At 47.3% G+C, this 144,179-nt stretch overlaps 1 protein-coding gene and 1 long non-coding RNA gene across 4 annotated transcripts; both read left to right on the forward strand.

The window, feature by feature from the left end:
* The first annotated feature begins 469 nt into the window (after positions 1–469).
* On the forward strand, positions 470–27,439 carry LOC134970218 (uncharacterized). Its single transcript, XR_010189722.1, has 3 exons — positions 470–1,051; positions 17,326–17,411; positions 26,399–27,439. It is a non-coding gene; the product is annotated as an uncharacterized LOC134970218 (long non-coding RNA).
* Positions 27,440–33,415: 5,976 nt separating this feature from the next.
* LOC134970219 (thyrotropin-releasing hormone receptor-like) lies at positions 33,416–116,683 on the forward strand. 3 transcript variants are annotated; one of them, XM_063946227.1, is made up of 4 exons: positions 33,416–33,698; positions 67,693–68,235; positions 69,207–69,630; positions 115,571–116,683. In XM_063946227.1, exons 2-4 carry the CDS (start codon positions 67,859–67,861, stop codon positions 115,973–115,975), a joined length of 1,206 nt encoding a protein of 401 aa, XP_063802297.1. In that variant the 5' UTR covers positions 33,416–33,698; positions 67,693–67,858; the 3' UTR covers positions 115,976–116,683. The 3 variants fall into 3 exon arrangements, with proteins under 3 accessions (XP_063802297.1, XP_063802299.1, XP_063802298.1); XM_063946229.1 differs by lacking the exon at positions 33,416–33,698 and adding an exon at positions 33,706–34,015; XM_063946228.1 differs by lacking the exon at positions 33,416–33,698 and adding an exon at positions 37,323–37,567.
* Positions 116,684–144,179: the final 27,496 nt, after the last annotated feature.

The following is a 144,179-nucleotide window of genomic DNA, read 5'->3' on the forward strand; positions in this document are numbered from 1 at the left end:
CACCGTGGCCAAGGCCCTAACGGACTTGACCAAAAAGAGATATGCTCGGAAGATCGAATGGACTGTTGAGTGTGAGCAAGCCTTCACCATGTTAAAAGACACGCTGACTCGAGCCCCAGTGTTGGCTGCCCCTGACTACAATAAAAAGTTTATTGTGCAGACAGACGCTTCGGGGTGTGGACTTGGGGCAGTGTTGTGCCAGGTGGGAGAAGATGGTAGGGAACACCCAATTGTGTATCTATCTCGTAAGCTAGCTGACCGAGAGATAGCCTATGCCACTATTGAGAAGGAGTGTCTAGCCATAGTCTGGGCCTTAAAGAAACTACAACCTTATCTCTATGGTAAAGAATTCACTGTTATTACTGACCATAACCCGTTAAATTGGCTAAACAGAACGTCAGGGGAAAATGGGAGGTTGTTGAGGTGGAGTTTGGCGTTACAAGGTTTCAACTTTTCTATTTGTCACAAAAAGGGACGAGACCATCACAATGCTGACGGGTTATCCAGACGTGAGGAAACAAATGCCAGACTTCGCAGACCTTCGGGCCGAGACAACAGTCAGGACTCCAACATTGGCATCATGCCTGTCTCCTCGATTTAAGAAGGGGGAGGTATGTGAGGAGACCAGGGAAAGGGATGTCTAGGACATGCTTTCATGTTAAAAAGGAAAGAGTTAATCCTATGGCCCAAGTTCTGAGTTCTTAAATTGAAGCCCTCAGTCTGCAGAAGTCACACACAGGAAGTATCCCAGAAGCAGACAGCAGGGGAGTGTTCCTTTTAGAAAAGCCCTCCTCCTTCCCCTCTGGAAAGACTGACAGCATGATCCACCAATCAGAAAGGAGGAGAGAGAAGGAACCAGCAAGGGGGAATTGTGGGGGGAGGAAGTGGCTGGGAGAAGGAGACTGTGTGTGTGTGGAGGTGATGGTGCACAGCTAGACTCACTGGAGGTTGGGGTGTTGTCCCCTCTCAGTGTCATCAGTGACCAGCCACTCTGTGTGCCCTGCTACAGCTGTCATTACTGCCCAGGCCTGGAGGAGATATAGAGCAGCTGGTAAGGACTTTGCTGAACTCTGAGTGGACATTATTAGTATAACCCTGCTTGCTGTTCACTGGATTTCTGGGTCTCCCTGAATAAAGATCACCTTGATTTTCATTATAACCGGCTCCACAGTGTGATCCCTGAACCCCAGGATACCCAGGTCACCCGGTATCCTCACAAGTGTATCTTAGCTTAGCAGAAGTGCGAACGAAAGATTAGCAGAACTGCGCGTAAAAAATTTCATGCAGTTTCAGAATGGCTCGATACTTACTCCTATCTTGCGATGACTGCAGTCTGTTTAGTTCCTGGTTTGACGTCACAAACACGCCCTGCGTTCGGCCAGCCACTCCCCCGTTTCTCCAGCCACTCCTGCGTTTTTACCCGGCACGCCTGCGTTTTTCAGCACACTCCCTGAAAACGTTGAGTTGCCGCCCAGAAACACCGACTTCCTGTCAATCACACTACGAACACTCGAGCGACTGAAAAGCGTTGCTCGAGCTTGTGTAAAACTACAAAGTTTTGTGTGAAAGTACTTAGCGCATGCGCGCTGCGTACCATGCGCATGCGCATAAATGCCGTTTTTTCACCTGATCGCTGCGCTGCGAAAAATGGCAACGAGCGATCAACTCGGAATGAGGGCCAGTGTTAGTTAAGAAACAGTGCATTTAGGCCCTCATTCCGAGTTGTTCGCTCGCTAGCTGCTTTTAGCAGCTTTGCACACGCTAAGCCGCCGCCTACTGGGAGTGAATCTTAGCTTTGCAGAATTGCGAACGAAAGATTCGCATAATTGCGAATAGAAATTTCTTTGCAGTTTCTGAGTAGCTCGGGACTTACTCTGCCACTGCGATCAGTTCAGTCAGTTTCGTTCCTGGTTTGACGTCACAAACACACCCAGCGTTCGCCCAGACACTCCCCCGTTTCTTCAGACACTCCCGCGTTTTTCCCAGAAATGCCAGCGTTTTTTTGCACACTCCCATAAAACGTCCAGTTTCCACCCAGAAACACCCACTTCCTGTCAATCACACTCCGATCACCAGAACGATGAAAAATCCTCGTTATGCCGTGAGTAAAATACCTAACTTTTGAGTAAAATAACTAAGCGCATGCGCTCTGCGAACCTTGCGCATGCGCAGTAAGCGACTAATCGCAATATAGCGAAACTCGGCAACGAGCGAACAACTCGGAATGAGGGCCTTAGTCAGGGTTATATAGTACAAGTACCCTGTGATATACATCGTCTTTACTGTGCATTGTTATATCTATTGAGTGTATAGCTATACTTAATATTACTTAGTATTGCTAGTCCAGTGCAGTTTTATTGCTTGTCATAATTTCTGCATTGTACATGTGACTGTGTGTGTGTGCATATACAGCTGCTGTGTGACTTCCATTTTGTGTATCTCACTCAGATTGCTATCCCAATATTCTGTACCTTGAAAGGGCTAGGTGTGTCATGGTTATTATTTAATATAGGTGTTTCACAGGATATACTTATTGTGTATTTTTCTCTGTGATTTTCAGTCACCGTATACTTCTTGATTTCTCTGTTTGTGCTAATACACTGCACAGGGATTTCTTGTTAAGGTATTAGACTGCTGTTATTGCACTGAGTTGCCCCTAGATTGAGCTTCAGTTATGTCAGCTACAAGGGGCGACGGAGCTGGGGCTGATCCCACATTGCGTGGTGGTGACGCTGCAGACACGTTAGAGGAAAACATAGCAGCAGAGGGTTCAGGTTCTGGGGGTACCTTACTCCCCAGTGGGACCGTAGCAACGGGGGTTCAAAATGACCCACCTTGGGCTACTTTCTCCACGTTATTAAGTACGCTGCTAACTAAACTTATTCACCCTATGGGACCTCATGTGCCGGTACAACCGCTTATGGCCCCTGCGGTTAATCCGCCATGGGCAGATCACCTGTCCACTCAGTTACAGCAATTGAACCAATCACTGACTAAACAGAAATCTAACCCTCGCCCGCCCAAAACCAAGGGGTCCTCTAAGCGGGCCATTACTTCCTCACAATCCACCCACTTCCCTGACACCTTGTCTGATGAGGATGGCATGTATACTGACCCCACAGACACTGATCCAGATACTTCTGATGGGAAATCGGTCTCACAGGTGGCTGTGCCTGACTTATTGGAGGCTGTCAGGCTAATTCTTCAAATTACTGATGACCCAGAGCCTGACGCTGCCCCTAAGAAACCGGACAGATTTAAACGTCAGAAGGTCGTTAAACAAGTTTTACCTCATTCTGACCATTTAGTTGACATACGTCAGGATTCCTGGGAAAATCCTGGAAAGAAATTCACACCTCATAAGAAGATGCTGGCTCGCTATCCCCTCGCGGCGGAGCTAAGTAAGAATTGGGAAACACCCCCGCCAGTGGATTCGCAAGTGGCGCGGCTGGTGGAATCCTCAGCTCTACCTGTAACTACCGTCACTTCACTGAAAGAACTGACAGATAAGCGTGTGGAGGGTTGTTTAAAGGGTGATTTACACCCTAGCAGGTGCTGTGCATCGGCCCACTGTTGCAGCAGCATGGACTGCAGAGGCTATTGAAGCATGGGCTCAGGAGGAGGAGGTGGAAGAAGAGCTGCCTTCCAACTTTTCTGATAATGCTAGACAATGTTTCTCGTATATTGTCACAGCCTCTCATTACATTAAGGAGGCAGCTTCTGATGCTGGTATTCTGGTGGCCAGGGCTTCTACTACGTCCATTTTGGCCCGCCGGATTCTATGGTTACGGTCCTGGTCTGTGGATCTGGATTCTAAGAAAACCCTGGAGGTGCTTTTTGGAGATGACCTCAACAAGATAGTGGCTGACTTAGCTTCTGCTAAAACAGCGTGTCTACCTAGTACTGCTCCTTCAGTACTGAAGGCTAAGAGTACTTCCTTTCGCTCCTTTCGTCCTTCAGGTAAAGCAAAAGGTCAGGCTACCCGAAACAGGCTCGCACTTCCAAAACCACTAAGCCCAATCCTAAACGGGCCTGGGCTGCCCGTCAGCCTGCTTCCAAAACTGACAAGCCTGCTGCATGACGGGGTGGGCCTCTCCCTTCGCTCTATTGTTCTGGCCTTGCAACCCGGGGATTATATGGTCTCCCTGGACATACAGGATGCTTACCTGCATATTCCTATTGCAATGTCGCATCAGCAATACCTGAGGTTTGCTGTTGGCAACCTCCATTACCAATTTTGGGCTTTACCTTTTGGTTTGACTACAGCCCGTGAGTTTTCACGAAGGTCATGATGGTAATGATGGCTGTACTCTGCCGTCAAGAGGTCAGGATCCTTCCGTATCTGGACAACTTGTTGATCTTGGCGAATTCCCCAGAAATTCTCCTACGCCATCTGGATCTGATGTCCAGTCTCTGCAAGCCCATGGGTGGCTCATCAACTGGAAGAAATCTTCCCTGGTCCCTGCTCAGAGCATGGTGCACCTGGGGGCGTTGTTGGACACTCACAACCAGCGGTTGTTCTTGTCTCAGGAGAAGGTCCTGAAAATTCAGGACAGGATTCGATGCTTCCTATCTCGTCCGAAAGTGTCGATACATTCGGCGATGCAAGTGCTAGGTCTCATAGTGTCGGCTTTCGACATGGTGGAGTATGCTCAATTCCATTCCTGCCCTCTGTAGAAACTGATTCTTGCTAAGTGAGATGACCTGCCTCACCGGATCAGGTCTCACATGATCTCCTTGTCTCCAGAGGGCCGTCTGTCACTGAGCTGGTGGCTGCAGGACCGACGATTGAGCAAGGGCCGTCCTTTCTGGATCTCCACCTGGGTCCTTCTCACGACGGATGCCAGTCTGAGAAGTTGGGGCGCGGTGTTGGAGCAACACTTCCTTCAGGGTCGGTGGACCAAGGAGGAGTCTCTCCTCCCGATAAACATTCTGGAACTGCGGGCAGTGTTCAATGCATTAAACCTGGCCCAACATTTAATACAGAACAGACCTGTTCAAGTACAGTCAGACAACGCCACCACAGTGGCGTACATAAATCATCAAGGCGGCACTCAAAGCCGCATGGCAATGAGGGAAGTATCAAGGATTCTTCAGTGGGCAGAACGTCATCTGCCAGCCATATCGGCGGTGTTCATTCCGGGGGTCCTAAACTGGGAAGAGGACTTACTCAGTCGTCAGGACGTACACGCTGGAGAGTGGAGCCTCTATCCAGAAGTATTTCAACTCATAGTGGACACGTGGGGCCTCCCAGATGTGGACCTGATGGCATCTCGACACAATCACAAGGCAGCGTTCGTGGACGCGCTGGCAATTCCATGGAACTTTCAGCTGCCATACGTGTTCCCTCTGGTGTCACTACTGCCCAGGGTAATAAGGAAGTTCAAACAAGAAGGAGGACTCCTGCTTCTGATCGCTCCCGCATGGCCCAGACGGCATTGGTTCTCAGACCTTCAGGGTCTCTCGATAGAGCATCCCCTTCTACTTCCGCAGCGCCCAGGTCTCCTCGTTCAGGGCCCCTGTGTATATCAGGATATGGCCCGGCTGGCTTTGATGGCGTGGCTCTTGAAGCTTCCGTTCTGAGGGACAAAGGATTTTCTGAAGCGGTGATTCAAACCGCGTTGAAGGCCCGAAAACCGGCTTCTGCTCGGATTTACCATAGAATGAAATTTTTACTTAGCTTGGTGCGCATCTAAAAATCATGACGCTAACAAGTTTAGTACGGCCAAACTTTTGGCCTTTCTACAACAGGACCTCCTGGGCTTGGGCCTTCGTCTGGCCTCCATCAAGGTTCATATTTCTGCCTTGTCGGTTTGGTTCCAGAGAAAAATTGTGACTCATACATGTTCATACATTCACTCAGGGTGTTTTACGGATTCAACCTCCCTATGTCCCACCTGTTTCTCCTTGGGACTTGTCGGTGGTTCTAGAGGCATTACAAGAGTCTCCGTTTGAGCCTCTTGGATCTGCGGACCTTAAGTGGCTTTCTCTTAAGGTATTGTTTCTGCTGGCTATTGCCTCTGCTAGACGGGTGTCGGATTTGGGTGCCTTGTCCTGTAAGTCACCCTATCTGATTTTTCACTGTGACCGGGCGGTTCTTCGAACACGCCATCGGTACATACCTAAGGTGGTGTCTTCTTTCCACCTTAATCAGGAAATCGTGGTTCCGGCCTTTGCCTCTCCTGAATTATTTTCCAAGAACAGGTCTTTGGATGTGGTACAGGCTCTATGTATCTATGTGAAGAGAACTGCCTCCATTCGGAAGTCCTATTCTCTCTTTGTACTGTTTGGTTTTCACAAACGTGGCTGGCCTGCTCACAAGCAGACCCTGGCCATATGGATTAGAATGGTGATTGCACATGCTTATGTACAGACTGGTCGTCCAGTTCCTGCTACTATCAAGGCCCATTCTACTCGGTCTGTTGGACCTTCTTGGGCGGCGCGCCGTGGTGCGACCCTTGAACAATTGTGCAAGGCGGCTACGTGGTCCTCAGTGAACACGTTCATAAGGTTCTATGCCTTTGATACTTCCGCCTCCCATGATGCTTCCTTTGGACACCGGGTTCTTGTGCCCGCTACAGTGCGTCCCCTCCCATGAGGATCTGCTTTAGGACATCCCCGATGTTATTCCCTGTAGAACCCAGTGTACCCCGCAGCAGAAAACGAGATTTATGGTAAGAACTTACTGTTGTTAAATCTCTTTCTGCGAGGTACACTGGGCTCCACAGGGCGCCCACCCTGACGCACTTAGCTTCTTTGGGTTTGTATGGCATTAGCTGCTGACACCTTCTCCTGTCGTGATAATGTAGTGTATGTGGCTACTAACGGTTGTCATCTCTTTTACCTGCTACTGCATTGGACTGGTTAACAAAAACTGAGCTCCTGTGCATGGATGCGGGGTTATAGAGGAGGCGGCGCTATGCATTCTGGAAACAGTCAAAGCTTTTAGCCTGTTGGTGCCTCAGATCAAGATCCTACTCTACACCCCGGATGTTATTCCCTGTGGAACCCGGTGTACCTCGCAGAAAGAGATTTAACAACGGTAAGTTCTTACCATAAATCTCGTTTATTATCCCCCTTCACTTACTGAACACATTTTGTAACAGCATTTTATAATACCCATTATTACACCCATCAGTCAGTGACTGTATTATATATCAGTGCCCAACCTGCCCCCACTGTTCCTGCTACAATCAGTGAGGAGTACGGGCGGGAAAGTATTGATATACCTATAATGGAGTCCCACTAAAGGCACGGATATATAATTAATACAGTCACTGACTGAGGGGTGCAATAATGGGTATTATAAGGGGGTGTGGATTATTAGATCTACACTAAAAAGATCTACAGTCAATAGGTCTGCCACTAATGGTAGACATGCATTAGGTCGACGGGGTCAAAAGGTCGACATAGAATAGGTAGACAATAGAAAAGGTTGACAGGGTGAAAAGGTCAACAGGGTGAAAAGGTCGACACATAAATGGTTGACACAAAAAAATAGACAACATTTTTTATTTTTTGGGGCGGTGTTTTGTCACTTTTCTGCCACAAACAAGCCCCATTAGTGTACCACGTTCGCTCGCCATGCATCGGGCAAGGTTACTGTTCCCCAGGGGTGTATCTAGGGGTCTGAGCACCCCTGGCAAAGTAAGGAACTGGCGCCCCCCCCCACCTCCCCTAACCAGGGACAAAGAGGGGGAGAGTTACAGATAGGCTGAGGTCAGGGACACTGAGGGGCAATTACAGGGAGGGTGTGGGCAGGGACACTGAGGGGGGATTTACAGGAGTGTGCGGACAGGGACACTGAGGGGGAATTACAGGCAGGGTGTGGGCAAGGACACTGAGTGGGGAATTACAGGAGTGTAGGGGCAGGTACACTGAGGGGGAATTACGGGGAGGGTACGGGCAGGGACACTGAGGTGGAATTACAGGAGGGTGTGGACAGGGACACTGAGGGGGGAGTCACAGGGAGTTTGAGGTCAGGGACACTAAGGGGTAATTACAGGGAGGATTCGAGTAGGGAAAATGAGAGGGAGGGGCTACAGGGAGGCAGAGGTTAAGGACACCGAGGGACAATTACAGGGAGGGTGCGGGAAGGGACACTAAGAGGGAATTAGAGGAGAGTGCGGTCATGGACACTGAGAGGGGAGTTACAGGGAGGGTGCCGGCGGGGACACTGAGGAGGAATTAAGAGGATGGTGCAGGCAGGGACACTGAGATGGAATTACGGGGAGGGTGCAGGCGGGGAGACTCTGGGAATTACGAGAAGTGTGCAGGCAGGGATACTGAGGGGGAATTATGGGAAGGGTGCGGGCAGGGACACTGAGAGGGAATTACAGGAGTGTATGGGCAGAGTCGCTGAGGGGGCAGTTACAGGGATGGTGTGGGCAGGGACACTGAGGGGGAATTACAAGGAGGGTGCAGGCAGGGACACTGAGGGGGAATTACATACCTCCCAACATGACCCTCTCCAGGAGGGACAGAATGCTCTGCTCCTGGACATCCCTCTTAATGTATGATTGCCATCACCTGTGCTGAAACACCTTTCTTATCCATTAACCTGTTCAACACAGGTGCCAGCAATCATAAATTAAGAGAAAAGTCCAGAAGCAGAGCATTTTGTCCCTCCTGGAGAGGGTCATGTTGGGAGGTATGGAATTACAAGGAGAGTGCAGGCAGAGACACTGAGGGGGAAATATGAGGAGGGTGTGGCCAGGAACATTGAGAGAGAATGACAGGGAGGTTGCAGTCAGGGACACCGAGGGGATATATGCACACATGCATACAGTTAAAAACCTTTCTCTAGGTGTGATGGCACTACATGTCCCAACAAATCCAGTTGACAAGGTGTGCTGGGACTTGTAGTCTCAACACAGCTGGACAGGCAGTCACTGGTCTAGGTACCTCTCCATACAGAGCTCTTTGGAAGCTGTGATCCAGGATAGACCATGCAGTGTAGCTACTGTACTGCAGAAAATATACAGGTGCTGTCATGCTGCACTGCTGACTGGTGCTGATTGTAGTGGCTGGTGTTTGGTGAAAGACCACGTGGGACCAATGATAAGGGGAGCGGATGAGGAAGAGGAGGTGCCTCACCCCCTCCCCATATCTGGAAGTGCCTCTCTCCCCAGCTAAATTCACCATCATTGTGACTGTAGTCACAGAGAGTGTCAGAATGCAATACGCTTCTGAGAGTCCGGCAGTGGATGAGCACTGCTAAGGGGTATAGTATCGAATGGCGACGGCCGGGCTGCCGGCGACCAACATACCGGCGCCGGAATCCCAACTGCCAGCATACCAACAGCATGGCGAGCGCAAATGAGCCCCTTGCGGGCACGGTGGCATGCTACGCGCGCACCGCTATTTATTCTCCCTCCAGGGGGACCGTGGACCCCAAGAGGGAGATAAAGTGTCGGTATGCCGGCTGTCTGGATTCCAGCGCCGGTATACTGTGCGCCGGGATCCCGACAGCCGGCAAAATTAAGACCACCCCTGCTAAGGGATGTACTCAGTGAGAACTACTATGTCATTCTACCCCCTAACGTGGCGCCCCTGGCAAGTGCCATCCTGGCCAATAGGAAGATACACCCCTGCTGTTCCCAATCATAGTTCACATGGACGGTAAAGTATGAAAACTTGAAAAAATGGATAAAATGTTTTGCGTCGACCATTGTTGTTGACATTTTGACCATGTCGAGCTTTTGACCCTGTTAAACTTTTGACCTGTCTACCTTTTGACCCTGTCGACCTTTTGACCCTGTCGACCTTTGTTTTGACCCGGTCGACCTAATGCCTGTCTACCATTAGAGCTTGACCTATTGACTGTAGACCTTTTACTGCAGATCTATAGACCAGATACCATTATAAGGGATGGGGGATGTGCTACAATCAGTGGCGTGGTGGGGTGGGGGGGCACTGATATATAATGCAGGCATGCATACCTTATAATACTTATTATTGCACCCAATCACATTTGTGTTGACTGCAGCCACCCCGGCCTGATTGGAATTTGAAAGTAGGTGGATGTTGTACAAAATTGAAAAAAATATTGTAATAAAGTATAATGGAAGACCTCATGTTTTTCTCTGTGCATGTCCCAGCTCCGCACTCTTCACATCTGAGCTCATACACACGCGTGTCATGACTGATCACACGCACAATACTGCAGGACTGGAGACACAGGCGTGCACTGGAGACGGCACCCAACAGCTGTCTAATATTACTCTGACAGCCTGCTGGGAGTATTCAGCCAGCCCAGCTCTCAGGCGATTTCAGCGGAGCTCGTGGCCCGCCGGAAATGACCTTTATGCAGCCTTGTCGCAGGGCCCCCTTGGATGCACCGGGCCCTAAGCAGCTGCTTTGGTTGCCTTGTGGTAAATTTGCTACTACATTCTAGGGACAGTGGGGGTCATTCCGAGTTGATCGTAGCTGTGCTAGATTTAGCACAGCTACGATCATGTTCCAGACATGCGGGGGGATGCCCATCACAGGGCTAGCCCACCCCGCAAGTCTGTCTGACCCCCCCCCCCACACACACACACACACACAAGTACAAAAGCATCGCACAGAGGTGATGCTTTTGTACTTGTTGAGTAACTCCCGGCCAGCACAGCACCTGCGGCTGACCGGGAGTTGCTCGTCGCTGCCCCTGGTCTCAGCCGCTGCGGCCCGCGGCCCGCACTGTCCGGGCACGCCTGTGTTGCCGGACCGCGCCCCCAAAATGGCGGCCAAGCGCCACTGTGCCGCCCTCTCCCGCCCAGTGACCACCTCTGCCTGTCAATCAGGCAGAGGCGATCGCTAGGGAATGACGTCCTTTGGCCGTCCGGCATGCACCAGCGCACTGCGGCGCCGGCGCATGTGTAGTTCCGACCCGATCGCTGGGCTGCGAACAACTGCAGCGAGCGATCGGGTCGGAATGACCCCCAGTGCTGCTACCACTGAGGGACAATACCGCTACATATGTGCTAAGCTTTATGGCAAGGGTTTGTAATTCCAAACTACATTATAGAACCAAAGGACGTATTTGGTAACAGAAAATCATTTCTTCCATCATCGTAAAGACAACAGTTTCCCTAAAGCTCTGAGAAGTGTTTCTGTAAAGCTGCCAATTACACCTTTGCTGTCATCATGCCAATCCTCTCTCTAGCAGTGACGTGCGGTCAGGGTAGGCTACTCCAGTACACTCCAGAGTTTTAGCTATAAAAATTATTAGAATAATACAACAAAGATATGTATAACTTATGAATAAAACAAAGATGAAATGAATAATACAGAGATGATATTTATATTATCTTTGTATTATTTTATTTTTAATCATTTTTATAGCAAAACTCACCACCAAATCATCATATATGTGTGTGTAAATATGGCACTGAATCACTCTAGCCAGTGCCTCCCCAGCCACTGACCTCACCGCACCTCACTGCTTTCTAGTTCCATCAGTAGTTGCCACGGGTGGATCTATTATGAAACTAATGGAGCTTAAGCTTCAGGGCCCTTAAACCCAGAGGGGCCCTGAAGCTACTTTTTTTTCACCTCTTGTTTTTATGTACTGCATGTAGGGTTGTTTCTAGACAATTTTGCTCTCAGTGCAAACTGTAAAAAATGTACCCCCCCCCCCCCATCACCACTACCACTCACGATGGACATTCTAAACTGTAAATAAAAAGGTTGTGTAGCTTCGTTACAAAGGGCGTGACCTCACTGCAATGGGTGTGGCGTTGCAGGAAAAGACTACCTTACACCCCAGTTTTTGACCCTGCACTCCTAGACATTGGCCACCACAGGAAAGAAAATCCAACATATTATGCCCCACACAGTAATGCCCCTTGCACCATATTATGTCCCACACTGTAATGTCCCTTGCACCATATTATGCCCCACACAGTAATGCCCCTTGCACCATATTATGTCCCACACTGTAATGTCCCTTGCACCATATTATGCCCCAAACAGTAATGCCCCTTGCACCATATTATGTCCCACACTGTAATGTCCCTTGCACCATATTATGCCCCACACAGTAATGCCCCTTGCACCATATTATGTCCCACACTGTAATGTCCCTTGCACCATATTATGCCCCACACTGTAATGTCCCTTGCACCATATTATGCCCCACACTGTAATGCCTCTTGCACTATATGCCCCAAACAGTAATGCCCCTTGCACCATATTATGCCCTACAGTTATGCCCTGCCCTGACACCATTATACGCCTCACATAATAATGCCCCAGTACTGCCTGCTCGTTGTCAGGGATCCATGCCACCGCCTCCTTCCTCCAGCTGTCTCTAGTAAATGTCCCTCCCAAAATGGCCACCTTCTCCTCTACCATCCTTCACAATTGTCTCCTCTTAGGCGGCGCCCATGTTGGGAGGGTCATTTTCAACAGTATTCCATGCGGACGGCCAGACCGCATGGAATATTGTGCAGACACTGTGCAAATGCACGGCTCGCACGGCCCAAAAAACATCCCTGGCTGTATGGTTATAGCTAGTCACCAATAACACCATGAGCCAGGCTTCTAGTATAGCACAGATGCTATTACAGCTTGGATGCGCGTCCCTTAAAACTGCAGGAGCAGGTGGGAGTTGTAGCCTAGCTCTATGATTTAGTGAGAAAATGTTTGTTGGAAAGAACCAACAAAAGAAGTAGATTGCTTTTATGGAGCACTCTTTTAAGAGGCCGACTGGTGATCAAGCCTGTGAGGTGAAACGTACGTCCAGTCAGTGGATCGTAGCCATTAGACTCCCGTCTCCTCACTGCAGGAGGAAGCCGCTTACGGCATATGAAATGAACCGTTACTGGCAGATGCATGATTTCTGCCTCCGGCACATGTAACCTTTTCTGCGGTCCGGTAATATACGCTGCCTCACACATGTTTCTTTTTTTTTTTTTGACAATTATCACCTGTAGCTATATGATATCTGCTCCCGGCACATGCAGCCACACTTTTGGTAACAGGATCCATCTAACACCAGATACAGGTTGACAAAGTGACGCTGTATCTATCTTTCTATCGGCCCGGCAATTAGCCTCACTCTCACCCATCACCCGCTCGATGAAGATGATGGGCAGCGGATGAGGGGAAGTGTGTCACGGACTGTACTATTCCTTACATGTGCACCGATACATTATGGACTTATGATGTCACAATTTATGTACTCATTATTACATCCTAAAATCGGTGCAGACCACACATGCTAATAGGTTTAATGGAGTGAGTTAGCAGCTCATTACACAGTGACATTAATTCATTACGTTCACTGTGGGTTATCCGTTATCACACTACTAAGTGGGGTACCCCAAATAATGATTATATGTTTTCTCATGTGTTAACTAAGGGGCTTCGAGTTATAGCCTGTTCTTCAATCCTGGTAAATGTACGTGGCATTTATGCCTTGCATAATTAGAAGTATTCATAGGTATATGGCAGGGGGCCAACTGCCAAGGTAATATAGTAAATACTACTGAAATTGCGGGTGTTACAAGTTATATGTACTATGTGGATCCCAGAATAATGCTTACACTCATTGGTGGTCATTCCGAGTTGTTCGCTCGTTGCCGTTTTTCGCAACGCAGCGATTAGGTGGAAAATGCGCATGCACATGGTACGCAGCACGCATGCACTAAGTTATTTATCACAAAACTAAGTAGATTTTCACAAGCTCGAGCAACGTTTTTTCATCGCTCGAGTGATCATAGTGTGATTGACAGGAAGTGGGTGTTTCTGGGCGGAAACTGGCCGTTTTCAGGGAGTCTGCTAAAAAACGCAGGCGTGCCAGGAAAAACGCAGGAGTGGCTGGGGAAACGGGGGAGTGGCTGGCCGAACGCAGGGCGTGTTTGTGACATCAAACCAGGAACTAAACGGACTGAGGTGAACGCAGTGTAGGAGTAGGTCTGGAGCTACTCAGAAACTGCAAGGAATTATTCAGAAGCAGTTCCGCTAACCTTTCGTTCGCTATTCTGCTAAGCTAAGATACACTCCCAGAGGGCGGCGGCCTAGCGTTTGCAATGCTGCTAAAAGCAGCTAGCGAGCGAACAACTCGGAATGAGGGCCATTGTCCGTTGATAATAAGGTGTGATGCTCAAATGTTATTGGATGTGAAATTTACAGCAAGTAATGTGTTAAGTGTAATGCTTTATACTATCATATGCACCCCTTTGCTAAAGGCAGTTCACCAGGTGTTATAGGAGACACTACAATTGGATACAAGTCAAGGGTATCAAATGCTGTGATATTTTTATATTGTGACAAACTCACTTATACCCCTTTTCCACTTACGAGCACGGGTCGCAGCCGGGAGCCTGACACGGGAGCTGCCCCCTGCTGCGACCCGTGCTCGGCCCCTTTCCCATCAGCAGTCACAACCCGGCATATGCCGGGTTGGTGACGCTTCTAGTGACGCGGCAGGGGCGGCGCAGGGAGATCACATGATCTCCCAGCGCCGCCCTTCCATACAGTGTAAATGGGAGCCGTGTCGCTTCGACACGGCTCCCGTTTACACTACAACCCAACCCGGATCATTCCTGTGTCCTACCCAGGTAAATAGCCGGGTAGGATTCACGGGTCACTTGATCCGGGTTTACCCTTTTCCACTTGCAAAAAACACGGGTAAATGCGCGCCCCCGTGCATTTACCCGTGTTTTTTGAGCTAGTGGAAAAGGGGTATTAGTGGAAAGTTTTGCATGTGTTACACCGTAATCATTACAACAGCAAGGAGTGTGACGTAAATATACATCAGCATTATGATATGTAAAAAACTCTTCACATCTGCTGCACTTTCCATTTTATATGAATGAATGTCGCAGTGAATTGTTAAAGGCGTTAGATCTGAGAAATCACGTGTATAAGAAGGTGCAGTGCTTAATTTTATTGATATAAAATTCAACGGTCAAGCACATGTCAGTGCTAATATATTTTTTTTTAAAAGCATAGCACCCTTGGAATATCTTTATTTCTATATGGTCCTGGATCTGTTGCCAATCTACCAGAAAGTACGCTATATATAACCACACACATCCTCTTGTTGAAGGCATTTTGTCTAGTGCTATAATAGATGTTACATTTGGATACAAGATAAGGGTATGAAACATCCTTGATACATTTCTCAGTGCTACAATTGTACTCAGTGGAAAGCACTGTCATATCCAGTAACATCATATCGTATCGGCTATGGTGGTCATTCCGAGTTGTTCACTATTTACCGTTTATCGCAACGCAGCGATTAGGTGGAAAATGCGCATGTGCATGGTATGCAGTGCGCATGCGCTAAGTACTTTCACACAAAACTTTGTAGATTTACACAAGCTTGAGCAACGTTTTTTCATCGCTCGAGGGATCGTAGTGTGATTGACAGGAAGTGGGTGTTTCTGGGCGGAAACTGGACGTTTTCAGGGAGTGTGCTAAAAAACGCAGGCGTGCCAGGTAAAAACGCAGGAGTGGCTGGAAAAACGGGGGAGTGGCTGGCCGAACGCAGGGAGTGTTTGTGACGTCAAACCAGGAGCTAAACGGACTGAGGTGATCGCAATCTAGGAGTAGGTCTGGAGCTACTCAGAAACTGCAGGGAATTATTTTAGTAGCAGTTTTGCTAACCTTTCGTTCGCTATTCTGCTAAGCTAAGATACACTCCCAGTAGGCGGCGGCCTAGCGTGTGCAATGCTGCTAAAAGCAGCTAGCGAGCGAACAACTCGGAATGAGGGCCTATAAGCATATGTTGAGGCTATGGTATGTGAGGATTTCTAACACCAGCTGTATTTATCACCACATATGAGGAAATATCACACCTAATCTTTTCAAATGTGTTTAAACTTACTAATTGTAATAGATGTATGTTGCAGCGGTGACGGATATGAAATCTCAATATTGACACATTATTGATACTATGGCTATGATTTGCTAGTATTTGATTTAACTAGTTTGTTGTTATTACTTCTAAAGGTACTATTATAGACGTCCGAGATAGTTACTATTTGATTCAACTGAATTGTTGTTATTATTTGAGATGGGACTTTCTCGGATGTCTGAAGTACAGAAACAAAGTTTATTAATAAATTCACCACATACAATCAATTGTTGTATTAAAGGGTATTGATACCTATAGTTGATAGGTGGCGCGAGACAGTGAACGTACATATTGAGTGACGTTTACACATAAATATTGCTACTTAATCACCCCACTTATTTTACGTAAGCATATTAAAGGTTACGTTTTATATTATTATAATCATATCAAATTAATTACATAAATTATCTTAAAAGAGTGCTCCATATGAGCAATCTACTTCTTTTGTTGGTTCTTTCCAACAAACATTTTCTCACTATGGGGGTAGTTCCAAGTTGATCGCAGCAGGAAATTTTTTAGCAGTTGGGCAAAACCATGCGTACTGCAGGAGGGTCAGATATAACATTTGCAGAGAGAGTTAGATTTGGGTGGGTTATTTTGTTTCTGTGCAGGGTAAATACTGGCTGCTTTATTTTTACACTGCAATTTAGATTGCAGATTGAACTCACCACACCCAAATCTAACTCTCTCTGCACATGTTATATCTGCCTCCCCTGCAGTGCACATGGTTTTGCCCAACTGCTAAAAAATTTCCTGCTGCGATCAACTTGGAATTGCCCCCTATGTTTGGTCTATGATTGAGGGAGCATCTCCAGCTTTTTGAATTTAAACCCAAATCAGGGTATATAGGGGGTCATTTCGAGTTGATCGCTAGCAAAATATGTTCGCTGTGCAGCGATGATGCAAAAAAATTACACTTCTGCGCATGCGTATGCCGCGCAGTGCGCATGCGCGACATACTTTCACAAAGGGCAAAGTATTTTACACAAGGTCTAGCAAAGCTTTTCAGTCGCAATGGCAGCCGCAGAGGGATTGACTGTTTTCAGGGAGTGCTCGAAAAAACGCAGGCGTGCCAGGAAAAACGCAGGTATGGCTGGGCAAACGCAGGGCGTGTTTGTCACATCAAATCCGGAACTGAACAGTCTGAAGTGATCGCAAGCTAGGAGTAGGTCTGGAGCTACTCTGAAACTGCACAAATTTTTTTGTAGCCGCTCTGCGATCCTTTCATTCGCACTTCTGCTAAGCTAAAATACACTCCCAGAGGGCGGCGGCTTAGCGTTTGCATGACTGCTAAAAACTGCTAGCGAGCGATCATCTCGGAATGACCCCCATAGTGTATAGCTGGTTTCGAATTGGTCTGTTATAAATATATTATTACTGTATGTTCAGTGCGGGATATAAACACAATATAGCTCTATGATTTGCAATCTGTAAATAGCGTGAAACGTGTATCTGTTTTAAACTACAATTCCCGACAGCCTGCAGAACTTCTATGTGTGACATTCCCAGGAATGGTGGAGCCTGAGAGAGTCTGTCCTATGAAGGAGGCTGGGAGCAGTGAAAGGTGAGAAGGAGCCCGGGACAAGGAGGCGTCCAATAAGGTCATTTTGCTGGCACATAGTGGTGTGTGCTGTCCTTCCGAGGGCAGCAGGCCCTTTGGATCTTTTTAGATATTGCCCCATTGTTGCTGGTTGCAAAGGGGCCCCCATAACAGTTCAAGCTTCAGGGTTCTAAAAATGCCGTTCCGGCACTGGTCGGTGCTGCGTATGAGTGTTGTATTTAAATGCTGTACAGTACATGGGTGTTCTGTGTCAGTGTTGCTTATGAGTGTTGTATATGGATGTTGTATACTTGTATTGTGTTTGCGTTTTGTATATTTGTGTTGTATATGAGTGTTGTGTACAAGTGTTGTGTTTGTTGTGTATTCATGTTGTATATGAATGTTGCATAAAGTATTGCAAATGAATATTGTGTATGTGTGTGTGTGTGTTGTGTATGCGTGTCATATGCATGTTGCGTCTGACCGGCAGTCGGGATGCCGGCGGTCAGAAGACCGACAGCGGCATCCAGATGGTGAGAATCCCGACAGAGGTTTGGTACCCTCCCCCCCTAACCCTCCCTTCCCGCAGCCTAAACCTCACCTCCACCCTCTCCAAAGTCTAATCCTAAAGTACCCCCCCCCCCCCCCGCACCCGGTGGTGCCTGAACCTAAACCCAAACTTAAACCCCCCCCCCCCCCCCCTCCCCCACTCCCAGTGCCTACACCTAACCCCTTCGGCCCTAACAGGCTCCGAAACACCAAAATACTTACTTTCAGTATGCCGGCAATTCAGGATTCCGGCGTCGGCAAATTGACTGTTGGCATCCTTAAAGCATCCCTTGCATACGAGTGTGGATGTTGTGTATGAGTGTTGTGTTGTATATGAGTGTTATATGACTGTTGCTTAAGAGTGTGGATGTTGTATATGAGTGTTCTATATCAGTGTTGTATATCCGTGTTGAATATCAGTACTGAATACAAGTGTTATATTTGAATATTGGTGGTCATTCTGAGTTGATCGCAGCCAGCAACTTTTTGCTGCTGCGATCAACTAGTCCACGCCTATGGGGGAGTGTATTTTAGCTTAGCAGGGCTGCGATCGCTTGTGCAGCCCTGCTAAGCTAAAAAAAATTCACTCAAAACAAGACTAGGCCTATACCTACTTACCCTGTGCGATGGATCCAGCGATGATGGGCTCGGCTTTGACGTCACTCCTCCGCCCTCCATTCTCCTGGGCACACCTGCGTTTTACTTACCACTCCCCGAAAACGGCTCCAAACGGTCCGGATCCGCCCTCTTCCTGTCAATCTTCTTTGCGGTCCGGCTTGCGACCGCTTTCTTCTGTAGCCGCGACGTCACGCACGCGCACTGCAGCTGCCGCGCATGCGCATTCCGCACCTGTTTGCACCGCAGCGATAAACCGCTGCGTTCGAACGGGTCGGAATGACGCCATTTGTATAGTATATTAGCGTTGTATCTGAGCATTATATATGAGTGTTGTGTATCTCTGGAAACTGGCGTCTGTGAAAACCTCATCGATTTAACCTTTCACTTTTAAAAACTGTAATTTATGTAACAGATGGCCATGGGAAGCGTTTTGTGTGTCAATAACTTCTCACATTATGAAGCTGTCATCTGCATTGACCATGAAGCATACTATCTAGCGTCCATATGTCTACAGTGATGTATGGTGTGCTGTAGATTGCTATATACCTCTCAACAGGGATCAATATGTTCATTTCCATCAATATAAAGGGCGCTGTCTGAGTAAATCTTTTCTACTTAACCTAGAACCTCTGCGTATTTCCTATATACAATTTCCTTTATATACTGTGCATTTATCAACCTCTCTAGAGATCGATAAAACATTGCCTCCTTCACACCGCCATTGACAGATATCATTATAATACATGACTGGTCTTATAAAGGGCTGTGAAAGACATATATTTATCTCCCTCTGACATCACTAGTCATCAAAGATAATGATATGTACAGTAACTACGGTGACTGTCTTAGTGTATATATCGCAACCATATCATAGACATTATTTATACACTAATATTAAAGACCTGCCACTGTGTTGTCGGGCTGTTTTCCCTCACACCCCCTCTCCTATGTCCCCCTCTTTCCCTGTCCGTCTATCTCCCACATTCCCTGTGACTCCCACTCTTTCCTTCTCTTTCTCTGTTCCCCTGTCCCCCCAATCTCACCTTCTCTCTCTTTGGTTTATCAGTGGGTGAGGCCCATGTGCAGTGTCGGACTGGGACATGAAGGGCCCACCGGGGGGATGCAGTTATAGGGGCCCATATGTAGGGGTGTGGACAGCCTACAAAGGGGGTGTGGCCAGCTTCCACAGAGGCTTGAAATACACAATAGTTTAGTGCAGTGTAATGCAACATATCTACCATGTATAATACAAGTGCACACTCTGGAACCTGATCCCTAGAGGAAGGAGTGGGCCCTCAGGCAGTGGGGCCTACCGGTGGATTCCCTGGTACCCCTGTGGGCCAGTCCGACCGTGCCCATGTGCAGCCTTCATGCGCCCCCCCCCCCACACACACACACTCTCTTGCAGTTTCAACTCGTGCATAGACTTGTGCCCAAAATCTACTCTGCATGCGCCTACCCTGGGAACATGGCGTTCGCACCATTTTCCTGGTGATTTCAGAGTGTCGATGGAGTGGTAATGGGTGCAGGGGATGCGATGTGAGCCTCTGTGGACCCAGGGGACTGTATGCACCGCAAACCCTGTGACCATTATAGATACACCCATGCCTCTGACCCTGTCTCTCTTTCCTCCGTCCTTTACATATCTCACTTTCTCATTCTGTCTTTCCCCAAATCTCTGTCATTCATCTTTTTTTCCTCTCTTCCCCTCTTTTTTTTGCCTCCCCAGTGTTTTGCGCTCTTCTTGCTATGGGGACAATTCATGAAGCAGTGAAAAGAGTGGAGAAGTGAGCAAGTGGAGAAGTTGCCCATGGCAACCAATCAGCATTGAATTAACATTTATAATTTGCATACTATACAATTGTACGGAGCAGCTGATTGGTTGCCATGGGCAACTTCTCCACTGGCCCACTTCTCCACTCTTTTCACTGCTTCATGAATAGACCCCATCTCTGAGCTTCATAGCATTGACTCTCTTAGATGTTCATTTGATACCTTTACAGCCCTTTTGGTAAGAGTCATACTGTACAGCAGATTAAGGCATACATTTGCATACTGAATCTGGGTATATGGCCAGGCAAAAGCAATGCAGAATTTTAGAGCTGAGCTTTTGGAGCTGAAATTTATTAAGGGCCTATTGTGTGCTGCCTCAGGGGTGTTACCTGTGCTGTGGGGTGTTGCTAGCACCATGGAGAGCATTGCTAATGCCTGCTTTATACCTCAGTCTACCTCGCATATATCAATACTGTAATTTGAGAGTCTTGTAGTGTAATGTGGGAGTCTGAAAATAAACTAAGGGAAAAACCTCTTGTTCATGTGACCTTAACAGTACAAAAAAACCCATAAGAATGACACTTAGTGATTACGTTCAATTAAAGAACATAGGGGTCACTTAGTGATGCCGTGAACATGAAATCTCTGTGTAAATAGAGACCTCACCTTATTGATAGCTGTACTAAGAATATATTAGATCTAGAACTAAAAAATATATCACACAGCATCCATGCTGCTGCCTGGAACATTATATGGGCGGCAAGCCAGGTGGGGCAGCGATCCAGGTGGGTACAGGATCCAGGGCCAAATGAGCACCTAGTTGCAGCAGCACATCACTGTGGTATGAGGAGGAGATTGGTCCCACGGCATACCACCTATTTTCTGGAAATGCTAGAGGTACAGCCTGGATTCACGGTCACTGACAGTCAGTTACACTCGTGGTGGGCGGCAGACACCTAAGTAGATGGTAAGTAAGGTGTTACGGCATCTCAATCGATACTACCTTACTTGAACCACTTTTCTCCACTGTACACTGGTGTAACTCCCAGAGACATTGGAGGCACTGGCCGCCAGGCTCCAGTTGTCAGGGGAACACCAAGAAAGAAAGACCGAGGGGGCTGCAGAACTAGAAGAGACCTCTTTCCACTCATTTTATAGTGATTTGCTTGACTGCAGACTGCTGTCCAAGCTCACAAACTCCCATTGCAGACCCCTTCAGCTGAAGTTGGTTTTAAGGAAATACACTAATTATTATAATAAAACTTTTAGGGGGGGTGTTTACCAAAGCTTGTAGAAAGATAAAATTGTGAGAGATAATGTACCAACCAATCCGCTCCTAACTGTCATTTTTCAAACACAGCCTGTAAAGTGTAATGCAGAAGCTGATTGGCTGGTACTTTATCTATCACAATTTTATCTCTCTCCGAGCTTTAATAAAATCCCCTCTCAGGGCTCTATTATCGTTTGCAGCCAGCACCCGAAAATAAAGATTCCTTATCGCCACAATAAACTGCAATAAGGAATCTTTATTCTTCCAGATGTACCATTGGCAAGTCATTGAGACATTAGCACACGGGCAAGCCAGAGCCACTGGGAGGGGAGGCACCTTCTGTATCGCCTCCCTGCACCTGGTATGTACGACCCTGCCACTGTGGGGACTGGAGCTGCAGCTCTACACACCCCATTGTTAATCTGGCCCTGAGTCATCTGATTCATCTCTAATCTAATCTAATCTGAATCATCTGATTCTTCTCTAGTCTCTTTCTCTCCCTCTCCACCCCTCCATCTTTCTCTCACCCTATGTGTCTCTTACCCTCCCCTCACACTCCATTACATTGCTGATCACTTCGCACCTCATTACTTGATCTCTATTGCCATGACCTTACCGAGTTTGCACCCCAGGTGAATGGCACGGTGTCCGGTTGATAGGTCAACCAGTATTAGTCAGTAGGTCGACCCCATGTGGTCAACATGTATTAGATCAGCAGGTACAAAAGGTCAACATGGTTAAAGGGTCAACAGATTTAAATGGTTGACATGACAATAGCTGACACACATATGGTCGACATGAGGTTTTTTCCATCCTTTTCCACCCACGTCGACTACGATTGGGAATAGTAACCTGTTGCTGAGCGCAGCCCGAAGTGTGGAGAGCGAAGCAGTACATTAATTGGTTTAACATTGACAATAACACCCAAACAAAATATGTGTCAACCTTTTTTGTGTTGACCATTTCCATATAGATATTTTAACTATCAACATTTTGTACCTGTCAACCTTTTCAAGTGTCTACCTGTTACATCTTGACCTATTGACCCTGTGGGCCTTTTAACCCTGCCGACCAGTTGCATGTCGATCTACTGTATTTAACTATTGACTGTCAACCTAATATTGATCCACATCTGAACAGTCCACATGAAGCATTGGTTCAAGCCAAAGAGGGTGGTCACTGGGTCAGTGTCCAGAGAGCTGAGTACAGGCCAGGTGTCTGGTGCAGACAGATGTCATTTGAGGGTACCTACTTACTTCCTCACTCGAAGTCAGAGGGACTGCCAGCAGGGGGCGTGTGTGTGCTGTCTGTGTCCACTGCACATGTCAGAGACAGACACATTAGCGCATTATATAATAGATTTGTTTTATTCCTTACTCCTTTCTCCATATTTTCCCCAGCCAGGTGCTATGTTGTACACGACAAGACACCACCACTGTACAGTGAATGTGAATGTATTTGTGCTATATGAATAAATTGTCATACTATGGCCCTCATTCCGAGTTGATCGCTCGCACGGCGAATTTAGCAGAGTTGCTCACGCTAAGCCTACGCCTACTGGGAGTGAATCTTAGCTTCTTAAAATTGCGACCGATGTATTCGCAATATTGCGATTACAAACTACTTAGCAGTTTCTGAGTAGCTTCAGACTTACTCGGCATCTGCGATCAGTTCAGTGCTTGTCGTTCCTGGTTTGACGTCATAAACACACCCAGCGTTCGCTCAGACACTCCCCCGTTTCTCCGGCCACTCCCGCGTTTTTTCCGGAAACGGTAGCGTTTTTATCCACACGCCCCTAAAACGCCGTGTTTCCGCCCAGTAACACCCATTTCCTGTCAATCACACTACGATCGCCGGAGCGAAGAAAAAGCCGTGAGTAAAAATACTATCTTCATTGTAAAATTACTTGGCGCAGTTGCAGTGCGAATATTGCGCATGCGTACTAAGCGGAATTTCACTGCGATGCGATGAAAATTACAGAGCGAACGACTCGGAATGAGGGCCTATATACAGTGTGTGTATATATATATATATATATATATATATATATACACACATACAGGATATTTATTTCTCAAGGTGTGATGGAATAGTAAAAGATCATTATCTACCACTGCTTTACTGGGGACATCATATGGTGTCAGGGAAATGACTGTGGTGGCTTTGCAAGAGGCATTACTCTGTAGGGCATAATATAGTGTTGCTCAGAGTATGTGCACAGGAATATGTGTATATATATATATATATATATAACACTAAGCAGTGGGGCAGCACACCTTTTTAGAATGATAGTCCCGGTGCCAGCCGTAGAAACTCCCCGGCAAGAAGTCCACAATAGACAGCAACTGTAGTCGGCAGCACACGGCGTAATAAATTCACAAGGAGTCAGGATTACTGCAGTAATCCTGACTCCTTGTGAATTTATTACGCCGTGTGCTGCCGACTACAGTTGCTATATATATATATATATATATATATAACATTTTTATTTGGGGGGGGTGGGGTGGCTGCCTATTTTGTCAGTCCCGAGCCTCACAATTTCTGATGGCAGCCCTGACCAAGTGCCCAATATTATTATTATTATTATTATTACTATTACTAGCTGAATACCCGTGCTTTGCTACGGATGAGGATGGTAAATTAGAATTGTAGTTGTTCATTAATTTACATTGGTTAGAGATCTAGTATATAGGAATATCTTGCTTCCCTGACCCACTTTGTGTAGTGGCCGGACCCCTTTTTGGTCCCCCAAGAGACCCTGCTCTTCCCACTATACAACTCTCAGTTTGTGGCTTCTTGCTTCCTTCATTCCCCTCCTCACATCATGTCAGTGCCCCTGTGAAATGATCAATTTATTTACAGTTTCTTATATAGCGCAGCACATTATTCATCTCCTGGTATACTCTGTGCTGCTGGGGGACCCTGCTACTTCCACTATAAACTCTCAGTGTGTGGGTTCATGCTACCTCCATTCCCCTCCTGACATCACGTCACTGCCCCTGTCGCATGCAGCCCTGTCCTGCCATGCATCTCCTAATATACTCTGTGCTGCTGGGGACCCTGCTCCTCCCACTATATAACTCTCAGCGTGGGGCTTCCTGCTACCTCCATTCCCCTCCTCACATTATGTCATTGACACTGTCACATGCAGCCCTGTCATCACTGACATATTATGCATGTCCTGATACAGTCTGTGCTGCTGGCCCACCCCTAGGGGTGCTAGGGGTGTGTTACCCCCACAGTATTTGTTTCTAGATTGTAAGTCATATAGGTACCAAGTTTAGTGTAAATTGCACTTGGCATTCCAGAGTTATGCTGTCTGCTGAAATACTCTGTGCTGCTTCCTCACCCCTAGGGGTGCTAGGGGTGTCTTACCTGCACAGTGTTTGTTCCCCGATTGCAAGTCATATATGTAACAAGTTTGGTGTACATTGGTCCAGGCATTCTGGAGTTATGCTGTCTCCTGATATACTCTGTACTGCTGTCCCACCCCTAGGGGTGCTAGGGGTGTCTTACCCCCACAGTTTTTGTTCCTGGATTGTATATCATATGTGTACCAAGTGAGGTGTAAATTGCTCCAGGCATTCAAGAGTTATGCTGTCTGCAGAAATACTCTGTGCTGCTGCCTCACCCCTAGGGGTGCTAGGGGTGTCTTATCCCCACAGTGTTTGTTCCCAGATTGTAAGGCATATGTGTACCAAGTTTGGTGTAAATTGCTGCAGGCATTCCGGAGTTATGCTGGAACATACATATACACATACATATACACATACAGAAATACATACATACATACATACATACATACATACATTCATTCATACACACATCCATTTTTGGCGATTTCTGTGGATGGTCAGTGACATTTGTAAAACTGGTTCTTAGCAAGCACCTGGGACCTAAGGAGAAAGTTATTTTTTGTGGAACCGCACTAGTCGGAGAATTATAGTAAATACTGATATAAATATGGAATGAGATACCAATATGCAAACAGTTAAACAGTTAACAAATGATTCTTAAACTGCAAATGATTGGCGGTGCTCCCAGGAATTTTGTAGGTGAACTACAATTGAAAAGAAGGAGAAAAAGACAAAAAACCCTTTTTTTGGGAGCACTCTTTTGTATATGTTCGAAGTAATTTGTGTGGTAAGAAATGTTAAAACATAACCTTTAATCAAACCTCGAATAAAAAAAACATGATGTTGTCCAAAAAATTAGAGACTTGTGTCTAATGTTGTATGTGTGAAAATCTTATTTAACCTTTTTAACAAATGAGGTATAAGATGAATGAATAGGTGAAAATATCAAAAAGTAGTGGATGATACCAAGTGGTTTCTTAAAGTCCCGGGTAAGGAGAAGCTGCCTGCCATAGGACTTGTGGCTTAAATGATTTCGTGATGAGTCAATCAGTGAGTCAATCTCCTTTTATGCCTGATATATATGACAGCTACTAATTATTAAGCGTTCCATAGTGGAACACTGAAGAGAATCATTCAGCGCAACAAACATACTTAAATATAAAGCATATCTCATCCATACAGCTTGTTATTATTAGATACAGAGATATCGATATTTTTATAATGTAACATTTAAGCCATTAAAATAAAATGACCTTTTGCCGCATTGATAAGAAAGAAGCATGCTTTTTGCCATGGATTCGCTGTGAAATCACTAGAACCCCCCACCCCAGTGAGATTCCTATTAATGTAACATGTTCTTGCTGTGTCCATCACTTTAGGGCATGGTATATAATGCTATATAAACTTATATTATTTATATTGTTCTGTATTTTCCTGTTTTTCAGCCCGATAGTAGAAACTGCATCACTTAAATATTGAACTGACTACTCCGTGAACCTTTGTGCCTGGAGAATGGAGCCTCCAGGAGCTTAGAGCATCTTTTATTAATAAAGACATTTCTGCAGCAATTTCGCCTAGTTTAGCAATGGGTGAAATGTATTTAGTTATCTACCAGCAGTGACTCTAGCGTGACAACAGAGCATTCAGTATGGGAGAGGAAGCTGAAAGGGACCATACGGAAATCTTTAACACTTAAAAATATATATGATTTTGTACAGTGAACGGTTGTTGAAATTTCAATTGTCTGAGATTTAAGGGGTAATTCAGACTGCATCACTGCAGTGGCAGCGATCGCAGTCTGAATTACTTTGTAGAGTGCGCACGCGCAGCGGCCGCACTGCGCGTGCGCACCCCGGGAGCCCAGTGAGATGCTATCAGCTGCTCACTGGTGCGATCGCCTCTGCCTGATTGACAGGCAGAGGTTGTCGCAGGCCGGGAGGGGGCGTTAGAACACTGCTGGCGGGGCGCGGTCCGGACAATGGAGCCATGTCCGGACCGTTGGGGGGGCGGCCGCGGCGGTTGCGACCCAGGATGCGGCGAGTAGCGGCCTACCAGCACGCAGGAGCTGCGCAGGCAGGGAGCTACTCGTCCAGTACAAAAGCATCGCCGCTGTGCGATACTTTTATACCTGTGCGGGGGGGGGCAGAGCCAGACATGCGGGGTGGACTAGCCCTGTGCTGGGCGTCCCCCCGCATGTCTGTGAAACTGATCATAGATGTGCTAAATTTAGCACATCTACGATCAGCTCTGAATTAGGCCCTTTAATCCAAAATTACTGCTTGGAAAACTGATGCTTGTTGTTTTACAATGCAGCCACTAGGGGCTCTGTTCCACTGGACAATGCAGCTGATATTCATTTGATTTATATAGCGCTTTTGTCCAATAGGACTCAGTAGTTTGATTCATAGTCAGATTATCAATTTGATGTTAATAAATTCTCAAAGCAGAATTAATGTATTCCTGAAACACTGAATAAAATTAGAAAATACACCACTTGAATAAAAATAAAAATTTCTTTTTAAAAAGACTAACCTGTTTCTTTCCTTCCCAGCAGCCACTACTGCCAGCCTCCATCACCATTTCATGTCTCACAAGAGCTCTATCCCATGGAACAGAGGCTGGATAGGCCCCTAGAATTTTTTTTTACAGTCAACATATGCGTGTTCAGATATGTTCTGAAATGCATTCACTGGGCCTGTGTCAAGAGTCGTTTTGTGCATGCTCATATTTCCAGCATTGTGTATACAGAAAGTAAGAAAAGCTAGTGACCTGGCTAATGTCGGGTCATTATACTACTGCATTATAAAGCTATTTAGCCTTCACTTGTTCATGTGCAAAGCCCTACACAGCTGCCTAGTTAGCCTCATGTGTAATAACTGTCTGTGCAGTGTAATATCTGGGTCCAGGGGGGCCCACCACACACTCCGCACCCATTTTCTAAATACCCACCTCTCCAGAGTCCCCCGCCGGCGGCAGCATCACTCTACAAATCTCCGGTAAATAGCATGGCGGCCATTTTGCCAGAGACTTGTGCATGTGCAGTAAGAAAACTTCTGGGCAAATCCCCCTCTTCTGTTAATACGCACTTGTGTCAGTGCTAGTCATTGTAATACAGATGTCACGGCTAGGGTTGTTTGTCAATCCGGACTAGATTGAGCTGCTGGGTTTTGGCTTGGGACCTTAAGACGGAATTGGGCTGTCTTAATCAGTGGCGGATCTTGCCACGGGCAAGCAGGACTTTTGCCCGGGGCGCCGCCTTCCGGAGGGCGCCGCACCGTGGCAAGATCCGCCACTGCTGCCCGCTGTGTCCCTGTCCGCCTCCGCTGCCGTCCCCGTCCCCATCCCCGTCCCCGTCCCCGTCCGCCTCCTGAAGGGAACTAGACGCTATGCGTCTAGTTTCCCTTCCTGGAGAGTAACTTTGCTGAGCGGTGCGCGATGACGTCATCGCGCACCGCACAGCAAAGGTCCTCTCTACGAAGGGAACTAGACTCATAGCGTCTAGTTTCCCTTCGTGGAGAGGACCTTTTGCTGTGCGGTGCGCGATGACGTCATCGCGCACCGCTCAGCATTCAAGCGGCGCTTTTAATGTACAGGGGGCGTAATTGACCACGCCCCCTGTATTAGGCCACGCCCCATTTCCTGCACGGGGCGCAGAGCGCCCTTGAACCGGCCCTGGTCTTAATATAGGATCTACTCATTCATAGAAGTGACAGTTTGGCAAAGTTGGAACACCTGACTGGATGCTGTATGAGGAGAATTGAGTTGGTGATGTGGTACCAGCTATATGGGAAACTGGAGCACTGGGGTGATGAGTTACCAGTGCGATAGAAAAGCTGGGAAGTTCATAACACTGAGGGTTCACAATCACTGGGATGAGTTTAACCAGTAAATCTGGAAGTGCTGCAAGGAATTTTCAGGAGCAGCTTTACAGGAACGCTGGGATAGGCTGTACCAGCGAATTCTGTAATTCTGCAATGGATTGCAGGAGCAGCTCTTCAGGAACACTGGGGTAGACTGTACCAGCAGATTGTAAAGGCTGCAATGGAGTTGTAGGGCAGCTCTTCAGGAACGCTGGGTTAGGCTGTACCAGCAAACTGGAAATGCTGCAATGAAAAACTAAGCAGCCCTTCAGGATCCTAGTCTGTCTGTCTTTGCCCAGTTTTGTTCTATAACTGTTGTTCTAATTGTAATGCGCAACGGAATATGTTGCGCTATATAAGAAACTGCTAAATAATAATAATAATAATTACTGGGATTGGCTGTAACGGTGAATCTGAATATGCTGCGATGATGAAATGAGCAGCCTTTCCTAATCACTGGGATTGGCTGTACCAGTAAATCTGGATATGCTGCGATGATGAACTGAGCAGCCCTTTAGGATCACTGGGATTGGCTGTACCGGTTAATCTGGATATGCTGTGATGCTGAGCTAAGCAGCTGAACTGGATAGCTCAGGAAGCCAGGGAGTGCTGGAGATGGAAACTGCACTAGTCTTGAATTCAACAGAAGAGTCTGGCACTTGCAACAGGTTGATAGACAACAAAGCACTGTCGATTTGCTGGTATTCAGGATTTATACCCCTGGCTTGCTGCTGATTGGTGGTGATGATCACATGACTGTGAAAAGGTTCCTGAGTGGACTCTGGGGGTCATTCCGAGTTAATCGCTAGCTGACGTTGTTCGCTGCGTAGCGATCATTGAAAAAAAAACGGCTAATCTGCGCATGCGTATGCACCGCAATGCGCACGTGCGTCGTATGGGTATGAAGTCCATTGTGGTTTTGCACTGGTTCTAGCAACGATTCCAATCGCACAGCTGATCGCAAGGAGATTGATAGAAAGAGGGTGTTTATGGGTGTCAACTGACCATTTTCTGGGAGTGTTTGGAAAAACGCAGGCGTGACTGGGCGAACACTGGGCGGGTATCTGACGTCATTACCGTGTTACTCGTCGCAGCAAACACTGCACAGGATAAGTAACTACAGGGCTGGTCTTGTTTTGCACAAAATGTGTTTGCAGGCGCTCTGCTGCGCAGGCGTTCGCATTCCTGCAAAGTAAAAATACACTCCCCCGTGGGCGGCGACTATGCGTTTGCACGGCTGCTAAAAACTGCTAGCGAGCGATCAACTCAGAATGCCCCCTCTGAGCAGTCAGCTGATCAGAACTGTAATGGCTCCGTCCATTACTGGTTTTGGAGGGAACTGCTGACGTGGAGTGGGCAGTGGAGAGTGACAATGGGTGGCAGGCCTGGGAGCGCTGGTAATGGAGACACAGTGCAGCAGTAGACAGCGCAGGACACCAGACGGACCAGTGGATGACGGACAGCGCCTCAGAGTGCGCCGCAGGTAAGAGAGAGCATGGCTGGGGAGCACTGAATACCTCCATTTTGTGACAACGGGAGGTGTGTGTTGGTGTGTTCTGTAATTAAAAGATATGGTATAAATGGTCATACAGATAAGCTGTGTTTAATTAATAGTGACGCAACTGAATGTAAAATAGGTAAAAAGTTGCAATAGGGATCAGTGCTTACTATACAAGCTACAGCAGACCTAACACAGAGGCGAGGAGGGTGGATGGACGAAAATGATGCATGCAGTATTCACATGCAGTAGTCAATATGGCAACTTCATATGGTCGATAGGGTCAAAAGGTCGACAGGCAAAAGGTTGTCAGGTTCAAAATGTCGACATGGCAACAGTCGACACACTTTTGTGTGTGTGTTTTTCACTTTTTTTCAACTATTGCTTGGTTTACCATCCATGTGGACTGCGATTGGGAGCAGCAACCTGTGCTTAGCGCAGCACTAGTGGAGCAAGGCGCCTTGCCTGAAGCATGGCGAGTGAAGCAAAAACACGAGGATCTACGTTACCACTAATTGGGGTCACAAGTGAATAAACATACAAAATTACACCAAAACAACATAAGAAAAATGCGTCAACCTTTGTTGTTGACTATTTCCATGTTGACCTTTTGACCCTGTCAATCTTTTGTACTGTCTACCTTTTACATGTTGACCTTTTGACCCTGCCGACCTAATGCGTGTCGGCCATCTGGTGTCGACATACTGACTATCTAATAACTGTAGATCCTTTATACCACATCCCAGTGTTCAAGCAGTCTCTGGAAATGACATGTGTGACGGTTCATTAATAAATATAACCATGGATCATATTTGCCATCTGTTCCGGAAAAATTTCAATGATTCAACTTTTTATTCCTCCAACTGTTCGTTGGCCGACCCTACCTGAAGCCAGTGGTGTGCTATACAAATACAAGGGGACATAAGGCGGTTCCTAGCAGGAGATTGTATGAAAGTCATATTGCAAACACATGATGGTTTCAAAGGGATCTGTGGTCTCTGTACAAACTGTACTGTATACAGAATAATCTGCACCACCTACTGTATTGTGACTTAAATGAGGGTTAGAGTACAATCAGGCTGAAAGCAGCCACAAGCAGGTTACAAACTACCCTATTAGTGGCAATATATAACATAAAGGGTAGAGTTCCCCACTTACCTATTTAATTATCATGCACAAAGAAACATAATCCATAAAAGCACAGTATAAACATTTAACTTTATTACTCCCAGAATATACAGTACTGTATACTGTAGAATCCTTTCCACCTGGAGGAATGTTCGTCTAGAATCTCATGTCTAATGAATGTAATCATTTTGGAGGGGTAACTTGCCGTTCTCACTGCCTCAGGTCTATCTATAAACATAGGCCATATAGGTGAATGCCTAGGATGCACGGCAATGCTTGGTAGTGAGACTGGCTACAGTTTAAGGGACATCATCTAAAATATTGCCATGGGCACCAAATTTATCAGGGTTAACGTGTGGCATAACACAGGGCTGCCAAGTATAATCCTGTGTCCAAATATATTGGGAACATAGATATCTCATCCAAAAAGAAGGAAAAGTCATTGGCTGATGCAAAGAAAGCAGAGCAATGCGTTTGTCACCCTCCCCAGCTGTGGATACCATATACCAAATATTTAGCTGCTCCTCTTCTTCTCCTTTTTTTTCTTCTTCTTCTTCTTCTTCTTCTTCTTCTTCTTCTTCTTCTTCTTCTTCTTCTTCAGTCAGAAATACAAAGCAATGTTCATGGCAAGGACAGGGTTAATTTGACTGAGCATATAAAAAAAGGGGGGGTTGTCTATAAAAGTACAATCACTGATTTAATAAATAATAATAATAATAATAATAATAATAATAATAATAATAATAATAATAATACAGACCCAATACCTTTGGAGGAATGACTAGTGCTCTGCCCAAGCAGAATGGTTCAGCACCAGAGACAGCTCCCTGCTGAGAATGAACACTGTGGCAGTTGCATCTGTCCTCCAGCTGTATGATAGGGCTAAGTACACCTGTAAGAGAGGTTAGTGTATGGTTAGTATATAATATGTCACAGCAGATCCCAGCTGCCAATCCTCATTCATTCCTGATTTACAGATATGTCATCTAAGATGTTCTGCAGCAACCAATGACTTGATGTAAAGCCAACCTACATTACTCATGTTCTATCTCTCCTCCAGGTACATATAACTAATGACTAACAGAGAGAGATTTATATAATATAATATATATAAATATATACTTACTCGTCTAGGGCATATTCTATGGGGTATCTCTCTCTCTCTCACACTCTCTCAATATAGATATAGATTTATAGGTATATAGATATATACATGCATTATAGAGATTAGAAATATAATAGTTGCCATAAAATGCAGTCACCCAGTGTCAGCATGACAGTATACAGAGATAGATAGATAGATAGATAGATAGATAGATAGATAGATAGATAGATAGATAGATAGATAGATAGATAGATAGAATGGTTACAGTATATATAATAGTGTCAGCATGGCAGTATACGGATAGATGATAGATAGATAGATAGATAGATAGATAGATAGATAGATAGATAGATAGATAGAATGGTTACAGTATATATAATAGTGTCAGCATGGCAGTATACAGATGGATGGATATATAGATAGATGATAGAATGGTTACAGTATGTATATATATATATATATATATATATATATATATATATATTAGTGTCAGCATGGCAGCATTTGGCAGTATACAGATGGATATATAGATAGATGATAGAATGGTTACATTATGTATGTATGTATATATATATATATATATATATATATATATATTAGTGTCAGCATGGCAGCATTTGGCAGTATACAGATGGATATATAGATAGATGATAGAATGGTTACAGTATGTATATATATATACTGTATATATATATATATATATATTTATTAGTGTCAGCATGGCAGTATACAGATGGATATATAGATAGATGATAGAATGGTTACAGTATATATATATATATATATATATATATATATTGGTGTCAGCATGGCAGCATTTGGCAGTATACAGATGGATGTCCTCTGTGCTGCACACGCATTGGATTACTCATGCTGCTGACTATATACCCCCACACACACAGAGAGGAGCCCCCTGCCATGTCTCTGGGTGACCCTGGATTGGGGATGTGGAGGGGACGGGTCTCTTCTCTCATAGGCTGTTGTGTGGAATAGGAGCCATCACTGGTAAGAAGTCCCCATATAACTGTTAGCCACAGAGGATAAGCTGAGGGCTGGGCACGGAGTGCAGAAGACAAGTGTCAGTCACCCGGACCTGAGACCTCACCAGCTGCACCCAGCAGGCTGTGCCAGGGCTGCGGCCACTTACAGCACAGGTGAGTGAGTGAGTGGTAAATGCACCGTGCTCCGGCAGCAGCCAGGGATCACCCCGCGCATCTCCCCGCTGGCAGCAGCAGTGTTCTGCACTGGAGGACTTGGGATTTCTGCAACATTCCGTATCTTTATTTCTGCAGTGAAATGATTTGTCCCATCTTATGGTCAGAGACCCGCTGGCTGTATACAGAGACCCGCTGGCTGTATACAGGGGCTGGCAGTGGAGAAGAGATCGGACTATTCTTGTGTCACCAGGCTCTGTTATATTAATGAGAAGAGTTCACATTTCTTTTGGACACTGGCTGTGGCAGAACACGGGGTAAGTATATGACACAGACGGGCACTGTTTGTGGCAGAACACAGGTTAGGTTAATGTACAGGTGGGCACTGGCAGAACACAGGGCATGTGTTTGTATAGGTGGGTACCGGCTTAGGAAGAATATAGAGTACGTGTTTGTACAGTTGGGCACTGGCTGTGGCAGGACAAGGGGTAAGTATATGTACAGATGGGCACTGGCTGTGGCAGGACACGGGGTAAGTATATGTACAGTTGGGCACTGGCTGTGGCAGGACATTGGGTACTGGCTGTAGCAGGACACGGGGTAAGTATATGTACAGATGGGTACTGGCTGTGGCAGAACACGGGGTAAGTATATGAAACAGGCGGGCACTGGTTGTGGCAGAACACAGGTTAGGTTGATGTACAGGTGGGTACCGGCTTAGGAAGAATATAGAGTACGTGTTTGTACAGATGGGCACTGGCTGTGGCAGGACACGGGGTAAGTATATGTACAGTTGGGCACTGGCTGTGGCAGGACATTGGGCACTGGCTGTAGCAGGACACGGGGTAAGTATATGTACAGTTGGGCACTGGCTGTGGCAGGACACAAGGTAAGTATATGTACAGATGGGTACTGGCTGTGGCAGGACACGGGGTAAGTATATGACACAGATGGGCACTGTTTGTGGCAGAACACAGGTTAGGTTAATGTACAGGTGGGCACTGGCAGAACACAGGGCATGTGTTTGTATAGGTAGGTAAAGGCTTAGGAAGAATATAGAGTACGTGTTTGTACTGATTGGCACTGGCTGTGGCAGGACACGGGGTAAGTATATGTACAGATGGGCACTGGCTGTGGCAGGACACGGGGTAAGTATATGTACAGATGGGCACTGGCTGTGGCAGGACACGGGGTAAGTATATGTACAGTTGGGCACTGGCTGTGGCAGAACACGGGGTAAGTATATGTACAGATGGGCACTGGCTGTGGCAGGACACGGGGTAAGTATATGTACAGTTGGGCACTGGCTGTGGCAGGACATTGGGCACTGGCTGTAGCAGGACACGGGGTAAGTATATGTACAGTTGGGCACTGACTGTGGCAGGACACGAGGTAAGTATATGTACAGATGGGTACTGGCTGTGGCAGGACACGGGGTAAGTATATGACACAGATGGGCACTGTTTGTGGCAGAACACAGGTTAGGTTAATGTACAGGTGGGCACTGGGAGAACACAGGGCATGTGTTTGTATAGGTGGGTAAAGGCTTAGGAAGAATATAGAGTACGTGTTTGTACTGATTGGCACTGGCTGTGGCAGGACACGGGGTAAGTATCTGTACAGATGGGCACTGGCTGTGGCAGGACACGGGGTAAGTATATGTACAGTTGGGCATTGGCTGTGGCAGAACACGGGGTAAGTATATGTACAGATGGGCACTGGCTGTGGCAGGACACGGGGTAAGTATATGTACAGATGGGCACTGGCTGTGGCAGGACACGGGGTAAGTATATGTACAGTTGGGCACTGGCTGTGGCAGAACACGGGGTAAGTATATGTACAGATGGGCACTGGCTGTGGCAGGACACGAGGTAAGTATATGTACAGATGGGTACTGGCTGTGGCAGGACACGGGGTAAGTATACGTACAGATGGGCACTGGCTGTGGCAGGACACGGGGTAAGTATATGTACAGTTGGGCACTGGCTGTGGCAGAACACGGGGTAAGTATATGTACAGATGGGCACTGGCTGTGGCAGGACACGAGGTAAGTATATGTACAGATGGGTACTGGCTGTGGCAGGACACGGGGTAAGTATATGACACAGACGGGCACTGTTTGTGGCAGAACACAGGTTAGGTTTATGTACAGGTGGGCACTGGCAGAACACAGGGCATGTGTTTGTATAGGTGGGTAAAGGCTTAGGAAGAATATAGAGTACGTGTTTGTACTGATTGGCACTGGCTGTGGCAGGACACCGGGTAAATATATGTACAGATGGGCACTGGCTGTGGCATGACACGGGGTAAGTATATGTACAGTTGGGCACTGGCTGTGGCAGGACACGGGGTAAGTATATGTACAGATGGGCACTGGCTGTGGCAGGACACGGGGTAAGTATATGTACAGTTGGGCACCGGCTCTGGCAGAACACAAGAAAGGAGTTTGTATAGGTGGGCACCGGCTTAGGAAGAACATAGGGTAGGTGTTTGTAGAGGTGGGCACCAGCTATGCCAAAACACAGGGAAAGTGTATGTACAGGTATGTATGTAGGCACCGGTTATGGCATAATACAGGGTAAATGTTTGTACAGGTTGACACTGGCTTTGGCAGACATAGGTGGCACTGGCTATAGCAGACACAGGGACACTGGCTGTGGCAGACACAGGGGGCATTGGCTGTGGCAGACACAGGGTAGGTGATAGTACAAGTTGGGCACTGGCTGTGACAGACACAGGGGGCACTGGCTTTGGCAAAACACAGGGGGCACTGGCTGCGGCAGACACAGGGACACTGGCTGTGGCAGACACAGGGTAGGTGATAGTACAAGTTGGGCACTGGCTGTGACAGACACAGGGGGCACTGGCTTTGGCAAAACACAGGGGGCACTGGCTGCGGCAGACACAGGGGGCATTGGCTGTGGCAGACACAGGGGCACTGGCTGCGGCAGACACAGGGGGCATTGGCTGTAGCATACACGGGGCACTGGCTGTGGCAGACACAGGGGGCACTGGCTGTGGCAGACACAGGGGGCATTGGCTGTGGCAGACACAGGGGGCATTGGCTGTGGCAGACACAGGGGCACTGGCTGTGGCACACAGGGAGCACTGGCTGTGGCAGACACAGGGTAGGTGATAGTACAAGTTGGGCACTGGCTGTGACAGACACAGGGGCACTGGCTGTAGCAGACACAGGGGGCATTGGCTGTGGCAGACACAGGGTAGATGATAGTACAAGTTGGGCACTGGCTGTGACAGACACAGGGGGCACTGGCTGTGGCACACAGGGGGCACTGGCTGTGGCAGATACCGGGGGCACTGGCTGTGGCACACAGGGGGCACTGGCTTTGGCAGACACAGGGGGCATTGGCTGTGGCACACAGGGAGCACTGGCTGTGGCAGATACCGGGGGCACTGGCTGTGGCAGATACCGGGGGCACTGGCTGTGGCAGATACAGGGGGCACTGGCTGTGGCAGATACCAGGGGCACTGGCTGTGGCTTGCACTGCCACATTATGGCTTAGAGTAAAATGTTTTTATGATGCTGGTTTGCTGGAATGTGATTTATCTCCACCTACAAACAGTTTGTCCCCAGCCATAGAGATACACCAGGGGTTCCATCAGCTTCTGCAGAAGCATTCTCTGTACTCTGCAGACGGTTTCTTTCATCGGGCAATTACCACCCCTGAGAGGATCAGTTTGATGGTATCATTAGGTTCCATAGGAGGACAGTAACTCACCATAATTCATATGCAGACATCGGGGTCCATGGAGAGAGAGAAAAATGTAATGGATAAGTTTCCTAGGACCTTCCTGAGCCATGGAATACAGAACTAGGCATGCTGAGACATGTAGTTCCACAACTGCTGGTGAGCAACATTTTGTTTACCTATAGAATGGAGTGGTGAAGAGATATATAATAGAGGTATGTCAAAATGCAGTGTTTGAAATGTGTGTGTGTGTGTGTGTGTGTGTGTGTGTGTGTGTGTGTATACACAGTATATCTATCTATGTATATATATGTATATATGTATGTGTATATATATATATATATAAAATGTATATATATATATCTCTATATATGTATATATATATATATATATATATGTGTGTATATATGTATCTATATATATATATGTGTGTATATATATGTATATATATATATATATGTGTGTGTGTATGTATATATATATATATATATATATATGTATGTATATATATATATATATATATATGTATATATATCTGCATATGTATATATATATATATATATATATATAAAATCCATACTTTCAATGTATCTTTATGGATAGTTGTAAATGAGGAGTGTTTATGGAGCAGCAGGCAGGATTACTCTATCTAGAGATCTGACTCCATAAACTTACAACACACGTCATATAATACAGATGCTATAGCAGTATATTGGACCATATCAGTTAATGTAACTGCTGTATTGCCAATAATCCAATCTGTCCTATCTTCATTGTGACCTAACTACTGAATCTGTTTGCTTCTGCCACAGCCTGATGCACTGAAATCAGATAATCCCATTTACTGTATGTAACACTGGTGTAGCTACAAATAACTATATGTATACCTGCTGATGTCTCAGGAGAGAAGAACAGTCCAGTGTTTCCTTTGTTGGTGAATAGTTCTATTTATATGTTCTGTGTTCCCATACTTAGGCAGGACTGGTATTAACAATTCAGTTTCTTATTTTTATACATATTAAATGCTGGTGGTTGTTGTTGTTTTTTTTAATGGTGAAAGTACACTATGTAATGGTGAAAGTACACTATGTAATGGTGAAAGTACAGTATGCAATCAGTCACCAAACAAATGTGCTGGATGTCAGGTTTGGGTTTAATCTCTGTGTTGCATGATCACTCATGTGAGTGATAGAAGCAGTTTATCTGCAGAGGATAAATACTTTGTTGTATGGTGATCCCAGCAATGTATTACACTGGCTGATCAGAGTCAAGCATTAATGTCAAATTAATAAGCAGAACGCAATGCGTGGGGGTTTGGTATAATCATAACAGTTATTCTAGTCTTCCACACCTGTTATTACAGGTACTGCACCCAGACAGGCATTGTTTACTAGTGTTATGCTGATTTTCTGGCTAGCAAAAAAAATAAGTATCTGCATAATAATATAAATATTGAGGAGTTTGTATGTTCTCCCTGGTGCTCAGGTTTCCTCCCACAGAGCAGAAATGTACTCACGGGTCACCTGGCTGGTGACTAAAGGGGGGTACTCACGGGAGAGATGTGTGCTGAGCGATCTTAACACAGACCGCTCAGCACACATCTCTCACCCCGCTCAGCACAGCGCGATGTGCTGCTGAGCGAGGGGGAAAGCCGACGGGGGGGCCGCTCACTTCACACAGCGGTAAAGTGAGCGACCCGCTAGATTGAGCCTGCATGCAGCTCAATCTAGCACCGGCGATAGCGATGCGCGGGGCCGCGCATCGCTATCGCTGGAGGGCATACACACGGCAGATCCGTGCTTAAAATCTAAGCAATCTAGCAAGATTGCTTAGATTTTAAGCACGGATCTCTCCGTGTGTACCCCCCTTAACCTCCAGCAGTGCAGGGACTCATGTGAATAAATGGCTGCACAATGGGGGTAATTCCAAGTTGATCGCAGCAGGACATTTTTTATCAGTTGGGCAAAACCATGTGCACTGCAGGGGGGGCAGATATAACATGTGCAGAGAGAGATAGATTTGGGTGTGGTGAGTTCAATCTGCAATTTAAATTGCAGTGTAAAAATAAAGCAGCCAGTATTTACCCTGCACAGAAACAAAATAACCCACCCAAATCTCTCTCTCTGAACATGTTATATCTGCCCCCCCCCCCTGCAGTGCACATGGTTTTGCCCAACTGCTAAAAAAAAATCCTGCTGCGATCAACTTGGAATTACCCCCAATATGGTGGGACAATATCAGTGATCACAGTATAAATAAATGATGATGATAGGAATAATAATATAGATACATGGATGAAAAGCACGTACAGGGGCCTGATAAATGATGAATGAATGTAGTCAAAATTTCTACTTGACACTGATTAAATCTCCAGATGCAGAGCTGTTGGACATGAGTCGTATGTCAGTGCCTGGATGTTGTGACTCTCGTTGTGGCAGCATGTGAGCACAGTGGCTAGCATTGTGACAGTGACTGTTGTGTGTGATTATGTATTCTCTGTATAGTGGTGCATAATATGATTGGTGCAGTGTAAATCAATTATATGAATATTCGTGGGGTTGGCAATGTTGTTATTATTATGATTCATATTATTATTATTATTATTATTATTATTGTTGTTGTTTGTTCGCAGTGAGGGATAACAGGGCATAAAGGATGAGGAAGACAAAATAGATGCAGATATGAAAACACATATCACATTCTAATTGGAAGAGGTCAAAGCTGAAGCTACAGGAGAGAGCAGAGCTCATGACGGAGATTGAGGGGGTATTGGATTGTTAGCAGTGGGAGCTCTTAAAGGGGCCCATTTATCATTATATATCTGCAGCAAATCCCCCTGAAAACACCCGTTTACAGGGGATATACAGAAATATTTAGTCTCTCACCCATGTGTAAAGGAGATTTCTCAGTTATCTTCTGGGGTTCGGTAGGGAATGCCGGCGGTTAGGATGTGGCATCCCGATGAGCAGAATCCCGACAGGGGAAGGTGAGTATACTTATCTTCCACACATGGCCCCCTAACCCTAAATCCTCCCTCCCCCACCCACAGCCTAACCCTAACCCTTCCCACTGCAGGATAAACCTAACCTTCCTCCCCGCAGCCTAACCCTAACCCTTCCTCCCCGCAGCCTAAACCTACGCCCCCCGCAGCCTAACCTTAACTTTCAGTGTTGGTGCCTGTACCTATCCCCATCTTCTTGCAGCCTAAGCCTTCCCACATCCATCCCCCCCTGCAGCCTAACCCAAACCCTCTGGGTGGGAGTGCCTAACCCCCCCTCCCCGCAGGCAAACCCTAAGCTCCCCCCCCCCCTTCCACACTTGGTTGTTTGGGATCCTGGCGGTAAGGATTCCGGTGCCGGGTAGGTGATCCTGTTTGAGATGCCGATGTCAGCATTCCGAGTAGTGTCGGGAGCCCAGCGTCAGTATTTTAACTGCGGAGATCCCGACCGCTGGGATCTTGACTGGATCCCTCCATTTCCGACAGCAGCTGCTGTTCTATGGGGGATACAATGCTGTCAAATTCACCAAGCTTAGCCCCCACAGCTAACGGCATCTGAAGATGGCGCTAGCCCATTGAAGTCTATGGCTACACTTTGCAAATAAAAATAACGGCAGAGGGGTCCTACAGAACCTTCTCTGGCAATGGCCACCCAGCTGACCACGAATACACTGGAGTCCCTTCACTGGAATGACTACATCGCAAGAATAGGCTCCTAATATCCCACCCAGATCGCACTGCAAATGTGATTATTGATTAATGGTTCCCATAAGGAGATGGGTTTCAGATGAGGCATAGGGGAATCTATATGTGTGTAGGCACATGAGAGAAGCGTGGAAGCAGCAGGAATGAGAGGTTGCTATCAGAGACGAGGAGCAAGTCAGAGGTAGATCTGTGTGGGGTGGTGGGAATGCATGTGAGATCTGAGATGAATGTAGGGGCAGTGTCGGACTGGGGCATGTAGGGCCCACCGGGGGAATGCAGTGGTAGGGGCCCATGATTAGGGGTGTGGCCAGTCTGTAGAGGGGGTGGGGTCTGCCACCTCATTGGTTTGACTCACCATTAGACAGTGCAATGTCTGGGCAATTTTATAAATATATACAGTAAATTCAGCTGCTGCATGCATGATAATGTACCATATTAATAACAGCAATGCACTGTAGAAAATACACCATAGTCCAGTTTAAGGTAACATATGTATAAAGTATAATTCAAGTGCACAGTCTAGAACCTGATCCTTAGAGCAGGAGGTGGGGCCCAGGCAGTGGGGCCCACCGGTGGTTTCCCCTGTACCCCTGTGGGCCAGTCTAAGCCTGTGTAGGTGTGGTATTGAGTGCTTTGTAGATGAGGGGGATTCATTTGCATTGTATTCTGGAGAACACGGGCAGTTAGTGCAGTGATTTGCAGATTGGTGCAGCAAAGTGTCTAGACAGGAGGGTTGGTGTTACTGCAGGGCCCTAAGGTGGTTCGAAGTGTGGAAAAATGGATGAGGTTACAGTAGTCATGGTGGGAAATGGTGAGAGCGTCTTGATAGCATATTGGGGAAGAAAAGGGCATGTTCTGACTAGAGATGAGCGGGTTCGGTTTCTCTGAATCCGAACCCGCCAGAACTTCATGTTTTTTTTCACGGGTCCGAGCGACTCGGATCTTCCCGCCTTGCTCGGTTAACCCGAGCGCGCCCGAACGTCATCATGACGCTGTCGGATTCTCGCGAGGCTCGGATTCTATCGCGAGACTCGGATTCTATATAAGGAGCCGCGCGTCGCCGCCATTTTCACACGTGCATTGAGATTGATAGGGAGAGGACGTGGCTGGCGTCCTCTCCGTTTAGACACTTGATTTACTAATTTTGGGGAGCATTAGGAGTACTCAGTAGTGTACAGTGCAGAGTTTTGCTGATAGTGACCAGTGACCACCACTTTTATTTATAATCCGTTCTCTGCCTGAAAAAAGCGATACACAGCACACAGTGACTCAGTCACATACCATATCTGTGTGCACTGCTCAGGCTCAGGCCAGTGTGCTGCATCATCTATTATCTATATATAATATTATATATCTGTCTGACTGCTCAGCTCACACAGCTTATAATTGTGGGGGAGACTGGGGAGCACTACTGCAGTGCCAGTTATAGGTTATAGCAGGAGCCAGGAGTACATAATATATTATATAGTGAGTGACCACCAGACACACAGTGCAGTTTATTTAATATATCCGTTCTCTGCCTGAAAAAAGCGATACACACAGTGACTCAGTCAGTCACATACCATATCTGTGTGCACTGCTCAGGCTCAGGCCAGTGTGCTGCATCATCTATATATATTATATATCTGTCTGACTGCTCAGCTCACACAGCTTATAATTGTGGGGGAGACTGGGGAGCACTACTGCAGTGCCAGTTATAGGTTATAGCAGGAGCCAGGAGTACATAATATTATATTAAAATTAAACAGTGCACACTTTTGCTGCAGGAGTGCCACTGCCAGTGTGACTAGTGACCAGTGACCTGACCACCAGTATATAATATTAGTAGTATACTATCTCTTTATCAACCAGTCTATATTAGCAGCAGACACAGTACAGTGCGGTAGTTCACGGCTGTGGCTACCTCTGTGTCGGCACTCGGCAGCCCGTCCATAATTGTATATACCACCTAACCGTGGTTTTTTTTTCTTTCTTTATACATACATACTAGTTACGAGTATACTATCTCTTTATCAACCAGTCTATATATTAGCAGCAGACACAGTACAGTGCGGTAGTTCACGGCTGTGGCTACCTCTGTGTCGGCACTCGGCAGCCCGTCCATAATTGTATATACCACCTAACCGTGTTTTTTTTTTCTTTCTTTATACATACATACTAGTTACGAGTATACTATCTCTTTATCAACCAGTCTATATTAGCAGCAGACACAGTACAGTGCGGTAGTTCACGGCTGTGGCTACCTCTGTGTCGGCACTCGGCAGCCCGTCCATAATTGTATATACCACCTAACCGTGGTTTTTTTTTCTTTCTTTATAGTCATACTAGTTACGAGTATACTATCTCTTTATCAACCAGTCTATATTAGCAGCAGATACAGTACAGTGCGGTAGTTCACGGCTGTGGCTACCTCTGTGTCGGCACTCGGCAGCCCGTCCATAATTGTATATACCACCTAACCGTGGTTTTTTTTTCTTTCTTTATACATACATACTAGTTACGAGTATACTATCTCTTTATCAACCAGTCTATATTAGCAGCAGACACAGTACAGTGCGGTAGTTCACGGCTGTGGCTACCTCTGTGTCGGCACTCGGCAGCCCGTCCATAATTGTATATACCACCTAACCGTGGTTTTTTTTTCTTTCTTTATACATACATACTAGTTACGAGTATACTATCTCTTTATCAACCAGTCTATATATTAGCAGCAGACACAGTACAGTGCGGTAGTTCACGGCTGTGGCTACCTCTGTGTCGGCACTCGGCAGCCCGTCCATAATTGTATATACCACCTAACCGTGGTTTTTTTTTCTTTCTTTATACATACATACTAGTTACGAGTATACTATCTCTTTATCAACCAGTCTATATATTAGCAGCAGACACAGTACAGTGCGGTAGTTCACGGCTGTGGCTACCTCTGTGTCGGCACTCGGCAGCCCGTCCATAATTGTATATACCACCTAACCGTGGTTTTTTTTTCTTTCTTTATACATACATACTAGTTACGAGTATACTATCTCTTTATCAACCAGTCTATATATTAGCAGCAGACACAGTACAGTGCGGTAGTTCACGGCTGTGGCTACCTCTGTGTCGGCACTCGGCAGCCCGTCCATAATTGTATATACCACCTAACCGTGGTTTTTTTTTCTTTCTTTATACATACATACTAGTTACGAGTATACTATCTCTTTATCAACCAGTCTATATATTAGCAGCAGACACAGTACAGTGCGGTAGTTCACGGCTGTGGCTACCTCTGTGTCGGCACTCGGCAGCCCGTCCATAATTGTATATACCACCTAACCGTGGTTTTTTTTTCTTTCTTTATACATACATACTAGTTACGAGTATACTATCTCTTTATCAACCAGTCTATATATTAGCAGCAGACACAGTACAGTGCGGTAGTTCACGGCTGTGGCTACCTCTGTGTCGGCACTCGGCAGCCCGTCCATAATTGTATATACCACCTAACCGTGGTTTTTTTTTCTTTCTTTATACATACATACTAGTTACGAGTATACTATCTCTTTATCAACCAGTCTATATATTAGCAGCAGACAAAGTACAGTGCGGTAGTTCACGGCTGTGGCTACCTCTGTGTCGGCACTCGGCAGCCCGTCCATAATTGTATACTAGTATCCAATCCATCCATCTCCATTGTTTACCTGAGGTGCCTTTTAGTTGTGCCTATTAAAATATGGAGAACAAAAATGTTGAGGTTCCAAAATTAGGGAAAGATCAAGATCCACTTCCACCTCGTGCTGAAGCTGCTGCCACTAGTCATGGCCGAGACGATGAAATGCCAGCAACGTCGTCTGCCAAGGCCGATGCCCAATGGCATAGTACAGAGCATGTCAAAACCAAAACACCAAATATCAGTAAAAAAAGGACTCCAAAACCTAAAATAAAATTGTCGGAGGAGAAGCGTAAACTTGCCAATATGCCATTTACCACACGGAGTGGCAAGGAACGGCTGAGGCCCTGGCCTATGTTCATGGCTAGTGGTTCAGCTTCACATGAGGATGGAAGCACTCAGCCTCTCGCTAGAAAACTGAAAAGACTCAAGCTGGCAAAAGCACCGCAAAGAACTGTGCGTTCTTTGAAATCCCAAATCCACAAGGAGAGTCCAATTGTGTCGGTTGCGATGCCTGACCTTCCCAACACTGGACGTGAAGAGCATGCGCCTTCCACCATTTGCACGCCCCCTGCAAGTGCTGGAAGGAGCACCCGCAGTCCAGTTCCTGATAGTCAGATTGAAGATGTCAGTGTTGAAGTACACCAGGATGAGGAGGATATGGGTGTTGCTGGCGCTGGGGAGGAAATTGACCAGGAGGATTCTGATGGTGAGGTGGTTTGTTTAAGTCAGGCACCCGGGGAGACACCTGTTGTCCGTGGGAGGAATATGGCCGTTGACATGCCAGGTGAAAATACCAAAAAAATCAGCTCTTCGGTGTGGAGGTATTTCACCAGAAATGCGGACAACAGGTGTCAAGCCGTGTGTTCCCTTTGTCAAGCTGTAATAAGTAGGGGTAAGGACGTTAACCACCTCGGAACATCCTCCCTTATACGTCACCTGCAGCGCATTCATAATAAGTCAGTGACAAGTTCAAAAACTTTGGGTGACAGCGGAAGCAGTCCACTGACCAGTAAATCCCTTCCTCTTGTAACCAAGCTCACGCAAACCACCCCACCAACTCCCTCAGTGTCAATTTCCTCCTTCCCCAGGAATGCCAATAGTCCTGCAGGCCATGTCACTGGCAAGTCTGACGAGTCCTCTCCTGCCTGGGATTCCTCCGATGCATCCTTGCGTGTAACGCCTACTGCTGCTGGCGCTGCTGTTGTTGCCGCTGGGAGTCGATGGTCATCCCAGAGGGGAAGTCGTAAGCCCACTTGTACTACTTCCAGTAAGCAATTGACTGTTCAACAGTCCTTTGCGAGGAAGATGAAATATCACAGCAGTCATCCTACTGCAAAGCGGATAACTGAGTCCTTGACAACTATGTTGGTGTTAGACGTGCGTCCGGTATCCGCCGTTAGTTCACAGGGAACTAGACAATTTATTGAGGCAGTGTGCCCCCGTTACCAAATACCATCTAGGTTCCACTTCTCTAGGCAGGCGATACCGAGAATGTACACGGACGTCAGAAAAAGACTCACCAGTCTCCTAAAAAATGCAGTTGTACCCAATGTCCACTTAACCACGGACATGTGGACAAGTGGAGCAGGGCAGGGTCAGGACTATATGACTGTGACAGCCCACTGGGTAGATGTATGGACTCCCGCCGCAAGAACAGCAGCGGCGGCACCAGTAGCAGCATCTCGCAAACGCCAACTCTTTCCTAGGCAGGCTACGCTTTGTATCACCGCTTTCCAGAATACGCACACAGCTGAAAACCTCTTACGGCAACTGAGGAAGATCATCGCGGAATGGCTTACCCCAATTGGACTCTCCTGTGGATTTGTGGCATCGGACAACGCCAGCAATATTGTGTGTGCATTAAATATGGGCAAATTCCAGCACGTCCCATGTTTTGCACATACCTTGAATTTGGTGGTGCAGAATTTTTTAAAAAACGACAGGGGCGTGCAAGAGATGCTGTCGGTGGCCAGAAAAATTGCGGGACACTTTCGGCGTACAGGCACCACGTACAGAAGACTGGAGCACCACCAAAAACTACTGAACCTGCCCTGCCATCATCTGAAGCAAGAAGTGGTAACGAGGTGGAATTCAACCCTCTATATGCTTCAGAGGTTGGAGGAGCAGCAAAAGGCCATTCAAGCCTATACAATTGAGCACGATATAGGAGATGGAATGCACCTGTCTCAAGTGCAGTGGAGAATGATTTCAACGTTGTGCAAGGTTCTGATGCCCTTTGAACTTGCCACACGTGAAGTCAGTTCAGACACTGCCAGCCTGAGTCAGGTCATTCCCCTCATCAGGCTTTTGCAGAAGAAGCTGGAGGCATTGAAGAAGGAGCTAAAAGGGAGCGATTCCGCTAGGCATGTGGGACTTGTGGATGCAGCCCTTAATTCGCTTAACAAGGATTCACGGGTGGTCAATCTGTTGAAATCAGAGCACTACATTTTGGCCACCGTGCTCGATCCTAGATTTAAAGCCTACCTTGGATCTCTCTTTCCGGCAGACACAGGTCTGCTGGGGTTGAAAGACCTGCTGGTGACAAAATTGTCAAGTCAAGCGGAACGCGACCTGTCAACATCTCCTCCTTCACATTCTCCCGCAACTGGGGGTGCGAGGAAAAGGCTCAGAATTCCGAGCCCACCCGCTGGCGGTGATGCAGGGCAGTCTGGAGCGACTGCTGATGCTGACATCTGGTCCGGACTGAAGGACCTGACAACGATTACGGACATGTCGTCTACGGTCACTGCATATGATTCTCTCAACATTGATAGAATGGTGGAGGATTATATGAGTGACCGCATCCAAGTAGGCACGTCACACAGTCCGTACTTATACTGGCAGGAAAAAGAGGCAATTTGGAGGCCCTTGCACAAACTGGCTTTATTCTACCTAAGTTGCCCTCCCACAAGTGTGTACTCCGAAAGAGTGTTTAGTGCCGCCGCTCACCTTGTCAGCAATCGGCGTACGAGGTTACATCCAGAAAATGTGGAGAAGATGATGTTCATTAAAATGAATTATAATCAATTCCTCCGCGGAGACATTGACCAGCAGCAATTGCCTCCACAAAGTACACAGGGAGCTGAGATGGTCGATTCCAGTGGGGACGAATTGATAATCTGTGAGGAGGGGGATGTACACGGTGATATATCGGAGGGTGAAGATGAGGTGGACATCTTGCCTCTGTAGAGCCAGTTTGTGCAAGGAGAGATTAATTGCTTCTTTTTTGGGGGGGGTCCAAACCAACCCGTCATATCAGTCACAGTCGTGTGGCAGACCCTGTCACTGAAATGATGGGTTGGTTAAAGTGTGCATGTCCTGTTTTGTTTATACAACATAAGGGTGGGTGGGAGGGCCCAAGGACAATTCCATCTTGCACCTCTTTTTTCTTTTCTTTTTCTTTGCATCATGTGCTGATTGGGGAGGGTTTTTTTGGAAGGGACATCCTGCGTGACACTGCAGTGCCACTCCTAGATGGGCCCGGTGTTTGTGTCGGCCACTAGGGTCGCTAATCTTACTCACACAGTCAGCTACCTCATTGCGCCTCTTTTTTTCTTTGCGTCATGTGCTGTTTGGGGAGGGTTTTTTGGAAGGGACATCCTGCGTGACACTGCAGTGCCACTCCTAGATGGGCCCGGTGTTTGTGTCGGCCACTAGGGTCGCTAATCTTACTCACACAGCTACCTCATTGCGCCTCTTTTTTTCTTTGCGTCATGTGCTGTTTGGGGAGGGTTTTTTGGAAGGGACATCCTGCGTGACACTGCAGTGCCACTCCTAGATGGGCCCGGTGTTTGTGTCGGCCACTAGGGTCGCTAATCTTACTCACACAGCTACCTCATTGCGCCTCTTTTTTTCTTTGCGTCATGTGCTGTTTGGGGAGGGTTTTTTGGAAGGGACATCCTGCGTGACACTGCAGTGCCACTCCTAGATGGGCCCGGTGTTTGTGTCGGCCACTAGGGTCGCTAATCTTACTCACACAGCTACCTCATTGCGCCTCTTTTTTTCTTTGCGTCATGTGCTGTTTGGGGAGGGTTTTTTGGAAGGGCCATCCTGCGTGACACTGCAGTGCCACTCCTAGATGGGCCCGGTGTTTGTGTCGGCCACTAGGGTCGCTAATCTTACTCACACAGCTACCTCATTGCGCCTCTTTTTTTCTTTGCGTCATGTGCTGTTTGGGGAGGGTTTTTTGGAAGGGACATCCTGCGTGACACTGCAGTGCCACTCCTAGATGGGCCCGGTGTTTGTGTCGGCCACTAGGGTCGCTAATCTTACTCACACAGCTACCTCATTGCGCCTCTTTTTTTCTTTGCGTCATGTGCTGTTTGGGGAGGGTTTTTTGGAAGGGACATCCTGCGTGACACTGCAGTGCCACTCCTAGATGGGCCCGGTGTTTGTGTCGGCCACTAGGGTCGCTTATCTTACTCACACAGCGACCTCGGTGCAAATTTTAGGACTAAAAATAATATTGTGAGGTGTGAGGTATTCAGAATAGACTGAAAATGAGTGTAAATTATGGTTTTTGAGGTTAATAATACTTTGGGATCAAAATGACCCCCAAATTCTATGATTTAAGCTGTTTTTTAGTGTTTTTTGAAAAAAACACCCGAATCCAAAACACACCCGAATCCGACAAAAAAAATTCGGTGAGGTTTTGCCAAAACGCGTTCGAACCCAAAACACGGCCGCGGAACCGAACCCAAAACCAAAACACAAAACCCGAAAAATTTCAGGCGCTCATCTCTAGTTCTGACAATATTCATTGGGTGGAGGCAAAAGGACTGGGATGTGAGAAATAAATCCCAGAGTGGGCACTAGTGTGGCACCAAGACTTAGGGCTTGGGAGACTGAAGAAGTTGTGTTTTGGACAATGATGGAGATGTAAAGGGAGGGGGTGACTCTGTAAGGGGGGATTATGCTAACCTCTGATTTGGATATATTGTGCTTTAGGCAACATTGAGACATCCATGTGGAAACAGTAGAGGGATAGTTACACAAGATAGTACATAAGGAGAGAGGTCAGACGAGGAGGTGGATTTGGCAGTACTGGAGGTCACTATAGAAGAGTCCTGGAGGTGACTGACCAGATTAGTTCCCCAAAAGAAGAGGTATACATGGGCCCATTTATCATTGAATATTTGTGGCTTATTCCCCAAGAAAACCTGTTTTCAGTGGGTAACCACAATTATTTAGTATCACACAAATGTATGACTGAGGGGCCGCAGCAGATATCTCCGTTTCCTGCTGTGATCCCTCCATTCCCGTGGCAGCAGCAGTCCCCATAGGTTCTATATGGGATGTGATGCTGCCAGATTTACCACCTTCTGGAATGCAAAACACCTGCAGCTAACGCCATCTAAAGATGGCATCAGCCCTTTGTAGCCTATAGGCTATTCTTTGCATACTTACCCGGCAGATGGTTCTACCGGAACTCACCCCAGAGATGGTTGTCACACATGTCTGGTTAGCGGGACCGCACATGTGCAGAAATACCGTTTTCACTTCAAGCACATCACATGGACGGGCTCCGTAAAGAACCCCTACCCATTCAATTGCTCCATAATGCATTTGCCTGGTGTAATAACATACGGTAATGCGACTCTGGGTGCGGATATCACTGGGTATGTGATTAGTGATAAATAGATCCTGCAGTGAGGGACAAGAACGCAGCCTAGTGGGAGTGGGTGGGAGAATGTGCCGGTGGCAATGAGGAACTCAGACATTGGGGGTAATTCCAAGTTGATCGCAGCAGGAAATTTTTTAGCAGTTGGGCAAAACCATGTGCAGTGCAGGGGGGGCAGATATAACATTTGCAGAGTGAGTTAGATTTGGGTGGGTTATTTTGTTTCTGTGCAGGGTAAACACTGGCTGCTTTATTTTTACTCTGCAATTTAGATTGTAGATTGAACTCACCACACCCAAATCTAACTCTCTCTGCACATGTTATATCTGCCTCCCCTGCAGTGCACATGGTTTTGCCCAACTGCTAAAAAATTTCCTGCTGCGATCAACTTGGAATTACCCCCATTGGGCGGCAGCTGGAGAGAGAAACTTGATTGGGATGTCTGTGTTTATGCATATATATATATTTATATATTTATATCACATTGCTAAAAAAAAACTTCAACCGCAATATGTTGCAAACAGTGTAGTTGCTGATTTGGTTGTGCAAAACTGGTCCAGCATTCAGCATGTGGGGATTCTCTCCATGATCTCTGTAAAGTTTTTACAGGCAGAGGGACATCAAGTATATTGAAAGCAAGTGCTAGTACACAGATGGGGCTCATGCATTAATTGTACATATTACATCCCCTGCATGGTCACGAATACAAACGCTGGACTACCTTCCTGCCTGCAATGATGGCTGCAAGATCTGAGACTTTGCAACAGCGGTATTGGTTGGCGAGCGTTATGCAGGAGCTTCAGTCACCAACACAACCTGTAGATGTTCCACAAGCCATGGTGCCTAAGGGGATGTCAGCTGTAAAGGAATAACCTCTTCAGCAATGGGCAGCAGTGCATGGAAGCGCATGCTCCAGGATAGGGGCATCTGTTGCATTATTCCGAAGTGCAAGGCAAAACAGAGGTGCAGCTGCAGGTCAGATAGGCTGCTCATTTCAACCTGTGGTTCAAGATTTCACCGAAGAGCAAAAAAACCTGTTTCCTGGGGATTCCTTAGAGCAGCATATCATCGTCTAGCATCACTGCAGCTCATCACACCTGGCAATGCACATCTGCTAGTTCAGTGATGCACACAGAAGAGGAAGGAGATATGGTCAGATGAGTCACCCTTCAGCATGTTCTCAGCAGGTGGACGTGTGACACCAACCTGTGGAATTCTACAGCCACACGTTTCCAACAGTCAGTCCAAATCCAAATCACTACTTAGAGGTATGAAGAGAAAGATGTATCAAGCCTTGGAGATGACATGTGTTGATTGGTTGTTTATGGGCAACTTTTCCACTTTATCTGTTTCCAAGACTTAACACATCTCCCCAGTGCCGGCCCGAGGCCAAATTATTTGGTAAGCGAATAAATACTTTGGCGCCCACCTAAGCACTTTTGCGCATGCCGAAGGCACGCGCCTGAAAAAATCAAGGAGGCGTGGTCTCATTGTAAAAGCCCAGCTGTAGTGCCTCTTACACATTTGGCCACTGTATAAGTGCCCCTTACACATTTGGCCACTGTATAAGTGCCCCTTACACATTTGCCCACTATATAAGTGCCCCTTACACATTTGCACACTATATAAGTGCCCCTTACACATTTGCACACTATATACTGTAAGTGCCCCTGACACATTTGCCCACTGTTGAAGTTCTCCTTACATATTTTGACCACTTTAATACTTCCCCTTTCATATTAACCTAATCAAAGTACTGTATTACCTGATATGCCCCATGCCTGGAGACTCACTTAGCAGTCAGTGGTGTTGGCGCCTCCGCCATGCCCGGCACCGCACTATAGTACTAGAAGAAGAAGAATCTCAATATAAACTACCGCTCCTAGTAGCCAAACAGCAAGGGCTTCTGGGAGCGGTAGTTTATTTTGCATGTACAGTAATGTGAAGAATCTCAAAATAAACTAATGCTCCCAGCAGCCCTTGCTGTCTGCAAGCAAGGAATTCTGGGACCATTAGTTTATTTGATTTTTCTTCACATCACTGCCTGCTCGGTGAGTCTCCAGGCAGGCGCTACATATCAGGGCATATCAGGAATGGCCAGTGTTACACATATCGCTGGCGCAGCTGAGTAGGGTGCCCTCCATCAATGCTGCACCTTACTCAGCTGCGTAACCGGCCCTGCATCTCCCCTTATGAGATAATTTTCACCACATTCTGCTGAGTTTCTTTATAGAGGTTTTCCCGGGCTGCAGTTCTTCCATCCACCAAGCAAAACGTCCAACTGTGTAATGAGCATAACACTGACTCTACCCCAAATGTCATGTCCTTTGCAGTCACTAGATCTGAAGCATTTACAAGATATGAAGAATTGCCGCCAAAGACTGTGTTTCTCACAACCATTACTTCCTTGCAGAAGAGTGGTGCAGCATTCTTCCTGCACAATTATACACTCTGGTATCTCCAGTGCTACAGGTCATGAAGGCTGCACTGGTAGCACACGCTGGCAAAATGCTGTTTTCCTTTTTTTAGTTCAATATCTAGATATTTATACCCCTTTCAGACTAAAAATCCCGTTCGCACCAAGGATTTTGTACACTGCTCCAACCCGGATGTGACTCGGCTGAGACCCCTTTCCAACTGGTTTCTGGATACGGCTTACTGCCGGATCGGTGTCATCACTGCACAGGTGCAGTGCCGGCGCTTGGAGAGGTGAGCATCTCCAAGCGGCGGTCTCTTCCTATGCCGTAAACGGGTCCCTGGTCACATCGACCCAACCTATCCGTTTACACTGTACCGCGACCCATATCCTTTCTGGGACCAACCTTGCAAAGTGATCAGGTTAGATTCCTGAGTCACTGGACCTGGTTTAACCCTTTCCTCTGAGCCGCCCTCCAGGTTATCACGGCAATAACCCGGGTTTTAGTGGCAGTGGGCTTTCAACTCTGAGACCCCTGGTGAATACTGGCCCATTGGGTGTGGGCGACAGGCAGGTACTCTCTATAAACAGGTTATTTTTTCCAAAATCAATAAAACATGCATAAACAGACGCTCCAACATAACCCCTTCCACCTGGTACAAAATGTTCTGCTCCAGAGCTTCCCAGCGATTTTACTATTGCAGGGCCGAATGAATTAATGGATGAGAAAGAAAGGTGTTTTTAAACATCGGATAATTAATTCAGCCCAGGTTACGGTAACTGGAAAACAAGTGGCTGTTGTGTAACAAAGCATTGAGAGAGTTGCCGCATTCTATCTCCCCGGTTCCGTACAGATCCAAGCATCGCCAAAGGTGTTCGAAAGTTAGATATACGTGTGAGCTCTGAGACCCTGCTACTGTATACATCAGGCAGAGGACATCGTACAGGAATAACCTGGATGAGAATATCTGTTTTAAGAAAAGGAAAAAAAAGAAGGAAAAAACCATCTCACAGAGTTTTTCACTTCCAGTCACAGAAGCCAAACAAGTGAATGGCCGTGACATTCTCTGCGTTAGCAGTTCCAGTGAAGATTTGGACTGTCAGAAGCTCTCCAGGACAGGAGCCAGACAAGCCAGCTGGGATATATGCGTGATCCGCCGTGCAGTGTTTAATTAAGTGGTGCTGAGCTAAGTGCTGCCAGTTACTGCATGCAGGTAGGAAAGGAACCAGTCTTTTTCTTCAAAGTGCCATTTAAAGTATTTATGAATAAATGTGTCTTCAGAGAGGATACAGAAAGCCGTGAGTGGCTGGCTCTGCCTTCCCTGGAAAATAAATCTCTATCATACTGTATATATAGATAGATAGATAGATAGATAGATAGATAGATAGATAGATAGATAGATATAGGTTAATTGTTGGTTGTCGGTTGTTTATTTTTGGGAGGGGGGGTTTGGTATCTGTGTAAAGGTCAGTACACATTAGACGATGTCGCTCTGTGAGCGACATCGTCTAATGTTTCCCCCTCCCGGGCCAGCCGGTCGGCGCCCGACTGTACACACTGAACGATATGACCGCTCATATCGCTCAGTGACGTCACGCCCTCGCCAGCCCTGGACGACAGTCCACATCCTTCATGCATGCCCTACCAACAGCGACGATCGTTGCCGACCCGCGGGGCCGTGCATCGGTCGCCGCTGGCGGCATACACACTTGACGATAAAATGAGCGACGTCGCTCAAGGAGGGAGAAAATGAGCGACGTCGCTCATTTTATCGTTAAGTGTGTATGGACCTTTAGAGAAAGATGATTGAAATTGTGGATGTTTTCTGTAGTCCATACAGACCTGTCAAATAGATGCCTGTGTGACTGAGACACAGGGCTGAGGCAGAATCCACATTTTCTTGCACATTATCATTAAAGACCAGGAACCTAAAAGCATAGTGTAGATAAAAGGTGTCAAGACATGTCATTGCTGGAGCCAAGGATCCTCTCTGTTGCGGCTGTGTCTTCTGATCTTAGCTGAGGAAGCTGGGTGCAAAGGGCTGCACCATCTGAGGTCTAGAACTTTGCTTAATTCTTCTCTGCTGCAATGTTATCATCCCCAGGGTACAAATGGCATCCGATCTTTCCCAGCTGCTCAGACCCAGGCCTCACCAACTTGGTGCTCTAGGCAGGATTTTAGCTGGTTCCCTTTAAATTGCAGCCAATAACGTTGGAGCAGGCCGCGTGACTGCCGGGTGTTGTCCTATAACAATGACGCCCTAGGCCTTTGCTTATATAACTGTTATGCACACCAGTGCCTGCAGGAAAGTACTGGTGTCAGGACTGTTATGCACTCCAGTGCCTGCAGGAATGTACTGGTGTTTGAACTGTTATGCAAAACAAATGGACTTACAGACAGACTGGGGAATATGACATAACGTACACAGAAGGTGAAAGGGTAACAAAATACACACAAAGTGAACAGAGAAGCCCAGAGGCTAAGGAACTGGGTATCTCCCTTGTATTAGAACTGCTCAGATGGGAAAAGCAAGATGTTGTGTTTTAATACGTAGAGAACCCGAAATGCTGTTGCTAAGGGCAACAGCAAAACCCTAAAGGGTTACCAACGGGTGTGGCAGTAAACTCCTTGGTCAGAGATGGAATGATAGACACAAGGAGAGTCTCCACAATCCTAATTCTCACTTGCAGTGCACAGGTTCAGCTTACTGCCACTAAACTGACCCCTGACACCTAGCAAAGTGAGACAGGATTAGACAGGCAAGTCTTAGAATACAGCCGCAAACTTGCTAAGTTCACAGAGTAGTAACAGAACCCCAGCAAGCTAAACGACTGACTCCAGTCTTACTGCTAGGTCTGGATTGGCAGAGTGTAATACCAAATCCCCAGGCCTATTTGCAGTAAGCAACAAACAAATACAAAGCTACACAGTACTGGCTAACTTTCAGAAACTGACTAACCAACAAAGATTCAGCAGCATCTGCTTACCCTGAGAAGAGGCCTTATAAAGCAGGTGCTGTCCACGCCCCACTCAGACCTCACAGACTGTGAGCACAAAAACCAGCACCGGATCCCCTGCCATGCACAGAGCCTATAACCACTGCACAGCAAAAGACCCGAACCGGAGTATCAGCTGCGCTCAGGTCACTCCGCTAGCACTTGTCTCCCGGTTGCCATGACGACGTGGCAGCACAGGGCAGGAGACCCTAACAGTACCCCCCCTCTGACGAGGGGTCAAAGAACCCCTACCACCGGGTTTATCGGGGAACTGCGAGAAGAAAGAGCGTATCAGTCTGGGGGCATTAAGATCACAACTGCGCACCCACGACCGCTCCTCCGGGCCATACCCCTTCCAGTGCACCAAAAATGACAGCCGACCCCGAACCACCTTGGAGTCAAGAATCCTTTCAACAACAAACTCCCTCTGGCCACATATCAGAAGAGGGGAAGGTCTTCCACTGGAAGAAGGATTACTAATCGCCCGTTTTAAAAGGGAACAATGAAATGTTTTATTGATACCCAAAGAACGGGGCAGATCTAACTGAAATTGATTGATAACCCTGGTGATCTTATAAGGGCCGATGAACCGGGGGCCTAACTTATGAGATGGCTGTCTCAACTTCAAATTCTTGGTAGACAACCAGACGAAGTCTCCTAATTTGAAGCTGCAGGGTCTTTTCCGCTTATCAAAAACCCTTTTGGTCACTAATGACACAGACACAAGGGCTTTCTTCACTTTCCGCCAAATACCTCTAAGGACCGAAACCACAGAGGAACCACCAGGCGTGGAGTCCAGGGGGTCAAAAGAATTGGCCTTAGGATGATGCCCATACACACAAAGGAAGGGAGAGATCCCTGTAGCAGAGTGAGCCGCGTTGTTATAGGCAAACTCCGCCATGGACAGATGAGCAACCCAGTCAGTCTGACACTTGGAGACATAACACCTGAGGAACTGCTCCAAGGACTGGTTCACCCTTTCAGTCTGCCCATTAGACTGCGGATGGTAGCCCGACGACAAGCTGACAGAAATCTGGAGATCGGAACAAAATGCCCTCCAGAATTTGGCCACAAACTGGGATCCGCGGTCAGAGACCACATCAAGTGGCAACCCGTGGAGACGCACAACATGCAGCATAAATAATTCAGACAGGCGTCTGGCCGATGGCAGCCCAACCAGTGGAACGAAGTGCGCCATCTTCGAAAACCTGTCAACGACAACCCAGATGGCTGTCATCCCCGAGGATTTGGGCAAGTCCACCACAAAATCCATTGAAATGTGGGTCCATGGCTTAGATGGGATAGAGAGTGGATGTAATGGGCCAACAGGAACCCCTCTAGGAGTCTTATTTCGGGCACAGATGTCACATGCCCGAACCCACTGATCCACATCCTTAGCCACCGAGGGCCACCACACCGCCCTAGATAGCAACTCCCGAGTTCTGGCAATACCCGGGTGACCTGCAGACTTCTTGGCATGGAATTCCAGGAACACTCGCTGTCTTAACCTAGGAGGCACAAACAAAAGACCTACCGGAAGGTCTGGAGGAGCCTGCTCCTGTGCTCTAAGGACTAATGATAAGAGGTCCTGGGTAATGCCCACTTTAATACATGATGGGGAAACAATGGGCAACGGCTCCTCAGTGGTCTCCTGGATTGGAGCAAAACTCTGCGAGAGCGCATCAGCCTTGATGTTTTTTGACCCAGGGCGATATGTTATCAAAAAATTAAAGCGAGCAAAAAACAAAGCCCATCGTGCCTGCCTGGCATTGAGACGCTTCGCTGACTCTAAATATGCCAGATTCTTATGGTCAGTGAGAATTGAGACCACAAACTTAGCCCCCTCAAGCCAGTGTCTCCACTCCTCGAGTGCATCCTTAATAGCCAACAATTCCCGGTTACCCACGTCATAATTCATCTCGGCAGGTGAAAATTTACGGGAAAAGTAAGCACAGGGATGAAGGCGATTATCAGACACTCCCATCTGAGAAAGCACTGCCCCAATACCCATCTCAGAGGCATCCACCTCCACCACAAAAGGACGCTCTGGATCTGGGTGTCGCAGCACCTTGGCCGAAACAAATGCCCTTTTGAGACGGGCAAAAGCCGCTTTAGCCTCACAAGACCAGTGAGCAACATCCGCCCCTTTCTTAGTGAGTGCCACCAAGGGCGCCACTATAGACGAAAATCCAGCGATAAATCGTCTATAAAAATTCGCAAAGCCCAGGAAACGCTGAAGCGCCTTCAAACTAGTGGGCTGCACCCAATCCAGGACTGCCTGTACCTTGGAACCCTCCATTTGGAAACCTTCTGGGGAGATAATATATCCTAGAAATGCGATTTGCTGAACTTCAAATTCGCACTTCTCCAGCTTCGCCCCAAGCCGGTGGTCTCTGAGTTTCTGGAGGACTAAGCGTACATGCTTCCGATGTTCCTCCAGGGAATGGGAGAAGATTAGGATGTCATCTAAGTATACAACTAAGAATCTATCCAAATATTCCCTGAGCACATCATTCATGAAATCCTGGAAGACTGCCGGGGCATTACAGAGCCCAAAAGGCATCACCAAATATTCATAATGCCCTGAGTGGGTATTAAAGGCAGTCTTCCATTCATCCCCCTCTCTTATTCGGATTAGATTGTACGCACCGCGTAGGTCAATCTTAGAAAAAATGGTGGCAGTACGAAGCTGGTCAAACAAGACCGAAATGAGAGGCAGTGGGTATGAGTTTTTAATCGTGATACGGTTCAATTCCCTGAAGTCGATGCAGGGTCGCAACGAACCGTCCTTTTTACCCACGAAGAAGAACCCCGACCCAACTGGAGACTGTGAAGGTCTGATAAATCCCTTAGCCAAGTTCTCCTGAATGTACTCTGCCATAGCCTGAGTCTCAGGACGTGACAGGGAGTACAACCTGCTCTTGGGAAGCTTAGCATTTGGCAACAAATCAATGGCACAGTCATAGGGGCGATGGGGAGGTAGTACCTCTGCAACTTTTTTGGAGAACACGTCCGCAAAATCTGCATAACACCATGGCAATCCTGGCAAACTTAGCTGCGAGAGCCTGACTGGAAGGCTCAAGCAACTCCTGAAACAATCAGTACCCCAACTAAGAATCTCCCCAGAGACCCAGTCAAATCGAGGATTGTGGGCCCTTAACCAGGGTAACCCCAACACCAATGGGGCAAAAGTACAGACAGTCACATAAAAGGACAATTTTTCAGTGTGTGGCTCCAATAAACAAAGAAATCTGGCTAGTGCAAGAGGTAATTTTACCTTGGGATAATGGTTCCCCGTTTAACCCACAAATCTCAATTTCCGATGCCAAGGGTACTAAGGGAACAGAGTGTTTCAGGGCGAATTGGCGGTCCATAAAAACCCCGTCGGCCCCACTGTCCACAAAGGCCTCAGTCTTGACAGTTTGACCGAGGATCTTCAAGGTCACCGGAATGATAAAAGTCTTCTTGGGAAATTCTGACTTCTGGCCTGACAGGATATTTCCCATCACCCTCAGGCCCTGAAGTTTTCCGGCTTTTCTGGGCATGATACTACCACATGACCTTTATTCCCACAGTACAAACACAACCCCTGCTGTCTCCTCCGCGTCTTCTCACGCGAGGAGAGGCGGGTAGCCCCAATCTGCATAGGCTCCTCGGAAAATTCCTCAGAGTCTGAGGATCCCTTGGGAAGGAAGGAAATCTCAGTCTCCCTTTCAAGCCTACGCTCTCTCAGCCGTCTATCCACCCGGATGGATAACTGCATGAGCTGATCCAAGCTATCAGGCAAGGGATATTGTACCAGTTGGTCCTTTATCTGGTTAGAAAGACCTCTTCGGTACTGGTGTCTCAGGGCTGGGTCATTCCACTGGGTATCATGGGCCAACCTCCGAAACTCCGTACAGTAAACCTCAACTGGCCTTCGCCCTTGCTTAAGGATCGAAATCTGAGCCTCGGCTGAGGCCGTCTTGTCAGGGTCATCATACAACATGCCCAGTGCCGTAAAAAAAGCATCAACACTTTTAAGCGACGGACAGTCAGGCTGCAACCCATATGCCCAGACCTGTGGGTCTCCTTGTAGCAAGGAAATCACTATGCCCACCCGCTGAATCTCCGACCCAGAAGACTGAGGCCTAAGCCGGAAGTATAGCTTGCAGCTCTCCTTGAAACAAAAGAACTGCGAGCGATCTCCAGAAAAACGATCCGGGAGATTTACTTTCGGCTCCTTAACCCCTGCAGGTGCTGCTGCTGCGGGAGCTCCGCCAGCAGCCTGGGAGGTGTGCATTTTAATGGACAAATCATTAAATTGTCGAGTCAGGACCTGCACCTGATCGACCACCTGTTGCAACGTATTTTGAGGGGTATGCTCCATATTCCCACAAAATTTCAACAGGAGTATTGGGCTGCTGAATATGTTATGCACACCAGTGCCTGCAGGAAAGTACTGGTGTCAGGACTGTTATGCACTCCAGTGCCTGCAGGAATGTACTGGTGTTTGAACTGTTATGCAAAACAAATGGACTTACAGACAGACTGGGGAATATGACATAACGTACACAGAAGGTGATAGGGTAACAAAATACACACAAAGTGAACAGAGAAGCCCAGAGGCTAAGGAACTGGGTATCTCCCTTGTATTAGAACTGCTCAGATGGGAAAAGCAAGATGTTGTGTTTTAATACGTAGAGAACCCGAAATGCTGTTGCTAAGGGCAACAGCAAAACCCTAAAGGGTTACCAACGGGTGTGGCAGTAAACTCCTTGGTCAGAGATGGAATGATAGACACAAGGAGAGTCTCCACAATCCTAATTCTCACTTGCAGTGCACAGGTTCAGCTTACTGCCACTAAACTGACCCCTGACACCTAGCAAAGTGAGACAGGATTAGACAGGCAAGTCTTAGAATACAGCCGCAAACTTGCTAAGTTCACAGAGTAGTAACAGAACCCCAGCAAGCTAAACGACTGACTCCAGTCTTACTGCTAGGTCTGGATTGGCAGAGTGTAATACCAAATCCCCAGGCCTATTTGCAGTAAGCAACAAACAAATACAAAGCTACACAGTACTGGCTAACTTTCAGAAACTGACTAACCAACAAAGATTCAGCAGCATCTGCTTACCCTGAGAAGAGGCCTTATAAAGCAGGTGCTGTCCACGCCCCACTCAGACCTCACAGACTGTGAGCACAAAAACCAGCACCGGATCCCCTGCCATGCACAGAGCCTATAACCACTGCACAGCAAAAGACCCGAACCGGAGTATCAGCTGCGCTCAGGTCACTCCGCTAGCACTTGTCTCACGGTTGCCATGACGACGTGGCAGCACAGGGCAGGAGACCCTAACAATAACCTATACCCAGGGTGGGCTTTGCAGCTGCTCCCTGTATTCATCCTTCCCAAAGCCTGCTATATTCTGGACATTTTGCAGCTCATCCCCTGTCTTTGCTCTTGCAGAGGTTGAAGGAGTCACATGGCTGCATTAGGAGAAGTCCCTATGGACAGAGGGGAGGGATGGGCAATGTAAAAGAGTAAAGGTGTTCCTTCTGAATTACTGTACAATAGAGCCGCATTTGTGCTTCTTGTAGCATAGAATGGGGATAACTATCAGTGGGTAACCATTGATGGTACCATTAGTGGTTAACCTCGATGTTATGAAACCGATGGAAAACCATCAATGGTTTCCACCAATGGTCATCCCTGCTCTATTACTTACCTGGCAGTGGGTCAGTCAGAGGGGTTGGGTCACATGTGGAGGCGGAGCTAGGCCAGGGGAAAAAAAATCGCTGTGCTCTGTGTTATTGTTGACGGAGTACCCTTGGATCTGATCTCCCCCATCAATGGCAAAACCATCTAACATCGGTGATTAGCCATAGTTGTTGACCGTCGATGGCGATTTTTTAAAATTACTATACAATGATCCGCTAGTCCACATTTTTTTTTCATTTATTATACTCATGATACGCTGGTTTTGCCCTAATATCACCATTTGATGCATAGTTAGCTCTTGTTTTGGTATGTCTTGATTTGATGTTTCCGCATCCTGGTATTTAGATTTAATAGAACTCATATGACAGGTACTATAGTTCTAAAAATATATTTTTCTAAATAATTGAAACAAAAAAAGCAGAATTCACCACTTTATGGGGTCCGTTTATCAAATCATATTTGCAGTATGTTTCCCGGAAACAGTCGTTTTCGGGGGTACCTGCAACTATTAAGAATCCCCTGAATGTACCATGGATGGTCCGCTGCAGGGCCTGACTCAGATGTGGTTAGATGTGCTATCACTGCTGCTTACATGGAAACAGTTGCAGGATGCACTAGTGTGGTAATGCAGCAGGAGGCGTCTGATATTAGTACACCCCTCCTCCTTCCATTACATGTCATGCACTGGTGTGGTAATGCAGCAGGAGGCGTCTGATATAAGAACACCCCTCCTTCTTGCATTACATGTAGGCAGCTGCAGGATACACTAGTATGGTAAGGTAATGCAGCAGGTGGCATCTGATATAAGTACACCCCTCCTCCTTGCATTACATGTAGGCAGCTGCGGGATGCACTAGTATGGTAATGCAGCAGGAGGCGTCTGATATAAGTACACCCCTCCTCCTTGCATTACATGGAGGCAGCTGCGGGATACACTAGTGTGGTAATGCAGCAGGAGGCGTCTGATATAAGTAAGTACACCCCTCCTCCTTGCATTACATGCCATGCACTAATATGGTAATGCAGCAGGAGGCGTCTGATATAAGTACACCCCTCCTCCTTGCATTACATGGAGGCAGCTGCGGGATGCAGTAGTGTGGTAATGCAGCAGGAGGCGTCTGATATAAGAACACCCCTCCTCCTTGCATTACATGGAGGCAGCTGCGGGATACACTAGTATGGTAATGCAGCAGGAGGCGTCTGATATAAGTACACCCCTCCTCCTTGCATTACATGGAGGCAGCTGCGGGATACACTAGTATGGTAATGCAGCAGGAGGCGTCTGATATAAGTACACCCCTCCTCCTTGCATTACTTGTAGGCCGCTGCGGGATAGACTAGTGTGGTAATGCAGCAGGAGGTGTCTGATATAAGTACACCCCTCCTCCTTACATTACATGGAAGCTGCTGCCGGATGCAATAATATGGTAATGCACATACCTCCCAACTGTCCCGATTTTCGCGGGACTGTCCCGCTGTCCCACCCGCGGGCCGCAGTGTCCCGCGGTGGGGGGGGGACAGTTGGAAGTCTCTGTGTCTCGCTGCCCTGCTTAGCAGAGCAGCGGTGAATAGACGCTGTGCGCATGCGCACAGCGTCTATTCACTGGATTCAGAGGGAGAGGGGGCATGCCAGCGGCTCACAGAGCGCTGGGCATGCCTCCTCAGTGACGAAAACGGGGGCGTGGCTCATGAGCGCGGGTCCTTTGCGAAGCCACGCCCCCTTTTCGTAGACCATGCCCCCTTTTCGAGAGCGCACGCGGCTTTGCCGCGCGTGTGTCCCTCTTTAGGAAACTGTAAAGTTGGGAGATATGAATGCAGCAGGGGGCATCTGATATAAGTACACCCCTCCTCCTTGCATTACATGGAGGCAGCTGCCCGATGCAATAATATGGTAATGCAGCAGGGGGCATCTGATATAAGGACACCCCTCCTCCTTGCATTACATGGAGGCAGCTGCGGGATGCACTAGTGTGATATGCAGCAGGTGACGTCTGATATAAGTACACCCCTCCGCCTTGCATTACATGGAGGCAGCTGCGGGATGCACTAGTGTGGTAATGCAGCAGGAGGCGTCTGATATAAGTACACCCCTCCTCCTTGTATTACATGGAGGCAGCTGCGGGATGCAGTAGTGTGGTAATGCAGCAGGAGGCGTCTGATATAAGTACACCCCTCCTCCTTGTATTACATGGAAGCAGCTGCGGGATGCAGTAGTGTGATAATGCAGCAGCAGATGTCTGATATAAGCAGACGCCTCCTGCTTGCATTAGTGATCTGTGCTGCATCCTAAGACACAGATCACCTGAGACACCGCTGGGTAGCTGCGCGACCCATGGGTTTATGCAAGCCAGGCTCCGCAGTTCCTAAAAAGAAGCCAGGAAATCCCCACCTTCGGACAGAGATCCTGGCTTCAGCAATCCCCCAAAACGGAGGAGCCCCTGTACCTGTAAGTGCATATTGACACATGTGTGCGGTATTTCATTTCTTGTTGCAGCGATAAGAAAATACGTTTATCGGGTATAAAATCTGTTCATTGATAAATATGCCCCTGTGTGTAGCCTGTGACTTCTGACTATTGATTTGTCTCATACACTCTTACCTCTGTTTAGGGATGGATTCAACCATCAATGGTTATCAGTCATCGATGGTATACCGCAAATGTGCAATGGGTTTGCCATTGATAGTGGTCCAATGTTTCTCTGCCATCCATTAGTCTGTATTCCTAAAAAGGGGGTGCTGCACGCCCTTTGCCCTTAGCTCGATCAATCGCCCAATCAGACTCTCCACCAGTCTCCCCAGCTTTATAAAACATACCTTTTTACCAGCCCTCCTTCGAACTCAATACATCTCCATTCCTCCACCATTCATCTTTACTAATTCATCATCCAACTGTTACTGACTTTCCCTGTGTAAGTGGTCACGGGCTGAGCCCTCCTCCTCCTTGTACTGCTCTAGCACTGTCCATGTCACCAGTGCTCTGCTCAGTTGTCTCCTTATCCTTCTCAGAGAACAGGTGTAGGGACCGGTGATGTGGGCCCGGGTGCTCTGTTTGGGATGGTGCATATTAATCTAGTGTTCCAGGATGAAATCACCTCGGAAATAGTGAAAAACTTGGAGAACACATAGGCACTGCAGAGGAAATGATCTGCATTCTCTAATGCCAGATTGTGGGTGATCAGGGCGAGAGTCCCCAGAGGCAACACACAAATTTCTATTTTGCTATTCTGAGCGCTTGGTAAAGATGCAAAAAATGCTTTGCATATAGAAAACCTGTTCATTCTGTCCCTGCCATATAATTCCATGTTTATTATTTATCTACCGCTGTGTGACAGAACTCTGCCAGTCCTCTAATGAAGAGTGATCATCTTAGTTCCAGTCTCCCTTGTGGGGATATAAACGTCTCTTACAGCTCACTGATAAGGAAATGTCAGCATCTGTTGAGGACGGGCTTAGGCTTGGATGTTGTGTGGTGGAAACAGCGAGGGGCTTGTGTGGGCGATAGTGTGGATTGGGAGTGCTGCGTGTTGAGTTTTTCAGGGAGTGAGATTAATAAAAGTGGTTTGAAAAGTATCAGGAGTGAGTTTTCCCTTGGCCTTGAAGAGGTGTTAATGTCGTCTTAGTGATTGTGTTGGCAAGAGGTGGTGAGAAGGGCAGCCCTCAGGGAAGGGTACTTTGCAGTGTCACATAGATGATGGGGTGCTTACCTTGCAGTTCCTGTGATGGAGGGGTACACAGCCCTATGTCCCTTCTTCTGTACTTTGACGTTCCTGTTATAGAGCATGTGCTACAGTCCGGGATAGCTGTCTACAGTCCGGGATGAAGGAAACACATTCCTGGGCACTGAAGATAAGTGTGTAAAGCAGAGGTTCTGAAACGCGGTCTTCAAGGCAACCCAACGGGTTTAGGTATGTCCATGGCTCAGTAGAGATGGTTAAATCAAAAAGACTTAGGCGCTAATTAAGTCACCTGTGACCAAACATTGATATACTTAAAACCTGGACCCTTGGGCTGCCTTGAGGAACACGTTTGAGAACCTCTGGTGTAAGGGCACCACTCTGTTGGGGAATGAGGTGGATTTGGGAAATTCCTGTATTGTATCTGGTAGTGGAGTAAGTAATCATCTGAATGATGGTCAGTAAACTCCTGTGAATGGACTAACACTTGATATTGCTGAGTAAAGGCCTAACTGTGACCCCCAAACTCCAGAATAATGACTTCTACCATTTTTAGTGAACCCCAATGATACCATGTTACATTACTGTCTAAAGACCCAACATGCCAATTAGGGCCCCGCTCCTCTGTGGCTCCACCAGCAGAAGGCTAGGAGGACAGATGCCCCAGGTTCCCCTCTCAGGCTGCTGCACACCACCGCCAATTGGATCACCAGAGTGTTCCGCTGCCAGACACATTGTGCCGCCCAATGGTGAAACTAGTAAATGGTGGGCTCAGGGGCCAGTGAGTGGTGGCCACCTCCCTGTGGACTATCCAGCCCCCACCCCAACAATCTCTTAGGCAGTAAGACCTAGAGTATATTAGTTTGTGATATGCTTCTCTATGCAGCCTGTCAGGAATCCTGAAGGTTCCAGATTGTGCTGCGGCAGGCCTCTGATTTGCTGCTATATGTGAGTATTTAAAGGAGTGTCCACAAAGCAGTGTATTTATGTCACATGGTTTAAGGGGGAGGGGGGTCCTATGTGTAAGTTATTGGGGGGTGTTGGTGTCTATATGTATGTCAAGATAAGTCTGGATATGGTGATGATAAGAGCTGCAAGGGAGGAACAGTAAATTAGTAATTTGTGGAGTTTCTTTTAATTTTTTGCCCATGGCCCATGGCAGCCCCAGTCACATAACCACCACCAATCATATCCACATTTAACTCCCGTCTCCTGTAATTCTGGAGCAGGTCCTACATACTTTATGGGGACATCGTAGACAAGTATTTCCCACGTCTGCATCACCTGGCCTTGTCCCAGGTGAGGTATACTATGGCAAAATGCAAATACTTAGGTTATATCTGGGTTAAATGGATAAGTACTGACATATGGGTATATATCAATATAGGCTAGAAATAAATGAGTCACTGCAGTAGCATGAAGCATTGAAATAATGAAACATAGCATTAAGATGTACTGTATATGGTCAGCGATCAGCCGGGTATGAAACGTGGATGGAATTTTCCAGTTCATTGTGTGGGTGTGAGGAAAAAACAGAGGAATATAATGACGCCATTAAAGCTTGAAGGAAAAACTTATATTAAAAAGGAAACTTATATTAATAATGAAACAGTTGTGGATGATTGTTGTCATCAAATGAAACTGAAATAAGCATTTAAGCCAGAAACTGTGAGTGATGCCACAACAGCAAGGGGATATATCAGAGGTGCATGCAGGGGGGGTTTACTCAAGCCCAGAAGACGCCCACTATGCCAAACTGGTCAAGTGAGAATCGGCCATTTTCTTCAGCTACACAACTAATTGTGTGTGATATAGATTGTCCAACATACAAATGTCCTTATGGCTGACGGAATGCAACACACAGCCGCCGCGGCCCGCCACGCAAACGGTCCAGACACACCTGCGTTGTCTGGCACTCATGCGTGCAGAAGAAATAATTATCGCGCGAAGGAGCTTATATAAATATATGCCTATTTCAACACAGTGTTTGCAGGTACATAAAGGTGTTTTAGGGACACCCTGGCTTCCAAAATAAGTACACCGTACAATAAAGTATTTTCCTTGGTGCAAAAAAAACAAACAAAAAAACAACAGAACCAGGACAAATCAAGGCATAATATTCCCAGTACAGTATGAAAATGAATTATAAAAAATGTATTTATTTCTAAAAAGCTGGAGCACGTATCCATACCACAAAGTTGTAAATATCACAGAGTGCACATAAATGGGCAAATGACAACCGGGTATTACTGCGCCCCAGATAAATAGCACTCCCACGCGTTTCAACACACTGCACATCTTTTTGAAATGGAGTGAATTTCACACTCTAATGCTTTTCTATGTCTGTGCTTCAGAGAGGGAAATATACTCTACTTGAAAAAGACGCTGCAGTGGGAAGATTTGGCAACTCTACAGGCTCAAAAAATGTCTGCTTACTGGTACCGGTACACTTAGAGACTGAGAGAGACATTGATACTTTGTGAAAACAAATATGTCAATTATCATTTGTGCTTCTCATTTACAGATGTTGACTTATAGGATGGAAGATCAAGTTGTCCATCGCACGTGGCTCCGGGGATTCATTTGAGTCGTCATCACCATGAAACACGTCTTTCCCAGTACTGAACAGTCCATCATGGAGTTGGTATTATAGATAAGGCTCAGGACTGAAGTGTCCATTTCCTACCAACATGGAGAACGGCAGCAAGTTTGACAGTCCGACCAATATCTCATTGGCAAACAATGATTTGGTTTCTAGTATGATCGAATACAAAGCCATCTCCGTATTCCTGGTTCTACTGATCTGCGGTATTGGCATAATAGGCAACATCATGGTGGTTCTAGTGGTGTTCATTACCCGTGACATGAGAACCCCAACCAATTGTTATTTGGTCAGCTTGGCTGTGGCTGATTTAATGGTCCTGGTGGCTGCTGGATTGCCCAACGTATCAGATAGCTTGGCTGGGACATGGATCTATGGACATGCCGGGTGTCTCGGGATAACCTACTTTCAGTATTTGGGCATCAACGCCTCCTCCTGTTCTATCACAGCCTTTACGGTTGAGAGGTAAGTTCATGGTCTATATCTGCCAAAACTGGCATGTAACCGTAAATTGAATATATTATGAAATTGTAGAACTAGTACTGCCAAATGTGGAGATTTCATAATTTGTAGCTCCTATAGAGGAAACACGGGGAGAACATACATACACAGAGGGGGAACCTGCATCATGGCCCCAGTGCTAACCACAGTGTCAATTTGACACCCAATTTCATGATTGTTTTTTGTTTTTGTAGTGATAGAGGGGTCTTTTCACTGCTTCATGAATAGACCGCAATGTCTTTAGTTTAATTGGTTCATTTTCTTTAACTTCCAAGACACCAGGGGAATAATGTAATAGGGTGGGAGAATCAGTACATGAGAGATTTTGTGAGAGTTCTGTTTTTTTTTAAAAGTAGCATTCATGGCAAAACCAGGTTAATTGTGCTATGTAACTGATTGCCACTTTAAAAAAAAACAGGAGATCTCTCACTTCCTGATTCTTACTCCCTATTGCATCCCCCTCCAGAGTTCTTATGCCTACATAACCCTCTGTGATATTAGGGGACTAGTGAGGCAGTGGTCTCTACCGTGCTAGAGGTGGATATTGGGTATGAGTTTCCTGTAGAACAAGAAAACAATCAATGTCTTGAATATCTCAGTCCTGAGGTATAGGAGGAGCTAAGTAAATTCTGGGAGAATAAGATCAGAGATATGACATTGCATCTTCCATAGTTGGCTGAGGGCCCACATCAGTCTCCTCTCAGCAAAAGGTCATGTTGCCCTTACATTTGCCAGTAGGCCTTCATACCACCCTCACTGAACACATGGGCACATGGGCAAGACTAAAGTTGTCCTTCACAGAAGCCAGACACCTTACAAAGCCTACAACCGCTCTCATTAAGGCGGCAATCCTATAGCAGCACCTCTCTCTTATCCTACTGAACCCATCTTGTTGCTGAGAAACATTTTTTGATGTGTTTCCACTTCCTTTATAGATACATCGCCATTTGCCACCCTATGAAGGCCCAGACAGTTTGCACAGTGTCCCGCGCCAAGCGTATAATTGCCATAGTGTGGGTCTTCACCTCCATTTACTGCATGTTTTGGTTCTTCTTGGTGGACATTCAAGTGAACAAAAGTCAACAGGTGGAATGTGGCTACAAGGTCTCCCGTAACCTTTACCTGCCCATTTATTTGACTGACTTTGCAATATTCTACGTGATTCCGCTGTTCGTGGCCACCATCTTGTATGGGCTGATCGGCCGGATCCTGTTTCTCAGCCCCATCCCCGATCATCCAGAAAGCACCACAGAGAGACTGAGGGAGAAAAGCACCAAGGAAAAAAATGGGACAAAAACAGAAGGCAACAAGATGAACAATCGGAATCGTCCAAAAGGGGCGTTGTCCTCACGGAAACAGGTACGAATTAGCCCAAGCAAATAGTTTTCATCACTTATCGTCGGTACACAGCTAAATATATATCTACAGTATACATCTGGGACAAGTTGTCCATATCAACCAACCAGCCTATCATTTTATAGAATGTACTTGATAAATGCTACCTCTACGCTGATTGGTTGCCATGGGCAACTGGCCCACTTCTCCAATCTTTCCACTGCTTGATAAAGGTCCTCAACGCTGAGATATGTAATTACTGCTTCTGGGTTTCTGTTAACAAGGGGTCTTCCCAGAGGAGATTCTGCTCTTGTGTCACATCTACAGGGCCATATTCACGGCACAATTTGGGGAGAGATGTGTGCTGAGCGAACCGCTCAGAGTACATCTCTTCCCCCGCTCAGCACAGCGCGATGTGTGCTGAGCGTGTGGGGGGAGACGACGGGAGGGGGGGGGGGGGCGCTCATTTCACCCAGCGATAGCGATGCACGGAGCTGCGCATCGCTGTCGCTGTGGGGGTACATACGGAGTGATCACTGCTTAAAATCTAAGCAATCTAGTCAGATTGCTTAGATTTTAAGCATCGATCGCTCCGTGAGTACCCCCCTTAAGAGGAAAGTTTTAATTTGCACAAAAGACATCGACACATTTAAATTCATACAGTTGGTCTCCCAAAAGGGAAAATACCTGAACAAATATTCAACAGAACTTTTACTTTTAAATCAGTCCAATCCTTTGTCTACTTTTCCTGTGAACTGTGACAGATACATTGAAGTCATTGAGCTGTACTGATGCCCTTTGCAGATTACAATTTCCATTTTCAAAAGGGAGAGGCAGTTTGCTGAATATAATGCTGCTATTGCAAGGCAAACTCATAAGTGGCCTGTTTATGAATATGGATAATGTTTCATATTGAGTATTATTCTGGCATTGTTAATATCACTAGGTTTAGATGACTTTCTTATTATTTGAAGATCCCTGGCTGGGCTGTAATTCTTCAGTGGTTATTAAATTGAACCGGCACCGTCCCCAATGCAAATGTTATGTAATTTCGGTTCAAGCCGAAGACATTTATGTACATATTGAATGTCCTCAAAAGGGTAATATACCTAAAATTAATTTATACAGAATAACAGATCTACTAATAACATCCACAACTCAATCTGCCTATCTATCTATCTATCTATCTATCTATCTATCTATCTATCTATCTATCTATCTACGGGGGAAGGGGGGGGGGGGGGGCGCTGTGACGGATCATCATGCAGCCCCTGGCTTTTGGTCCTGAGGAGGAGTCTGCAGTCTGCGTTGCGGCTGGTTTCCTCCTTTACCCCCCCCCCCCTCCCTTCCTCCTCCACACGGCCATGCCCCATGAGGTCACACTCCCTAGGAGGTGAGGCCATGCCTCCTTAAAGGAACATGGAAAAAATATTTTTGGCACAATGCCAGGCACTCCACAGGGGGGCGCCGTAGTGCCTCGCAGCCAGGAGCAGATTGAGGTGAGGGGGTGCTATTAGTGCAATTGTTCCCACACATCCTGAGGAGACTGCTGCAGCTGCAGCCACGGCAGCCCAGCACACAACTGCGTGTACAGGGCTGGGGAGACACAGGCAGGAGCTGCTGATAGGTGTGAGTTGGGGGGGGGGGGGGGAGCGGCAGAATTTAGCCCCCTGCGAGCCCCTCCATCAGGCCCGGATAGTTAGTACTTGCTAATTACTAATTATTACTGCTCGCTCCCGCCACACTCTCGGCGACACTGCGCACAGAAGCAGCAAACACGCCTCCTGATAGATGTACCTGTGGCCGTGTCCACCTGTAGCTACATCGCAATTGCCCGAACGTGCATTTGGCCCGCGCTTGCATGTTCTACATCATGAAAGGCTTCTTTTAAAAAACCATGGCTTGCCTCCAACTCTAAATGTGCCCCTTAGAGCCTCTCAAAGAATGAGCGATTCTGAGGTAAAAAAAAAAAATGTGTTTGGCCTACAGTAATTAATGTATGGGCAGTGCAGCCTGCTGTATGGTAAGTGAGCCGTAATACAGCAGCAGATGAATAAATCGAGGTGCTCAGTGCTTTCCTGAGAACCCGGTAGAGAGGGCAGAGGTTCTGTGTGCAACCTAATATTGCACAGAAGCTGGTAGGTTACATACCATTAGTATAAAGTAGCAAAGAGCAGTAATGAAGGCAACCAGCAACATTAAAGTGCATTATTCACTTCAGCATGGAAAGAGCTATGAATTATTTCTTTTTACAAGGCAAAAGCTCAATTTATGTGTCTTGTTTAAAGCTTTTGCAAACGGCGCCTGTCCAACCCCTTTGAAGGTATTAAAGCTGCATTTCCACCTAATCACCAGCTTTACCCACCTGCTCCCTCGCCCATATATGCAGGTGTTCCCAGGAATAAGGTACAGGCGGCACTCCATCTGTCTTATGAAGTATTCAAAGCTGTGCTTTATTGAATCACAACGTTTCAAAGTTTTTTTCATCAGGTGCACCTTGAAACATTGCGATTCAATAAAGCACAGCTTTGAATACTTCATAAGACCGATGGAGTGCCGCCTGTTCCTTATTCCTGGGAACGTCTGCATATATATATATATATATATATATATATATATATATTGAGATCAGGGTAGGGTGCCCTCTCCAGGGGTAGACTGGCATCTCCAAACACACAGCAGCCAGGAAAGCAACACATCAGTCCAGGGTTTTCATGCAATCTAGCCGTGGCTAGTTTTATTGTGCAGTACATTAAACAAAGCATAAAAATAAATCCTAGCCTGTCTCTCTCAGAGTGGTGGAACCTAATGCCTCTACCACAAACATAGGCATATGCACAATACTTACAGTCAGTAAATAACAGTGTCTCTTAAAAGGCCTGCTGCCTGTTTCCTCATGTAGTGAGACCCTGAGCCAAACCCTGACACAGCTTAAATCAGCCTCTTACAGATGCAGGCACTATTAAGGCTGCTGTCAGGCTGAAGGCCTAAAGACCTGAAATGAGCCTTGTGGATGGAGCCCTTCCTTCTCTCTCACATCCACACCCCAAGAACCCTTATCTGGCGTTTACAAAAATACCAAAAGCTCTCAGCAGAGCAACCACAAACATCTTCCTGGGGTTTTAAAATGCAGAAACCTGGGACAAACATATCTCCCATGTATCGCTTTACACACTTTATCACTATACTGTATATACAGTCAGAGATGTATCTAGGGTATGGCAAGCAGGGCATGTGCCCTGGGCGCCGTGACAGGCCTGCCAGAAGGGAGCGCCACTGGCCAGGGCAGTGTAAATGGTGCAATGTCGGCTGCTGATCATCTGTTCCCCACCTCTGCTCCGGACCGTCCAGGAGCGGGTGGGGAGTGGGGACTGTAGGACTGTTTAGTCACACCCACAATGATGTGGGTAGGTAGCCACCTCCAGGCCAATAGGAGAAGGATGGGGTGGGGAAGAGCAGCTAAGGTAGCGGCATTGGGTGGGCGGGCCCAGCAAAAAAGCGGTATTTTTAAATCTCACGTATATATAGAGTCGGGCCGCCGGCATCCCCGGGTAGTGGATTGCACTGGTGCCAGCTGCCGTTAGTCCAGAGGATACAGGGACCCGGCCAACCCATACACCCCCACCGCCAGACACCCGCCTCACCTGCACGCACCATACTTCTATCAGATTCAGCGTTTCCTGTCCCCGGCCATCTCTCCCAGCGTCCAGCGCCGCCCGAACATGGACATTTCAGCCTGCTGAAGGGGAGATGCTATGATACATCCTCCCAGCAACCCCGCAACCGTCTGACTTCTCACTGCATCCAGCTGGGCCTCTCCTTCTCCCTGCCGCCCAGTTCCTGGCCGTCATCATTCCCTGCCTCAGTCATCTGCCTAGTACCCAGAAAGGTAGGCAGCTGCGTTGGTGTAGTCTGCCTGGTGAGGGGGGGTCAGTGGTGTTAAGTGAGCCCAGTAGGAGAGGAAGGGGGGGGGGGGGTGGCAGGAGGGGGAACAGGTGTTATGAGCACCCAGTAAAGCAGTGGGTGGCAAGATGAGGAGCATGTATTAGGAGAGCCCAGGGAGGGGGTGGGGTGACAAGATGAGGAGCATGTATTAGGAGAGCCCAGGGAGGGGGTGGGGTGGCAAAATGAGGAGCATGTATTAGGAGAGCCCAGGGAGGGGGTGGGGCGGCAAGAGGGGGAGCAGGTATTAGGAGAGCCCAGGGAGGGGGTGGGGTGGCAAGATGGGGAGCAGGTATTAGGAGAGCCAAGGAAGGGGGTGGGGTGACAAAATGAGGAGCATGTATTAGGAGAGCCCAGGGAGGGGGTGGGGTGGCAAGAGGGGGAGCAGGTATTAGGAGAGCCCAGTAAGGAGGGGGGGTGACAAGAGGGGGAACAGGTATTAGGTGAGCCCAGTAAGGGAGGGGGAGGGGTGCTGCTTTGCTAAGTCGGTATGGCAAGGGGAGGGCAAAGGTGCTAGCTTTGCCCAGTATGGGAGGAGGGCCCTTAAATTATTTGCTATGAGCTCACAAAGTTTTTGCAATGTCCCTGCATCAGGTGATGGAAGGCAGGGATCCACGGCAGCAGCGTTAACATTTCAAATGAAGGGAGATGTATATTAGCCCTTCAAGTCAGCACCTGGGTTGTCTTTACTCTGCATATGCACAAGAGCCTGAGCGCGCACTGATAGCAGAGACTCTGGAAGCTGGACTGTGGAGGATGGACGAGAAGGAAGCTGTTCGGTCAGTGTGTGTACTGGACTGGAGGCATGAGCAGCTGCAGTGAAAAGCCTTACCGCCGGAGCCAGCCAGAGCAGAGCAGGCCAGCCTAGCAAGGTATATCGCAAAGCTAAAAATGTAAGTCCCAGATATAGATATATATATATATACCAGTTTTCAACCAGCCCAGCACTCTGCAACAGCTAACAGTGGGTGTAATTCAGACCTGATCGTAGCAGCAAATTTGTTAGCATCTGGGCAAAACCATGGGGGTAATTCCAAGTTGATCGCAGCAGGAAATTTTTTAGCAGTTGGGCAAAACCATGTGCACTGCAGGGGAGCGCAGATATAACATGTGCAAAGAGAGTTAGATTTGGGTGGGGTGTGTTCAATCCATACTTGCCTACTCTCCCGGAATGGCCGGGAGGCTCCCGAAAATCGGGTGACCCTCCCGGCCCCCCGGAAGAGCAGGCAAGTCTCCCGATTTGACGGGGTCCCCCCTGCCCGTCCGCCCACTTTGTGTGTAAAGTGGGCAGTCCGGGCAGACGATGACGCGATTCTTGCTGAATCGCGTCATCGTAGCCACGCCCCCTGCATTGTAATGCCGGTGATCGCAGCATTACAGAGCGGGGGGCGTGGCTTGAAGAAGGCATCACCGTAACCACGCCCCCGTCCCACCCTTGCTCCGCCCCCGTACTGCCTCCGGCCCACCCCCTCCATTCGTCAAAGTGCTCCCGGCCCGCCTGTTGAGCCGACCTGGCTGCTCTCTCCCGCAGAGAGCAGCCAGAATGTCGGTAAGTATGGTTCAATCTGCAATCTAATTTGCAGTGTAAAATAAAGCAGCCAGTATTTACCCTGTACAGAAACAATATAATTCACCCAAATCTAACTCTCTCTGCACATGTTATATCTGCCTCCCCTGCAGTGCACATGGTTTTGCCCAACTGCTAAAAAATTTCCTGCTGCGATCAACTTGGAATTACCCCCCATGTGCACTGCAGGAAGGGAAGGGGGGGGGCAGCAGATATAACATGTGCAGAGAGAGTTAGATTTGGGTGGGGTGTGTTCAAACTGAAATCTAAATTGCAGTGTAAAAATAAAGCAGCCAGTATTTACCCTGCACAGAAACAAAATAACCCACCCAAATCTAACTCCCTCTACACACGTTACATCTGCCCCACCTACATACATCCCAACTTTTCATGTGTCAAAAGAGGCACGCGCGCTCCCGAAAAAGGGGAGTGCCCTAAGAAAAGGGGGCATGGCTTCGCGGGAGGACTCGCGATCGCGAGCCACGCCCCGTTTTCGTCACTGAGGGGGCATGCCCAGCGCTCTGTGAGCTGCTGGCATGCCTCCTCTCCCTCTGACTCCAGTGAATAGACGCTGTGCGCATGCGCACAGCGTCTATTCACCGCTGCTCTGCTAAGCAGGGCAGCGAGAGACAGAGCCTCACAACTGCCCCCCCCCCCACCGCGGGACACTGCGGCCCGCGGGTGGGACAGCGGGACAGTCCCCAAAAAACGGGACTGTCCCGCGAAAATCGGGACAGTTGGGAGGTATGCACCTGCAGTGCACATGGTTTTGCTCAACTGCTAACAAATTGGCTGCTACGATCACGTTTGAATTACCCCCAGTGTCTGCTTCCGGTGACCAAGCCAATTGACAAAATATCCATACACAATAGCAATTGGCACTCAGCGGAGACTTTAAAAACCAGTCTAAACAAATAGTACTGAATGGTCAACGTTTCAGAGGAACTCTTTAATCCTCCTTCGTCAGGACGTAAATATTTGTGTTGGTTTGCATTACTGGCTCACAGCACTGAGGTCATGGGTTCAATTTTTTTTAATTATAATTATTATTATTATTATTAATTTTTTTTAAATTATTTTTTTGGGGGGGGTTTCATTTTGCCCTGGGCACCAGAAACCCTAGGTAGTAGGTATGCCTCTGTATACAGTGTATATATATATATATATATTTATACAGTGTGTGTGTGTGTGTGTGTGTGTGTGTGTGTGTGTGTGTGTGTGTGTGTGTGTGTGTGTGTGTGTGTGTGTGTGTGTGTGCAAAACTTATGCAAATAACCTGCGGAAGGAAGGTTCTGCGACCCACCATTTGGCAGACAGTTGAGATTGCAGTGTCTGGCTGGATGCAGTGATATAAAGTGGTATCTTCTGCATTAATCTGTGCAAAGAAACTCATAAATGTCTTCAAAACAGGTTACTGAACCCTCATTGAAAAATCAATTTAAATGTCATTAACAATACTAACAGTTTTGCGTCATTCATATAACTAGTTATTATTCTCAAAATATTACTATGTTGTCGGCTCTTTGACATTGGAAAGCAATTATTAAAGCAGATGGTGAAATTCTGGCCCTGCTAAATACATTGTCACATTCAAGGACAAGGATCTGCAATTCTGTATAGCTCAGCCACGTACATTTCCCAGTGCATTTAGCAAGTTATGTAATACCCTGAGCATTTACATAAAAAAGAATGGATCATTTATACCCAAATTTGATGTCTTTAGATAAATTGGTAGACATTCTGAACAAAGGTCTTCACTGTAATGCTTTATTGGAATATACCAGTATTACTCTTTACATTTGCAATGCGATCTGGGTGCAATGTTAACGGCCCTCATGGCTAAGATTGTAATGTGTAGCCTATGGGCTACAGCGGACTACTGCCATCTTCAGATGGCGGTAGCTGCAGGGGCCAGTCTTTACTTTCTGGAAGTTGGTAAATCTAGCATCCTCGCATCCCCCATAGAAACCTATAGGGGTTGCAGCTGCAGATGGGAATGGAGGGATTGCAGCCGGTATCTTTGTGATACATTCAGGCGATGGTAAATATTTGTGGATTTAAGTCGCAGATATTCAATGATAAATGGATCCCTAACACTCTGAACCATATCTCCCAACAGCACCTTTGCTTTCTCTGGGGTCTGCTAAATTACGAAATGTTCCAAGCCCTGAAAAGCGACACTATCCGATACCTAACGCCATATTTAGATGGTGGCAGCCACTGTAGCCTATGGGCTATATTCTGCAAACTGTTTTGGGAGAGGGATTGGAAAGCTCATTTGTCTCCTTAAGCAGCTGACCCCTGCCCCTCCAACAAGACCTGGGCCTAGGTAATGAGTACCCAATCTCCCATCTCGGTACCCCTAATGATGACCTATAAGTCCATATTTATTGCAGAAGAGTATTTCAAATTAAAACAAGTGCATTGTGAAAGAAGTCTGGTAAACGTGACATGTAAATACTAATAGCAGTTCTCCAGTTGCTCCCGAAACCAGTAGCGGATCTTGCTATGGGCACACAGGATTTTTGCCCGGGGTGCCGCCTTCCGGAGGGCGCTGCCGCCATCCGGAGGGCGCCGCCGTAGCAAGATCCGCTACGGTTGGTGCCCCCCCTCCCCCCGGTGCTGTGCTGTCACAGCTGTGCGGTGTGCGATGCACCGCACGGCATTGTGGGAGCGGCACATAGACACTAGGGGTCATAATTGACCTCTAGTGTCCATGCTGTGCTATGGGAGAGACGACATCAGAGATCAGAGGAGCGGCGCCGGCGGCCGGAGATGGAGGTAAGCAGCGGTCGGGAATCAGGAGTGGGGATGGTGAGTATTAATTAATTATTATTATTATTTTTTTGTAAGCGGCACAAATGGGGGCACAAGTCTACAGGGGGCACAAACGGGGACACAAGTCTACAGGGGGCACAAATGGGGGCACAACTCTACAGGGGGCACAAGTCTACAGGGGGCATACCTGACCACGCCCCTTTATGAAGCCACGCCTCTATTTTTGCCCGGGGTGCCACAAGGGCTAGAACCAGCCCTGCTCGAGATAGTATCTCATGCCATGTCCTCAGATGCATCAACTCAGCTGCAATGTGTCCCTGGAAACCATTTATACAGCGTTGCTTATGGTGCTGCTGAAATCTTTCCCTGTTAATAACACCAGCATGAGAGCCATAAATACCGTTTTAACTTAAATGTTTTCTTCAGCAGTCCTAATAATAATTAGAATTCTATAATTCATGTAAAAGTTCACATATACTTTACATTTTCTACAACATATAATTATAATGATTTGCCGTCGGTTTTATGCAGTTGACCAAATGCTGACACTTATATCTATAGTAAGTCCAGGGACTGGCGGATGACCGTTACCTGGCTGAGCATTATGGGAAATGTTGTCCATGTTAGAAATTTGCATACTCATTGGAATTTACAATAAGAAATAAAAACTCAGTTCTAAGAAGTGGGGAACATTTGTCTCTGCTGCAAGGTGGGTAGGCCATGCTGGGACTTGTAGTTTCCCCAACAACTGTCAAAAGGCTAGTTGCCCAGCTCTGACCTAGCTCAGTATATTCTGCTTTGTGGGCTTTCTGGCTGGCTCCGGTTTGTACGCATGAACTCATCAGCGCTTTCACGACAGGGACGCGTAGGAACTATCTACTCTGATTAATGATTTCACGTCTCGTGGACCTTTATGAGGCACCTGCTCTCCATGAATACAATGAAGAACCTGCTTTAAATCTCCGTAAGCTGTCATCTCTTCATAGACGTAACTGCTAATTGGTGTACAGTCTATAAAAAGCGGAATTAAAATGTGGAGTTCATTGGGGATCGTTATAGCAGGGGAGTTTCATGTAGAGTCTTGACACAGTCATAAATAAACACTCTGGCACTTTGTTAAGTAGTCACAGCAGCACAGTAGTGTTTCAGCAATAATCAGTTAGTTACAGCGTCGGCTTAGCTGCATAGTAGTATCATAGCAGGGTTAGAGAATACCACATGGAGAGTCACAGGTATAGGTCCTAGGTCCTTTCTCCATCACAGAACTAACACAATTCAACTACCAGGCCTTAAATAGTCTATAAATTAACCAGGTGTGAGGGAGGGGTGAAGTCGCCACCTAAACTCAGCCTTCTTACACATACCTCTCAACTGTCCCATTTTTTTCTTTTGGGCCACAATGTTCCGTGAGCGGGGGGAATTTTGGAAGGACCCCCTCAGCGGATAACAGATGTTGGGGGGTCATTCCGAGTTGTTCGCTAGTTGCCGATTTTAGCAACGGAGCGATTAATGCGAAAATGCGCTTAGTAGATTTACTCACGGCAGAACGAAGAATTTTCATCGTTGAAATGATCAGAGTGTGATTGACAGGAAGTGGGTGTTTCTGGGCGGAAACTGACCGTTTTCTGGGAGTGTGCGGAAAGACGCAGGCGTGCCAGGATAAAACGCGGGAGTGTCTGGAGAAACGGGGGAGTGGCTGTCCGAACGCAGGGCGTGTTTGTGACGTCAAACCAGGAACGAAACGGCCTGATCTGATCGCAATCTGTGAGTAGGTCTCGAGCTACTCAGAAACTGCTAAGAATTTTCTATTCGCAATTCTGCTAATCTTTCGTTCGCAATTCTGCTAAGTGAATATACACTCCCAGAGGGCGGTGGCCTAGCGTGTGCAATGCTGCTAAAATCAGCTAGCGAGCGAACAACTTGGAATCACCCCCGTTGTGCGCTTCCTGACCCCCATTATCGTCCCTTTGGGGGCGTGCCCAGCGCTCCCTGAGCAGCTTGTCACCCCCCCACCAGCTCACTCCCCGCACAGTTAGATGTTGTGTACATTCACACGGAATCTAATCAGTGATCACCAGCAGCTTTGCAGAGCAGAGCAGCGGTGATCACTGGCTCTCCCAACTGCCTCCCCATAACCCCACCCACAGGATACTGTGGCCGCGGGTGGGACAGCGGGACACTGTCCAAATAGCGTGACTGTCCTGCTGTAATCAGGACAATTGGGTAGTATGCACTTGCTAAGGTAAGCACAGGGATTGGGTACAATGCGAGGGGTGGTGACTCCTCTGATAAGTGGTGGAGCACCACCAGAGCCGGCCCTAACCATTATGATGCCCTAGGCAAGATTTTGGCTGGTGCCCCCTAGCACCACCGCTGGTACCGCCTCTGACAGTGCACCTCTTTCCCAGCACCATCACCCCTCACCCATAACAGTCCGTATTTTGGTGTTTGTACCCCCTATATTTTAAATAGGAACAGTTCGCACATTTGGCGCACAGCCCAAAAAGGGGTGTGTTTTTGCTGGCAAGGGGCATGGCCACATAATAGTAACCCCAAATCCAATTACGCCACACAGTACTGCAACTTTATTCACATTTGATCATGTGATAGTGTCCATAATTCATATTACATCCCACAGTAGTATCACATTACCTTATAAATGTTACTCCTCACAGTAGAGCCTCTTATTCACATTACATCATGCGGCACATTATTAATGCCCTTATACACATGACACACATAGTGCCCCCTACACATTTGCTGCACATTATTAGTGCCCCTATACACACAATGACACACATACAGTAGTACCCTGTTACACATATGCCGCACATTATTAATGCCCTTATACACATAATGACACACAGAGTGCCCCTTACACATATGTTGCACAATATTAATGCATTTTTACATGACACACATAATGCTCCTTACACATATTCTGAACACTATTGCACAACCAACCCACTCACATGCACACAGCACTCACACTGCCACTAACACTGTGACCTCTGCCTCTGCTTGGGTACAGATGTGTCCTCATAAATCTTGTCTCAATGCTGTAACGTTGGGCACCTTTTTTTTATGAAAATGCATCTTATTTGCATTGCTGTGTGGCTAGGATGCACAAGCAGATTCTACCGAATAAAATGATATGCAGCATGCTTATATATTGTGTGAGACTGTGGCTGTATCTGCATAAGAAATGCTACACACAGAATATAGGCATGCCGCATATCATTTTAATCAGCAGAAGCTGCTGATGCCCCTAGGCATATCAAATGCCCTAGGCAATTGCCTAGTTTGCCTATGCCTATGGCCAGCTCTGAGCACCACCCAGGGACACAAGTTCATACTAGAAGCCCAGAGGCAAGATAGTTATTGGGGGGGGAATGTCCCGGGTCATCTGCCCCCTGTACAGCTGTAAGGTGGGGGGTGGGACGTTAGGGTGGGGGAAGTGTGCACTTACTAGGAAGCTTCCCCCAATAGGTGGCAGCTGCTGTGGGAGGGGCTGTGGGAGGGGCTCTGCCTCCTGCAGATCACATTCACCCTCCACATTCACTTCCACCACCCCAGCAGCACCCAGACAAGGAGAGGGAGGACCGCGGCACATGCCTCCTGGGCTCCCTGCTTATTACTGCTCTGGGCCGCATAAAGCAGAACCTGGAGCAATAGTCAGTGTGCCCCCTGCAGCGCTGGCGTTGGAGATGGCTGCCTCCATTGTCTCCCGTATTTACGCCCCTGGCGCCACCTAAGGATAGTGTCGGCCCTAATTCAAGGACATCAACTGTTTTTTCCTCCACTTCTGCCTGTTGTTATGGGAATGATGAGTGCAATGTGATCAGGTGCAGCAGCAAGGGTTTATTTAAAGATGCAATAAATAAATAAAAGGTTGTTTTTTACATCCAGTATTCCTTTGATTGAATATAGTGTCAAATGATACAGTCGTTCTGTCAGAGATGTCTCTTCTTACATACAATAATAGGGGCAGATGTACTAAGCCTGCGATAGAGAGATAAAGTACAAACCAATCAGCTCTTAACTGTAATTTTTCCAACACACACTGTAGCATGGCAGTTAGGAGCTTATTGGCCGGTACTTTATCTCTCTCCACTTTATCACTTTACAAGGCTTATTACAATCTCCTCCACAGTCTTTTTCCATGTGTCTCAGTACAACAATGGCAGATTGCGGGAGCTGGTATAGGGGGTCATTCCGAGTTGATCGCTCGCTAGCTAGTTTTAGCAGCCGTGCAAAACGCTATGCCGCCGCCCACTGGGAGTGTATTTTAGCTTAGCAGAAGTGCGAACGGTTGTATCGCAGAGCGCCTGCAAAATATTTTTGTGCAGTTTCAGAGTAGCTCAAAACCTACTCAGCGCTTGCGATCACTTCAGACTGTTCAGTTCCGGATTTGACGTCACAAACCCGCCCAGCATTCGCCCGGCCACGCCTGCGTTTTTCCGTACACTCCCTGAAAACGGTCAGTTGCCACCCAGAAACGCCCACTTCATGTCAATCACTCTGCGGCAAGCAGTGCGACTGAAATGCATCGCTAGACCCTGTGCAAAACGACATCGTTTGTTGTGCCTGTACGTCGCGCGTGCACATTGTGCCGCATACGCATGTGCAGAACTGCCAATTTTTAGCCTGATCGCTGCGCAGCGAACAAATTCAGCTAGCGATCAACTCGGAATGACCTCCCCCATAATGACATCTGGAACATCACATGTACTGTATTTGCGAACGATAAAGCAATTCTGACATACAAGGAATGTACAGTTGTTTCCTTGTATGTCAGAATTGCTGTATCGAACTCATTATATAGTTGCCATGGGCAACTTCACTGGCTCACTTCTCCACTTTTTTCACTGCTTCACCCCTATGGTGGTCATTCCGAGTTGTTCGCTCGCAAGCTGCTTTTAGCAGCTTTGCACACGCTAAGCCGCCGCCTACTGGGAGTGAATCTTAGCTTATCAAAATTGCGAACGAAAGATTAGCAAAATTGCGAATAGACACTTCTTAGCAGTTTCTGAGTAGCTTCAAACTTACTCGGCATCTGCGATCAGTTCAGTGCTTGTCGTTCCTGGTTTGACGTCATAAACACACCCAGCGTTCGCCCAGACACTCCTCCGTTTCTCCAGCCACTCCCGCGTTTTTCCCAGAAACGGTAGCGTTTTTACACACACTCCCATAAAACGGCCAGTTTCCGCCCAGAAACACCCACTTCCTGTCAATCACACTACGATCACCAGAACGAAGAAAAAACCTCATAATGCCGTGAGTAAAATACCTAACTGCATAGCAAATTTACTTGGCGCAGTCGCAGTGCGAACATTGCGCATGCGCAGTTAGCAGAAAATCGCTGCGATGCGAAGAAAAATACAGAGCGAACAACTAGGAATGACCCCGTGTGCGGTATCACTGGCGTGCTACCGCATATGAACATACAGTAGGTATTTTTTCTAATTCACCTGGTAGTGCTGCCTGTGCCACAGCATAATGTAAAAGAAAGCAATTCCCGAATTGTCCGCCCATCCCCCCTTTCCCTCCCTCATTATTAGTTGCTCATACAGGCTGGCACTGGGTGAGGTTCTCGTGAGACTGGGACAGGGCTCCCTATGAGTGGGACGGAAATCTCTGGCCAGTTATTACTTGTCACTTTCTGCCGCTGTTTATTAGACATGAGATAGGAATGGCGACGCTGCTTTCAAGCACGGTGTGACTGCGCGCCTGCTGGCAGATTACACCGTCTCGTTCTTTAATGTCTTCAGGTTTATGAATAACATTATTGTCCGAAAAGACAGAGAAAGATAAATTCCAGCTGGATTCACTGGTAGGACACAGGATAAAAGGGAAATGTTTGGCCGATCCCAGCGTATTCTTCTCTCTCAGTGCAGAATATTACACATCATCTGCATCAGACATTACAGGGTCTGCGTGCAGCACAAGATACGTGATACACAATGTCTCCATTCTGTGTGAGGGGATCCGGATGAGAGGTCGACAGTAAATTGGTCGATTCCATACGGTGGACACGCATTAGGTCGACGGGTTAAAAAGGTTGACATGTAAAAGGTCAACACTGCTTAAAAGGTCGACTAGTTCAAATGGTCGATGTGACAATGGTCGACAAGTTTTTTTATTTAAATAAAAAAAAAATTCTTATCATTTTCATTATTTACCATCACACATGGAATAGTAACCTATGACTGAAGCATGGCGAGCGAAGCGGTACACTAAGTGGGGTCACATTTGGTTTAACCTTTTATACCTGTCAACCTTTTGTACTGTCTACGTTTTTTGTTTAAACCTTTTGACCATTTCGACTTATTTCATGTTGACCATAAGGGATCGACCTATTGACAATATTTCATCGGTGGCACCAGAAGAGCATTGTGCCTGTGCCTCCCCCCCACCCCCACACACACACACACACACACACACACGCACACACAGCACTCATGGCCCCTCGTGACTCCCCTCGAGGGCGGTATTGGGCGGTTTACAAGTGACCCAGTGACCACGAAGTCACACCCCACTGTGACTCTCCTTCTTTGAATCCCTTTGCTGGTGGGGAGGAGAGAGGCCAGATGCCTCGTTTCATTTACACAGCTGCCATTTGACATCAGACCATATAACCCCCGATGTTCACCATTGGTAAAAACTAGTTACCATCGGTGTCAGCCATACTAAGGGCTATTGGGCATGATTCTTTGTCGGATGCACTTCCAACATCAGACGTAGATGAGTGGCATTGTCTTCTGCGCATATATCTCAGTCACACTGTGCACTGAGTCTGTGTGCATAAAGTCTCAGTTGTAACTGAGACACACGATCTCAAACATGTCTTCAAAACGTGTTGGGTTCCAGGGTGGTGAATGGGAGGTGACTTTGCGGACGCACTGAGATGGTCCGTGTTATGGGAGTGTTGCAGGCGTGTCGCTGAAGTGGTTGCGAACTCAAATGCATAATCACTTACACTGGTGACACACACACACACATACTCAGACCAACAATCTGCACCTAGCATGGGGTTGGTGCAAGTTCTATGCATCCGATGGTTACGTCTAAAGATGCACCAAGTGGTATATGAGCCTCTAAAGGTACTCAAAGTGGGCATCTCAGTCCTTGCACATGCAAACACACAAAGTGGGCATCTCAGTCCTTGCACATGCAAACACACAAAGGGGGCATCTCAGTCCTTGCACATGCAGATGCACAAAGTGGGGGTCCTACTCCTTGCACATGCAGATGCACAAAGTGGCCGTCTCTGGCCTTGCACATGCAGACGCACAAAGTGGGGGTCCTAGTCCTTGCACAGTCAGGCACATGGCTGTACACCAGGGAAGGGCATGTAGTGGTATTTGCATAAAGTTGCAGACATGCAACCAGGAAAGGACACAGACACAGATGCCGCTGGGTCTGAACTCTTCGCGCATGTGACAAGTGGTCACAACACTCAAATCTACACCCGCTGACGCATGATGTTTGGAGGCGTAACTGCATGTCACGCCCCATTGGTCATCAACTTGCCTAGTGCTCCAAGTGCTGTTGGCCAGCTCTCTCCAGAGTGTGCAGGGCAGTAGAGAGCCTGGTTGGGCCTAGGTACTTTTCAGGGGGCATGGTCTGACCACAGGAGGCGTGGCCATGCACCCTTAATAAAAAAAAATGCAGAAAATATTGTATTTTAAGTAGTGATGTGCACCGGAAATTTTTCGGGTTTTGTGTTTTGGTTTTGGGTTCAGTTCCGCGGCCGTGTTTTGGATTCGGACGCGTTTTGGCAAAACCTCCCTGAAATGTTTTTGTCGGATTCGGGTGTGTTTTGGATTCGGGTGTTTTTTTACAAAAAACCCTCAAAAACAGCTTAAATCATAGAATTTGGGGGTCATTTTGATCCCATAGTATTATTAACCTCAATAACCATAATTTCCACTAATTTTCAGTCTATTCTGAACACCTCACATCTCACAATATTATTTTTAGTCCTAAAATTTGCACCGAGGTCGCTGGATGACTAAGCTAAGCGACCCAAGTGGCCGACACAAACACCTGGCCCATCTAGGAGTGGCACTGCAGTGTCAGACAGGATGGCACTTCAAAAAAATAGTCCCCAAACAGCACATGATGCAAAGAAAAAAAAAGGTGCAATGAGGTAGCTGTGTGACTAAGCTAAGCGACCCAAGTGGCCGACACAAACACCTGGCCCATCTAGGAGTGGCACTGCAGTGTCAGACAGGATGGCACTTCAAAAAAATAGTCCCCAAACAGCACATGATGCAAAGAAAAAAAGAGGTGCACCAAGGTCGCTGGATGGCTAAGCTAAGCGACACAAGTGGCCGACACAAACACCTGGCCCATCTAGGAGTGGCACTGCAGTGTCAGGCAGGATGGCACTTCAAAAAAAATAGTCCCCAAACAGCACATGATGCAAAGAAAAATGAAAGAAAAAAGAGGTGCAAGATGGAATTGTCCTTGGGCCCTCCCACCCACCCTTATGTTGTATAAACAGGACATGCACACTTTAACAAACCCATCATTTCAGCGACAGGGTCTGCCACACGACTATGACTGAAATGACTGGTTGGTTTGGGCCACCACCAAAAAAGAAGCAATCAATCTCTCCTTGCACAAACTGGCTCTACAGAGGCAAGATGTCCACCTCCTCCTCATCGTCCGATTCCTAACCCCTTTCACTGTGTACATCCCCCTCCTCACAGATTATTAATTCATCCCCACTGGAATCCACCATCTCAGGTCCCTGTGTACTTTCTGGAGGCAATTGCTGGTGAATGTCTCCACGGAGGAATTGATTATAATTCATTTTGATGAACATCATCTTCTCCACATTTTCTGGAAGTAACTTCGTACGCCGATTGCTGACAAGGTGAGCGGCTGCACTAAACACTCTTTCGGAGTACACACTGGAGGGGGGGCAACTTAGGTAAAATAAAGCCAGTTTGTGCAAGGGCCTCCAAATTGCCTCTTTTTCCTGCCAGTATATGTACGGACTGTCTGACATGCCTACTTGGATGCGGTCACTCATATAATCCTCCACCATTCTTTCAATGGTGACAGAATCATATGCAGTGACAGTAGACGACATGTCAGTAATTGTTGGCAGGTCCTTCAGTCCGGACCAGATGTCAGCACTCGCTCCAGACTGCCCTGCATCATCGCCAGCGGGTGGGCTCGGAATTCTTAGCCTTTTCCTTGCACTTCCAGTTGCGGGAGAATGTGAAGGAGGAGCTGTTGACGGGTCACGTTCCGCTTGACTTGACAATTTTCTCACCAGCAGGTCTTTGAACCTCTGCAGACTTGTGTCTGCCGGAAAGAGAGATACAATGTAGGTTTTAAATCTAGGATCGAGCACGGTGGCCAAAATGTAGTGCTCTGATTTCAACAGATTGACCACCAGTGAATTCTGGTTAAACGAATGAAGGGCTCCATCCACAAGTCCCACATGCCTAGCGGAATCGCTATGTTTTAGCTCCTTCTTCAATGTCTCCAGCTTCTTCAAAAGCCTGATTAGGGGAATGACCTGACTCAGGCTGGCAGTGTCTGAACTGACTTCACGTGTGGCAAGTTCAAAGGGTTGTAGAACCTTGCACAACAATGAAATCATTCTCCACTGCGCTTGAATCAGGTACATTCCCCCTCCTTTGCCTATATCGTAGGCAGATGTATAGGCTTGAATGGCCTTTTGCTGCTCCTCCATCCTCTGAAGCATATAGAGGGTTGAATTCCACCTCGTTACCACCTCTTGCTTCAGATGATGGCAGGGCAGGTTCAGGAGTGTTTGCTGGTGCTCCAGTCTTCGGCACGCGGTGGCTGAATGCCGAAAGTGGCCCGCAATTCTTCGGGCCACCGACAGCATCTCTTGCATGCCCCTGTCGTTTTTTAAATAATTCTGCACCACCAAATTCAATGTATGTGCAAAACATGGGACATGCTGGAATTTGCCCAGATGTAATGCACGCACAATATTGGTGGCGTTGTCTGATGTCACAAATCCCCAGGAGAGTCCAATTGGGGTAAGCCATTCTGCGATGATGTTCCTCAGTTTCCGTAAGAGGTTGTCAGCTGGGTGCCTCTTATGGAAAGCGGTGATACAAAGCGTAGCCTGCCTAGGAACGAGTTGGCGTTTGCGAGATGCTGCTACTGGTGCCACCGCTGCTGTTCTTGCAGCGGGAGGCAATACATCTACCCAGTGGGCTGTCACAGTCATATAGTCCTGAGTCTGCCCTGCTCCACTTGTCCACATGTCCGTGGTTAAGTGGACATTGGGTACAACTGCATTTTTTAGGACACTGGTGACTGTTTTTCTGACGTCTGTGTACATTTTCGGTATCGCCTGCCTAGAGAAATGGAACCTAGATGGTATTTGGTACCGGGGACACAGTACCTCAATCAAGTCTCTAGTTCCCTTTGAATTAACAGTGGATACCAGAAACACGTTTCTCACCACCCAAGCTGCCAAGGCCTGAGTTATCCGCTTTGCAGCAGGATGAGTGCTGTGATATTTCATCTTCCTCGCAAAGGACTGTTGGACAGTCAATTGCTTACTGGAAGTAGTACAAGTGGTCTTCCGACTTCCCCTCTGGGATGACGATCGACTCCCAGCAGCAACAACAGCAGCGCCAGCAGCAGTAGGCGTTACACTCAAGGATGCATCGGAGGAATCCCAGGCAGGAGAGGACTCGTCAGACTTGACAGTGACATGGCCTACAGGACTATTGGCTTCCCTGTCTAAGGAGGAAATTGACACTGAGGGAGTTGGTGGTGTGGTTTGCAGGAGCTTGGTTACAAGAGGAAGGGATTTAGTGGTCAGTGGACTGCTTCCGCTGTCATCCAAAGTTTTTGAACTTGTCACTGACTTCTGATGAATGCGGTCCAGGTGACGTATAAGGGAGGATGTTCCTAGGTGGTTAACGTCCTTACCCCTACTTATTACAGCTTGACAAAGGCAACACACGGTTTGACACCAGTTGTCCGCATTTCTGTTTAAATAATTCCACACCGAATTGGTGATTTTTTTTGTATTTTGACCAGGCATGTCAATGGCCATATTCGTCCCACGGACAACAGGTGTCTCCCCGGGTGCCTGACTTAAACAAACCACCTTACCATCAGAATCCTCCTTGTCAATTTCTTCCCCAGCACCAGCAACACCCATATCCTCATCCTGGTGTACTTCAACAGTGACATCTTCAATTTGACTATCAGGAACTGGACTGCGGGTGCTCCTTCCAGCACTTGCAGGGGGCGTGCAAATGGTGGAAGGCGCAACCTCTTCCCGTCCAGTGTTGGGAAGGTCAGGCATCGCAACCGACACAATTGGACTCTCCTTGGGGATTTGTGATTTAGAAGTACGCACAGTTCTTTGCTGTGCTTTTGCCATCTTAACTCTTTTAAGTTTTCTAGCAGGAGGATGAGTGCTTCCATCCTCAGGTGAAGCTGAACCACTAGCCTTGAACATAGGCCAGGGCCTTAGCCGTTCCTTGCCATTCCGTGTCGTAAATGGCACATTGGCAAGTTTGCGCTTCTCCTCAGACGATTTTGATTTAGACGACGTTGATGGCATTTCATCGTCTCGGCCATGACTAGTGGCAGCAGCTTCAGCACGAGGTGGAAGTGGATCTTGATCTTTCCCTATTTTACCCTCCACATTTTTGTTCTCCATTTTTTAATGTGTGGAATTATATGCCAGTGATATATCAATAGCAATGGCCTACTACTATATATACTGCGCACAACTGAAATGCACCACAGGTATTGATGGATAGTATACTTGATGACAAAGAGGTAGGTAGAGCAGTGGCCTACTGTACCATACTGCTATATATTATATGGTATCCGTTCACATGGTCGACCATGTTATGGTCGACAGTCATTAGGTCGACCACTATTGGTCGACATTGACATGGTCGACATGGACACATGGTCGACACATGAAAAGGTCGCCATGAGGTTTTTAACTTTTTTTTCTTTTGGGGAACTTTTCCATACTTTACGATCCACGTGGACTACGATTGGAACGGTAATCTGTGCCGAGCGAAGCGGTAGCGGGGCGAAGGCACCATGCCCAAAGCATGGCGAGCGAAGCGAGCCATGCGAGGGGACGCGGTGCACTAATTGGGGTTCCCAGTCACTTTACGCAAAAAACGACACCAAAAAAAGTTAAAAAAAACTCATGTCGACCTTTTCACGTGTCGACCTTTCAGGCGTCGACCATTTTCACGTGTCGACCATGTGTCCATGTCAACCATGTCAATGTCGACCAATAGTGGTCGACCTAATGACTGTCGACCATAACATGGTCGACCATTCATACCGGAACCATATTATATACTGGTGGACAGCAAACTGTGCAAAACTGAAATGCACCACAGGTATGGATGGATAGTATACTTGACGACACAGAGGTAGGTAGAACAGTGGCCTATTGTACCGTACTGCTATATAGTATATACTGGTGGTCAGCAAACTGTGCAAAACTGAAATGCACCTCAAGGAATGGATGGATAGTATACTTGACGACACAGAGGTAGGTAGAGTAGTGGCCTACTGTACCGTACTGCTATATATTATATAATGGTGGACAGCAAACTGTGCAAAACTGAAATGCACCACAGGTATGGATGGATACTAGTATACTTGACGACACAGAGGTAGGTAGAGCAGTGGCCTACTGTACACCGTACTACTATATATTATATACTGGTGGACAGCAAACTGTGCAAAACTGAAATGCACCACAGGTATGGATGGATAGTATACTTGACGACACAGAGGTAGGTAGAGCAGTGGCCTACTGTACCGTACTGCTATATATTATATACTGGTGGACAGCAAACTGTGCAAAACTGAAATGCACCACAGGTATGGATGGATAGTATACTTGACGACACAGAGGTAGGCAGAGCAGTGGCCTACTGTACCGTACTGCTATATAGTATATACTGGTGGTCAGCAAACTGTGCAAAACTGAAATGCACCACAGGTATGGATGGATAGTATACTTGACGACACAGAGGTAGGTAGAGCAGTGGCCTACTGTACCGTACTGCTATATAGTATATACTGGTGGTCAGCAAACTGTGCAAAACTGAAATGCACCACAGGTATGGATGGATAGTATACTTGACGACACAGAGGTAGGTAGAGCAGTGGACTACTGTACCGTACTGCTATATATATAGTTATACTGGTGGTCAGCAAAATTCTGCACTGTCCTCCTACTATATACTACATTGAAGCACAGATATGGAGCGTTTTTCAGGCAGAGAACGTATAATACTGGTTGTCACTGGTAACTGGTCAGCAAAACTCTGCACTGTCCTCCTCCTATATAATACTGCTGGTCCCCAGTCCCCACAATAAGCAATTAGCACACTGAGCACAGATGTTTGCAGCACACTGAGCACAGTCAGATATGGAGCGTTTTTCAGGCAGAGAATGTAGATATTTGCACTTGCAGCACACTGAGCACAGATATTTGCAGCACACTGAGCACAGATATTTGCAGCACAATTTGCAGCCCGCTGAACATAGAAACTGAGAGGACGCCAGCCACGTCCTCTCACGATCATCTCCAATGCACGAGTGAAAAATAGCGGCGACGCGCGGCTCATTATATAGAATACGAATCTCGCGAGAATCCGACCGCGGGATGATGACGTTCGGGTGCGCTCGAGTTAACCGAGCAAGGCGGGAGGATCCGAGTTGCTCGGACCCGTGAAAAAAAAGGTGAAGTTCGGGCGGGTTCGGATCCTCGGCTCATCACTAATTTTAGGCACCTCCCTGGCCACACTGCATACCAGCATGTGCTGGGCTGAGGAGAAGAGCTGCAGTTGCTTCTGCCAGGTTAGTGGGGGAGGGTACCTGAGCCCCACAGGGCCCCTCTATCAGACCTGGGCCCGGGTAATTTGTAACCTCTCGCCCCCCTCTCTTGGCAACACTGACAGTGTGCACAGCAGAGAGCTGAAACTGGGTCGGTTAGGAGGAATGGTTTATACGTGAAATTCATAGCTCAGATTTGTGCTTTCAGTTCCACAGAATTAAATAAAAAAATAAAAATGTTTTCTCACATTCCAATAACAACATATATTAGCTGGACCTCAGTCAGTACCAAGAAGATCTCCTAGTTCAGGGCTCATCTAGCAAATCTTACTATCAGCGATTTTCCTTTACTGAATGCAAGGGCGTAGCTACCATAGGTGCAGGCAGTGCAGCTGCTATGGGGCCCAGAGCTGAGAGGGGCCACCTTCCCTGCCACAGTTACATGTGTTATATACAGGGTGTATCTACCATAGGTGCAGGGAGTATGGGGCCCAGAGCTGAGAGAGGCCATCTTCCCTGTCACAGCTACATGTGTTATATACAGGGTGTAGCTACCATAGGAGTGCAGCTGCTATGGGGCCCAGGGTGTAGCTACCATAGGAGTGCAGCTGCTATGGGGCCCAGAGCTGAGAGGGGCCACCTTCCCTGTCAAAGTTACATGTGTTATATACATTTTTCACCATTGGGTGGTACGTAGGGGTCTTTTCAAACTTTTCCTTGGGGTCTGCAATATATATAGGTATGCCCCTGGACCTGCTCATTGCAGTGTGGTGTAAAATGAACTGGAAGGCATGTTAATGTTATATAATATGAACAGGGGCACTGTAATGAGGCACAATATGAATTGGGAGCACTATATATCATAATGTGAATTGGGGGTACTGTGCGACATAATGTGTATTGGTGAGCTCTGACATGTGACATAGGGGGTAATTCCAAGTTGATCGCAGCAGGAAATTTTTTAGCAGTTGGGCAAACCATGTGCACTGCAGGGGGGGCAGATATAACATTTGCAGAGAGAGTTAGATTTGGGTGGGTTATTTTGTTTGTGTGCAGGGTAAATACTGGCTGCTTTATTTTTACACTGCAATTTAGATTGCGGATTGAACTCACCACACCCAAATCTCTCTCTCTCTGCACATGTTATATCTGCCGCCCCTGCAGTGCACATGGTTTTGCCCAACTGCTAAAAAATTTCCTGCTGCGATCAACTTGGAATTACCCCCATAGGGTGAACTTAAGCATTACTACGATTCATAAAAGAAACTAGGGCACTACTATGGGGCATAACCAGTGCTTAAAGTGGTCCTAGAGAGGTGGTGGAACTCACCCCCTTCCCACGGTGGCAATTCAACAAAGGTATTGCGCGCGCCGCAAAAAGGGGCATGGTCTCAAAAAAGGGGCGTGTTACACAATAGTAATAACGCCCACAGTAGTAGCACCCCATAATACACATAATGCCTACAGCAGTAGCGCCTCTTATACAATGCCCACAGTGGTAGCGCCCCTTATATAGAGCCCATAGCAGTGGTGCCCCTTATGCAATGCTCGCAATAGCAGTGCCCCTTATGACCCCAGGAGTGATGCCCCTTATGAAGTGCCCCCTTTACAATGCCCTCATTAGTAGTGCCCCCAGTAGTAATGCCCTTAATGGTAATGCCCCCAGTCGTTTAGCCCCTGTAGTTATGCCCCCTTGTAGTTTAGCCCCCCAGTAGTAATGCCTCCAAGTAGTAATGCCCCCAGTAGTTTAACCCCTGTAGTTACGCCCCCAGTAGTAATGCCACTGTAGTTATGCCCCCAGTAGTAATGCCCTCCTGTAGTTTGCCCCCTGTAGTTTGCACCCAGTAGTAATGTCTCCCAGTAGTTTGCCCCCAGTAGTAATGCCCCTCTGTAGTTTGCCCCCAGTAGTAATGCCCCCCCCCAGTAGTAATGCCCTCCTGTAGTAATGTCCCCCAGTAGTAATGCCCCTCAGTAGTTTACCCCCCAGTAGTAATGTCCCCCAGTAAATGCCCCCCAGTAGATGCCCCTCAGTAGCTTGCCCCCCAGTAGTAATGTCCCCCAGTAAATGCCCCCCAGTAGATGCCCCTCAGTAGCTTGCCCCCCAGTAGTAATGCCCTCCTGTAGTTTGCCCCCTTGTAGTAATGTCCCCCAGTAGTACTGCCCCTCAGTAGTCTGTCCCCCAGTAGTAATGCCCTTCTGTAGTTTGCCCCCAGTAGTAATGGCCCCCAGTAAATGCCCCCCAGTAAATGCCCCCCAGTAGTAATGACCCCAGTAGATGCCCCTCAGTAGTTTGCCCCCCCAGTAGTAATGCCCCCGTAGTAATGCCCTCTCAGTAGTTTGCCCCCCAGCTGCTACACAAATAAAAAAAATAAAAAAACACAGCACACACCATACTTACCAAGCCCCGCTCCGTGTCCGGCCGCTGCAGTCCTCTCGTCGCCCGCTCCTCTGACGTCTCTCCCATAGCGCGCACTGACTGAGCCGGAAGGCGGAGCTCAGTACTGAGCTCCTGCCTCCGGCTGCCGCTGTGCGGGAAGACGGGGGCGCCTGCTGGTAACACACTCTCAGCGGGCGCCCGTCATCTCCCTGCAGCGACGGGGACACATCGCCGGGTTAGGTGAGCCAGAGGAGGCGGAACTGCGTTCCGTCTCCAAGTGGAACTGACGGAACGCAGTTCCGCCCCGTTCCGGCTCACTTTAACCCCTGGGCATAACAATAAATAAGGCTCTACTATGGTTCAGAAAATGAACTTATAGGGCATAAAATTAACAATCGCTGCAGAGAAGTGTCCCTCTAGAAGCATTGGGACGGGGGCCCCTTCAAAATTTTGCTATGGGGCCCACAAAGTTCTGGCTACGCTCCTGACTGAATGGGACATTTTCTGGTAACGTTCTGAGGAACCAAAATATAAAAACATTTATTTTAAAGCTTCTTATAAGAATAATCGATTTATAAATTGTCATTATACATGGATGATGATAGCGACTGGGTGGCTCAGTGATATTAATAGCTTGTACTTTAACTGTTTCTGCAAATACTGATTCTCTATGGCATTGGCCATGCAGCAGTTGTGCAACAGAGCAGGTAGTGTAGGTGGCACCATAGAGAACCAGCAGTTGTACGGAGGAGACACCTCCACTATCCAGAGTAGTAGTGTAGCCAAAGCCTAATGTAACCTCAGCCTTTGCTGACTACCAGGACCTGCCTGACAGTATAAGAAGCATATTTATAAAAACAAATTGTAATATAATCCCTGAGAACACTTGTTTTATACTAAGGGTCCCTTAAATGTATGTGCGGGGGACTGCAGCAGATATCGGAGATACTTGCTATGGTTTCCCCCCAGTTTTGATCACAAAAGTAGAAGTAGAAGTTTAAATGGTGACTACAAAAAATCCAAAATTTGCCATGTTCCGGAAAGCAAAGCATTCTGGAATTTTAGCCCAATAGCTTATGCCATCTTCAGGTGCCAATAGTCATTATAGTCTATGGGCTACACCTTGGAAAACCGTGGTAGGGTTCCGAACCCGGAAGTGAAGTGATTGCATTTTACTTCTAACACATCGCAGGGATGGTCTCGTATTGTAACTTCTATCCCAGTGCAGCATGCAGGGTTCCAAGTACTGTACCTAGACCGATTGACCACCATCAGAGACTCGCCCCCTTGTGGCATATTGCCATGAGTCGTGGGAGTCATTTTGGTCCTGCAACTTCCCCAAACACCCGCAAATCGCAGCATTATGCTGTGTGGGGCGGGACATAAGGACACAATTTATCTGGATTTGCCACCCACAAAAGATGCTGCAGTGCATAGTCGTGTGCACAGGGTGTGCCTGGTGTGCACAGGCACACCCTAATGCAGACGCCCACCCGGTAAATCATCACTGCCGCAGATACCCGCAATTCGCGCCGGTTACCGCCTGCTTCCTGGGGTATAAATAAATCATTAATTGCCGCCGCTGGTGATTCATTGGCTCCACTCCCACCTCACACACGCCTCCTAGTCTGACTCTTGGGCCATTTAAACATGATGTGCGTGTAGCCGTGGCGTGACGCAATTACATCATGTCGTGTACACGCCCGCCCACTTGCCTGCCCGCCCGCTCTCTCCCCTGTACTGTGAGGAGCCGCTCTGACTCTCCGGAGGATGTGAAGGAGCCGGAGCTGGTGGCTGGCCTAATGCCAAACACAACTGAATATGGAGGTAAATTTAATAACAGACTTTTTAAAAAGTAAAAGATTTGAAATAGTTTTAAGGGCTAAGTATAAGATCTTCTGGAAATAAATTCTGGTTTATAGTGTGATCCCAGGTTCACTTCAGCTATATTCAGACTAATAGAGCCTGCAAGAACTTGTGTCCTGCTTTCAGTGACCTTCCAGATTATCTAATCCCAATAAAGAAGGTCACTGAAAGCAGGACATAAATTCCTGCAAAGCTCTATTAGTCAGAATTAGAGATAAGCGCAGAACCGGACCCACCCGAACATTGAGATCCGACCCAGGATCCAAGTCCGGCTTGGGTTTTCCCGCCAGACTCGGATCCTAAAGAGAATATCATCTTCCCGCTGTTGGATTCTCGTGGGTTTTGGATTCTTTAAAGGTCCCCATGATCGGTGCCATCTTCACTCCGCCTGTGGAGAGTGTACTGGATGGACGTGTCCGTCAGTACTGTGTATATTTGGCGTGAGGTGTATCAGTCCAGGGGTGCTCTCTCAGCTCTGCTGTATCAGTCCAGGGGTGCTCCTTCAGCTCTGCTGTATCAGTCCAGGGGTGCTCTGTCAGCTCTGCTGTATCAGTCCAGGGGTGCTCCTTCAGCTCTGCTGTATCAGTCCAGGGGTGCTCCGTCAGCTCTGCTGTATCAGTCCAGGGGTGCTCTGTCAGCTCTGCTGTATCAGTCCAGGGGTGCTCTGTCAGCTCTGCTGTATCAGTCCAGGGGTGCTCTGTCAGCTCTGCTGTATCAATCCAGGGGTGCTCTGTCAGCTCTGCTGTATCAGTCCAGGGGTGCTCTGTCAGCTCTGCTGTATCAGTCCAGGGGTGCTCTGTCAGCTCTGCTGTATCAGTCCAGGGGTGCTCTGTCAGCTCTGCTGTATCAGTCCAGGGGTGCTCTGTCAGCTCTGCTGTATCAATCCAGGGGTGCTCCTTCAGCTCTGCTGTATCAGTCCAGGGGTGCTCTGTCAGCTCTGCTGTATCAGTCCAGGGGTGCTCTGTCAGCTCTGCTGTATCAGTCCAGGGGTGCTCTGTCAGCTCTGCTGTATCAGTCCAGGGGTGCTCTGTCAGCTCTGCTGTATCAGTCCAGGGGTGCTCTGTCAGCTCTGCTGTATCAGTCCAGGGGTGCTCCTTCAGCTCTGCTGTATCAGTCCAGGGGTGCTCCTTCAGCTCTGCTGTATCAGTCCAGGGGTGCTCTGTCAGCTCTGCTGTATCAGTCCAGGGTGTTCCTTCAGCTCTGCTTTATCAGTTCAGGGGTGCTCTGTCAGCTCTGCTGTATCAGTCCAGGGGTGTTCCTTCAGCTCTGCTGTATCAGTCCAGGGGTGCTCTGTCAGCTCTGCTGTATCAGTCCAGGGGTGCTCTGTCAGCTTTGCTGTATCAGTTCAGGCGTACTCTGTCAGCTCTGCTGTATCAGTCCAGGGGTGCTCTGTCAGCTCTGCTGTATCAGTCCAGGGGTGCTCTGTCAGCTCTGCTGTATCAGTCCAGGGGTGTTCTGTGAGCTCTGCTGTATCAGTCCAGGGGTGCTCTGTGAGCTCTGCTGTATCAGTCCAGGGGTGCTCTGTCAGCTCTGCTGTATCAGTCCATGGGTGCTCTGTCAGCTCTGCTGTATCAGTCCAGGGGTGCTCTGTCAGCTCTGCTGTATCAGTCCAGGGGTGCTCTCTCAGCTCTGCTGTATCAGTCCAGGGGTGCTCTGTCAGCTCTGCTGTATCAGTCCAGGGGTGCTCTGTCAGCTCTGCTGTATCAGTCCAGGGGTGCTCCTTCAGCTCTGCTGTATCAGTCCAGGGGTGCTCTGTCAGCTCTGCTGTATCAGTCCAGGGGTGTTCCTTCAGCTCTGCTGTATCAGTTCAGGGGTGCTCTGTCAGCTCTGCTGTATCAGTCCAGGGGTGTTCCTTCAGCTATGCTGTATCAGTCCAGGGGTGCTCTGTCAGCTCTGCTGTATCAGTCCAGGGGTGCTCTGTCAGCTTTGCTGTATCAGTCCAGGGGTGCTCTGTCAGCTCTGCTGTATCAGTCCACGGGTGCTCTGTCAGCTCTGCTGTATCAGTCCAGGGGTGCTCTGTCAGCTCTGTTGTATCAGTCCAGGGGTGTTCTGTGAGCTCTGCTGTATCAGTCCAGCAGTGCTCTGTCAGCTCTGCTGTATCAGTCCAGGGGTGCTTCTTCAACTCTGCTCTATCAGTCCAGGGGTGCTCTGTCAGCTCTGCTGTATCAGTCCAGGGGTGCTCTGTCAGCTCTGCTGTATCAGTCCAGGGGTGCTCTGTGAGCTCTGCTGTATCAGTCCAGGGGTGCTCTGTCAGCTTTGCTGTATCAGTCCACGGGTGCTCTGTCAGCTCTGCTGTATCAGTCCAGGGGTGCTCTGTCAGCTCTGTTGTATCAGTCCAGGGGTGTTCTGTCAGCTCTGCTGTATCAGTCCAGCAGTGCTCTGTCAGCACTGCTGTATCAGTCCAGGGGTGCTTCTTCAACTCTGCTCTATCAGTCCAGGGGTGCTCTGTCAGCTCTGCTGTATCAGTCCAGGGGTGCTCTGTCAGCTCTGCTGTATCAGTCCAGGGGTGCTCTGTGAGCTCTGCTGTATCAGTCCAGGGGTGCTCTGTCAGCTCTGCTGTATCAGTCCAGGTGTGCTCTGTCAGCTCTGCTGTATCAGTCCAGGGGTGCTCTGTCAGCTCTGCTGTATCAGTCCAGGGGTGCTCTGTGAGCTCTGCTGTATCAGTCCAGGGGTGCTCTGTCAGCTCTGCTGTATCAGTCCAGGGGTGCTCCATCAGCTCTACTGTATCAGTCCAGGGGTGCTCTGTGACCTCTGCTGTATCAATCCAGGGGTGCTCTGTCAGCTCTGCTGTATCAGAAAACAAAGAAATGTATGGATGGCGCTTCAGTTCAAAGGTGCTGCAGTCCACCAGACGGGATGGTCAACAATATCCCAAAAAGTCTCAGTTTATACAGTAAGGTTTTGCTGTGGTGCGCTCCCTGGGTCACTAGGGCAATATTCGCTCTTCAGAAGGAGGGTATTTGCCTCTGGTGAAGAGCTTCCCTATTCGGCAACAATTCCCCACTCCAATTCACGTGGTTTTCCCAAAAATGAAAGAGAGAGCAATATATAGTGAAGTATAGTCGGACTTAATTCTGCTCGTATCAATTAAATGTATTCCAAAAAAATACAGAAACATTCAAAAACTGGAATCCACCATGAATTGGCAGACCCACATACCAGATTTCGTGGGGTGTCAGTAGTGCCCACCCAAATACGCCTGTGGTATTGCTTCCACTGCTTCCCAGTAGGTCTCCTACAGGATACTCCACCACTTCACCACTCCAATTTAGAGTTATGTACCCAAAAGTAGGAGGAAATAGCAATATATAGTGAAGTACTGTTTGTTCTGATGTGCAAATAGTATTTTTATTAAAGTGCAACAGAAGGTAATTACGTCTTTAAAACATATCACATAACGTCAATGTGCAAATTTGCAGAAATAAATAAATAAAAGATGAAATCCACCACAGATTAGTGGACCCACGTACCAGAGTTATTGGGGTGTATCAAGTGTCCACCCAAAAAACGCCTCAAATATTGCTCCCCGGGATCTGCAGCAACAGTCAGCGAATTCCCTCTGGATACTGTGGGTACCTCCAACCAGTCACCAATGCGTTTCTGCCCTCTAAGGGCCTTTGTCAAGGTGTGTGGTGTGTTTGGGGTAAGGTCTTTTTAAACCCCCCTCTGTGATCTGATTGGAGGACCAATTAATACATTAGAGGTGCATTAGACTTATATTTTCCTATAATGTACTTTCTTCTTTGTTAGGATATGTCCCCACTGTAAGTAAAAACATCCTAAATTCCTTTTTACTAATTTTAAAATGTATTTAAACCACGAAGGCGTGCGTTCCATGATCAGTGGAACGCACGCTACTTCCTGTTACCCTACTAACACGTGGCCAGACGTACCGCTTGTAGTGCACCACCCCACGAGCGCGTGAGTTCCATGATCAGTGGAACGCACACTGCTTCCTGTTAGCGTATTGTCACGTGGCCGGACTTGCCACATGTAGCGCTCCGTGCCAACGTGACAGGCATCTCCTCGTCCATTTCAACACCGTGGAGCGCACTGACAGCTTGCGTTCCACTAGTGTGTGTATGTGCTTCGTTCCGCTTCCGGGTACCTGAATGGATAGCTTCTAGTCTCCTTCTGCATTCGGCATACCATACTCCCAACCCAGATAGCAAATACTAACATTTATGACCCCAATGAATAGATAAATAACATAGAATACATAGAATAAATATAAAGTACAGTATTGTCATAGAAACCATTTCAATTCGAACTCCATATTTAACCCTTTAGGGTTTAACGTGCCCATTTCATATATAAGTCTCATTTCAGTTTGTGCTAACAATTCTTCCCCATTATTCCTTCTCCATTGATTTTGCACAGCTCTTATCCCTATCACTTTTGTTAGGCCTTCACATTTACTATGATGAACTTCTTTAAAATGGTTGGAGACTGAATGGGTAATGAGCCCTTTCTCTATATTCCTAACATGCTCCGCCCATCTTATTTTAAGAGATCTAGATGTGCGTCCAATGTATTGCATACCACACTTACATTCCATTAAATATATGCAATTTTTGGTGTTGCATGTGATGAACTCATTAATGTCATATGTTATTCCTGTGGATGTAGACTGATACTTCTCAATTTTAGATTCCTGTATTGTATGGGTTTGACACATTTTACAAAGACCACACCTATGAAAGCCCTTCGTCTTTATTCTATTTGATTTTTTTGGGGCGATGGCACTCTTCACAATTCTCTGCCTCAAGTTAGGGGCCCTCCGATAGATAAATTTAGGTTGTGGTAGTATCAGTGGTCTTAAAACAGCGTCACGTGCCAACAAGGTTGTGGCAGTATCAATGGTCTTAAAACAGGGTCACGTGCCAACAAATGCCAATGTCTTCTAACAATCTTTTCCATATCCTTATATTGACTGTTAAAAGTTGTGATAAAAGGCAATGTAAATTCCTCTGTATCTTCCCTTTTCTTGGGTCTAAGGGTGTCGTCCCTATCTACTACTGCTAATTTTTCAATAAGAGTATTCATGGGCTCCTCCTGATAACCTTTGGCACGAAACTTATTCTTTATGTCATTTGCCTGTTTTTTATATATTTCTATTTCTGTACAGTTCCTTCTCATACGCCTAAATTGGCCCTTGGGTATATTTTTAATCCAATTTGGATGATAATTACTTCCTGTGGGAATGTATGCGTTGGTATCTGTAGGTTTAAAAAAGGATTTCGTATGAATGTGTCCCTCCTTTATATATATGGTGAGATCTAGAAAATTGATCTCCTTCTTACTCGTATTAAAAATAAGATGAATATTAAAATCATTAAAATTGAGGGATTTACAGAATTCTTCCAAAAGTTCTTTCTCTCCTTCCCAGATAAACACAATATCGTCAATAAACCTATACCAAAATTTAATCTGCGGTAAAAAATTATTGTTGCCCCAAATATGACTGTCCTCCCAAAGACTCATGAAAAGGTTTGCGTATGACGGTGCAAACCGGGTACCCATAGCTGTCCCTCTTATTTGCTGAAATTTTTTTCCGTTATACCAAAAGAAATTGTTGTTTAAAATAAAATCTATACTCTCCAATAAAAAAGGAATTAAAGTGCCGATATTTTCATTCTTTTTCAGGTGGTATTTGACCGCCTGGATACCTTACTCATGGTTTATAATGGTATATAAACTCCGGACATCTGCCGTGCATAAGAAGGTGTTATTCATTCCAGGACACTGTTTTTAATTTGTTCAGAACATCAGTGGTGTCTTTAATATATGATTTAATTTTTAACACCTCAGGTTGCAGGTGATGGTCAATAAAATGGGATAAATTAGAAGTTATTGAATTTGTTCCTGCAACTATAGGTCTACCTGGGGGGGGTTGTAACATCTTTATGTATTTTAGGAAGTACATAAAATACTGGAAGACTGGGATCCTTCACTTTGATATATTGTTCTTCTTTATCTGTAATAATTCTTTGTTCTTTATATTTAGATAGTAGGTGCATGAGATTCCTCTCTATCCTTTCGCTAGGATTCCCTCTCAGTGTCATGTACGTCTCCTTATCGTCCAGCTGTTCTTTTATTTCCTCATCATATTTCTCTACATCCATAATTACTATGCCCCCCCCCCCCTTATCGGCCGGTTTGATAACTATATTTGTATTCTCACTTAAACTTTCTATAGCTCCTTTTTGAGTTTTAGTTAGGTTTTGGTGAGTTTTAGTTTTAAAAACGGCATCCTCCAAATCGGTTGTAACGGCTTTGTTAAAACTCTCTATAAAACATCCACGATTAAATGTGGGATTAAACGTGGATTTAGGCCTAAAGGGGTCTCTTGCCAATGTGGTTTCTCCCTTTTGTGTTAAAAAATATTTTTTTAAGGGATACTTTCCTAACAAATTTTTGTATATCCAAATACGTTTGGAATTTATTGATCTTATTGTCGGGGGCGAACTTAAGACCTTTTTCAAGAATTTCCTTCTCGTCTTTGGAAAGTGTATGTTTACTCAGATTAAAAATATCAATTTTCTCTGGAGTAGGAATATTTTCTTTACTATCCTTCTTTTTAGTTAGACCCTTCCCTCTTTTGCCCCGTTTCTTATTGGTCCGCTTAAATACTAAAACCTTCTTTGCCTCCTCCTGCTCCCTCCTAAAAAATAATTGTTATTGAAAGATTGATACCTATTTTCCGTACTTAGGGGTGGAATGTATCGTCTTTCGTGAAGACCCCTCCATTCATCTTTTATATAGAACTTATTTCGATCCAATTGGTCTCTCCTATAATTTCTTCCTGTATAGTATCGTGTCATATCCTCCCTTTTTGAATATCCTTCTCTATTTGTTGTGGAGTTTTTTCTTATATTGCTCCCCTGATAGGTTCTTCTTTTGTACTGAGCTGTTGGAGACCTCTCTGGGGCTGGACTTATATTTCTACCCTGATATTTCATCCTTCTTTCGAATCGTGATGTAGTGGGTCTTTCAGGGGTGGGACTACGTTCACAATCACATGGAGTTTCTTCTCTATAGTCTTTTACTATTTCTACCGATTTTCGTGTTCCTTCGTCTCTGCTGTATCAGTCCAGGGGTGCTCTGTCAGCTCTACTGTATCAGTCCAGGGGTGCTCTGTCAGCTCTGCTGTATCAGTCCAGGGGTGCTCCTTCAGCTCTGCTTTATCAGTCCAGCAGTGCTCTTGTCAGCTCTGCTGTATCAGTCCAGGGGTGCTCTGTCAGCTCTGCTGTATCAGTCCAGGGGTGCTCTGTCAGCTCTGCTGTATCAGTCCAGGGGTGCTCTGTCAGCTCTGCTGTATCAGTCCAGCAGTGCTCTGTCAGCTCTGCTGTATCAGTCCAGGGGTGCTCTGTCAGCTCTGCTGTATCAGTCCAGGTGTGCTCCTTCAGCTCTGCTGTATCAATCCAGGGGTGCTCTGTCAGCTCTGCTGTATCAGTCCAGGGGTGCTCCTTCAGCTCTGCTGTATCAATCCAGGGGTGCTCTGTCAGCTCTGCTGTATCAGTCCAGGGGTGCTCTGTCAGCTCTGCTGTATCAGTCCAGGGGTGCTCTGTCAGCTCTGCTGTATCAGTCCAGGGGTGCTCTGTCAGCTCTGCTGTATCAGTCCAGGGGTGCTCCTTCAGCTCTGCTGTATCAATCCAGGGGTGCTCTGTCAGCTCTGCTGTCTCAGTCCAGGGGTGCTCTGTCAGCTCTGCTGTATCAGTCCAGAGGTGCTCCTTCAGCTCTGCTGTATCAGTCCAGGTGTGCTCTGTGAGCTCTGCTGTATCAGTCCAGGGGTGCTCTGTCAGCTCTGCTGTATCAGTCCAGGGGTGCTCCATCAGCTCTACTGTATCAGTCCAGGGGTGCTCTGTGAGCTCTGCTGTATCAATCCAGGGGTGCTCTGTCAGCTCTGCTGTATCAGTCCAGGGGTGCTCTGTCAGCTCTGCTGTATCAGTCCAGGGGTGCTCTGTCAGCTCTGCTGTATCAGTCCAGGGGTGCTCTGTCAGCTCTGCTGTATCAGTCCATGGGTGCTCTGTCAGCTCTGCTGTATCAATCCCGGGGTGCTCTGTCAGCTCTGCTGTATCAGTCCAGGGGTGCTCTGTTAGCTCTGCTGTATCAGTCCAGGGGTGCTCTGTCAGCTCTGCTGTATCAGTCATGGGGTGCTCCTTCTGCTCTGCTGTATCAATCCAGGGGTGCTCTGTCAGCTCTACTGTGTCAGTCCAGGGGTGCTCTGTCAGCTCTGCTGTATCAGTCCAGGGGTGCTCTGTCAGCTCTGCTGTATCAGTCCAGCAATGCTCTGTCAGCTCTGCTGTATCAGTCCAGGGGTGCTCCTTCAGCTCTGCTGTATCAATCCAGGGGTGCTCTGTCAGCTCTGCTGTATCAGTCAAGGGGTGCTCTGTCAGCTCTGCTGTATCAGTCCAGGAGTGCTCTGTCAGCTCTGCTGTATCAGTCCAGGGGTTCTCCTTCAGCTCTGCTGTATCAGTCCAGGGGTGCTCTGTCAGCTCTGCTGTATCAGTCCAGCAGTGCTCTGTCAGCTCTGCTGTATCAGTCCAGGGGTGCTCCTTCAGCTCTGCTGTATCAGTCCAGGGGTGCTCTGTCAGCTCTGCTGTATCAGTCCAGGGGTGCTCTGTCAGCTCTGCTGTATCAGTCCAGGGGTGCTCTGTCAGCTCTGCTGTATCAGTCCAGGGGTGCTCTGTCAGCTCTGCTGTATCAGTCCAGGGGTGCTCTGTCAGCTCTGCTGTATCAGTCCAGGGGTGCTCTGTCAGCTCTGCTGTATCAGTCTAGGGGTGCTCTGTCAGCTCTGCTGTATCAGTCCAGCAGTGCTCTGTCAGCTCTGCTGTATCAGTCCAGGGGTGCTCCTTCAGCTCTGCTGTATCAATCCAGGGGTGCTCTGTCAGCTCTGCTGTATCAGTCCAGGCAGAGCCGGCCCTAACCAATATGATGCCCTAGGCAAGATTTTGGCTGGTGCCCCATAGCACCAGGACTAGTTCCGCCTCTGACCCTGCACCCCTTTCCCAGCACCAGGCCAAAAAGGTATGTCTTTTTGCTGGCAAGGGGCATGGCCACACAATAGTACCCCCAATTCAACTTATGCCTCACAGTAGTGCAACTTTATTCACAATTTATCATACGATAGTGTCCCTTATTCACATTACATCACACAGTAGTACCACTTTACCTTATATACGTTACTCCTCACAGTAGTGCCCCTCATTCACATAACATCACACTGAATTGCTCCTTATTCACATACACCACACTATATTGCTCTTTATTCACATTAGACCACACAGTAGTGCCCTTTCTACACGGTACACCACACAGTAGAGCACCTTATACACATAATGCCACACATTAGTAATGCATTTATACACATAATGACACACATAATGTCCCTTACACATATGTTACACATTATTAATGCCCTTATACACATAATGACACATATATTTCCTGGCGTGAGTCATCTGGCAGCTCTGCTAACGTCGGGTGCCTATTTTTGATGAAAATGCATCTTATTTGCATTGCTATGTGGCTAGGATGCACAAGCAGCTTCCACTGATTAAAATTATATGCGGCATGCCTATATTCTGTGTGCGACTGTGGCTGTATCTGCGTACAAAATGCCACACACAGAATATAGGCATGCCGCATATCATTTTAATCAGCAGAAGCTGCTGGTGCCCCTAGGCATATCAAATGCCCTAGGCAATTGCCTAGTTTGCCTATACCTAGGGCCGGCTCTGAGTCCAGGGGTGCTCTGTCAGCTCTGCTGTATCAATCCAGGGGTGCACTGTCAGCTCTGCTGTATCAGTCCAGGGGTGCTCCTTCAGCTCTGCTGTATCAGTCCAGGTGTGCTCTGTGAGGTCTACTGTATCAGTCCAGGGGTGCTCTGTCAGCTCTGATGTATCAGTCCAGGGGTGCTCTGTCAGCTCTGCTGTATCAATCCAGGGGTGCTCTGTCAGCTCTGCTGTATCAGTCCAGGGGTGCTCTGTCAGCTCTGCTGCATCAGTCCAGGGGTGCTCTGTCAGCTCTGCTGTATCAGTCCAGGGGTGCTCCTTCAGCTCTGCTGTATCAGTCCAGGGGTGCTCTGTCAGCTCTGCTGTATCAGTCCAGGGGTGCTCTGTCAGCTCTGCTGTATCAGTCCAGGGGTGCTCTGTCAGCTCTGCTGTATCAGTCCAGCAGTGCTCTGTCAGCTCTGCTGTATCAGTCCAGGGGTGCTCCTTCAGCTCTGCTGTATCAATCCAGGGGTGCTCTGTCAGCTCTGCTGTATCAGTCAAGGGGTGCTCTGTCAGCTCTGCTGTATCAGTCCAGGGGTGCTCTGTCAGCTCTGCTGTATAAGTCCAGGGGTGCTCTGTCAGCTCTGCTGTATCAGTCCAGGGGTGCTCCTTCAGCTCTGCTGTATCAGTCCAGGGGTGCTCTGTCAGCTCTGCTGTATCAGTCCAGGGGTGCTCTGTCAGCTCTGCTGTATCAGTCCAGGGGTGTTCTGTCAGCTCTGCTGTATCAGTCCAGGGGTGCTCTGTCAGCTCTGCTGTATCAGTCCAGGGGTGCTCTGTCAGCTCTGCTGTATCAGTCCAGGGGTGCTCTGTCAGCTCTGCTGTATCAGTCCAGGGGTGTTCTGTCAGCTCTGCTGTATCTGTCCAGGGGTGCTCTGTCAGCTCTGCTGTATCAGTCCAGGGGTGCTCTGTCAGCTCTGCTGTATCAGTCCAGGGGTGCTCTGTCAGCTCTGCTGTATCAGTCCAGGGGTGTTCTGTCAGCTCTGCTGTATCAGTCCAGGGGTGCTCTGTCAGCTCTGCTGTATCAGTCCAGGGGTGCTCTGTCAGCTCTGCTGTATCAGTCCAGGGGTGCTCTGTCAGCTCTGCTGTATCAGTCCAGGGGTGCTCTGTCAGCTCTGCTGTATCAGTCCAGGCGTGCTCAGTCAGCTCTGCTGTATCAGTCCAGGGGTGCTCTGTCAGCTCTGCTGTATCAGTCCAGGGGTGCTTTGTCAGCACTGCTGTATCAGTCCAGGGGTGCTCTGTCAGCTCTGCTGTATCAGTCCAGGGGTGCTTTGTCAGCACTGCTGTATCAGTCCAGGGGTGCTCTGTCAGCTCTGCTGTATCAGTCCAGGGGTGCTCCTTCAGCTCTGCTGTATCAGTCCAGGGGGGCTCTTTCAGAGTGGATTATTCCACGGAGCATTTTAAGAAACAAAATTAGATCTTAAAAGGAATTAAGTTGCTACAGTTGTATGCCTGGGAGTAAACTTCTTTGAGGGCCAATAGGCGGTGATAGACACACCCAAATATATGGTGATAAAGACGCCCAATAGGTGGTGATAGACATGACCCTCTAATGGTGCACAGCCTAATAAAATGGTCTGCGCACGCCTAAGAATACACGATATATTGTATATACATAACCAGGCGATCCTTAATGTTTTATTGCAGCAATAAGCAGTAATAAGGAATTAAAATGATCGCCACCAATTCCCGATGACAAATACGCCTGTACATGGTATGTAAGAAATTATATAATAACACGGCTGAGTTGCTTTGGTCCTTTAGGTAATGAGCTGGAGAGGATTTTCCAGTAATCCCAGCAGGGCTACACATGCAGTAATGTCCCTGACAAAGCCTGTAATCAGCTGCACAGAAATACACCTCTATCTAGAGTTTAGCTCCACATCCATCAGATGTGCTGGAAGTTGGCTTCCTCTGCATCCAGGCTGCAATCTGTAATGAAGCAGCTCCAGGGGAGAGCAAAGTCTTCTGGTTCAATATTCCTGGATTAGGGATAAATTGTGCGATGGAAGACACAAATAGTTCACCAGTGGCTCCAGGTCAAGCTGTGGAGACAAAGCTCTTCAGACAGTTGGCTGATCCCCTGAAATCAGTTCATGACACAACATCAATAATATATCCTAAGGGGATGAGCGCATAGCAGATGAGCGAGGGTTTGTAAGGGGAGGGGGGGGGGGGGGCATGTGCAATCTAACTGTAAATCCAGGGCTACTTCACCGCCACACTACTGTGCGACGTGCGTCCGTGTAGAGGATGATAGGAGAAAAAGACATGTACAAAAACACATAATGACACCAGCATTTGTGTGAATAGAATATAGCTTTGTAGTACATACTGTACATGTATGCTTTCTTTGTACCCAGTAGTACAGCAGTCCAGACGCATATGCTGCAGACTCGTCCGGAAGCGTAAATGCACCTGTTTTCAGTCGCATCTCTTGCATCAAAGAATAGGCTCGTAAACGCGGGTGCTGATAGTGATAATGAGTATCAAGCCAAGCGTACAGATAGGGGAGGCCTTCTTACATGCAGACGGGCAGATAATCAGCATAGATGGACAGAATCTGGCATTAGCACAAGGCGGTAAGATGAACGGAACATCAGCCCAGGATGCGCCCGACTGGGAATCAGACCCAATGTGTTCAGCAATTTATATGTCAGTATGAGCACCATCATTTTTTCCTGTTTTGTAAATAATCTTCACAACGAGCAGAATCAATTGCGCAGTACGGATGGTGTAAGGGTTAGCATTACTGCCTCACAGCACTGAGGTCATGGGTTCAATTCCCACCATGGCTCTGTGTGGAGTTTGTATATTCTCCCGTACTTGCGTGGGTTTCCTCCGGGTACTCCGGTTTCCTCACACAATCCAAAAATATACTGGTAGGTTAATTGGCTCCCTACAAAATTAACCCTAGCGTGAATGTGTGTGTGTACATGTGATATATAGATTGGGAATATAGATTGTAAGCTCCACTGGGGCAGGGACTGATGTGAATGGGCAAATATTCTCTGTAAAGTGCTGCGGAATATGTGTGCGCTATATAAGTGGGATCCGGTCTGAAGATCGACAGTGTATAGGTCGACTACTATAGGTCGACAGGGTTTCTAGGTCAACAGGTCAACATGAGTTTTTCATGTTTTTTTCTCTTTTTGAACTTTTTCATACTTAACGATCCACGCGGACTGCGATTGGGAGTAGTAACCTATGCCAAGTGCCACGGAAGCGGCGCGAGGCACCTTGCCCGAAGCATGGCGAGCGAAGCGAGCCATGCGAGGGGACACGGTGCACTAATTGGGCTTCCCGGTCACTGTACAGAGAAAACGACACCAAAAAACATGAAAAACTCAAGTCGACCTTTTCACCTGTCGACCTAGAACATGTCGACCTAGAAACCCTGTCGACCTTCAAACCCTGTCAACCTAGTGACAGTCGACCTATAGTGGTCGACCTAAACATTGTCGACCTAGACACTGTTGATCAAACGATCCACACCCATATAAATAACTGGTAACATAGTAGCATACTGTAGTAACATAGTAACATACTGTAGTAACATAGTAACTAAGGTTGAAAAAAGACAATTGTCCATCGAGTTCAACCTATTTGTGGTCTACTATGCAGTCTTATTATAGGACTTGTTATTTTTATGTTAGGACTAGTTATATTAACTATAATGCGTGCCTGGTAATAAATAATAATAAATAAATAATCAAGGGGATCATATACCGAGGAATAATATTCCACCCACCCAACCCCTCCACCTGCTACTTTATTCAGCTCTGTATTGACACTGAGCATTTTATCAATTAGCCTGATGGGACAGCCAGAGTCAGTAGGGGTGTCCCCCACCATGGCCCCCATGGTCTGCCAGACTGATTTAAAAATCCTCAATGGAAATAGTTTTGTAATGAGATTACGTTTCAGATTGTGGGTTTGATGGGGGTTAGATCTATGTAACCGCTCACACTGGGGTGATTGTAGAACATCTCCGCTTTTAGAGACAGCTTCAGATATTTTTACAATCTGCACTAAAATCACATTATGTATCAAAGCGAAAAGTATATTGGCAGAATGTGCATCCCGCCACCACTCATCACAAGCCTAGCGGCATTTAGTAACGCCGTATGCTTGAAAAAAATCATAAAAGAGCTGTCCTTTGCAATACAAGAACTTCGGGTTTATGATCCGGGAGTCCTTCTGCGCCTGCATCGGATGACACGTGCTCGCGCAGGGGACACTGTGTGGGATCCGATTGGAACCCTCTCAGTGCACATTGCAAAAAGACGCCCATAGGCTTCTGCACATACTGTACCTACTGGGTCCATGCTCTGAAATGTATCGCATTCCGGAGCTTGGTGCATATGAGAAATGCGGCCAAACCGCATTTATACCTTTTGATGCATCGCGTCCTATGTGAGAGATTATGTAGTAAGATAAACACAAAAAAATTGCAATATAGAAATGGAGGATGGGCCTGATTCGCAGATGCAGATAAAGCGTTTGCATTCAGAAATTAATGCGGCTTTCCGCCTGAGCTCAGAGTCACACAGCCCTCATCCATCCGCTGGGGAAAGTAGCCGTTCTCTGATCATTTGCACCAGCAGGACCCTTGGTGTAGAAGAGGTGACTGAAGGCTGATGGGGGTCTCTGCAAAGCGCACACCTGCACACGCAACGCATCCACGGCAGCTACGGCAAACTTATCCTACCTGCAAGCACCCCGTCCCACGCCCACTCAGTGGCAAGTGTGGGTAGTAGAGAACTGCACGACTCTGAATCACACGTAGTTTTCTAAGTTGCACCTGCAGGCCCCGACGCAGGTCATTTGCTACAAAATCCATACACAGACGTAATTGCGTGCAGCTCCCAATCACGCCTTACAATTTTTTTTGTCCCGGGCTGCAGGGCTGGGAGCTCCTCACACTGGGGGATTGGGAAAGATCAGGCACTCACCCCATTTCTGATCCCAGTAGAGCCTTTGGGCGTACATATGCACCCTAGGATGTTTACAGAGCTTTTCGGGCCTAATTCTGAGTTGATCGCAGCATCAAATTTCTTAGCAGTTGGGCAAAACCACATGCACTGCAGGGGGGGGGGGGGGCAGATATAACATGTGCAGAGAGAGTTAGATTTGGGTGGGGTGTGTTCAAACTGAAATCTAAACTGCAGTGTAAAAATAAAGCAGCCAGTATTTACCCTGCACAGAAACAAAATAACCCACCCAAATCTAACTCTCTGTGCACATGTTATATCTGCCCCCCCCCCCCTGCAGTGCACATGGTTTTGCCCAATTGCTAACAAACTTGCTGCTGCGATCAACTCAGAATTACCCCCTTCGTTGCAAATAAAAGTGTGAACATCTGCATTGTGCGTGGAATATTTGCTACTCAGAATCATGGTCACTTTTCCCTAAGGTGGGGGCAAGAATGGGCAATAATTACAGACGTTAGGGGCACACAGTCTAACGTCAGCTGAAATAAATATTCCACGAGGGTCTACACTTTGTCACATTTTTTTTTATTTTTACTGACTGCTAAGATGTTCGCAGTGAATTATGTTCCAGTCACAGACGCCTTTATAACGGAATGAAGTTTCAGTGCTTTGTAGTAGGAGAGAAGCATAAAGAACAGAGGAATTCCGCTGGGCTCTTTCCGAGTTTGTATTTCAGATAAAAGACAGAGAGTGGAATGTATACGCGGCACATCAAACACTATAAATTGCTTACAGGGCTGGGGGGACCCCACTGGCCAACGATATAGGCGCTGCGTGATGGATACGATTGATTCTCCACTCCATATAATTACTGCTGAGCCCTCCACCCCGTTGAGATAACAGCTTAAGATTTACCTCAGCTCTGGTAGTAATAAATGACACAAGATCAAGTCATGTTGGCATCGTTCCCGCTGTGCAGAAAGTCACATATTAATGAAATATATATACATGTGTGTGTGGAGCGTGTTATTGATCTGGGGACTACAATAATCCCACCACTCCACTGCAGTTCATTTGTAGCAGGAGTCAGACACAAGTGGCGGGTGGTGTGTCATTGCTCTCAGTCATCTCAAATTGCTGCAGGCTTTCTGCTGTATATCTTCTACACTGAAGTCATAGGAAATAATGGGCTGATTCCAGGGGCGTAGCCAGAAATGTGTGAGCCCCATTGCAACATTTTGAAGGGGCCCCTGTCCCAATGCTTCTAGAGAGACACCTCTCCACAGCAGTTGTTCATTTTAACAACTGCCCTAATAGTGCCCTAGTTCATTTTCTGAACCACAGTAGTGCCCTATTTAATTTTGTGAACCACAGTAGTGCCCTATTTCATTTTGTGAACCACAGTAGTGCCCTATTTCATTTTGTGAACCACAGTAGTGCCCTATTTCATTTTGTGAACCACAGTAGTGCCCTATTTCATTTTGTGAACCACAGTAGTGTCCTATTTCATTTTGTGAACCACAGTAGTGCCCTATTTCATGTTGTGAACCACAGTAGTGCCCTATTTCATTTTGTGAACCACAGTAGTGCCCTATTTTATTTTGTGAACCATAGTAGTGCCCTAGTTCACATTATGCCACATTATAGAGCTACCAATTCACATTATGACATAATATGTCTTCACCTCATATTCTGTCACATTACTCTACCCAAGTTCATATTATGTAACATTATAATGCCCTCCCTTTCATTTTATACTATATTACAATTAGCAGGTACGGGAGAATACCTATATATATATTGTAGGCCCCAAGGCAAAAGTTTATAAGGGCCCCTATGCATCACCCAATGGTGAAAAATTTATATAACACATGTAACTTTGGCAGGAAACATGTTCCCCCCTAAGCTCTGGGCCCCATAGCAGCCGCACTCCCTGCACCTATGGTAGCTACGCCCTGTATATAACACATGTATCGGTGACAGGGAAGATGGCCCCTCTCAGCTCTGGGTCCCTTTAGCAGCTGCACTCCCTGCACCTATGGTAGCTACACCCTGTACATAACACATGTAACTGTAACAGGGAAGATGGCCCCTCTCAGCTCTGGGCCCCATAGCAGCTGCACTCCCTGCACCTATGGTAGCTACACCCTGTATATAACACATGTAACGGTGACAGGGAAGATGGCCCCTCTCAGCTCTGGGTCCCCATAGCAGCCGCACTCCCTGCATCTATGGTAGCTACACCCTGTATATAACACATGTAACTGTGACAGGGAAGGTGGCCCCTCTCAGCTCTGGGCCCCATAGCAGCTGCACTCCCTGCACCTATGGTAGCTACGTCTTTGTATATAACACATGTAACTGTGACAGGGAAGGTGGCCCCTCTCAGCTCTGGGTTCCATAGCAGCTTCACTCCCTGCACCTATGGTAGCTACACCCTGTATGTAACACATGTAACTGTGACAGGGAAGGTGGCCCCTCTCAGCTCTGGGCCCCATAGCAGCTGCACTGCCTGCACCTATGGTAGCTACACCCTGTATATAACACATGTAACTGTGATAGGGAAGGTGGCCCCTCTCAGCTCTGGGCCCTATAGCAGGTGCACTCCCTGCACCTATGATAGCTACGCCCTTGTATATAACACATATAACTGTGACAAGGAAGGTGGCCCCTCTCAGCTCTGGGCCCCATAGCAGCTGCACTGCCTGCACCTATGGTAGCTACACCCTGTATATAACACATGTAACTGTGACAGGGAAGGTGGCCCCTCTCAGCTCTGGGCCCCATAGCAGCCGCACTCCCTGCACCTATGGTAGCTACGCCCTTGGCTAATTCATAGTTGGACGCAATGCCGACGCTGTACTATTGTCTTAGTTTGCATTGCATTCATTCCATTTACCTAATGCACATTGCAAGACATTCATTTACTGACATCTCTAGATCTGCAGAGCATTAACCAGCCTTTGAGACTGAGGGTCTAATTCAGACCTGATCACTGATCTGCATGTTTGCACAGCAGCGATCAAGTCTGAACTGCGCATGCGCCGGCACCGCAGTGCTCCAGCACATGGCAGACAGCCGACGGCTGTCTTAGCCCTGTGATCTCCTCTGCCGGTTTGACTGGCAGAGGCGGTCGCTGGGCGGGCCGGCGGCGTTTGGCCTGCCGTTTAGGGGGCGCAGTCCGGGCAATGCAGGCGTGCCCGGACCGTTGGAGGGGCGGGCCATGGTGGCTGTGTGACATCACATGCAGCCGCTGCATCCCGGGCAGCGACGAGTAGCTCCCTACCAGCATGCAGGAGCTGCGCTGGCTGGGAGCTACTCCTACAGTACAAAAGCAACGCCGCTGTGCAATGCTTTTGTACTTGTACGACGGGGTAGGACCTGACATGCGGGGCGGACTAGCTCTGTATTGGGTGTCCCCCCGCATGTCAGGGAAGCTGATCGTAGATGTGCTAAATTTAGCACATCTACGATCAGGTCTGAATCACCCTCTAAGTAGCCTATATATCAAATAATGGGGCAGATGTATTAACATGGAGAAGGCATAAGGAAGTGATAAACCAGGGATATGTGCAAGGTGATAAAGGCACCAGCCAATCAGATCCTAACTGTTAATTTACATATTGGAGCTGATTGGCTGGTGCCTTTATCACTATGCACATATCACTGGTTTATCACTTCCTTATGCCTTCTCCAGGTTAATACATCTGCCCCAATATTTGCGGGATAGTTCCTGAAAAGAGCTGTTTGCAAATATTAAGTAACCCCCCCCCCCCAATAAAAAAAATGTACCGTGGAGGGACCACAGCAGATACCTCCTCATAGGTTACAAAAAACATAGGTACAGTATGATTCCGCACCGGTATCAAATCATTATTGAATGTGAGAACCAGTATTGTTATGATATCTGGGCAAGATGCCGCTATGAAGTTAACTGGTGGTGCACCCTGAAGTCAGTAATTGCTTACTGTGTACCTGTTACAAAAGAAAAGAAGAAAGAAGACTTCTTTGTGGGCGCACTCTTAAAGTATTAAACTGCAATGTTACAGTGACAAAATTAAAATGTAACTTTTATTTGTATCTCTTAAAAAGATATTCTCCTATTACAAACAAACATGAATGCAGGTTAACAGACAGAGATATTGGTAATTTTTTCATATATACAAATTATTCCCTTTTAATTGGGAGATTATTTGCGGTGAAAGCTCTGTCAATATTTCAATATTAGGGGCTGGAAACTCTTTAACCACTATCGGTGCTTTTAGACACAATAATACAGAGTTTTGTAATGAGGTAGCAAAGGGTTCTGTGGGGGTTGCAAAGCTGTCAGATTTACCAAGCTACAGGGTGCACAGCATTACAGAGTTTGGCCCTGATAGGATAACACCATCACCAGATGGCGTTACCCTATAGTAGCCTACCGACTTGTAACTTGTAAAATGTTACAGAGAGGGATGCTCTGGCAACCTCTCCATTGGCCACGGTGATTTATGCACTGGCTGACGGCGTCTCTTGTGCGTTGGCTTTCAGGGACCAAACCACAAAGCAGTGTGATAGACTGCTTCCAGCTCTTCACCGGGACGGACTCTGTCGGAGCTCATCTCCTGGCAAGAGATTGCAAAATTGCGTGAAGATGTTAATTTTCACTTTGCGATTTTACGCAAAACATATTGATCACCTTTGCATTAAAAATGCAGAGTGAAATAGATATGCCCCTAACTGCCAGAGAATTGCCCCAGTTGAAAGGTATGAGACTATTAACTTTGGTTGCAGGGAGACTACAGCTATGCATCTGAGGCTTAGTAGAACCTCAGAATGGGGGTGGGTGTGATGCCAACATATATGAAAGTATCTCTTTGCATCTGACTGGTCTCTCTCTGCCTTACAGGTCACCAAGATGTTGGCAGTGGTGGTTGTACTGTTTGCACTCCTGTGGATGCCCTACCGGACTTTAGTCCTAGTGAACTCATTCATGGAAAATCCTTACTTAGATCCCTGGTTTATTCTCTTCTGCCGTGTCTGTGTCTATGCTAACAGTGCAATTAATCCCATCATCTACAACCTCATGTCTCAGAAGTTCCGCACTGCCTTTAAGAGGTTGTGTAAGTGTGGTCAGATGGAGAGCCAACGGAGAAGCATGTACATGACCACCAGTAACTACAACATGGTGAGGGATTCTGCTACCGTCAGAGGGGAGAAGAAAGTGAAACCACCACCCGAGAACCCTTCCACTGTACCTGAGCAGACCGACAAGGCCAGGGTGGAAGGAGAGTTGTATTATAGTGTGGTTTAACTTATATTGTGCCCTAGCTTAAGGTCCATGTACCTAGCAGCGGTGCCAGTATACGGTAGGGCCAGCATTGATTACACAAATACGTTCTCATTGTCATGAACAAGCAACAGATGCTAAGACCAGACCTCAGACCATGATTTGTAGATCTCAGAGAGTCCTGGCATCAGGCACAATCCTATGTCGGATGGAAGACCAGGGCTTTAAAATGAGTTTGCATTACAGATACGGGCACCACCTTCTATGTTCCCAAGGTTTTATCCACCGGACACGCGCTTGAATTTGACTATAATGTTGTAAGTGACCGTGATGAAGACCAGCAATGACCATGTACCTACCACAACGTAATGGAGACCCATTCAAATGGATAGCGAGATATTGCCAGCAAACAATGCTAATGCAGAATCCTGCCTCTCATCCCGTCGTTGTGTCCATCCAGTGGCCCCAGAGCAGACCATGATAGATGTTAGTGTTACATACAAAGAGCAGAGTGTGATATCTGTGAATAATGGAAGTAAATTGCATCATTATTTTTATGTCATTCCATCATTCCGCAGAATTATTCATCAGACATTCCTAAAAATATAAACTTTTACCACATTACTTCTAAAATGTTTTGGAAGCATATTAATAAGACGCTTCTACCGTGCAAAAGAACAAAATGGCATTCAGTTGTGGTATATTGTGCAAAAAACATAAAATAAATGCCATCCTGCCACCAAAGTCCTACGCGTGCTATTAGTACATGCATACATGTGTTATGAGTACATGCGTATATGTGTTATGAGTACATGCTTACATGTGTATTTAGTACATGTGCAATGAGTACATGCATACACGTGTTTTGAGTACATGCGTACATGTGTTATTATGAGTACATGCGTACATGTGTTATGAGTACATGCGTACATGCATTATGAGTACATGCATACATATGTTATGAGAACATGCTTACATGTGTAATTAGTACATGCGTTCATGTGTAATGAGTACATGCATACATGTGTTTCGAGTACATGCGTACATGTATTATGATGACATGCATACATGATTTATGATGACATGCTTACATGATTTATGATGACATGCATACATGTGTTATGAGCACATGCATACATGTGTTATGAGTAGATGTGTACATGTGATATGAGTACATGCGTACATGTGTTATAAGTACATACATACATGCATTTATGAGTACATGCATAAATGTGTTATGAGTACATGCGTACATGTATTATGATGACATGCATACATGATTTATGATGACATGCTTACATGATTTATGATGACATGCATACATGTGTTATGAGCACATGCATACATGTGTTATGAGTAGATGTGTACATGTGATATGAGTACATGCATAAATGTGTTATGAGTACATGCGTACATGTGTTGTGAGTACATGCGTACATGTGTTATTAGTTTGTAATAGCATACAACAGAAAATATAATCATACCACATGAAATGTCTTCTGAACATTTGCAATACTATTTGTAAAGGTGTGTGTGTCTGTGAAGCTGCCTGCCAAGTTTGTTTGTCACAATCACAGCCGTCGCAGTGTTGCTTAAAAACGCAGATCAGGTAGAAAGTATTCCAGGCAATGTTCTGCCCATAGTACAGTAGGAGCATTACGCTAGCAGCAGCTGTCATCCCTCGATGCTGAGCAGCGTGCATGCAGGGGTTCTAAATCTGAGTGTCTTCCAGTGAGTGATAATACCATGTAAAATCCACTCACCTCTGATTAGCCCGTGTATCTGCTAAACGCCCATGGGACACTTATTCTATGTGACACCCCCATTGCGGCCAGTAGCGTCCGTACAGCCATATGTGAGAAGCACCAAGATGTGGCCTTCTTAGAGTCAATTGTAATTGTAAGTTGCACAAGTGGGCTGCAATGAATGCGCAGTTTGGTCAGAGAGAGAGGAGGGGGGAGCAAGAGAGAGAGAGAGGGAGCAAGTGGAAGTGAGAGAGAGAGTGTTAAGAAGGGGGGGGAGAAAAAAAAGAGGGGAGCAAGAGAGAGTGTCAGGGAGAGAAAGAGAGAGGGTTTCAGGGAGAGAGAGAGGAAGAGAGAGACAGTGACGGGAGAGAGAGACAGTGTAAGAGAAACAGTGTCAGGTAGAGAGAGACAGGGGGAGAGAGAGAGAGTGAGAGGCATTGTCAGGGAGAGAGAGCAAGAGAGACGGTTTCAGGGAGAGAGAGAGAGAGAGAGAGAGATGGAGAGAGAGACAGTGTCAGGGAGAGAGAGACAGTGTAAGAGAGACAGAGAGAAACAGTGTCAGGTAGAGAGAGAGAGGGAGAGGCAGTGTCAGGGAGAGAGAGAGAGAGAGCAAGAGACAGTGTCAGGGAGAAAGTGTCGAGGAGAGAGGGAGAGCAGTGTCAGGGAGAGAGAGGGTGAGAAAGACAGTGTCAGGGTGAGAGAGAGAGTCAGGGAGAGAGAGAGGGACAGTGTCAGGGAAAGAGACAGTATCAAGGAGAGAGAGATGGAGAAAGACCATGTCAGGGAGAGAGAGACAGTGTCAGAGAGAGAGAGAGAGAGAGAGAGAGAGAGAGGAGACAGTGTCAGGGAGAAAGAGTGTGTCAGGAAGAGAGAGAGATATTGTCAGGGAGATAGAGAGATGGTGATAGAAACAGTGTCAGGGAGAGAGAGTGTCAGGGAGAGAAAGAGAGAGGGTTTCAGGGAGAGAGAGAGAGGAAGAGAGAGACAGTGACAGGAGAGAGAGACAGTGTAAGAGAAACAGTGTCAGGTAGAGAGAGACAGGGGGAGAGAGAGAGTGAGAGGCATTGTCAGGGAGAGAGAGCAAGAGAGACGGTTTCAGGGAGAGAGAGAGAGATGGAGAGAGAGACAGTGTCAGGGAGAGAGAGACAGTGTAAGAGAGACAGAGAGAAACAGTGTCAGGTAGAGAGAGAGAGGGAGAGCAGTGTCAGGGAGAGAGAGAGTGTCAGGGAGAGAGAGGGTGAGAGAGACAGTGTCAGGGTGAGAGAGAGAGTCAGGGAGAGAGAGAGAGAGGGACAGTGTCACGGAAAGAGACAGTATCAAGGAGAGAGAGATGGAGAAAGACCATGTCAGGGAGAGAGAGACAGTGTCAGAGAGAGAGAGAGAGAGAGAGAGGGAGACAGTGTCAGGGAGAAAGAGTGTGTCAGGAAGAGAGAGAGATATTGTCAGGGAGATAGAGAGAGGGTGATAGAAACAGTGTCAGGGAGAGAGAGTGTCAGGTAGAGAGAGAGACAGTGTCAGGGAGAGAGAGGTAGAGTGTCAGAGAGTGTCAGAGAGAGAGAGAGAGGGTGACAGTGTCAGGATGAGAGAGAGCTAAACAGAATCAGGGAGAAAGACAGTATCAGCGAGAGAGAGAGAGAGGGAGAGAGACTGTCAGGGAGAAAGAGAGAGAGAGACAGTGTCAGGGAGAGAGACAGCATCAGGGAGAGAGAGATAGAGAGAGAGAGGGGGGGAGACTGTGTCATGGAGAAAGAGAGATACAGTGTCAGAGAGAGATGGACAGTGTTAGGAAGAAAGAGAGAGGGAAGGAGAGAGACAGACCATGTCAGGGAGAAAGAGATAGACAGTGTCAGGGAGATAAAGAGGGTGAGAGAGACAGTGCCACGGAGAGATGGACAATGTCAGGAAGTGAGACAATACCAGAGCGAGAGAGAGAGAGTGTCAGGGAGAAAGAGAGAGGGTCAGGGAGAAAAAGAGAGATAGAGACTGTCAGGGAGATAGAGACAATGTCAGGGACGAGAGAAAAAGAAAGAGTCGGAGAGAGAGAGATACACTGTCAAGAGAGGAGCAAGAGAGAATGTCAGGGAGAGAGAGAGAGAGAGAGAGCGGTAGGGGGAGTGAGCGGGAGAAACATTAACTGACTACAGCCCAGGTCTCTCATGGGCGGTGGGCACTTCATGGCAATAGGCCCTGTCCCCTAAACGCTGCTCTGCTAGCGGTTAGAGGGGGAAAGCAGGCAAAGATTCATAGTGCAGAACTTCCGGAACCAGCATACCGAGGCTGGCGAGGGGGACCACTTACATAGAGACTGCAGCCGCAAATTTAGCACTCGCGCTCCCTTCCACCCACATGTATGTGCTGATCAGTGATCACCAGCTGCAGTACCCCCTTCTCCCCGTGCGCACATAGACAGTAACACCTGTAATACATTAACGCATTCTGTGGGAGGTGATAGGCGGCTCCCCTAGCCTTGCTATTCCCCTAGGCTTTTTGGATGCCCTAGGCATTTCCTTATTATGCCTAGAGCCTGCTCTGTGTAGGTCATATAATCATAGTAAGCAATCTGCTAGATTCTCTCTCTGGTGCAATGATTGAGCACTCAGATCCACAGACACACAGACTGCAGATATTATTATTATTATTATTATTATTATTATTATTATTATCCTTTATTTATATGGCTTGGTAGGAAAGTCAATATGCAGAAAGATACCAGCGCTAGGAGTTGTGTCACCAATTATTCAATGAAACAGATAACAATGGATCAGTTATAATATTTAATAATAAACATGATTATCACACACATTAAAAAATGTAAGAATAAAAGTATTAAAAAGTAATAACCATATAAATGAAGATTGGCTCTGAGGTATTAATTGATTCAAATTGCTGATAAGGACCCAACCATTATTTTAGTGATCCCGGACTTATTAAGGTGCAAATTTCCTCCTCCTTAGAGTTATTTATGCAGTCAGCTGGTAATACCCTTAATAATACCTCTCACACAGTTCCATAACAATTGCTCGTCTGTGCAGATAGTTCAAGGGGTTTCCATGATCTTGCTGGATATGCTGAAAAGGAGTGGTTTGAAGGTCTGGTCCTTGGAAATCCAAGTAGACAGAAAAGTCCTTATCTGGATCAAGCTGGACAAAGGTTGGGATTCCACAGCAGTGCCTTAACGCGTTTCTCTGAGCCAGGTCGCTCAGCTTCTTCAGAAGTAAACCTCAGAGTCATTATGAGCCATTTTTATACCTCACTAATAGATGGTTCACATTTCAGCTGTGTTTATTCTAATTAACTGATCCAGAGTTAAAAATAAAAATCATCATCTATTTCCAGGAAGACAGTCCTAAGATAATCACCATGAGTTTAGTTATACATGATTTTAAAAGAAAATGAACATTTAAACAAACATAAATATAACGGTCATGTGACCTATCTTACATTCACCAGCAGTTCTCATTATAAGGTCAGGTGTGTTGTGAGCCCACTGATAGGTCCTGTGGTTCCCCCATTACATTAGGACACGCACCTGTGTTGCGCTTCACCGTGCGTTGCCACATCCCACGGACTCCGTTACCGGAAGTAGTCCGTGGGACGCACGGTTGGAACGCACCCAATGCATTGTGGGACTCCATCACGTGCCCCAGGGTGGACACGTGATCGGACCAATCGAACGGCCCTTCTGGTTTTCTGTTGCTAGGATACATTCTAAATAGGAATGATCCATCCTGGTGTAAACATTACATAAAATATTACATAAAAGATCATTTCATTATTCGTTCTAAGAATTCATTAATATGCTAAAACGTAGTGTAGTAATATAGAGGGTAATATTCATTTTGTGCATACATGCTATATGCAATGATATGCAGCATGCCTATATTCTGTGTGCGACTGCGGCTTTATCTGCATACGAAATGCTACATTACAGTGATTTCCACAGAATATAGGCATGCTGCATATCATTTTAATCAGCAGAAGCTGCTGGTGCCCCTAAGCATACCAAATGCCCTAGGCATTTGCCTAGTTTGCCTATGCCTAGGGCCGGCTCTGCTGTGAGGAGAACTGAGAGGGGTGCTGTGCTGTGATAGGAAAGGAATTTTTCATCTCTCTCCCCTGCAGCTCTTTACAGTCTGTGCCAGATGGACAAAGCAGCAATATGTAAAAGATGGTTATTGGTTGCATACCCTCCAACATTTTACACATGAAAACCGGTACAAATTAGGAAATGGGGCGTGGCCATGGGTAAAGGGGGTGTGACCATGCCCCCCTTTCCTATACATTCAATGTTAATTTGGAGTGTCAAAAATCGGTACAAAGCCTTTTTTGGCTGGTACAGACCATAAAAAAGAGGTACTGTACCTGCCAAAAAGGTACAGTTGGAGGGTATGTGGTTGCTATAGATAACACCTGCACTGGTCCTCTGTAATACCCCTCCCCTGGAAACAGGAAGGACGATGGCTATGGAAGATTACAGCGTTAGTTATGTGAATAAAAAGTAAGGGGGGAATCAGTTGTACTGGCACCTGTATCCCTCTCAGATAGATTAGTTTTGAGGACAAAGGTACTGTAGCCTGTGTGTACAGTACCTTCATGAAGGGGCTGGGGGACAGAGTAGAGCATGGTGTTATTGTTTTGCTGTCAGGGCGTGCTAAATCTGTGTCAGGGCATGCTGGGAAGCATAGTTCCACAGTAGCTGGAGTGCCACACGATACCTACCCCCAGAGTAAAGATTATTCCTTCAAACTTGGAAATGCACATATAAAAAAATAATAAAAATTAACCAATGGGGAATCTCACCTCCAAGAATTCCATTGTACAGCACAGACAGATTTCTATATTGTCATTGCCCTTGGATACAACAAGAGATCTGTTGTGTAGACATGGGTCCTGAGGTGGAAGGATGGACCGAGAGACGTCCAACCATAGTTCATTCAAATGTTTCAGATGACATTAGGGTCACTTGAAAATAATGTTATTCATTTTTCTACTAACGTATGGCTGCAAAGCGGCGATTATGCTCTGCCTGAGCTGGGTCCGCTGCCAGATAAGCGCAACATGACACACCATATTAAATAGGGATCATTGATCATTTAAGGAGAATATGTGCAGAGGGCACGACATTTACAGTACATTATGTAGAAGTCATAGTTGCAGCTTGCTCACGGGGGGTAATTCAGAGTCTAGTTATGTGCACCGGAAATTTTTCAGGTTTTGTGTTTTGGTTTTGGATTCGGTTCCGCGGCCGTGTTTCGGATTCGGACGCGTTTTGGCAAAACATCCCTGAACATTTTTTGTCGGATTCGGGTGTGTTTTGGATTCGGGTGTTTTTTTTACAAAAAACCCTCAAAAACAGCTTAAATCATAGAATTTGGCGGTCATTTTTTGATCCCATAGTATTATTAACCTGAATAACCATAATTTCCACTCATTTCCAGTCTATTCTGAACACCTCACACCTCACAATATTATTTTTAGTCCTAAAATTTGCACCGAGGTCGCTGGATGACTAAGCTAAGCGACCCAAGTGGCCGACACAAACACCTGGCCCATCTAGGAGTGGCACTGCAGTGTCAGACAGGATGGCAGATTTAAAAAATAGTCCCCATACAGCACATGATGCAAAGAAAAAAAGAGGTGCAATGAGGTAGCTGTGTGACTAAGCTAAGCGACACAAGTGGCCGACACAAACACCTAGCCCATCTAGGAGTGGCTCTGCAGTGTCAGACAGGATGGCAGATTTAAAAAATAGTCCCCATACAGCACATGATGCAAAGAAAAAAAGAGGTGCAATGAGGTAGCTGTGTGACTAAGCTAAGCGACCCAAGTGGCCGACACAAACACCTGGCCCATCTAAGAGTGACACTGCAGTGTCAGACAGGATGGCAGATTTAAAAAATAGTCCCCAAACAGCACATGATGCAAAGAAAAAAAGAGGTGCAATGAGGTAGCTGTGTGACTAAGCTAAGCAACCCAAGTGGCCGACACAAACACCTGGCCCATCTAGGAGTGGCACAGCAGTGTCAGACAGGATGGCAGATTTAAAAAATAGTCCCCAAACAGCACATGATGCAAAGAAAAAAAGAGGTGCAATGAGGTAGCTGTGTGACTAAGCTAAGCGACCCAAGTGGCCGACACAAACACCTGGCCCATCTAGGAGTGGCACTGCAGTGTCAGACAGGATGGCAGATTTAAAAAATAGTCCCCAAACAGCACATGATGGAAAGAAAAAAAGAGGTGCAATGAGGTAGCTGTGTGACTAAGCTAAGCGACCCAAGTGGCCGACACAAACACCTGGCCCATCTAGGAGTGGCACTGCAGTGTCAGACAGGAGGGCAGATTTAAAAGATAGTCCCCAAACAGCACATGATGCAAAGAAAAAAAGAGGTGCACCAAGGTCGCTGGATGGCTAAGCTAAGCGACCCAAGTGGCCGACACTAACACCTGGCCCATCTAGGAGTGGCACTGCAGTTTTCTAGCGAGAGGATGAGTGCTTCCATTCTCAGCCGTTCCTTGCCACTCCGTGTCGTAAATGGCATATTGGCAAGTTTACGCTTCTCATCAGACGCTTTTAATTTTGATTTTTGGGTCATTTTACTGAAGTTTTGTAGTATACTTGACGACACAGAGTTAGAGCAGTGGACTACTGTACTGTACTGCTATATATTATATACTGGTGGTCAACAAAATTCTGCACTGTCCTCCTACTATATATACTGCGCACAACTAAAATGCACCACAGGTATGGATGGATAGTATACTTGATGACACAGAGGTAGGTAGAGCAGTGGACTACTGTACCGTACTGCTATATATTATATACTGGTGGTCAGCAAAATTCTGCACTGTCCTCCTACTATATATACTGCGCACAACTAAAATGCACCACAGGTATGGATGGATAGTATACTTGACGACACAGAGGTAGGTAGAGCAGTGGCCTACTGTACCATACTGCTATATATTATATACTGGTGGTCAGCAAAATTCTGCACTGTCCTCCTACTATATATACTGCGCACAACTAAAATGCACCACAGGTATGGATGGATAGTATACTTGACGACACAGAGGTAGGTAGAGCAGTGGCCTACTGTACCATACTGCTATATATTATATACTGGTGGTCAGCAAAATTCTGCACTGTCCTCCTACTATATATACTGCGCACAACTAAAATGCACCACAGGTATGGATGGATAGTATACTTGATGACACAGAGGTAGGTAGAGCAGTGGACTACTCTACCGTACTGATATAATACTGGTGGTCACTGGTCAGCAAAATTCTGCACTGTCCTCCTACTATATACTACAATGCAGCACAGATATGGAGCGTTTTTCATGCAGAGAACGTAGATATTTTCAGCACACTGAGCACAGATATTTGCAAGCACACTGAGCACAGATATTTGCAGCACACTGAGCACAGATATTTGCAGCACACTGAACACAACTGAGAGAACGCTGCACGTCCTTTCCCTATTATCTCCAATGCACGAGTGAAAATGGCGGCGACGCGCTGCTCCTTATATAGAATACGAATCTTGCGTAAATCCGACAGCGGGATGATGACGTTCGGGCGCGCTCGGGTTAACCGAGCAAGGCGGGAGGATCCGAGTCTGCCTCGGAACCGTGTAAAATGGGTGAAGTTCGGGGGGGTTCGGATTCCGAGGAACCGAACCCGCTCATCACTAATTCAGACCTGATTGTAGCAGCAAATTTGTTAGCAGTTGGGCAAAACCATGGGGGTCATTCCGAGTTGATCGCACGTAGCAACTTTATGCTAAAAAAGTTTCAAGTTAAACAAGACCAGCCCTGCAGCTACTTACCCTGTGCGATGGATCCAGCGATGAAGGTCCCGGCTGTGACGTCAGAAATCTACCCTCCAAACACCTGGACACACCTGCGTTGGACTCACCACTCCTGGAAAACGGTGAGTATCCGCCCCGGAACGCCTCCCGTCTGTCCGTCTTCTTGCGATCGCCGCTGCGATCACTTTTCTTGCTGGTAGCGTCGCAGCCCAGCGATGCTTTTGTACATGAAGAGTAACTCCCGGCCAGCGCAGCTCCTGCGACTGGCCGGGAGTTACTTGTCGCTGCCCCGGGTCACAGCGGCTGCGCGTGACGTCACGCAGCCGCTGCGGACCGCGTTGGCTGGCCCGCGCCCCAAAAACGCCAGCTAAATGCTGCAGTGCCGCCCCCTCCCGCCCAGCGAACGCCTCTGCCTGTCAATGGAGCAGAGGCGATCGCTAGGTAACGACAGCCTTCGGCCGTCTGGCATGCGCAGGCGCACTGTGGCGCCGGCGCATGCGCAGTGCTGACCCAATCGCTGCGCTCTGAACAACTGCAGCGTGCGATCGGGTCGGAATGACCCCCATGGTTTTGCCCAACTGCTAACAAAATTTGCTGCTACGATCAGGTCTGAATTACTCCCACGGTCGGTCCAGCTTTCATCATGCACATTTTATTGTGGATACATTTTTTATAGGGATCAATGATCCTTATTCTAAACTGCCTTTATGCAACCTTCCCAGCTGCAGTCCTGGGAAACATGAAGAGCACCAGGTGAATGAGATAGAATGCAAAGCATATGACACCCCTGTGCTATAATAACTTCCGTCGCCCAAAGGATAATTAAATGAATGAGTCAAAGCAAAGGAGCAAAGGAAGCTGGGAAATGTTACTTGATTAAGGATACAGCAGATGTATAACTAAACAGTACTAGTAAATGTTGTCTTTCTTATATAAGGCATCAGAAAAGCACAATCTACTGGTACAATCTTGCAGCAGTGTTGGTGGTAACATATATGGCAAATATATTTTCAGTATGACGCCTCGCAATTGAGAGGATGATCGACTACTGCAGATATGACCAGATAAATAATTGTTCCAAATAACTGATACTAGGTCTGATAAGACCTGGCTGTGCGGCACAGAAGCCCCCATCAGAGAGACGGGAGCTCTCAGGAAGCAAGACGGGCAGGATCTGCTTGTACAGGTATGCAGGCCCGGCGACAGGGGGGGTCAAAGGGGACACCCGTACGGGGCCCCGAGGATCAGGGGGGCCCCGAGCATCAGGGGCACACAAAATGTTTAGGCAGCGCGTAAGAATGCTGTGTGATCCACACAGCGGGCAGGGCAGCAACACAGCTGCCGGACCCTGCTGGATCCAGTGGAGATACGTGGCGGAGGTGCGGTGTGATGAAGCGACAATGTCAGCAGTACTGATAATAAGTCAAATTGACTCATTACAGTATGCTGTGGCTGGCTGCGGGACGTAACAGGACAGGAGATGTTCCAGCTGGTTCAGCACCTCTCCTTATGCTTTCTCCCCCTCCGCACCTCCAGCCCACTTTGCCCGTCCACTATATTCTGCACAGCGCTGTTGTCCCCGCCTGCTGTCTCCCACATTAAAAAAGGGGCGGGCGAGCAGCGCTGCACAAACTCCTTTGGCCCGCCTCCGCAAGTCCCCCTGCTGCTGGTGCTGCCCGCGGCGGCGGGAATGAGACGATGTGATGCCATCACCTCACGTCCGTCTCTCCTGCCACATAAAGAGAGCCCTGGGGACACCCACGACGACAGTGACTATCAATGGGGGAACAAAAGAAAAAGGTAGTTAAGAGCTGCATGTGGTGGTGGTGGGGGGCGGGGCGGGGGAAGATGTGCACTGTGCCAGCGATAAAATGTCCTGGGGGGAGAGCTGTGTGTAGGATAAAGTGTGCTAGGGGGAGAGCTGTGTGTAGGATAAAGTGTGCTAGGGGGAGAGCTGTGTGTAGGATAAAGTGTGCTGGGGGGGAGAGCTGTGTGTAGGATAAAGTGTGCTGGGGGGGAGAGCTGTGTGTAGGATAAAGTGTGCTAGGGGGAGAGCTGTGTGTAGGATAAAGTGTGCTAGGGGGAGAGCTGTGTGTAGGATAAAGTGTGCTAGGGGAAGAGCTGTGTGTAGGATAAAGTGTGCTGGGGGGGTAGGAGGAGGAGCTGTGTGTAGGATAAAGTGTGCTCTGTGTGTAGGATAAAGTGTGCTGGGGGGAGAGCTGTGTGTAGGATAAAGTGTGCTAGGGGGAGAGCTGTGTGTAGGATAAAGTGTGCTGGGGGGGAGGAGGAGGAGCTGTGTGTAGGATAAAGTGTGCTCTGTGTGTAGGATAAAGTGTGCTGGGGGAGAGCTGTGTGTAGGATAAAGTGTGGTAGGGGGAGAGCTGTGTGTAGGATAAAGTATGCTAGGGGGAGAGATGTGTGTAGGATAAAGTGTGCTGGGGGGGAGCTGTGTGTAGGATAAAGTGTGCTAGGGGGAGAGATGTGTGTAGGATAAAGTGTGCTGGGGGGGTGAGAGATGTGTGTAGGATAAAGTGTGCTGGGGGGAGAGCTGTGTGTAGGATAAAGTGTGCTGGGGGGGAGAGCTGTGTGTAGGATAAAGTGTGCTGGGGGAGAGCTGTGTGTAGGATAAAGTGTGCTAGGGGGAGAGCTGTGTGTAGGATAAAGTGTGCTAGGGGGAGAGATGTGTGTAGGATAAAGTGTGCTGGGGGGGTGAGAGATGTGTGTAGGATAAAGTGTGCTGGGGGGAGAGCTGTGTGTAGGATAAAGTGTGCTGGGGGGGAGAGCTATGTGTAGGATAAAGTGTGCTGGGGGGAGAGCTGTGTGTAGGATAAAGTGTGCTGGGGGGAGAGCTGTGTGTAGGATAAAGTGTGCTGGGGGGGAGAGCTGTGTGTAGGATAAAGTGTGCTAGGGGGAGAGCTGTGTGTAGGATAAAGTGTGCTGGGGGGAGACCTGTGTGTAGGATAAAGTGTGCTGGTGGGGGGAGAGCTGTGTGTAGGATAAAGTGTGCTGGGGGGGAGCTGTGTGTAGGATAAAGTGTGCTGGGGGGAGCTGTGTGTACGATAAAGTGTGCTGGGGGGAGCTGTGTGTAGGATAAGGTGTGCTGGGTGATGGGTGCTGTGCTGGGAGAGGGGTGCTGTGTCAGAGGTGAAACTAGTGGCGGTGCTAGCGGGCACCAGACAAAATCTTGCCTAGGGCATCAAATTGGTTAGGTCCGGGTCTGGCTGAATGCACTTCGGGCCACCCACAAATTAATTAAAAGTTAATTAATTTCCAAGACAAACATATATTTATATATGTAGTACATATCGAGGGGGGGAGTTGAGGGTGTAGGGGGCCCCCAGAGATATCATTGTATGGGGCCCCAAGATTTCTGTTGCCGGCCCTGCAGGTATGTCCCATCATCAGACCAGGAAGACTACAGAATGTCCAATTTGCCCCACCTTGTGTTTGATCAGATTGGATACAGATTAAGTTATGACAATTGGGCTGAATGACCCGACTACATAATATGTTCTCAGTATCACTGACAAATCTCTCAGATGTTCTCCAGCAGAGAACCAGGCAGCGGAAGTTCCGCTGCTGCAGGAGTGTGGAGTCAGGTCCGGTTCTAGACCCTTCGGCGACCTGGGCGGGAAATTGGGGCGTGGCTTCGTACAGGGAGCGTGGTCAGTTATGCCCCCTGTACAGTGCAGTAGCGCCGCTGGAAAAAAAAACAAATACTTACTATCCCCGCTCCCGACCGCTGCAGATCTCCGCCGGCGCCGCTCCTTTCCTCGGATGACAGACACTAGAGGTCAATTATGACCCCTAGCATCTGTCAGTCCCACAATGCTGTGCGGTGCACGATGACGTCATCGCGCACCGCACAGCAAAGGTCCTCTACACGAAGGGAAACTAGACGCGTAGCGTCTAGTTTCCCTTCACAGCGGGGGACAGCGGGACCAGCGGGGGACACAGCGGCCAGCGGGGGGCACAGAGTAGCAGATCTTGCCATGGTGCGGTGCCCTCCGGATGGCGCCGGCGCCCTCCGGAAGGCGGCGCCCCGGGCAAAAGCCCTGCTTGCCCGTGGCAAGATCCGCTACTGTGTGGAGTACAGGGTTGGACTGGCCCACAGGAGTACAGGGGAAAACACCGGTGGGCCCTACTGCCTGGGGGCCCACCTCCTGCTCTAGGGATCAGGTTTCAGACTGTGAACTTGAATTATACATTATACATATGTTACCTTTATACTGCACATTGCTATGGTGTATCTTCTACAGTGCATTGCTGCTATTAATCTGGTACATTATCATGCATGCACTATCAGCATTTACTATATATATATTTATCAAGGGGCCCAGACCATGCACTCTCTCTAATAATTAGCCCAGCCTCTGTGGCAGCTGGCCACACCCCCTCTGGAGACTGGCCACAACCCAAAATATGGGCCCCTACCATTGCATCCCCCCCAGTGGGCCCTTCATGCCCCAGTCCGACGGAGTATATGAGGCCCAGATGACAAGAGCCCTGGCAGTGTTTGTCAGTCTGCAACTACAGACCAGTTCTGCTCTCCTGATGGGATGCGGTCAAGATACCGACACCTGGATCCCTACCGGCACAATCCCGACATATTCTCCCTCTGTGGGTGTCCACGATACCCATAGAGGGAGAATAAATTAGTGTGCCGAGCGCAGCGAGCTCGCAAGGGGCTACGTTGTGCTCACCCCCCTGTCGGGATTGTGCCAGTCTGGTTCCCAGTGTCAGTATTCCGACAGCCGGGATCCCGTCCAGCAGGATTTCGTACTGATCCCCTCCTGATATTGCCCATTGCATGACACATGGGCATTGTTGCTCTATATGGGTCCCCCAATAGTGTTCTATGGCACAAAGGGGTATACCTATGTATTACAGTATGTACATGGGTATTATGATACCCATGCATATGTATAATTGGATTACCTTTTCATGCTGCATTTAATCTCTACCTGCACACCTGGTGACTGGTTCATTTTAATTGAGAATGTTTCAGCCAGTAATCTCAGAATATTGGCATTGGTGCACTTTGTTAGTTGCTGATCACATTACCCCACTTTCACCACATATTCCACCTTCCCTCCTCCACTTGTGTCTATATCTATGGTTTTAATTAACTTAATGCAGTAATTAGAACACCGGACCTTGGGCCTAATTCAGATCTGATCGTAAATGTGCTAAATTTAGCACATCTACGATCAGTTTCTCAGACATGCGGTGGGGACGCCCAGCACAGGGCTATTCCGCCCCGCATGTCTGGCTCTGTCCCCTCCCCCCCAGCCCCCCACACTGGTGCAAAAGCATTGCACGACAGCGATGCTTTTGCACCTGGCGAGTAGCTACCTGACGTGTCCCGGGTTGCAGCGGCTCCGTGTGATGTCACGCAGCCGCCGTGGTCCGCCCCCCCAATGGTCTGGACACATCTGCGTTGTCCGGACCGCAGCCCCGCCAACAGCCTTCTAACACCGTTGGCACACCCCCTCCCATCCCGCGACCACTTTCGCCTGTGAAGCAGGCAGAGGCGACTGCAGCCCTGAGATGCTGTTAGCATCTCACTGGGCTCCTGGGGGTGTGTGAGCACACTCCACCAAAAAATTCAGACTGCGATCGCTGCCGCTGCCTCTCTGTCTCTGTCTCTTTCCCTGACCCTATATTTACAACCCAATTTTGGGATACTTTACATCCAAATATGGGGGTAATTCCAAGTTGATCGCAGCAGATTTTTTTTTAGCAGTTGGGCAAAACCATGTGCACTGCAGGGGGACAGATATAACATGTGCAGAGAGAGTTAGATTTGGGTGGGTTATATTGTTTCTGTGCAGGGTAAATACTGGCTGCTTTATTTTTACACTGCAATTTAGATTGCAGATTGAACACACCACACCCAAATCTAACTCTCTCTGCACATGTTATATCTGCCTCCCCTGCAGTGCACATGGTTTTGCCCAACTGCTAAAAAATTTCCTGCTGCGATCAACTTGGAATTAGGCCCTATATTTTTACGGTGGGTGTCTCAAAATCCATCACTCCTTGCGAGGGTCCCTTATGAAATCCGCTTATCAGTTAGACTGTACACGTCACGTAAGCCAGCGCCAACCGCTAGCGGCACAGTGGACCCGCAGCTTGTGACATCAAACACAGTTTTTAACAAATCACTTAATTAGGTCACAACATTTGTTTTTTTTAAAGATTTGCAAATGATAAAACCAAGATTGAGGATGATGTGGAAAACTGTTTTATCAAATGCTGAAACAACAACATCCTGCTGGTAACAATGATTTTGTGATTGTACGTTCACAATTAGACAGTGACATGGGCACAGCCGCACAGCCAAATTACTTCTGATTAAGTCTTAAAGGTCCGCTGAGCAATAACTTTGTATTAATCTCAGTGAACCTGTCGTTCATACACAGCAGAAGCAGCCTGAACCAGAAAGCAGCCTAGTAACTGCCAAGAATCCAGGCATCAACTATATACTGACTGCTGCATTCTCATGAATATTACTTTGGTATGAAGTGCAATTGTTAAACGTGTCTCATATACCAGAAAAAGACAACAGATGATCAAAAGCGACTCCTAAGTGCAAAGCTGCAAAAGACTCAGAGAAGCATTAAAAGCACAAAAATATCATTCACCTCAGCAAAGGGATTGGGTTTCCCAATTTCGAAAAATATGATTATGCAACACAACTAAGCCGCTTACTTTCCTGGCATGTTTAGTGGATATCTGGTGGATAACATGAAAACTAGGTACTGTATACCACCCAGAGCCATACCTAGACTTTTTGGTGCCCTGTGCCAGAAAGAGAATCCCCCCCCTTCATTTTTCCAATAAAGACTTGGGGAAGGGTCATGACAAAATTGATCCCAGAGGAATCCCATGCTATGATACCCCTTCCAACATTTTAAACCACATTCATGCACTTAACTTGAGATCTCGTTGTTATTCAGTTCCGATAACCATTATTAAATAACACATTTAAATATCATGCCATATCCAGGATTCACACCCATAACCTATTGCATTCCAGTCAAACACCCTACTCATTGAGCTATTTGATCCTACATAAAAACTATGAGATTTCTAACTATATGAAGCCACTTGTACTTTGTAAAAAAAATATCCAGCATTGCAATTGAGCAGATCTATGTAGTGTACAGCCACAGATGCAATCCCTTGCAACCAAACACTACATAGATCTACTTAGCTGGAATGCCGCTAGGTTTTTTTTTCTCACAAAGTACTGTAAGCTTCAAATAGAATTCTCTAGCTTAGAATTATCTAGCTTTCTATGCAAGAGCAGATAGCTCAATGAATAATTACATCCTCTCTGTACAGTACACATAACATCACATATCTTGTCTTTCTTTACTCTCACGCCCTCCTGACACTTGGCCAACATTCCTGGGTGATCATATCATACAACCCATTAAGAACCTAGCAATCTGGTGATCATTATGCAATAGGTAGCATCTATCCTTGTGTATCAATGCCTATTTTCCTATAGATTGTGAGCTTGCAAGCAGGGCCTTCCTGCCTCTATGTCTGTCTGTTTTTACCCAGTTTTGTTCTATTACTGTTGTTCCCCAGTTTTGTTCTATTACTGTTGTTCTAATTGTAAAGAGCAACAGAATATGCTGCGCTATATAAGAAACTGTTAATAAATAAATTAATTAATTAATAGAGTGTCTGACTGCAATGCTACAGGCAAAGGGTTTGAGTCCTGCGTATATCATATCTTGAAATGTAATAAGGGACAGTGTGACTGAATAACAAAGAGCTCTTAAATTAAGTTCATGAATGTTCTTTAGGTATTAGGAATGGAAGGGGTGGGGGAAGGAGACAGGTGGTCAGAAGATGCTGGGCTTCAAAAGGGGGGGAAGCTACAGGTGAAAGCAATAAAACAGATAATTGACAAGTGCCACCAACAGCACCCCCTACCTTGCAGCGATATGTGTTTTGGCCCACTCTGCACATAGTTACGGCCCTGATACCACCCACCATACATCCCAACTTGTGGCTATGCCATATCGGGTTAGTGATTTTGCAGTGGTCATCTATACTCAGGCCCGGCGACAGGGGGGGTCAAAGGGGACACCCGTACGGGGCCCCGAGGATCAGGGGGGCCCCGAGCATCAGGGGCACACAAAATGTTTAGGCAGCGCGTAAGAATGCTGTGTGTTCCACACAGCGGGCAGGGCAGCAACACAGCTGCCGGACCCTGCTGGATCCAGTGGAGATACGTGGCGGAGGTGCGGTGTGATGAAGCGGCAATGTCAGCAGTACTGATAATAAGTCAAATTGACTCATTACAGTATGCTGTGGCTGTCTGCGGGACGTAACAGGACAGGAGATGTTCCAGCTGGTTCAGCACCTCTCCTTATGCTTTCTCCCCCTCCGCACCTCCAGCCCACTTTGCCCATCCACTATACTCTGCACAGCGCTGTTGTCCCCGCCTGCTGTCTCCCACATTAAAAAAGGGGCGGGCGAGCAGCGCTGCACAAACTCCTTTGGCCCGCCTCCGCAAGTCCCCCTGCTGCTGGTGCTGCCCGCGGCGGCGGGAATGAGATGACGTGATGCCATCACCTCACGTCCGTCTCTCCTGCCACATAAAGAGAGCCCTGAGGACACCCACGACGACAGTGACTATCAATGGGGGAACAAAAGAAAAAAGTAGTTAAGAGCTGCATGTGGTGGTGGTGGGGGGCATGGCGGGGGAAGATGTGCACTGTGCCAGCGATAAAATGTCCTGTGGGGAGAGCTGTGTGTAAGATAAAGTGTGCTAGGGGGAGAGCTGTGTGTAGGATAAAGTGTGCTAGGGGGAGAGCTGTGTGTAGGATAAAGTGTGCTGGGGGGGGTAGGAGGAGGAGCTGTGTGTAGGATAAAGTGTGCTGGGGGGGGGGGGAGCTGTGTGTAGGATAAAGTGTGCTAGGGGGAGAGCTGTGTGTAGGATAAAGTGTGCTAGGGGGAGAGCTGTGTGTAGGATAAATGTGATACCCTGAAACTGCAGCCCAAATCAACTGTGGCACTACAGGTGCCAGCATGACTTTAATAAAAGTAAAATGTTTGCTGGAGTTGCATAGCACTGTGCCAGCAGCCTACGGCTTGCAGCACAGAAGGAGTTAACAGCACAGCTCATCGCTATACAGATTAGTCTGCAAAATGCAAAGGGCATGACTCACTCATTTGCAGACTCAGAGCGGGAAACTGAGAGCGGGAAACACAGAGCGGGAAATCCCAGATAGAATGTGTACCTGGGAATGCAGGGTTATAAAAAGGTTGTCCTGCAGCAGCCTAGGAAGAGGACACTCAGTCAGTGAGGAGAGGACAGTCAGTGAGGAGAGTGAGCAGACAGTGAGGTGGATTTAGCCAGAAAGATGTAGCCCCAGTGAGGGCTCCCCACATGTTTAGGTGGGGAGTGATGCCAGCCACAGCAAAGCACTTGATGACAGAGGGAGACATCGCAGTGTGAGAGCAGCAGTATGCAGAATCCAGTGAAAGGGTGATGCCAGGAGAAAAGTGTGCTAATGGTGTGAGTCTCGAGAGGTATCTGGGTGAAGTGGTCGGAAGCCACGCGGCGTGAGTAAGCGCCCCCATGGAAAAGTATCTTGAGAGGTATCTGGGTGAAGTGGGCGGAAAGCCACGTGGCGTGAGTAAGCGCCCCCAAGGAAAAGAATCCTCGCTAAGTAATACCCCTTTTACACCTACGAGCACGGGTCGCAGCCGGGAGCCTGACACGGGAGCTGCCCCCTGCTGCGACCCGTGCTCGGTCCCTTTCCCATTAGCAGTCACAACCCGGCATATGCCGGGTTGGTGACGCTTCTAGCTACACGGCAGGGGCGGCGCAGGGAGATCACATGATCTCCCAGCGCCGCCCATCCATACAGTGTAAACGGGAGCCGTGTCGCATCGACACGGCTCCCGTTTACACTACACCCTACCCGGATCATTCCCGTGTCCTACCCAGGTAAATAGCCGGGTAGGATTCACGGGTCACTTGATCCGGGTTTACCCTTTTCCACTTGCCAAAAACACGGGTAAATGCGCGCCCCCGTGCATTTACCCGTGTTTTTTGAGCTAGTGGAAAAGGGGTATAAGAGAGAGAGAGACGGTCACCTGATGTGTAGCACTACTGGTCACAGAATGCCCTGGTACGTAATGCTGTTTGCCATATATATGCCGCTGCGACTAAGCGAGGCGCTGGAGGAGGTGCCCTGATGTGTGATCCACTGTAACTTATGCTTTGTGCTGGAGGAGTGTACACAAGTTATCCCTGCAATCTCCCTGTTTGATGTTTAAATAAACTTTATGCTGTTTATCTGAGATGGCCTGGCGCCCAATTCTTTATGCGCTGCACCGACACCTGTAGTCCACACCCACAATGTACTTGTAGTTAAAGACCTGATTCTCCAGGGGACCCTCTGGTAACTGTGCCTGAACCCATGACAAGCCGGGGCAAGGTAAGGGTGATGTACTATACACAGTGACTGCAGATCTTGCATACCTAATTCTAGTAGGCTATCACATAAAGTGTGCTGGGGGGGTAGGAGGAGGAGCTGTGTGTAGGATAAAGTGTGCTCTGTGTGTAGGATAAAGTGTGCTGGGGGAGAGCTGTGTGTAGGATAAAGTGTGCTCTGTGTGTAGGATAAAGTGTGCTGGGGGGAGAGCTGTGTGTAGGATAAAGTGTGCTAGGGGGAGAGCTGTGTGTAGGATAAAGTGTGCTGGGGGGAGAGCTGTGTGTAGGATAAAGTGTGCTAGGGGGAGAGCTGTGTGTAGGATAAAGTGTGCTGGGGGGGGGGGAGGAGGAGCTGTGTGTAGGATAAAGTGTGCTGGGGGGAGAGCTGTGTGTAGGATAAAGTGTGCTGGGGGGAGAGCTGTGTGTAGGATAAAGTGTGCTAGGGGGAGAGCTGTGTGTAGGATAAAGTGTGCTGGGGGGGGGGAGGAGGAGCTGTGTGTAGGATAAAGTGTGCTCTGTGTGTAGGATAAAGTGTGCTGGGGGAGAGCTGTGTGTAGGATAAAGTGTGCTAGGGGGAGAGCTGTGTGTAGGATAAAGTGTGCTAGGGGGAGAGATGTGTGTAGGATAAAGTGTGCTGGGGGGGAGCTGTGTGTAGGATAAGGTGTGCTAGGGGGAGAGATGTGTGCAGGATAAAGTGTGCTGGGGGGGTGAGAGATGTGTGTAGGTTAAAGTGTGCTGGGGGGAGAGCTGTGTGTAGGATAAAGTGTGCTGGGGGGGAGAGCTGTGTGTAGGATAAAGTGTGCTGGGGGGGAGAGCTGTGTGTAGGATAAAGTGTGCTAGGGGGAGAGCTGTGTGTAGGATAAAGTGTGCTGGGGGGGGGAGGAGCTGTGTGTAGGATAAAGTGTGCTCTGTGTGTAGGATAAAGTGTGCTGGGGGGAGAGCTGTGTGTAGGATAAAGTGTGCTAGGGGGAGAGCTGTGTGTAGGATAAAGTGTGCTGGGGGGGGGAGGAGGAGCTGTGTGTAGGATAAAGTGTGCTCTGTGTGTAGGATAAAGTGTGCTGGGGGAGAGCTGTGTGTAGGATAAAGTGTGCTAGGGGGAGAGCTGTGTGTAGGATAAAGTGTGCTAGGGGGAGAGATGTGTGTAGGATAAAGTGTGCTGGGGGGGAGCTGTGTGTAGGATAAGGTGTGCTAGGGGGAGAGATGTGTGCAGGATAAAGTGTGCTGGGGGGGTGAGAGATGTGTGTAGGTTAAAGTGTGCTGGGGGGAGAGCTGTGTGTAGGATAAAGTGTGCTGGGGGGGAGAGCTGTGTGTAGGATAAAGTGTGCAGGGAGAGAGCTGTGTGTAGGATAAAGTGTGCTGGGGGGGAGAGCTGTGTGTAGGATAAAGTGTGCTAGGGGGAGAGCTGTGTGTAGGATAAAGTGTGCTGGGGGGGGGGGGGAGGAGCTGTGTGTAGGATAAAGTGTGCTCTGTGTGTAGGATAAAGTGTGCTGGGGGAGAGCTGTGTGTAGGATAAAGTGTGCTAGGGGGAGAGCTGTGTGTAGGATAAAGTGTGCTAGGGGGAGAGATGTGTGTAGGATAAAGTGTGCTGGGGGGGAGCTGTGTGTAGGATAAGGTGTGCTAGGGGGAGAGATGTGTGCAGGATAAAGTGTGCTGGGGGGGTGAGAGATGTGTGTAGGTTAAAGTGTGCTGGGGGGAGAGCTGTGTGTAGGATAAAGTGTGCTGGGGGGGAGAGCTGTGTGTAGGATAAAGTGTGCTGGGGGAGAGCTGTGTGTAGGATAAAGTGTGCTAGGGGGAGAGCTGTGTGTAGGATAAAGTGTGCTAGGGGGAGAGATGTGTGTAGGATAAAGTGTACTGGGGGGGTGAGAGATGTGTGTAGGATAAAGTGTGCTGGGGGGAGAGCTGTGTGTAGGATAAAGTGTGCTGGGGGGGAGAGCTGTGTGTAGGATAAAGTGTGCTGGGGGGGAGAGCTGTGTGTAGGATAAAGTGTGCTGGGGGGGAGAGCTGTGTGTAGGATAAAGTGTGCTAGGGGGAGAGCTGTGTGTAGGATAAAGTGTGCTGGGGGGAGAGCTGTGTGTAGGATAAAGTGTGCTGGTGAGGGGAGAGCTGTGTGCAGGATAAAGTGTGCTGGGGGGGAGCTGTGTGTAGGATAAAGTGTGCTGGGGGGGAGCAGTGTGTACGATAAAGTGTGCTGGGGGGAGCTGTGTGTAGGATAAAGTGTACTGGGTGATGGGTGCTGTGCTTGGAGAGGGGTGCTATGTCAGAGGTGAAACTAGTGGCGGTGCTAGCGGGCACCAGACAAAATCTTGCCTAGGGCATCAAATTGGTTAGGTCCGGGTCTGGCTGAATGCACTTCGGGCCACCCACAAATTAATTAAAAGTTAATTAATTTCCAACACAAACATATATTTATATATGTAGTACATATCGAGGGGGGGAGTTGAGGGTGTAGGGGGCCCCCAGAGATATCATTGTATGGGGCCCCAAGATTTCTGTTGCCGGCCCTGTCTATACTTGGTGTGGTATTTGTCTACTGGGGCCGTGGCCACCACCCAGTTGATGCCCGCAGTCAGGGCTGGATTAGGCATACCGCACAACATGACCAATTCCAGGATGGACAAAATGCTCTGCTCCTGAACTTCCTTCCTAATATATGATTGGCTTCACCTGTGTTGAACTATTTATTGACATGAAAGGTATTTCAACACAGAAGAGGAGGAAATGCTGGGATCCCTGGGTCACTTACAAGTCTCTCCTCCCTCCAATCTCTATGCTGGTCGGGAAGCTCCATTGGTAGGTCATGAAACCTGAAACTCCTGTGTCTCAGCCTGCACTGCATATTATCCTTCTTACATTCTGGCTGCCTGATTCTGCTGCCGCACAAGAGGGAGAGCTAGTGATGTGAGTGTGCTCTGGCTGGGTGGCCCCCTGACAGAGAGGGGCCTGTGGTACCATATCCCCTGCCCCCCCCCCCCCCCCCCCTTAGTCTAGCTATGCCACCAGTCCCATGTCTCTAACCTACATCACTCCTACAATGCCACATGCACCTGCTACTGTTATGCACAGCGTTGAAGCAGCAGACAAAAATATGTGTGGGAGATTGTTAATATGAGTGTGGTCAGGTAGATCTAAAAAGAGTTTGCGAGTATGGAGACATAGCTTGGCAGGCCGAGGTGAGGTTTAAAGTGGCATATTACAAATGGAAATCTCAGCATTACCTTTACCAACAGCACTGAGAATTAAAAAAATAAAATGTAACATCTGTCTCTCTGCACCACTGCTAAGGAGCATTAAAGAAACGGTGGCCTTTAGGTCTAGAACTAGCACCTACCAACATTACAAGTCCCTCCCCTGGAGCTCAATGGGGAGGGAGGTCAAAGTGGGTGGTGCTGGGGCACCATGAAATGCATCATGCTTTAAGTTGCATTTGAACCTTGTTGGCATAGTGCCGCCAATATAATCCCGACTATCTCCTGATTGTTGACATAATTATTGACATGCCGAATGCATGACCACATCCATGCCATATGTCTGCTCTATGTACCATGCTTACATGTAGCGCGTATGGCAACTGACTGCTATCTGAGGGGTATATTCACTTAAGCGAGGGTTTAAAGAAGTGGAGATAGTGCCCACAGCAACCAATCAGATTCTAGCTATTATCTTCTACAAGGTGCTAGACAAGTGATAAGTAGCATCTGATTGGTTGCTATGGGCAACAAATCCACTTCTATAAGTCCACACTTTAGTAAACATACACCTGAGTGTGGATGATACAGCAAACCCCAACCCCGTCCCTTCCCCCACACACACCATCAGAGAGCTCCCGTATGACGCAGTAATTATTGTGAGACCTGGAGCCTAGGTGGGTAGCAGTGGCATATAATGAGTCAGTATGATAATTTACATTGTAATGCTGTGAGCTTCTTCCCTGCGGTGGGCCGTGGTGAAATGCACCGGCTGCACTGCCATTAGTTCCACGTCTGATGTCAGGACCTGTAAGAATCAGCCCTTCTACCCCCATTTCTATGAATGAATTACAGCTCCACCTAGTGGCTGAGGGGTTAAGCGCTTCAAGCAAAGCTTGTGTTGGTATGGAGATGCTATAGAGAAAAAGGGGGAGAAAAACCCCCCATACAATTAATTAAACAAATGTAATTCAAACTCACAACATGAAAGAGCTGCGAAAGCATGTACAGAATAAGAGATCATTGTTTATTAATTAAATATTCTAGTCATTTTAATAAACTAGTATATGAAATTCAGGCTTATCGCCTGAAATATTCTGCATGCTCTTCATTAATTTGTTTAATCGTATTAGTCACACGAGTTAAGGGAAACCAGGAAAACAGAGGAGTGTGACGGCAACAGGAAATATTGCCATGTATTAACAAACGGGGTTACAGGGATTAATCTTCTAGGAAAAGGTAATATTGAGACCTGTTATCATTAAAAATGTTACTTTATCTCTCACAATTTTATCTCTCTCCGAGCGTTGATAAATACCACCTAGAGGGGCAGCTGTAGCAAAGCTCAGAGAGAGATATAGGTCGACATGTACTAAGCAGTGATAAAAGTGGAGAAGTGAGCCAGTGGAGAAGTTGCCCATGGCAACCAATCAGCATTGAGGTAACATTTGTAATTTGCATACTACAAAAGTATACAGAGCAGCTGATTGGTTGCAAGGGGCAACTTCTCCACTGGCTCACTTCTCCACTTTTATCACTGCTTAGTACATATTCCCCACAGTACCAACCAATCAGTTCCTAACTGTCCTGTTACAGGCTATGTTTAATTAAATGACAGTATGGAGCTGATTGGTTAATACTTTAGTTCTCTCCACTTTATTTCTCTCCAACCTTTCATACAACTCCCCTTATATGTTTGGGAGACTCTAGAATTAATCAAAGAAAGTTATGTGACCGTGACGAAACGCGTTAGAACTCCAGTGCTTCACCTTCTTTTCTTCCACCTTCATCACACACCTCGACTAACAATGCTCTGTGAACCTCCTGGCGGTTTCCACCAGTGCCTCCCGCTCAGAGTTAGATCAGAGCACAATTCTTGATTATATTTATTAGTTATAGACTCAATGGCCCTCATTCCGAGTTGTTCGCTCGCAAGCTGCTTTTATCAGCATTGCACACGCTAAGCCGCCGCCTACTGGGAGGGAATCTTAGTTTATCAAAATTGCGAACGAAAGATTGGACCACGGATGGCTCCTGTGATAGTAGCTGATTTTGTGGGGTTGAGGGACAGGTTTAGCGGACTGCTTCCCCAGAGAGCAGTATCGCACTGCAATTCCCACTGGGGTCAATTCGGCTAAAAAAAGTCAATACTGCCCCGATCATTGGCCCCCATTTATCAAGCCTTGGAGAGTGGTAAATAGCTAGGTGATAAAGTACCAACCAATCAACTTCTAACTTCCATGTCACAGGCTGTGTTTGAAAAATGACAGGAGCTGATTGGCTGGTACTTTATCTCCGTGCTAATTATCACTCTCCAAGGCTTGATAAATCTGTGCCATTATCAGGCAATGGGGGTCCTTCGCTCGTTTTTTTGTTGTTGCTACGGAGCGATTAGTCGCAAACTGCGCATGCGTAATGTTCGCAGTGCGCCTGCGCCAAGTAAATTAGCACAAAAGTTTGGTATTTTACTCACGACCTAACGAAGATTTTTCATCGTTCTGGTGATCGGAGTGTGATTGACAGGAAGTGGGTGTTTCTAGGCGGAAACTGACCGTTTTATGGGAGTGTGCGGAAAAACGCTGACGTTTCTGGGAAAAACGCGGGAGTGGCTGGAGAAACGGGGGAGTGTCTGGGCGAACGCTGGGAGTGTTTGTGACGTCAAACCAGGAACGAAACTGACTGAACTGATGGCAGTGTAGGAGTAAGTCCGGAGCTACTCAGAAACTGCTAAGAAATTTCTATTCGCAATTCTGCTAATCTTTTGTTCGCACTTCTGCTAAGCTAAGATACACTCCCAGAGGGCGGCGGCTTAGCGTGTGCAATGCTGCTAAAAGCAGCTAGCGAGCGAACAACTCGGAATGAGGGCCCATATCGACACAAAAAAAATGTTAATTAACACTTTTTTTTATCATGCTATTCAGCATAACATTTCACAGGAACAGCGGTTGCGGTAACATGCTGTTCCTATGAAGTTCTATAAAGCTTTGTTTGTTTTGTAAATTTGAAAACAAAACTTCCTGTTTTTCCTTCTGCACATGCTCAGTCATGCTTTTACTTAACAATGCTAATAGGGGCTAATTCAGAACTGATCGCTAGCAGGCTATTTTTTGCACTGCTACGACCAGGTGATCGCCGTCCACAGAGGAGGGGGGATTCGCTGTGCAGGGCTGCAAACGCTTGTGCAAAGGGATGCACAAACAAAAGTTTGTGAAGTCTCTGCACAGCTCAGGACTTACTCACCTGCTGCGATGAACCAGGACGGAACTGACGTCAGGATCCCTCCCTGCAAATGGGCGGGCACGCCTGCATTCGCATGGACACTCCCTGAAAACGGTCAGTTGATGTCCACGAATGGCCTCTTCCTGTCAATCTTCTAGCGATCGCCAGTGCGATCGCTTTCTTCATTATATCCGTCGCTCCCTGGCCGTCGCCAGGGAGCGACGCGCCTGCGCATTGCGACCAATGTGCAGGCACACATCAGACCTGATCGCACCGCTGCGAAAAACGGCAGCATGTGATCAGGTCTGAATGACCCCCATAGTCTCCTATTCTCATTGTAAAGTCTGCAGTGTGATGAGCAGCAATTGTAAGCCCAGCTCCAGCCTCTAAATGTATTCAAATGTGTATATAGACTTTATATTAGTCTGTATAAATGTATATTTATGTGGTTTATATATATACATCTTATGTATAAAATGTATATATAAAATGGATATATAAACCACAGAATTATAAATGTATAAAGAGTAATATAAAGTCTATATACACATTTCAATTTAGAGCAGGCATGTCCAAACTGCGGCCCTCCAGCTGTTGTGAAACTACATATCCCAGCATGCCCTGACACAGTTTTGCTGTCATAGAATGCTAAAGCTGTATCAGGGCATGCTGGGATGTGTAGTTTCTCAACAGCTGGAGGGCCGCAGTTTGGACATGCCTGATTTAGAGGCTTTGGGAGGCTGGAGCTGAGCTTACAATTGCTATTCCTCACATTTTCCTGCAGGGACTGATGGGAAAATTTCTCTCTGTCTCTGCATTTTTCATCCAAATTAGGGATTTTCTTCATATAACGCCATTTTAAAATGGCGTTTTATAAAGTAAAGATTTGTTGGGAAGTTTAACGTTTTGATGCGTGCTGAATAGCATAAAACATTAAACCACAGTAGAGATCATTGGAGTGATCTCTACTGTGCGCTATTCAGCGAGATGGGTATGAACGGAGACGATAATTCCGTTTAACTTCTCTGTTAACCCTTTGCTGAATAGCATGGTTATATTTAATATTTGGAAACACTTGTTTCCGCATTTTTATAATGAAAATAAGTATCCTGAATACACCCCACTCAGGCCCACTGTGTCTTTACTGGAGTCATTGGCAAAAGCCGTAACCTCAATGCCAGTCTATTCATACTCTATGGGTGCCTGGTATTTTACCCTTTCTCCTGCTGTTGACACCCCTGAGGCATACAGGTCTAACACACAGTACAGGGATTGGAACCTTTAAATAAAAAGGGTGGTGGGTGACAGTTGAGAGGGATAGGGACATCCACGCGCCCCCTCATTGGGGTGAGGGCTCCTACAATACAAGTCTAGAGAAGTCACAGCTGTAGAACAATAGGTAACCTATTAGTTACCTTTTTGCCTTATGGAAAACAAACAAAACAGGTATTCCTACTGTCTGTATGATGCCAAACTGCACTCTCTCTGCCAAATTGTAGATGAATCGTAGGCACCCCACACTTACAAATAGGGCTTGTCCATGAAGGCGTTAAACACGCTTATTTGCAAGCAAGGCATGATTTTATTCCTAAACACTCTTTCTGACAGAAGAGCTGCTCCTTGCTGAATTCCTGGTGGAAATCTGCAGTTTTCCTCCTGCGAGCGGCACACATGGGACAGCTTTGTGAGACTGCCAGCCTGTGTTGCGTTCCCCACAGCGTGTGGTGTGCATATAGAGAGACATGGACTCCACATGCTGATGAACTGGGACATACAGCATGGTTCTGAGATGGACGTG

This window comes from Pseudophryne corroboree, chromosome 11 (genome assembly GCF_028390025.1).
Source record: "Pseudophryne corroboree isolate aPseCor3 chromosome 11, aPseCor3.hap2, whole genome shotgun sequence".
NCBI classification, from domain to species: domain Eukaryota; kingdom Metazoa; phylum Chordata; class Amphibia; order Anura; family Myobatrachidae; genus Pseudophryne; species Pseudophryne corroboree.

What these genes read in the sequence shown, in the direction of transcription:
- LOC134970219 (XM_063946227.1), top strand. Translation starts at nt 67,859, where the DNA reads ATGGAGAACGGCAGCAAGTTTGACAGTCCGACCAATATCTCATTGGCA. An exon ending in ACAGCCTTTACGGTTGAGAG is followed by an intron (nt 68,236 to 69,206) that starts GTAAGTTCATGG and finishes CTTCCTTTATAG; the next exon opens with ATACATCGCCATTTGCCACC. An exon ending in CGTTGTCCTCACGGAAACAG is followed by an intron (nt 69,631 to 115,570) that starts GTACGAATTAGC and finishes TCTGCCTTACAG; the next exon opens with GTCACCAAGATGTTGGCAGT.